Source organism: Aulonocara sp. 'chitande type north' Nkhata Bay, linkage group LG22 (genome assembly GCF_057382095.1).
Source record: "Aulonocara sp. 'chitande type north' Nkhata Bay isolate Kocher_YH1m ecotype deep benthic linkage group LG22, A_spYH_male_GT1.1, whole genome shotgun sequence".
In the NCBI taxonomy this organism is placed as follows: Eukaryota; Metazoa; Chordata; class Actinopteri; order Cichliformes; family Cichlidae; genus Aulonocara; species Aulonocara sp. 'chitande type north' Nkhata Bay.
The window spans coordinates 26,901,993-27,024,054 of NC_141364.1; the positions used below are offsets into that span (position 1 = coordinate 26,901,993).

Genomic DNA, 122,062 nt, shown 5'->3' on the forward strand with positions numbered 1-122,062 from the left:
AAAAGAAATCATGTTTTCATCTTAAGAGCTCAGAAAAAGAAGAAAACTTCAGTTCTGATCCGAAAAAGCCTCTTGGATCAAATGTCTTGACAAACATAATGAAGTCTCCTTTTTTCCAAGCTCTTAAGACTACCATGAATGAGAAACTACACAGACATAATTTGTTCCCATTTCTTTATGCCAAAGATGACACAGTTTAGACAGGCGCAAAATAAAATCTTTGGGATTCAGCTTGTTGACACAAACAGCTATTAGCTGTAAAGTTGACATATCTCAGCACCAGTTAAAAGTTGGCCCTTTAGTTGACTTTGCTTTGCTAATGCAGCATAAATCCCATTTTTATTCGAGCTGTGAAACTCTGCACTTATAAACCATGAAAATAAAACGCTGGTTACATTTTAAGCATGACGACATTAGCTAAATAAACATCGATCAGCTTCACGAGTCACTACCTCGGAGTGTGTTCAGAGCTCCCTCCACGCTGCCACTCAGGAGGAAGACCTCTGCAGCCACAGTGATCAGGCAGCATCGTGACGCTCCGTCCTCGTTCCCAAACAGACCTTTCAGAGTTGAGAAGCCGACTTTTAAAACAGACAGCGTCTCGACCACCCTGCGACCCTGCATCAGTAAACATGACACAGACAAACAATGACATCCTAAATTCGAAGATGCTGCTCAGATGTGACGAGGAGAGTGTGATGCGAGCTGCACGGCCTGATTACCTTGGCCCACTGATGCGTTTTGTGGTACCGTAACATCAGAGAGACTCCAATTCTGCCTACGAAACTCCTCACCATGCTGTCCTCACTTTCATTCTGACACACTAAAGAACATTTGAATGAATAAATAAATGAACAGCTACTTTTTTCCCCTCCAGATTGGAATCTGGAAGGTGCTAGTACACAGAACCACACTGGGAGAAGAAAACTGATGTTTATCTCTACTTAGAGCTTTTACCTGTCTCAGCAAATACAGAAAAGGGCAGTGACAGCTTGTCTTTGCCCTCAGACAGGAGCGCGACAGCAATGCGACCACTGATGCGCTCCACTTGGCTGGGGTGCTGGTTGGACTGGCAGATCCCTCTAAAAACCTCACCTATCCTCCTCCAGTCCTCTTGTTTCATACAAAGCTGACACAGACAACAAATACAACAAATACACACATGAGCACAACGCACCACCATCTTTACAGACAAAGCTGTCAAAAGATGTGAAGCTCTTACCTCCATTTCCACAATGGAATGGGCTAAATTCAGGTACTCTGGAAACGGTGCACCAGAGGAAACCCTTTAAGAGTGAAAATAAGAATTATAAGAGTTATGATTAACAAATGAAAACAATTGTGAACTTTGTGGCTCACTCACTTGTTGTTGCCGGACACCGAAGGCGAGTTTGGATGAATCATTTGCTGGAAAAGAGGAGTGTTCCTTACACAGTCGAGGCAGTCCAAACTCAGCTCTAGTCCAGCGTTGGCCATCTGTAAACATACAGACAGGTAGTCTAAATTCTTCCAGAGGCACATAAAGCAAATGAGCTAAACTCAGAGCATAATGAAAGGCAAACAACTGATACCTTGAAAGTGAGCTGCATGAGTTCAGGCACAAAGCCCATCACACCCTTTTCTCTCACGCAGTTAAAAAGGGAGAGGAGGAACTCGTGGCTGGGCTAAAAAGAAAACAAGATCAACGTCTAATCTCATGTCAGCATCAATCAGTTGTTTAGTTTTCTCCGTGGTTAATGTCAGGACTGCTACACTGACCACTATGTTGTGAGCCAAGCCAACACTGAGGACGGAAAAGACCTCGGACAACATGCCAGCTTTCAGCAGAGCCCAGAGGAGGGAGAAAAATATCGGCAAAGAGAAATACACTCCTGGCGGGTTTTTCTGGTAATATCCTGTAAACACAGCTCCTGAGGAGAACAGGGGTAGCAGGAGAGGAGAAAGGAGACTGATGACGCAGCAAAGATGGGCAATCAGTTTAGCATGCAGCGTGCACAAAGGCTGTGGGAGAAAAAGAGAAGTGGGAAGGAAAGGAAGGAAACTCACCTGCTTTCTGAAGGCACGTTGGATTTTTGATGAATCTTGTCACGTTTTCAATACAAAACTAGCAAATGAAAAAGAAAGTGTGCAATTACAGCGATGTCACAACAGAGGGTGATGTTGGCCCTGCAATCTCCAACAATTCAATTTGATTTTTTAAATTCAAGATTAAAAACATAAAATGTACACAATACACAAACAATTTACTGTCTTTGGTGAAATCAAGAAAAAATAAATAAATAAATAAATAAAGTAAAAACCACAGAGTGTACCTTTTCATCCCCCTCCATAGGCAGATGTTGGAAGCGACACATTTTGAACCCACAGGTCAGTGATTCACTGAAGTACAGCCTGCAGTACTGAGCATTTAGACAGCATCACACAGTCAAGTTATAGCAATGCAATTCACCCACAGTGCAAAACATATTTATTGTACAGAAGAACGAACTGTACATCTACAGTAACCACGGCGACATTAGTTTAATTCTTTTGGGAAACCTCAAGCTGAAACCGAATGATTGTCAGAGCAGACCGTGAAACTGAGGCCATTTCTGTTCATGGTTTAGAAAATGGAAATCGTGCTGTATTCAGCAAGGATTCATTAGTTTTAGAGACCACAAACTCATCAGTGAGTTGTTTACTGAGGTCAGAGATTTAAAGGTATTTAAGATTCATTTTCAAAAAGGCCACATCCATCTTTATACACAGACTATGGAAAGGACCCTCATATCTCCAGATACTGTATATATGACAGTAATTTCTTTATAAGTTTAAAATTAGTTGTCCTACTAGAACTTCCAAAACCAGTTCTGACTTTTCCAGATTTATTTCAGTTATATTCTATTAAATAACTGGAAAGTCCAATCTATGCTAACGCCACCGAACATGTATTTAAACTGAGCATTTTTTCAGTAGCAACATGGTAATATACAAAGGAACACTTACAGAACTTGATTTCAGGCGCCTAAAATCCATCATGTTTGCGGAGTTTGTGATCCATGCCCCTGCTTGGAGACCAGAAGAGCCAAAGAATAAAGTAACGCTGAGCACTCACATTGGCAATTAAGTTATAAAATGAGGAGTTATTAGTGAGAACAAGATAAACGCAACAGCAATTAAAGTTCATTGTCTGAGCCCTTTTCATTCTCCCTCACCGGTTCCCATGGACATGAGTGGGGGGATGTTTTGAAAGGAGTTCACCGTCTTGATGGGCTGGCTCCTGTTACAGAACATAAACAATATGATGATCGCGAGACTGAAAGATTAATGTGACAAATCAAAGATCAGGTCATGTGCACTAAGCAAACTGGTACCTTTCTGGGCCACTATTTACATGATTGCTGTTGGTATCAGATTGAACCTATTGGAGAAAAAAAAAAAAACAACAACACATGACAGATACACTATTGTGCATTTATTATACTTTAGAAGCAGGATAACGTATGAAACACCCATTCCTTTGAAAATAAAATTATTTAAATTCAGTATTTGATGTGTCAGATCTTTAAACATTGTCGCTGTAATACATCAGACTCAGTGCTCTCTAAAATGCACAGAGAGCATTTATGCAGAAGAAGCCCTGTTAAAAGCCCTGCCATGTTTTTCTACAAAACCTCAGGGAAGTTAAAACCACTGACGTGCACGCTGCTCCTTTCTCTATCTATCTGATTGTGCAGAGGACCCATTACTTTACCACATGTTTGCTTTGCTTCTCAGTGGAGGTAGGGCATGTGTCGCTCTGTGTTCCAGTATGGGTGCTGCTAGAATGAGGTCTCCATGGCCTGCTGTTACTCTCCTCTATAGGATTTGAAGAAGAAAAAAAAACAATCACAAGTTAATCTCTGGTCTACTGAAGTCTGTTCCAATCATAGAGGGGAATTTTTTTTAAAGTATGTCAAAGTTTTGGGTCATTTCAGGCCATTGTCTCCATTATAATGGCCATTATCAAAGTTAGTTGAGTTAGGCATCTTAAAATTTCCACTTACTAACTAAAACGTCTGAGACAATAACTTGAAATTTTGAACAAACATCTGTACTGGACAAAATATAATCACATTTACCACATTTCATCTCTCACAAAAGGACCACAAGCTTTGAAACTCGTGTAAGAAAATCAACTTACTGCACAATATTAACCAGAAAATCAATCCTTTAAAGCTTAATGGCGATAAACAACTTAGACATGTTGGTATTTTCATGTGGGACATCATAAGCAGTCAGTTAAATATAAAATGCAAAAAAATTTAATTTCCTTTTAAAAGCAGTGAGTTTCTCATTTAGGAGCTGTTGGGATTTTCAGTAAGCTCCGTAAAACCAGTTTACATGTCTCTCTAATCTTTGAATTAAAAACAGTTTGAGATATTAGGAGCAATGCAAGAACTAAGTAACTTAGTAATGTACTGCTGCAGAGGTGCCAAAGTGGATTTTAGCCACATAAAAGAATCAACCAGGACATTTTTATTGCTTTAACTGCAGTCGGACTGCTCTTTCCAGCAAGTAAGTGAATCCATAAAACTCCAGACTCCAGCTGTTTATCTATATCTGTAAAAAACAAAAAAAACAAGCAGCTTTCTCCATTTCTTTCACAGCAACTAGGGCTGTGTGATATGACCAAAATCTCATTTCCCGATATAAGACATTTATCATCCCAACAATGATAAATATCACAAAAATTTTACATTTTCTGTGAATTTCGGGCAACTTGACTTGCGTGAAGTGGCTTCAGCTGGGCACCGATGCATTAAACTACATTTTAAGGCACAAGTTGAAACAGCCACAGTTTTATTTGTGAGCATTTATTACACGGCGCGCTGCAGGCAAAATCCTGTTCTAAGGTTTATTTTTTAGCACCTGACGGCTCTTTTTAGCTTCTTGTCCGTAAACACTCTGCATACTATTTCATGTGATTCGGTTTATTTTGAAAAATCTTAACAGGATCTTCAGCTTTATTGTGAAAGGTTTATTTGGAAAATAAGCGGACGGCGGAGCCACGTGATAGTTTTACTGTCATTGTTGCTAATGACAACACATAAAAGCAGTCGCTTGTCCGTCCGTAGTGTGGTTATATTAAATATAAGAGAAAGAGAGAACTTAATTAAAATTAATTCTACAGTGACCATCAAAACCATGAAAAAAATATTACCGTAAACAATTTATTTTGTGACACCACGAAACAAATGATAGCGTAAAATGAAACAATAGATGTTTTCATATGGTCATCTGATATATATCATTATATCGAACAGCCCTAACAGCAACCCTGTTACTTTAGATCATAACAGGTAAAAATCACAGACTCTGGCTGTCAGACGAGCACTGCGTCCCATCCATGTGGCAGAACTTTAGGTTGAGTCACAAACACTGACATGCCTTTACTTTTACCGAGCGTTCTACTGTTTTTACTTATTTTCCTTTTTTAAAAATGTTTAGCTTCTTTTGTCTTATTTTCACTTTATACATATCGAAGGAAACAATAAAATATAGAAGACACTGTCATCATGGCTCAGTTTCTCTGCGCACTGATCGTACCTGTGTTATTGGGACTGTCACAAGGCAAATCCACAGTAACTGGAGCCAATCTAGAACAAAAGTAACTTTTATTTATAAAGCATTCAACAATTAATCTGTCACTTGCAGGACTTAATGTTAAATATAAGACCTTACCTCTCTTGCAGCTCCTGTGACGCTCCATCTCTTCTTGGAGTATTCACCACAGCAGCAGGTTTGGTTCCCGGAGCCTCGGCAGCTCGGGTAGGACCCAGCTTCAGCAAACTTTGATCAGGCAGGTTGTCAAACAGTTCTGGGTCGTCCTGGATCACGTCAACAAGCAGGATGTCCTGTTCGTAGGCTGTTAACTCGTCCAAAATGCCAGGCTGAGAATCACCAGCTGCTTCTCCTTGGGTTTTATCCTCTTCGCTGTTTGCTATTTTAGACGGGCTTGATCCCTCTTCTGTGTCTGAGTGTGATTCTCCATCACTCAAGGCCGCACCGTTCTTTTCGTCGCTGCAGGAAGAAGAGCAGGGCTCTGTCAGAACACCTGAGCTAAGGCTCGGCTTTATTTTACGATGTAAGGAAACTTGTTCTGAAATTCGGTTACCCTGCTCCACATCATCCTCGTCATCACTTTCTTCTTCACTGCTGGGAGAAGACTGAGGTTCCCTTGGTGTCTCAGGAGTTGTAAAGTCTGACAAGTCTCTTTCCAACTCTTCAATATGGTGCTCAAGACAATCCTTGCAATTATCATTTTGTGGCAAGTTGCTCACATCTTTGTTCATTTCTTCCTCATCTGTACTGCTTGAGCTGCAGCACGAGAAGCTTCTCTGGCACAACTGCCGTTGTGGTGAATGGACAGGGGAGAGCAAAGGTGGAAGCATGAATTCATTCAAGTCTGACTCTACGCAGTGTTCCTGGGAGATGCTGCACAATAGTGAACCCACTGAAGCATTGCCCCTAAACGAACTTGCACAATAATATGGGTCCAGTCTGGGGGGGCTCCTGCATGGGAATGGTTCCTTGTCATTTTCATATTCATCTTGAGGAAGGACAAAGGATTCACATGTATGAAAGGAGTCAGGGCTGTGCAGAGGAACATTGGGAGAGGAAGAAGCTGTTTGGGCTTCTTCACAGGAGGACAATATTTTGTCAGCAACATTGACTCTCTTGGGAATAAGCGATGAAGGTGGGAGAGAAGATGTTGTGGCTGAGAGGCTGCTCATGCTGCCCTGTGTGAATGGAGATGACATAAGAGACAGAGTGGTGGCAGTGTCCCAGTCACTCAGGCCGAGGACTGAGGGGGAAGGGGTCGATATGGAGGTGACAGTTTCTGGTCCATTAACTAGCAAAGCCGAGGCTGAGACTCCATCAGTGCCACGCTCCCTTCCACACTGAGCTGGAGGGGGGAATGATGCCGTATCTGAATTAGGCCTGGTTTCTAACTCTTCAGGCTGGTTAAACAGCGGTGAGGTCTCCATGTCTTTTCTGTGCCTTTTCTCATTTCCCTGAGCAAAAGCGCTTTCTCCATCCTCTTCCCATTTCTCTGTAGGTGCCTTCGGGGGAATGTCCTTGAACAGGTTACTGGATGAACCTGGCATACTTTGATTAGCTGTTGCAGAGTCAATCCCATCCTTTGCTGATGGATCAATAGTCCCTGCTGTGGTAGAAGCATTTGCTGTGCAAGTCTTTGAGAAAGGCCAGGCCATGTAAGTGCGTGCACATGAAAAATGTATTTTTCTCAAATACGCCCTTACTCTCTGGCAAGTGTACGACTCTGGTGCATCTGTATCCTCGTCACTAACATGATCGATGAGATCTGACAACACGTGTGATCCATCAGCATTTGTGGGATCGCCTTTCTGACCACCTGAAGCGCTACACTTATCGGTGGGCGCGAAGTCCAAAGTGCTGCTGCACTCAATGCTATCCCCTACCTTTCCTTTTTCTCTACAAGTCTCTGGGCTTACTGGATCTGATCCTGGACCAAGGTCCACTTCAGCATCTCTGTCACGCATGCCACCTCTGCAGTTGCCTGTCTTTGTATGCTCATCTAGTAAAAAAGAAGCAGAACAAGTTGCAGAGTCTTTGCCTGTCTGACTCCGGTGGAAAGGACTCACAGTATGATGGGATAATGGCTGTGAATGCATGCCTTCATCCAGGTGGTTCTGGCGGATCAGACTTTGAGACTGACAGACGGTCTTCTCATCCTGAGCACTTGGACAACACTTGCTACTTTTAAACAGAGCCTTTTTCTCAGTTTCTGATTCATTATGCCTTAAACAAGTAGGCCAAAACCGTATTGAAGCTCTCATCTCCTGCTGGAAGCAACGCACAACCTTGTTCTCGAGAGCATCCGGTAACACATACCCACAATCGTGACCGCAAGCTTCACATTTTTTGGCAACGTCACAAAGGATCACTTTGGGATACTGGTTTATCCACACGATAATCTTCTTAGAGCTCTGAGTGATTGTGTTTTCTTTTTCGATTTCTGACTGAGTAGCAGGTGGCTCTGACCCTGGGCTAGCTCTTTTTAGCTTACCCGGCGCCTTGCGCTGAGGGGAAGTGTATTTACATTCCCCACAGACACCACAGTGGGAGGCTCCGACGGCTCTTCTTAGTAACACTTCTGAACCAGTAAGACCGGAGAGGTTTGGCTCTTTATGTCTACCAACATCTGCAAGTGGAAACAAAACACTTGTCAGAGAGTGCAAAACGAAATAACAATGATTTACCTAAGCATCAGAAAGAAACATCACCGTAGCTTTCTTTCCTTTTTTCTTTTTCTTTTTAATAACTGCTTTTCAAACAGCATCGATTCCAATCAATATCGGCACCATTTGGGATCATCTCATTCACCATCTTGAACAAAGGCTTAGAGCAATGACTGATTTCATTAGAGGCAGGAAAGTCAAACAGACCAGTTAATCACAGAGGCATCAAACGAAAAAAACCTGAACAGAAATCAAGAAAATCAATCAAAATTTTAAAACTGTGTATATACTGTATATTCTGTGTATTTATTATCTCACTCTTATTGCCTGTTTATGCCCCGTCCTTACCCTCAACGTCATGCTGCTCTGGTGTACCTTAATTGCACCTTGGGGATAAATAAAGTCTTTCTGATTCTGATTTTGAAAAGCCAAACCAGGAGATATACGAACCAATCGTGTTGCTGCACTGAGGAACGTGGATGACGTCCTCACATATATCGCGGTGGATATATTTACTCATGGATCAATTAAATCAACAGTGTCTATTCAAATGAACTAGAATGGCATTTGCTCAGTGTTCTGTCAGGATGAGCAGGGACCTTTTTTTCCCCCCCGCATATAATTTTAAATTCTGATGACAACTCAAAGTTAAGGTGCTCTCTTTGTTCATTTAGGTATAGGCTTCAAAATCAGCTGAGATGGCTTCTGAGTCGCGGAGATTTGCTTCTTGAAGAACTTTGTTAGGATTTGTCCTTCTTAACGTCTCACCCTTGAGAAAATAAATAAAATAAAAATCGATTTTCGTATCAGTTTAATTTACCGAATCTACCCAGGCACAACCTTTTTTTGAAGGCTAACCCATAACTGATTATAATTGTGACTGGTACAACAAAAAGGCAGAGAGGTTTTGAATTATGTCAGAAAATAAGCTCCATAGGAAATAAATGAAGACACTAAATTATAACACTTTTGTTAGGCCATAAATGTTCTGTGTTCAGTGCAATGACACTGTACACATAATTTACCAGACAACACCTTCTCTGGGACAATGGACATCATTAAAAAATGTAAAAAAAAAAAAAAGATTCACAATTGGGGCACTATTTACTGAAGTATTTCATATTGCAGGAAAAAAATGTCTAGAGCTTGTGTTAACCAGAGATCTTATTTCAGACATCTAACCAAAATATCACTCAAAAGATTGACTTTAGGGAACTTGAAATACAAAAATGTAAATGTGTGTTAAGGTTTAGAGAAAGAAAAAAAAAGCTCTTACTTTATAACTGGTTATGATTTAGTAACAACGACTGACTGAGCCTGGAAAACATACATTTGGTTAACGTTCCCACTTCTAATAAAGAACTGTAAAGAGTAGGTTCACTAAGCTTGAGTGGCAGCTATGTGGAACAGCTTCCCAGGCTGTGAATGAGACAATCCCCAAATTACCCAACTGAGGTTTTGTCGATATGTGAAGCACTAACCAGGTGATATTAAACTGCCTGCCATTTGGACGTTTGACTATCACGAGCAAGTGAATAAGGCCTCAGTCACACAGGCCCGCAACCATCAGTAATGAGGGAAAATTGAGTACTCCAGCCAGTTTTGACTGGATGCTAGAGGTTAATGGCATTCACTAAAGGATTGCTGATAAACCGGTGCGAGACCCCCTGGCAACCACCTGCTACTAGGGAAAAAGGTGTATTCCCCAAACATTTGGATGAAACATACTTTTGACTGCTTTGGTCACTGGCATAGTACCGGGATTTTGGTTTAAATGATAGCGAATGACTTGCATAGGCTGAACTTTTACTTTCAAGACCATCTTCAGGTTTTACTTCAGCTGGGAGAGCAGTATTTGCAGACAAACATGAAAAACTACAGGCAAGTGCACCATCTTTTTGAGCAACGTTCAAGAACATAAGAACCACTCCCAAAAAGTGTGGGAATAGGCATGTTTCCCTAGCAACCGGTGGTACTATCACGTCCAATATGGGGACAAATCTGTAACAACATTGTTTTTATACACTTTATAAAATAAATAGATTATATTAAAAAACCTTAATAGGAATATACAGCCGGGGATTTATTTAGTCAATCTAGCTCATGTTCAGCAAGTAAGACGAGTGCCAACTATATGAACAGGAAATGTATCTGCTATTAGCAGGCTGCTAGTTAGTGTATAATTAAACTCCATCAGCTCCAATCCGGGCAAGTAATAGCTAAGAAGATCCTTCATGTCAGGTTCAACCATGAACTGCATGATATCCACTAAAACTGGATCGTGTTCAGTAGGACTTTACCACATTGTTAGCTTAGCATCTGACACAATTTGGCACAAATTAGCAAAGAGTTAGCTAAAAGCATAAACCTATCACAATACGCCCAATTGTAAAATCAATTTAAAGGCAGTGCAATTTAACCAACCTTAAAACCTTTAACCTTAAAAACTCTAACTTATAATCCAGCTAAAGTGCACCTTACTTGGGATTCCCTTCGCACTCCTCCCGATTTTGCAGAAGCAGCAGCGGGCTGAGGATCACACCCGGCGGACGTGGCCTTCACTGAACTCCGTCCCTCTCTAACACCGACCCTCACGCTTTTAGCCCGGCGTGCCACACCACTTTTACCATTAACGTCGCACTGTCTGAAAGGACATCTACCCGACGTTAAATCGGTCTGTCTCCTCCTCCTGGCCAGAGTCGCCTGGCTTGTCAGCTTCATTTGATATTTGGACCTTTCACTCCTTGGATTCGTCCTACCGTGGAGCCGTTTGAAAACACACCAAATAAACCGCGGTCTGAGGCACGTGTTTCTGACCCCCCCTGCTCTGTTGATACTTGCCTCTAGTGTTCGGCCCGTCTTGTTTATCAGCGCCTCGTGACTCAGAGTCTACTTTACTCTTTGTTTTCTGCGTACCTGAGCCATTCTCCTCCGGCTCCTCCTCGTCGTGAGTGCTCGGCGGCTGTGTCTTCTTTTCGGAACCCATTGTGTGCGTTAAGTTTTGGTCGGGTTCATTGCTGCCCGGAGGTGACACCATATCTTTCTCTGAAATTAGCTGCACGGAATCAAAGTTTTTCTCTTGTTTTTTGCTTTCAGCCTTAATTCTATTCAGTAACTTTGGGACTCGTCTCCGCCGCGGGGTCAGCTTTAACCCAACAACGTCTTTTAGCGCAACTCTGTTGAGTTTCACCCTGCTAGAAGATGGAAACATGCTAACAGTTAAAACTGTGCCTTCCAAAACTTATTAAATAATTTACCAGGCTGCTATAAAAGTATTTTTCAGAGTAACGCTGGAACTTGTTCTTCTTAAACCATCATTACGTTACTATTCGGGGCCCTCGCACTCGTGTTGCTGCCGCTCACTGTTAATTTGAGATTGACATGGGGAGCTAAGGCGTGCCCGAATCATTGCGCATGCGCAGATCATTTTGCGTTTCTTAGCCGTCCTACGCACATTGCCAAATAGCTTCTATAACTATACTAACTTTTAACCAGAGGTGGCCCAACTATAGATATTCTGTACTCAATTAGAAGTGCACATACTTGTATTAAAATACTCTTGTAATACTCTTGTTAATGATTTAACCTATTCACTCAAGTAAAAGCAACAAAGTACAGGCTCTGGAATGTACTCAAGGGAAAAGTAACAATTGAGTACGCTTCTACCAGGAATTTTGGTCTAAAGCCAACAGAATCTCGCACTATGTTAATATAATAAAATCATATTAATTGCTGTGAACACAAACTTATTTCAAAGAGAATTTTAATTCTAATGATTGTGCATTAGTTCTCCAGGCTTTGGTCTTTCAAAGTCTTCTCTGGACATTGGCTGCTTTTTCACTCATTTTCATTCTTGTCCCTGTATTGGACTATTTTCAGAGGAATATTTTCATGTGCTAAATGACTAAAACTTGACCCATGAATCATTGAAGAGTTAAGAAAAATGGTACCAAAAAGCCTGCCAAAAACTCTCCACAGCAGACGAACAGCAACTGAAAGTCATGTATGTAAGAAACAGGAAAAAAACCCAGCAATGACCTGACACAGGACGTGAGACATGCATCTGGCCCTTCAGATGATCCATCTACTGTTCACTAAAGCCTTGTCAGAAATGTTGCAAGTGAAAGGTTGGCTGTAAAGAAGCCGTACCTAATAAAGGGAACTGGGAAGAAAAGGCTTATGTATGCCAAATTACAAAAGAAGTGGACTGAACAACATTTCTGATCACGTAAGGAACCCAAAATTCTTTGGTTCACATCACTGTATGTACAGACTAATGTACAGGTTGCTGTTCAGGTTATACCCTGCTTTTCACCCTATCCCTAGCACATCTGCAACCCTGAATGGAATGGATGGTCATCAGTAAGTACATAGGAGGACAGAAGAGAAACACAACAGTGAGTTTCTACAGTCATCAGTAAAAGATGGTGGAAACTTTGTCTTGGTTTGGGGTTACATGAGCTAGTTACGATGAGGATCTTGTTGAAAATATAATATGTGTTTATAATTTCAATCACTGATGAAATTATAAACAGAGAAAAGTACCATCAGACATTGATCTCTGTGCAATACCATCTGCAATGTATGGTTTGGCAGCAGATTTATTTTTCAGTATGACAGTGATCCCAAACAGACTGTCAATGAAGCATACCTGGATATAAAAACACACAATGGAGCACTATAAGTCATGGACTGGCCTCCCCAGAGCCTGAATCTCAGCATTAGTGTGGGATCATCTTGATCATCTTAATAGAGAATGGAAGAAAAGGCAGCCAACATCCAAAGAGCTTTGATTGTCTAAGAAGCCTCGAACTATTCCTTGACTCTTTAAATAAATTATGAGCAAGCTTGCCTAAGAGAGTTCAGGTAGTGTTGAAGGTGGTCATACCAAATATTGACTTTCAAGCTTGTTAGATTTGTACAATCTCCGATTTTGCCTTGTATACTGTATTTCCTTTTATATTTGCACATATCAATAAATCACCTCACATATTTCCACATTTCCAAGAAATATATAAAGAAATAAATGGTGGCTTGAGACTTTTGCACAGTACTGTAAATAATAAATAAATTAGCCGGCATTTTGCTGGTTGTCTGATATGCACCACTACCTGAATGAGTGATGAAATACATGTCACTGGAGTAGAGTTCCACCGGGAGGAGGCCCCGGGGCAGACCCAGGACACGCTGGAGAGATTATATCTCTCGGCTGGCCTGGGAACGCCTTGGTATTCCCCCGGACAAGCTGGAGGAGGTGGCTGGGGAGAGGGAGGTCTGGGCCTCTTTGCTTAGGCTGCTGCCCCCGCGACCCGACCCCGGACAAAGCGGATGACGATGGATGGATGGATGGATGGAGTAGAGTTCAGTAGCAGTGCAGTGTTAGAACAGTCATAAACCTTGAGATTCCCCTGCATAACCCTTCCCATTTTCATTTTTAAGGGTTCTTTAATTCTCTTAAGGATATTACTGACTGGAGTGAGATAGTCCAAGGATCACATTCCAGCCCTCAGGCCATATTTAGATGATATAGCTGCATATTCTCATGTGAGTGTAATAAGTACATTAATGGGATGAAATAGAAAACTGTTTTTATCCAAGGTCTAAAACTAAGACATGAACTAGAGTGGTGCAGCAAATACTGTGTGTAGATGTGCGAGTGAACCGAAACTGTAATTGTTTGATATTAGTGTGTGGTGGAGGTGTGGTCCCGGGCTCGGCTGCAGGGGTGGAGTGGTGCAGTGGGCTCAACGGGGCGGTGCTGGGGAGGCAGGTGAGAACACAGCTGGTGGCGTTTGGACTGATAACAGTCTTCTTTCCGTTTTTTTAGTGAGGCGGGAGAGGTGTGCTTAAAAAAAGCTGAGACCGGCACTGCATCAAACTGTGTGTGTGTGGAGTGCATTCTACGTAGTTCTTTTCTGAATTGACTGAAAATGCCCAATTATGGCTATAGCATCCTGAAAGCGGGGCTTAATTTTAGAGGTGTTTTATATACTTCTTTCCATCAACCACACTTGTGCCAGCTATTCATGCAGATGTCTGAAAAAAGTATGCTATGTATTTTGTGCATAGTTTTCAAGTAGATCATGCATCTCTTGAAACGGGGAAACGAGATGAATGCAGCATAATGATGGATGCAGATTAATAAGGAGGAGGTAAAACTGATGTGCCATATATTCATCACATTTTATAATGTTAAGTTTCACATGTGTTGGGGCTTATGTGATTCAGTCAGTGTGCACTAAAGTTCAAGAGCGCTGGCACCACAGTAAGCCCTTTCCTTGGGCTTATCACACAAAACCATAAATGTCCAGATGTCCAGTCATAAATTAAGTTTATTTACATCACTGAAACTTTCAGATCGTGAGGCAGGGTACAACCTGGACAGGTCAAAAAGTCAAATATAAAGGCCCCAAAATAGAGCCCTGTGGGATCCCATTACTGTTTGATTCCTATTTAATATGGATGGAACTAGTGAGGAGTATTGGCAACTCTGACATTTTATTACAAATTATAATTGGGACAACAACAAAAAAACTGACAAATGTTCTCAGAAATATTTTGATGACTTTATTTAATTACCCTACTAAAACGACAGATAATTTATAGTCTCATTTTTTCCATATTTTTTGGAAGATTTACTCACACAATGGCACTTCAACTGGGTTTTTTGTTGTATTTTTTCAGGTATTATAGTGTGTAATTTACAACACAGGCAATTTTACTTTCAGTCAAGTGAGAAGTAGTTTTTACAAAAAACAAACAAGTAACAACATGAACGAATGTAAGAGACTACAACAACAACCAAACTAGAACATTAGCTGACAAATACACGCAGAATGAGATGTGAGGGGTGATGGTGAGACCCTGGTGTTGGGAAGTAGCCGGTCCCTGGACTGTGGCGGCCTGATTCACAACACCAGCTGTCCCGCCCCACCGTGTCCGTGTCAGCAGATGGCGCTCTGATGGGTAAAGTTTTTTTTTCCAGTGGGAAACTGAGAGGCAGTTCCACCTCATTGCATCCTCCCTGGGTGCACAGAGTCAGCTATGCCTCTTCTTCTCTCTCCTAATCTTCGCTACATCTGTGGCAGCTGTGAAAAAAGAAAAAAAGGAAGAAGAAGATGCAAATTAGAATCCGAGGAAACCATCTGAGGCGAGCAGAGAGAGAGACGCCGAGACACGAGGGAACTTTCTCTGGGTTCCTCTTGTTGGGTTATCGTAAATCCAGACGTGAGCGAGATTCTGGGAGTCTCTGTCCCACCTCTCTATACCTGCCAGACATTAGACCACCCACAACCCCCGCTTTAGCTCTCCACAGCTCCGAAAACATCCTCTATGCAAATTTTATAATCACGCCACAGCGATGAAGTGCGTGTGTGTACGTACAGTGAAGAGGGGATATAAGCTTTTACTTAGCATATGAAATGAGTTGGGATTAGAGTGAGATAAAGAGCAGAGTGAAGAGCGGAGCGAGTATTACGAGCGGAGGGAGTGTTACGAGAGAGGTCACTCATAATTTTGCTTCTATGAAGCACTTTAAATCTTCCTGACTGCTCTCACAGGCTTTGGAACAGCACGCTGGGCTCGACTCAGTGATAAAGAACACCAGTGGTTTTATCCGTTATTGTGCACTTCAAATTAAAATGGTGGTGAATATCAGCATGATAAAAGAACATTAATGAGAGAGGAAGAATCACCTATCCACCCAGTCATCCCAAACCGGCGAGTCTGATTCCTCCAAAGTGTTAAACGTTTTCACTTTTCTAGCTGATGCTAATTTGTTCTGGAACAGACCCATTAAAGTAAGTCTGCAACTAGCTGTCATGTTTAATATAAATTAACCTTCCCATTATTTTCTTAATTAAACCATTAACAGTTTAGGAAACTGTGTAAACGTCACACAAATACCTACAATTAAGGTCAAAAATGAAGTGCTGTCTGGACTCCTCCCCCTTGATTAATAAACATCACTGTTTCACTCCTGGATCGCCCAGGCTGCTGCAGCTTATTTGATCTCTGCCTTAATTTGCTGACTTGGGAAAACTAACTTTTATATCCTGAATACTGTGCTCATAACAGCTTCCTGTGGGGGCTTATTTGGTGTAAAGCTGAGATGGAGAAGTAAAAGAAAAATAAAGCACTGCCTCTCATTCATCAGTTAAATGTTGCGACACATGGGAGGCTAAGCTAAAATCCAATTTCCAATATATGTACGCTTTCCTTCAAGTCTGCATCTTCAAATGACTATACTGACAGAGAAAGCGGTGTACGAGGAGTGTGTTCCCTTTGTGCGCGCTCTCTGCTTTCCTGTGTGTGTGTGTGTGTGTGTGCACAGCAGTTGTTCTTCGTCTCGCACTTGTTTCCTCGTGTGCTGCTGCTGTCCACTGAGAAATACCTCTCTGGAGGAAAAGTATGGGTTTATTTGTCATGAATAATTTGAGACATTACATAGTACAGTGGCCCCTTCTGCAGATAATTCAAGCATATACACATCAATGTAAAATAAAGAAAATGCCACAAACATCAAGCTTTAACTACATTTTATATTTTAACAGAAAACAGGAAGTGCATTCGTTTTTTTGCAGTTAGAAGCTGGATGCGAGATTTGCCGGGAAGGCTGCGATTAAAGCTGATTTATTAAAAACACTTCAAATGGTGCTTGGAGAATACATCCTGAGGAGTTGTAGACAACAACAAAAAACCAAACAAAACAGAATATTTCAGTATTGTACGTATTGTAAGTTGTTTAAGGGGAGTACGTCTACATTTAGACGTTCCCTTTGTCACATTTTCTCCATTTTGTCACCGAGCCATTAGATCGGAGGGCTCGGAAAGACGGGGATCTATTTCTTTGTCTTTCGCTGGACCGGTTTGAAGCTGACGGGAACGCGAGCAGCAGCTGAATTCCTTTAAATAGCCCTGCCTGCTTCATCATATGGTTGCTATGGCAGCCAGCCCCTCGTTTCAAGATAACGTCCACAAGCTAGGAGAGAGAGACCCCCCCTCCACTACCCCTCCTCCTCACTTCCCCACCTCCACCTGAGCACTATGGATCTACACAGCTGCTCGGCAGACAAAAAAAAAAAAAAAAAGCCATTTAACAGCATATATGAATAACGCTTTGTGTGCTCGCCGAGTGAGAAATAATCAATATTGGCGCTATACATGTGAGCGAGTTCTCAGAGGGCGATTCAGGAGAAGTGCTTATTGAAGAAAAGTGAGTGTTTAAGGCTTATAAGAGAGGGAGGAAAAAAAATTGTTAAGGAGGCAGAGAGAAAGAGTGTGATGCAAAAATGAGCAGATCAAAAGTGAAACAGATGAGTGAACAGCTGGTACAAGAAATGGGGTGATGCTGCGAGAAATGGAGGGTGAAAAAAGAGGCTGAATGATCTGTGACATTTGTGCGAGAACGCAGGAACCGAAAGATAAGGCGGCGTAATGGCAGATCTATTCAAACGTGTCTCTTTCTTCTCTTTCAACCGCCGCTTTCTCCATCTCTTCCTCTGATTTCTGCCGCTGCCGGCCCTCCTCCTTTGTCTGCTCCTGCCTCTTCAGTTTTTTGCTTTTTTTTTTTATTACCTTGAGCTCGCAATTAGTCATATGTTTAGCTAAGGGTCAAACAGGATGTTGCACGTTGCAGGATTGTAGGCATTGCAACTGGAACTACGTGGATAGAGTGGACTTTGTTCTGAGTGTCTCCACTAAGCACACTCACAAAACTACTGCGAAGCTTAAACGTGTGAAATCAATTACAGAGACAGAGAGAATCTGCTGGTTTCACGAAGCCAGGTTTAAAGAGTGCTTCTTTATTTATATCAGGATCTGAGATCAACAGAAACAAAACTGTCAAACTAGCTTATTTTTGGTAATTAAGTAAGTATGTGGTGGGCTGCATTTAACATTTAGCCCTGCATTTAATTTTAGATGGGCCCTTTGTAAAAAAAAAAGAAGCTTAGAAATAACATTAACTGAAATAAAACTGTGAGATTGATTGAAAAACCTCTTTTCAGGAGACGTGAGGCCTTAAATCTTAGGACTTAAAGGGCTTTGTTGTTCTTCGGCACCTAAAAATAATCAAAAATTTGCAAAACGTGCTCAGATGAATGAACATTAACCAAGCAGCTAAAGACAGACCTGATTTTTTGAAATCTAAAGAGCAGTGATATTTTGAACCTACCACAGCATAAATGATGACTACATCTAAAGCTTTGACAGAATGGTTTCAGCACACACGTGCTCAGATTTTCATGTAAAAGGAAGTCGAATTAGGAAAGGTTGGCTGTGAATAAAGTCTGCATGCAGAAAAAGAAAAACAGCGAGTCTCCAGAAGACGAGAGGAGAAGTCAAAAAGGAGTCGATAAAGAAGGCACCCTCAATTTCCTCTTAAAACACACAGGCGGGCTGATTGCATTTGAGAGAGTTGGGCGCGTCTCAGCATCTCCTAATGCGTCTGTAAATTGAGTTGGAAAATGACGATGTCTGTTGTCTTGGGAAGGAAGCCAGGGAGGCAAAAAGCTTTGCTGTGGAGAACATCCTCCCCTCTCTGCATTTTAGACCCACATTATTAACCGCAATACCCACTTCTGTCAAACTCTCCTCCTCTTTATTTATTTATTTTTTTTAGCAAATCATCACACGCTGGGGAAAACGAAGAAAAAAATGGTCACAATGATGATTTCTTTCGTTTCCCGTTTCCTTCCTCTTCCTCTTTAAATCAGATGATAACTGTCTGCGTTAATGGAGCCGAGCGGTCCGCTGTATGGCGGCACATCTTATATATTATCTCTAGAAAGGTACTGACAGGCTGCGAGGTGTTATTGCGAGTATAAATAGACGTGACTCTGTGTTTTGTGTGTCTGTTATTAAGGAGCTGTGGTGGTCAGCTCTGAGAGCAGCAGCGATAAAGATGCTGGCTGAGCATTTGCCAAGCATCCATTTCCTTTTTACTCAGGTCTGAAAGGCCGTCTGCCAAACACAGGTACACACACACACACACTCATGTCCTCATATTACCTTTTAGTCCAAAGTGAGCATCCATATAATTCCATTCAAACAGTTTAAGAAAACAAGATTATGTCTTTACTTCGGCCTCTTTAACTTTACCTCTTGTATGGCCCGATTTTTAAATTGTCCTTAGGTTAGCACCGAAAACCAGAAGCTCTTTTAAGTGAGTCTCTACTTGTACTGCTCTGTAACAGCACGTATAATTATCAGATATTATGACGGATAAAATATCGCAGGATGTGCGTTTGTCTCATTTAGAAAACAACACGGTGCGTTTACGGTTATCTGGTCCCCATTAAGAGTAGAAGGTAATTTCAGAGATCATATTCGACGTTTTCTTAAATTCTTCTATTTTTTTTTTTTTAAAGCCAAGCTGCCTTTTTTTTCTCCCCTGGAGCCTCTATTGTATTTATAGGCATTAAGCTAATGGCTCCTTTGTATTGATATTACAGTAGTTGGCAGCGAGAGCGTAGGGGAGACAATTATACACTCAATCAATAGCAGATAGCAGAGGTATCTCACGTTCACACGCATACTCTCTTTATGTCACACACACCTATACATACACATCCACAGACACACCCCATCAGCAGGCCCGTCTCATGTGAACGTACGGCGGCGCGTTACTCGTCTCCGTCTTTCCTCGCCGCTATTCGACAGGACGTTGTGTCCATGCCATCGCTTGACAAATGCACTGGAAGCGGCGGCAGAGATCTATATGTGTACGCCCGACCTTTGGCGTGCGCACGCGCACACACGCCGTCGCTCTCTCTTACACATGAGCACACAAGCCGCACACCCACACAGTCGCGATAAGGCCCGAGCGCTGGTAGTCATTTAGTTCAGCTTTGTCTTTTTAGAGCGTCTCCCTGATGAACTGCAGAAAAGGCGAGCACTTGCAGTATTTGAATTATTAGCAAAACGGCACAGCTTTAGCTTAATCCAGTGATGCTTATAATCTGTGTGTGTGTGTGTGTGTGTAGGCTAATAAGAGCAGAAAAAAGTGGGTATGTAAATGAAAGAATGCTGCTTATCTCTGTACAAAAGCGTGTGCGACTACATGTGTGCGTGTGTACTTAAGCAGGCAGCCACCTCTGGAAGCTGCTTTCTTAGATAATGTATCGAGCTGCTGTCAGAAGAGAACTGATGAGGAAAATGAACTCTGTGCTCTTTGTGTAAACGCATGAAGAGATCCGAGGATGTCAACAAACAAAATGGCCGTCAGTAAACCCCCACCCCCCTTAAGATGACAAGGATACGCCGCTTTTCGTCGCTCGGATTGTGACTGCGAGAAGCAGCCTTGTTTTATTAGCGGCTCTTTGTTCATTCACCCGCTTCGGCTTTTCCTCCATATTATCTGATTGTCTGGCCTTTGGGTTTAAGTGCAGATCTATAGGTTTACGATATGATTTTGGCACGGAGGCGTGCCAATGGAGCACTAACCCTGATGACTCCTGCGAGTTGCCAGTTCTGCGCAGGGCTGGGCTGGCTGTTTGGGCGGATGGATGGGTGGGTGGGTAGCTGGACGTGGTGCTGGCCGTGCATTTGGGTCCTGGACTGGCCAAGGCAGAGAGCTGTAAAGAAACAACAAAGTCAGCTTTTCGGCAGAACACATTCAGCACCTTAATGGCGATCTTGTGATAACGCAGACGTTTTGAAGATGGCCGCCGTGAAGCCGAAAGCCAAAAAAATAAAAATAAAAAAACGGAGATGTTGAGTCTTCTTCTCAAAGCTAAACGTCTGCGCTTTTTTACCAAAGCCAGGAAACATAATCATCAACTGTTACAGTAAGATGGTTTGACATAATGGCTCCTACAGTCTAGGTATACTGAGGTGGGTAATTATGGATTAGCAGAGCTCTCCGGCGAGCGGAGACTTCCCCTGACACAAAGCAAACGAAAAAAAAAAAAAAAAAGCAAACGCAGGATTACTCTCATATAGACTTATCGCACACACACACACATTTATATACAATCAGGCATACAGACAGACAAATACACACATGCAGCTATACACGCCTCAAACCTACACACTCTTGTCGGCCATCACAGACGACATGCCGGCTCGGCAGCCATTTTGCAGGACTGTTCTGGAATCTTCAATTAGGGTAATTGTTGCTTACGCCGTCATTTTGCAGCGTTCGAGCCGTCACACGAACAAACCGCGCTGTGCCACTTACCTCATATTATCCAAAATATATAAGAGGACGCCTTAATTGTGGGTCTTCGACGTCTTTTTTGAAGTGTGTCTCTGCGTGGGGGGCCTCTCAGTGGAAACCCACGACACGTATGACGGCCGGCGTGTCAGTTGAGTGTGCAGCCGTGTGTGAACTCCACATGGCGTGGATGTATGTACGCTGCATGGCTCGCTGTAAACGTACATTACGGTGTTGGGTGTGTGTGTGTGTGTGTGTGGGGAGGGGGCACGCCCTACAGCTTGTCAGTGCTCACATATGGAGGAGGAGGAGGAGGAGGAGGGGGAATGAGTGTGTGCATATGAGCTCGGAGAAAAGAGGAAATGGAAGAGTGAGAAATGGAATAAATTGAAAGGAGGGAGAGAGAAGAAAAGGACACTGAAAGAGAAACGTACAGCTCGTTCTTGTCACCACCATTTTCCCTCGCAGACTGTGCAGTTTGGACACCGAAAGCTTCATTTTTTGGGGAGGATATGGATGACTCAGATCTTACGATGTATAGAATAGCACTGAGTGACAGCCCACACCTGTCATGCAATTAATAAACCCCCATCTGTTTGACTTCGATGCATCGTTCCTTGTGTTCAGAATATGGGTCCCGTGCACTTGTGTGTCACGGGTCTGATCCCGGTTCTTCCACCCTCGTAGACCCTTAACTTTCTTGTCTCACCCACACTGCGCGATCCACCACAAACCTGATGTGGGAAAAAGATGGAATAGTCTCTTCTTACGTAAGAGATATTTTTGGCCAAAGTAAACGGGTCCTTCTGAATGCAAAAACCTTCATTAATTCAAGCGTCCAACTGTCTGATACAGCATTCCCCCCCTTTTTAAAATAAAAGCCCATAAAATGCTAATCAAGAGGACTATAAACTTCCCCAGACTGCACTCCCTCTACAAAGATCTGCAGTCACATGGGCAGAATTTAACAAAGGCCACCTAAGGATATGAGAACATCTATTACAGTAGCTGACACAAAGAGAGGATTGATAATTTAGTGTCATATGGACGGGGTTGAACCAGTTCACAGCCTTGTTAGAGGGAGGCTCTGCTGCTGGTGCCGCTGCTGCTGCAAGACGGCGGAGGGTTAGGGTGGGATGACGACCGGCTGTCAAATGGGACGGGTTGAACGAGGGTGTCAGAGAGGACCACGCGCACAGCGGCGCAATGCAACTCACACGTGTGATCTTCGGGAGACGAACAACACCATACTCATACGTGGCGCTCACGCGTTACAGTTTGCAGGCGTTTATGGAGCGTATACCATTCAATGTACGGACCCAACCCCCATCACCCCCACCCACACATCCACCCACGACACGAGACTGCACATATGATCCAACGCCCCTTTGTCTGGGATCATCGGTCAGTAACGGATTGGCACATTTATGTTCCTCATCTCTCTCTCTGTTCTATTTTTTCCCTGCCTGCTCGAACTCTGTCACATGCATGCATGTAGTCATGTGAACGGCTGATAACCCACTGCCCCCCCCCCCCCCCCCCCCAGCCCGGACACACAGATTTTAACCCCGTTCTGTACGTCTATTACACATTACAGTAGTGTCATGACCGCCAACCACCCTCCCTCCCCCTTCCTCTCAGCCTCCGTGTCCTCAGAGCGCACCCCCACCCCCACCGACCGGCTGATCATCTGCTGTGACCGTGTCCTCCTATCACCGTGAGTCAGGAGTGTTCGACGAGGATGGGGTGGGAGGTGGTGGTGGTGGGCATCCTATTTGACTTCTTTTTTTTTGGGGCTTTTTCTGATCACATATGATTGCTGACAGGGAGAACTTTCCCACCCATTGGCGGAGGTGTGAGCAGTGGTGCTACAGCGCCAGACAGAGGGGACCCTTTGTCTCCCACCACCACAGGGAGGGATGGCGTACGTACGCACACACACATATACGCATATACTGTACATTCTGGCATGGCTACAAACACACACAAATCCACACACTCCACTCAGCTCCACTATTGTGTTAACAGCATCCCAAAAAGTGACACATGCCAGAGCACATCAGCAGCTGAACACCTGTGCATGTAACTCTGCCAATTCAACACGTTCCTGCATGTGCAGTCACTTCATGTGTACAGCATGTGTATCAAAGTGTGTGTGTGTGTGTCCTCAGACTCACCTGGAGGCACCCCCGGAGTTGGTTGTCGTGGTAATGCAGCTTCAACTGGGGTTGCAGATCTGTGACACCTGATGTCCCTCCTCCTCCTCCCTTTCACTCTCTCTCTCTCGCTGCTGTACCATGGGATCAGCAGCTACACCCTAGCACTGACAGAAGAGGGGGAGACAGAGAGGAGGGGGTTCTTATCGAGCCACTGGTGGATCGTACCACCAGCCGCACCGAGCCAAGGGGACGTAAGGGGCCAGAGCTGACAGGGAGGGCCCGGCCGACTGCCTCCAAACCTCCCTGCTGTCTGCTCCGAGATGGTCTCTCCCCGCTCTGATTGGACGACGTGCTTCCTCCTTCATCAAAATGTAAAATTCCAAGACAGAGAGAGTAGTGCATCGTTTGTGTGTGTGTCTGTGTGTGTGTGAGAAAGAGAAAAAGAGAGAGTGTGCATGTGAGAGAGAGACAGACAATGCAAGAGAAAAGAAGATGTGCATTTGAGAAATACTTGTCATGCAGACTAGTATGACTGTGGGCATGAATTTAAGTGTGTGAGTGTGTGTGTTGATTCGAATGTGTGTGTGCGAGTGTTTGCGCCTTTGCGTCAGGGAGACAATATACAGGATGCCATTGTCTGTGTGGGCGTGTGATAGAGGAAGAGGTAGTCGAGGGAGAGAGACACAAGACAAAGAGAGTGAGGGATAGGAAGACATCGTGAGTGTGAGTGTTTCAGTGTGTGTGTGTGTGTGTGTGAGAGATGGAGGGGGAGAAAAAGAAAGCAGTGTGTACGGCCTGAGAGATGTCATCATTAGTCTCTCTGCAGTGGTTGGTGTTGAGCTGCAAAGAGCTTGTCAGTCAGTTTCTGTCACAACATGTCACTGAGTGGACGCGTGTACACACACACACTTTCCCAGAGGGAGATCATGTCAAGATGGGGGCCAGGCTGCTCTGACAAGCACATCCAAAACCTCCCCGGTAACCTTTCACCCCCCCACTCCTCTGCCACACGCAGGATCAATCCCCAGATTCATATTCATATGAAGTGCAAACATCTGATTTTTGCAGGGGGGAGGGGGGCAGGTAGAGGCAGTAAAAAGGGCGAGAGAGTGGCAAGAGGCAGATGGCAGCCGGCGCTCACATACAGCCGAGTCTCATGAGAACTAACCGCTGAAATAGTGCTGACTCACTGCGCTCTGAAGGCCCTGAAACACACGCAGTCCAACCGCCATATCTCGTGTGTGTGCGTGCACGCAAATCTACCCCGAAAATGACAAAATCGACAGAGCGAGTTTGAGGAAAATGAGGCCACACAACGAATGGCGTTTTGCTGGCGTTCAATCGATCCTCGCGATCCCCTGCAGAGGGGAGTTTTACCCTCGCACATAAAGCAGACCTTTCCTTTTTCCCTGGCTTTTCTCTGCCTCTTTCTCCTGCTGCCGATTTAATTACCTTCTATATTTATCGGAGCTCAAGATGCTATTTTGGTTTCGAGACTCTTGTCACTGATATCGGGAGGCTACATTATTCAGAGTGAGAGCACTGGGGGCCATCAGACAGAGCAAGAGCACTGCTGTTAACCCTATGGAGAAGGATGTGTCGCACGATGTGTGTGTTTGCGTGTTTGTTCCCTTTTGCTCATAACATAAGGTGTGGTCTGTGTTTCTCCTGTCTCCATTTTGTGACTACTTCATCTCAGATCTCTGCTTCAACCAGAGCATCGAGAGAAAGAAGACGACTGTTTCGCACGGGACGCACTAACACTGTCACCGACGAGTTACCACAGACAAAAACAAAGAGCCGCGTCCATCCTTGTGCACACGCGTGCACACAGGCAGGCACGCAGCGACAAACTCAGTAGGTATAGATCGCTGTCCTCCATATTTGGTTGTGATTTATGATTGCTCTTCAGCAGAGGCCACAGTCATCTGGGAGATGATGGCCATATTGATCTGATAAACAGTTTCATTTACTGCCAAAGCCTGCCATTTATACTCACACACACACACACACACCGAGCAAAGACACATAGGTTCACAGCAGGAATAACCCAGCTTTCTGCTTCATCAATTCCTCACCTCCTCCTCCACGTCTGCTTTTCTGTTTCTCTGCTCTTCTTCTTCTTCTTCTCCTCCCCCCCCCAGGCCACCTCGCCCTCTCCTCTGCTCTCAGCACGCTTTAACCCGTTCCACTTCGGCCCTCGCTCTCGCTCTTTCTATCAGCACCGACTGTCGTTCACCTGGCAGCAGATGCCACGCTCCATGGCCTCTTTGTTTCTCCTATAAATTCCACAAGGCTTCACGTTAAGCTTACGTTATGGTTTGCCGATGTTTATCAGCAAACACAAGAAGACCAGACGGTTAAGGTTGGGTTAAGTTTACCATTACACGAAACAATGCACAGAATATGATCACAAATCAAGGAATAGGTTTTAAGTCTATTCTACTGCAAAAAAGAGGCAGTGTAACTGTAACCCTTTGCACAGGTCACACAAACACCATAAACCTGAAGATTTTCAAGATACTATATCCAATGCAGATGCATGTAAAGGCACCAATGTCCTTTAATTTGCCACTTTTCCGGTACAGCGTCTGCTGATGATGTCTGATTGCTCCAATTTTTGCAGCGCTGATACTAGTACAGTGTACTGACAGCTAATGAGCAGCCGTCCTGTCTCCTGCACACTCTACCCAGGCAATACCCTCACCTAAACCAAACTAAGTATTCTCGGCATTTCTCTGCATCCACAAAAGCACAACTTCACACAATGTGCTAATCTGACTTTCTGACTCTTTGGTTTGTGTGTCAAAACAATTCTAGTCGCACAGACCAGCAGTGCTATTTAATACAACATGAAATTTATCCTTTAAGTTATGGTCACCATCAGTGTCCAGATCCAGAACATCTGGAACTCAAAATACTCAAAAGCCAACACACCAAGATCAGAATCTTGAACACCAATTGTGAAATCTGTGTTGCTCTATGATGCAGAATTAATAAGATACCGATGTTGATCAACAGCTGGCTGAGGAAAGTTTTAAAGGTCTACTGGCTCAACAAGATCTGCAATTACGACCTGTGGGGAAAAAAGTGAAGCAAGTACCTGTAGAGGGAGAGATGGGAAGAAGATGATGAAGATGGACAGGAAGAAACCAACCAACAACATCACCACCAGACAAGCCCTGATGTGGAAGCTCCAAGGGAGGAGAAAAAGAGGAAGGCCAAAGAATGCAATGCATCGCAACAAGACCTTCGAAAGAATACAAGAAATTGATACACACCTGACATCAGATTAAGACTATAACTCAAAACTGAACACCTTGGAGGATCCCTTGTTGATGGCCTACATCCCAGGAGGAATGCTGGGCATAAGTAAACTGATTGGTTTACTTATGTCAAAGTGCCGAGTACGGTACGACAAAAGTACAACTTTAGTGTGTAACATTACTCTAAAAAAATAACAAGGCACTTTGTGAAGTCTCCAAGTGGCATCCTAACTAGTTAACCTTTATACAGTAAGAAGCTCTGAGAAGAAAGCACACCACGGCCTCCCATCATTACCCACTGAAGTGAAGCGGAGACTCTGCTATGCCTCGGCGTTTTGTAGTCTCTGTTGTTGTGCTAGCTGTTACATTTGGTGCAGAATCACCTGCGTCAGATTTACCTGATTTACATGCCCACGCCTCACCAGCAGCACAGAACCAAGACTCCTTTTTATGTAGGCCTGCCACAACATCCCCAGTTATAACTCCCCGGTGTTTGAGCTGCTGTTTTATGATATTCACTTCATCTTAACCAACTTGACTCGTCTTCATGAATGCATTTCATTTTATAGTACTTTTGCATTAACATAACAGGTTTTGCTGTCTCTGTGACGACTTGCTCTTCTACCTGCTTTCTGAGTGGTGTTTGGAACTGCTATTCACACTTTTTATGCACATTAAAGTCTAAAAAGTTGGGTTTTTTTTTAAAATTGCATTTGCATTTGTATGCAGCTGTTATCAGCAACTGATGTTAAAAACTGCACATGTTCAGTCTGCGTCGCTTTGAACTGAGGCCCGCTGTGAAATGAAATAGGGACTGATCTATCTAATTTAATTTTTTTAAAACTGGTGTCAGGAATTAATCCAACATTAGAAGGACTAATGTTTTCCTGAGATTCACCACCATTTAATTGGTGTGAGGGGTCAGGCTGCCTTAATTAGACCTTCTGTTATGGCTAAAATTAGTAGGAGAGTTTAAGTGTCTGATGACAGCCAAAACATTTGTGCTGAGGCTTTGACGCTCTGAAAAGAATAAAACTGTGGCATGAAACTCTGCATATATGTAAACATTATACATCATCAGTGAACAGCCTTCATTAAAACTGGTAAAACTCCTTCATTTTTTTTATAAATAATGCCAAAACGAGTGGAACTGAAGAAAAAACACCACTGAGTGTACAATATATTCCCCCCACAAGCACATATACACAAGCACTAACCCATACACACACTAGAAGGCTTTCAGTTTCTAAATCAATCCCACATCCGTAGCTAATGCAGTGCTGGGCCCTCTTCAGGAAGCATTAGGCCTATTAGTCAAAGTGTGTACGCATTCCTGTGTGTGTGTGTGTGTGTGTGTGTGTGTGTGTGTGTGTGTGTGTGTGTGTGTGTGTGTGTGTGTATACAAGCCGCACATTCAGCAGTAGCAGATCTCGGTGGATCCTGTGGGGTCAGCAGGTGCAACAGGGAATGAGGGACCATCTTGTTGTGTGTGCGTGTGCGCGTTCCCTCCCCTCGATATCCTCCGGGCTCTTTATCGCTCTAAAATTATCCTCCATTTACTGGAAGACAGTGGACGGACGGAGAGAGAGAGAGAAAGAGAGATGTGGACACTCTAGTTTGAATGTCTTCCTGCATCACTTATGGGCGCAGAATGAAGAGAATAACAGGCTAGCTGCTTTATCGAATAAACTTATTTCATAAGTGCAGATGAGTTAAGAAGCCAGACTGGAAGGGTGGTAATGCCACAGCTAACCGGGTGAGACATTTCAGCTTCACAGAATAACTCATTTGTCAGATCAGACACAGCAGGGAAGCATGAACCTACTGTAGCTACACTGAAACGTCGTAGCTGCTACAGCTAAGCATACTCCCCACGGAACAACTCTGGCTCTCTTTTCACCAACACGTTGCTAACCCCAGTGGGATTGTTACGATTGAATTGTTTTAAATACCTAAAAATGAGAGTGACAGTACACTCTGCAAAGTGACTTGTGTCGTTGTTCTTCCACTGTAACGCCACAGTGAACAGAAGGAGTGAATACTGAAGTGAAAAGACTGTCAGTAACAGAGATACCACCTTGACCTGCGTAACAAAGCGTGTATATTTGCACAGAATGATGACCGTGGATTTTGTTCCCTGGTCTGTTATTGCTTTAGGGAGGGATCTCCTCACAGTCAGTATGGACAGGAGGAATGATTACAGTGACCTGAAACTGTCACTGTGTATAGGCGTGTGAGCACTGTTAGACAGGCTTGAAAAATGTGAAACCATCCTTTAAGGAAGTGAAACTAAAACTAAGAAGACTTCTAAGTAACAAATTTAAAGGACATTTATTTGATGCTCTGCAAATAATAATCCTATAAACTAATCCTTAATAGTCTCACAAGCAAAAACCACCTATGACTTTTGCTAGTAAGACTAGTAAAAACTGTCTGTAGTAAATTTATCTTTATCTTATTTCTATTTGTTGTATCACTGTATATAACAACAGAATGATCAGAATTATACACACATACACACAAAACCTAAACTGTAAACCTCAGGAGACATGTAATAAACTATATCTATATATCTTGTTTGTAAGTCTAAATTTACACAGACTGATCGTTTAACCTCAAACTGCTGCCGTTATACCAGTGTTAACTTTGTTGCCCAATAATTTTCATCATTTATTTTTCATCGTTTTTCTTCTTACAAATACAAGATGGAAGCTAAATAAAAACTATGATTAGGTGTATCGGTGCTTTCGTCATTAAATAAAAATGAGATGAAAAAATTCCTGAGAGATGAGATCCAGTCAGAACTGATTAAGTTGTGTAGAAAGGTGGATGATCCAATCAGAAGTAATCTTTTTGTGCAGTAAGGTTAGACACGCACGTTTAATTTGCCCCCCTGGCTTTTTTTGGTTTTTTGGTTGTTGGTTTTATTTTCTGAGGCGGTACGACGAGCTCCGTGTTTCTCATGAAAATGCAACGAATTGTGAAAGCTTGGGAGGAAGGGAAGAGCAGACGTACGGACACATTTCACACTTGATGTCAAAGAAAATAAGATGCACTGCAAACTGCGTGAAGCAACTCTCACCGGTAAAAACACGACGAGCCTTTACACTTTGTATTTTAACTGAACCCACTCCAGATTTAGTCTGTTATAAAAAACATATTAAACATTACATTTAAAAACAGTTTTACATTAAATTTTGCAAAACATGCCGTAGGGTTCATGAAACAAACACAAATGGAGCATAGAACATAATGCAGCATTCATGGGAGAGTGGGATGAAATTAAGATGATAAAACAAAAAATCAAAAGAATTGGGATTTTGTTTTTAAAAGAAAATATATAGATGCTAATAATCAACGTATGTGTGACGATGTTAGTGCAAAGTCTCGTTCAGATCAGCCCACCCATGAAGGAGGAGCTAGGGCACAGACAGACATATATACTGATGTATGCTGTGGTCGTTACAGTAAGATACTGGGCCTCGTCTCAAGCCCTCAGGTCATCCTGTCTGAAACCAGCTGCTTTAGCTGCGATCCACTCTACTTTAATCACCTCCATCTCTGTGCACACGCACACACACACACACACACACACACACACACATATGGCAAAAATAAAGAAAACAGTATAACAGGTGCCTTATAAACAAGCCATGGCCTGCAGTTGAGATGCCGTGCAATCTGTTGAAATAAAGGACCGACAGCCGCAGTATCTCAAAATAAAACTCATCTAAAGCGAGCTCCAGTTACGCTCGTGTGCAGCTAAATGTTGATTTATATAAGAAATAAAGCAGAAGAATAAACACATGCTTACTGCGAGGATCTTAATTAAAGTGTAACATAATCTGGTTATGTAGAAAACGTGTGTCTAGCCTGGGTGCTCTTTAGGGTTCACAGGAACTACAGCTACCTGCAGCAGGCCTCCCATTAACCCCAGTTCAGATGGTTTGGATGCTCTCAAAGGCTTCATGTTGAATTAATAGAAATTCTGAAAAAAAAAATAAAATAAAATAAAATAGTGGTCTCTCTCGTAGGGATGCACGGATATATGCGCCTATAGCCCAGCACTGAGCTGAGTACAATTTTGATTGCGGTGCCCCGACCTTTTGAAAAATTCAAGGACAACATGTCTCTGCTGGACTGTTCCTAATGGAATGGGAAGCCGTTTCTGGAGAACCACACTGTTGTTGACTTTTTTAATTTTTTTCTTTTCGCTGTGAAGTTTTTGTAATTTGATTGAGGTGCTGTGAGAAATCTGAAAACTTCAGCAGATGAGACGTGCATGAAAATCAAACAGAAATCAGTGTCATCTGCCCCTGATTTAAAAATAAACATCAAAGTCTGTCTGTAAAAACCTGTGTCACTCCACTTGGAGGAGTCACTAAGCAAAGAGTAATCATGTTAGTCTGTGTTTTAGTGGAAACTTGCAGAGCCTGGTGATATGGCTGAATGCTGCTCTGAGGCAAATCCCAAACCAAATGCCTTTTTTTCCTGAGAAATACGATTTTTTAACAACAAAAATATCTTTCAAGAGCGCTAATTAGACTCAACGTCACAATCGAACACTCAAGATCCATCCTTATGTGCTTTCATCTTACATGCAGACCTCCATTTCCCCTTGTGACCCTCCATCAAGTGTCCTTGTACACCCTCTTCCTCTCTGTATTTGTCCCTGAGGGTTCTACCATCCTGAGCTGGATCAAGTCTCAGTAAAATCAATAGTATCCATGCATGCAGCTTTTGCATGACCACTTGAACATGCACAGACACTGGCGTTGCTTCACCTTCATATATATATAATTAGAAAAGTCTCTACATGATTATTGTCATTATCCCCAGACAAATTAAAGTTTCTTTACATTATCTCATGATGGACACAGGTGTTAATATCAGGAACATCCATAGTAACCCCTGTGGTGGCTGACGGGGCCAGCACAGAGTTTTTTGATAGTCTGAGGATAGAAATGAGGATGGAAGACGGAGAGTGTCAGTGGAAAAGTGAGCGAGAGGAGAGGAAGAAGGAAACAAGTGCAGAAAGCGAGACAGTCAGACTGGCCATTATAAATCATATCCGCTGTTGGCGCCGGCCACGTATCCTAGCAACCAGACAGACCCTCCGCCTCTCCTCCATCCCCATCTCTTTCTTCTGCTAACAGCCTGGTCACTGTTATTACCCATACTGCACTGGGCTATGGCCCATAAACTCATGGCAGAGTTTGGTTTGTGCTTACAGTTTGCAGACTGATGTAAGGAGGGCTTGTACTGAGCAAAGCTGCACACAGTGCTCTCTCACTCTAACGCACACACAACATGTGACTGAAAATATTACGGTACCTTCAATCACTGTATGCTGTATGGTTTTATTCATTCATTGATTTGCAATATAATCCACAAAAGAGCACAAAACTATGGACAGGTTTAAGAAATAGATGAGAAATGACTCGTAACAAATTACATTAAGAAAAGCATACAATGTCACACACAAGCCTGTGTGGACAATAGCTATGCTGAACGTCAACTCTTTGGCTACATTTATATAAATACAATGTTGCTAACTCTGCCGTCTGTAAAACATGGAGGAGGCTCTGTCGTGGTTTTGGGGGCTACATTTGAACCAGTGGTGAAAATCAAAATTTATGGAATTATGAACACAGGAAAGTACAATCAGATCACTGATCCACCATGCAATGCAATGTGGTCGCATCTGATCAGCAACAGCTTCGTGTTTCTGCATAACAATAACCTCAAACACAAAGCCACTGCAGTAAAAGCATACCTGGGAAAACACACAACAGTCATGGATTTTTTCCCCAGAGCTCATACCTCAACATTTTTGAAGCGGTGTGGGATCATCCTGACATAGAACGGAGCAAAACGCACCCAACATCCAAACAAGAGCTTTGAATGTCCTTCAAGAAGCCTGGAGAACTATTCCTGAAGACGACTTAAAGAAATACGAGTAAGCTTGCTTAAAAGAGTTCAGGCTGTGTTAAAGAATAAAGGCGATCCATAACAAATACTTCAAGCTCATCAGAATTGTGCCTTAGATGTTGTATTTCCATGTATGTTTACATATATTTATATGAACTACTGAAATTTCTAAGCACTATATAAAGAAATGGTGGGTGGCTTGAGAGTTTTGCAAAGGTCTGTAATTAATAAATCAACATTTAAATTATCCTGCAATAAAAAAAAGCTGTAAAAGAGCAGAATAGTGCTCCTTTTGTATGTAACCTGGTAGTGTATCTTACTGGGACATAATTTAGCCTTTGTGCTCTTTTGTGTGAAAATTCAATAGCCTTTCTAACAGGAAACGATGCCACACATGTAAAGATGGACTTTAACCTGACACGTCATTAAGTCAACTGCAACTGAACAAAAATAATAATCAGAATTGTTCCTTTTATGTTGCTTTTAAAGATTTTTTCACACGTGTCTCAGCACTAAATATTTTACAGTAGTTAGCAACGCTTTGGTGTTTCTCCTGTTTTTGTACATTCTATTTTGGGACAATAGCGCACCTCTACAGCACAGGCTTCTTTATGCTTTAAGTACTCTGTTTTGGGGAAGTACACTTAATTGTATGCCCTTTCCAGTATAAACACATAACATACTCAAAACCTGCTTAGCATTACAATGTCGTATTGATTGGGGACTCCTGTGGTTACTTGACATCTAAATGCAGTGTTTTGGGATTTTTTAGCAGTATTTTTGTCAGGTAATTTAAATAATGGGTGGAAACTGGAGGAATTTTTTTGCTAAACCTTAACATACAGAATAAAACTTGACTTAAAGACGCATCTAAATATCAGTGTAAAGATCTCTGGGAAACTGTCTAAATCTGATGCATCCACTCTGATGTCACAATAAAGCCGCACACCTGCAGCGATTTTACACTGAATTGTAAAGGTTTTGCCATATTTTCTGAAATTTCCTCTTGATTGTCCCAGGACTGGTGAGACTGAACAGACTCTTTGTTTAAGTCAGTCTGGTGCCAGACCACGGGTTACTGATTTTGATCCTCAGATAAAACAAAAGGCTCGAGCTAGCATGACTAGCACTTGGCTGTGATGCTCGACGAGCAGGCCGGCTCTCTGCTGCAGCTTTATGCAGTCTCCTCACTAAAAGCTTCACCCAGTTACTGGTCTCCAGACAGTTACGGGCTTACCTCTTCTCTTTGGGCTTGGCTACTGCCTCATTGTCTACTGGCTTATGAAATTCTGAGTACTCAGCAGAGTGAACGGACAGTAACACACAGGGAGAATGAGTGTGCGCATCTATGGGAGCAAAGGAAATGAAGCACTCAGGAACCACTCAGTCAACCCATAGTCTGAGAGCAATCACAAGTGGGTGGTATGAGAGGAAAATTGTGTTTGAGGAATGAAGGACAAAGTTGCCAGAGAGTGTGTGTCTAACTGTGCATGTGTGTGTGCTCGGACGTATGTGTGTGTAAAGGAAGTACGCCACCTTGTGGACCAGGATTGACAGGAACCTCCTGCTATTGTCCATCTGTGAGAGAGAAAATCAAAGCACAGGTAGTCAAATGTTGGTTCTTCCTTATATAATGTACTGTATTTAACATGGGCAATTTGCTGGTGGGGGATCAGGGGTGGGTTTCCATTCTTTGGTCTACATATCTTTGCCTCAGGCTGCTTAAACAACAGCTAAACCTAAACTAAAATTACTTTAGCACTGCAATGCTATACTGCAAACAAGGCTAAAATAAGAATTCAGCTTGCACCGAAAATAAAGACAATACTGTCTGGGGACCAAATACACTTCGATCCATGAGAGAAAAGAAATGAAAACAATCCAGAGCAGAGGACAGCAGTCGACCAGCAAACCAAACTGTTTTCTTACTCTGACACGTAGGAAAATACTGTAACGACCAACTTATTTATTCATTTTACTAGTGATGGCATGTTGCACTGTTGCATTTTAAGATGTATGTTAAATGTTGAAGTGGTATGCGTGGACAAATGGCGCTACAGTAAATAAAGATTTGACATGTTAAAATAGCATTTAGCCCTTTTCATTGTGCTTGACTGTGTGTACGAAAGGCCAGTCACACAGGCATAGAGACCACTCCATGACCGTGTGGCAACTGCTGCCTGTGAGGGAAAAATCTCCATTTTTCAACTGGTTGGTGACTGGTTCCTGGAGGTTGCTGGCTGTTGTTAAAACTGCACTCACAGGCCTAGAGACCAGTCAGTGACCCTCCTGGCAGCCATTGTCGGTAGATGAAATCAGACACAAAGAAGGTGTTGCACCAAAAAAACCTTTTGGAATTGCTTTGGTCACTAGCAGATTGATGGAGTTACCTGTAGGTTGCATGTTTGTATGTGAACACTCACAAACTACTCTTGGAGCTGTAGTGAAACTATGAAAACGGGAAACAGAGATCGTTTGCTTTCAAAGTAAAAGTTGTGCCTTTTGAAAAGTGTTGGGTGCTGAGCTGAGGCACAACTTTTACTTGAAAGGTAAACCTTTTCAGTCTCGTTTGCACTTTTCACAGCTTGACTAAAGCTCGGAAAGTAGTTTGCAAGTTTTTGCAGAGAAGTTGGCGTCTTCCATGTAAACTACAGGTAACTGTGGTAACCTTACAGTGACCAAAGCATTTACAAGGAGGTTTTAGGTGCAGCACCCTTTTTGCAAGTGATTTCACACAGTGACACCCACCTACCTCCAGGAACCATTCACCAATGTTTTAGGGAATCTACAGTTTTTCTCTAGTGACCAGTGGCTATGTAACGTCTGATATAGTGGATAACTCTTGAGCTACGTCGACATGACATTCTGCGTGAAAACTGAGATACCTGAACTATTTTCATTTTTAAAAACTGGTTTTGTATCATTCAGTATTAATGGTGCCCTCGCACATGTGCAAGTTACCCATGCCATGTGCACCAATGCTGCTTCCAAACCATCATGTTGATATCTGTTTGATCATTTTTTTAATCTCTTTTTTTTAAGGTATTCTAGTCTTAACCTTCATTTATGACTGTATTCACAAATTGTGCTTTAGAGGTGTTCCTGAGCCTTTGCAGTGATTTCACATGTAGAATAATGGTGCTACCTGAGGGGCTGAAGATAACGGTCATTCAGTATGCATTTTATGGCTTATCTTTTGCTTGCATGGACCACTCCTGAATCCTTGAATGATATAATGTACTGTAAATAATTAAATCCTTTGTCATTTTACATCCAGAAACTTTGCACTTTAAATACATGCCCACACATGCTTTCACAGAGTGTTGTCCCTCAGTTATCTTTACACGTGAAAGAGTCAGCCTGCCTAGGACACTCTTTTTAAAACCAATTATGTTACTGACTTGCTTCTAATCAAGCTAATTAGTTGAGATGGTATCACACATATATTTCAGTCTTTTTGTTGTCCCTTTAGAACTTTTTACTTACATTTTACTCAACATCGGATAACATTTTGCTGAATTCATTAGCAGACTGTTACTCGATGAGGCTTTGCAAAACACACAAATAACCTTTAAATGTGCAGCTAGAACACACTAACTGCGGGATAATTTCTTGAAGGACACTCATGAGCTTTTCAAGGCTAGCACGCCTATAAATCTATAACGCCCTCCCTTTAAGAATTAATGAGAATCACAGTAAGAGTAGAAAAGATAGTGAAGGGACTATTCCTGCAAAAACATAATCATACTTTACAGTCACATCCTTGAAGATAATGAACTTTTCATGTAATCTGCCTTATCTTAAATTATACTAAGAAAAAAGGATTAGAAAAAAGTTCGATAGGGATCCAACGTGACTGATTTTCTCTGTCCATTTTAGCCTGCATGTAAGCTTGAAAGGGGAAAGAATATCCTTGGGTTTGTCACTACAATACCTAAAAAACAGATGTATTTAAATTTTATATACAGACAAAAAAAGGCCTGTGGCTAAAAGGGGGCCTGCTGTTTGATGTAATTTAAATAAACTACTTTTTACAGGATTACTTTTGTCATAGTAGCGATAATGCAGATAATAGTTTAATATTTAAAACAGGCTTTAAACAGTTGTTTCTAGAATTTTTTTACAACCTAATATAATATTATATAATATTATAATATTATGCAAGTGGCATTAGTATAAACTTTTAAGGGAACAATACATATTTTTGGAAATGTATGTAATTAAGGTAAACAGTTCAAACACTCTTGTGCAGGCATCTCATTATTTGCAACTTATGCTAATTAGCATGCTAATTAGCATGCCAAAGCTAGCTCTAACAAAATCCGAGTGTCGCTGGCAATTCTTTAAAAACGTTTCTTCCTTGGATTAAGCGTTTTATAGCCTTCATTAGTTCGGTTGTATTAAACTATATGAGATGCTGTGCGAAAGAAGCACATTAACAATATAAGTTACACAATAGTGATGGGACTTCCGGCTCTTTTTACAGACCCGGCTCTTTCGGTTCGGCTCACTAAAAAGAGCCGGCTCACTAAAAAGAGCCGGCTCTTTCGGCTCCGAACCGGCTCTTCAGGTTGTTTTGTTGCTTTAATTAATTTATTATTAACAATAATATAAAATTATGCACAAAAGGAATTACTAACGTAAAAAAAGTGGTTTTATTTATATATGTTTATATATAAATATATGCGGTGGCCCCTAGAGACAAAACACGTACAAACTCCAAAACACATTTCTAGCATGAACTGAACTTCCAAAGCAGAGCTACTAGATCACTTAAATTACACAATTGAAAGAATGTGTGTATTGTTTGTGTATTTATACACAGGCACTCATATATATTCAAATAATTTAAAAAAAAGTTCATTTACCTGTTACTACCACACACCAAATCTGGTCGTTGGTACTTGCTGGCTTGTGTAGCCACAAGATAACAAAGGCTCAACACTGCGCCCAGCATCCTGGAGCACTTCTGTTGTCTTTTGTACGTGTTTTGAGTTTTTATGTGCTTCTGAGTTTTTATATGCTTCGGAGTTTTTACGTGCTTCGGAGTTTGTACGTGTTTTTACGTGTTTTGGAGTTTTTACGTGTTTTGGAGTTTGTACATGCTTCAGAGTTCGTACGTGATTTGAAGTTTGTATGTGCTTTGTCTCTAGGGGCCACCGTAAATATACTTTTATTTATTCACTCCACATAAAATGTAATAAATAAATCACATAATACAAAAATCAACTATTCACATTTCAAGTTTTAACTATTTAAATTTTCAGCTTTTTTCTTTTACAAATTTAAAGTGAAAACAACACAAAACACTGCAAACCACAACACAATTAAATATAAATTATAATATGAAAACAAAAAGAACATGCATATTCTCTGTCATATGGGCCTGCATGAATAAACTTTCTGAATCCTTTATCATCTGCAACCGAAAATAGTTGTGGATGATTACTATACCTTTCTAATGTTGTTGTCCCTGCCTCTCTTTCTCTCTCTCTGGCTCTGTTCCTGTGCTACTGAGTGTAACTACCGCCCCTCCCCCCCTCTGCCCAGCGTAAAGCACAAGGCTCGCTTGCAGAGTGCAGCGGAAAAAAGGTGCGAGAGAGAGGCTGAGAGAAAGAAAAAAAAAACAAAACAAAACAAAACACGTGACGGCTCGCGATAAGGAGCCGGCTCGCGTCGTTCACGTCAAAGAACCGGCTCTAAGAGCCATTTCGTTCGCGAACGACCCATCACTATTACACAAAGCCAAGAAGGTGACGTAGCCAACCTGAGTACAGAGGTTAAAATCATGATGTTACCTTCAATACAGTTGGAAAAAACAAATACGAAGCGCTGAAAATGCCAACTCCAAAGAATTAAATAACCCCAAGAATTAAATGAGCGGAGGGATAGCTGAACTCTAACTTATTATGAAATGTACAGCATTCTAATTAAGCAGCATGTCGTTATTATGTTAGGCAGCTATTTTTATTTTCCGTCCGAATGTACTTGAACGCAGCACCACAGACCGTAGTTTTTCAACAGGTTCGTAAGCTCGGGAGGAGACCCTCACTGCAGGCTACACAATGCGAAGGATGGCGGAGGAGCTACAACCTGCCAAGGAGCAGAGGTGAGTTGTTTTCGTTTCTTTCTTTCTTCCTTTCTTCTTCACGTTGGACATGCTAGTTGTTTTTGTCGTTTTGTTTCTTCTCAGCGTGAATGCTGTTCATTTGTGTGACAACAAACACAACTTTGTTCTCTTCGTGTGAACCCGCATTAGTGTATTCACAGGTAGATTAAAAAAAATAGATCCACCCACACTAAACCTATAGGAAAACGGTGTCGTGTAAATATACAGGCCACCCGCTTGCTGGCAAACGTCCAAAGTGAAAAGTTTTCGAGCCCGAATCTTCCTGTTAATTCTGGCTGCTGTGTGAGTGACTTCCTATACAAAACTTTATTGTAGAAAAAATACTTTAAATCTTAGGGTGACCAAACGTTTTGCACTTGTTGAGTTGTAAAACCCTATATGACTTATTTTTTTATTTTTTTATTTCACCATTCATTAACCGCACAGAGAAGGCATGTTAAATATGTCAAAGTTTTCTTTAAGCAAACAGTATTATTAAAGTTCTTCATGACTCGGCCAAGTGTCCTCTGTTTTTGAAATCAAAATATGGTCACCCTATCTTATCGGCGTCTGCCTTTGTCCTCCAAATGTTAAAATCGTGCTGATTTACAGTGCATTTGACCGTAAGTGACCCAAAATACACAGAACAAAGACATGTTTGGGCTTCTTTCTGGACATTGATTGCATGTTGTTGTCAAGTACTGCATACCAGCAGCACTGATTACAAAAATATCATATAGCCAAAGGTCAGTTTATTGTTGGGTTTGCACGTGCTTTATGTGTCTTTCATGCATGTTTTTGTGTATCCTTTCTGTCTGAGTCACAGTTCCTGGATATCAAGTTGGCTTCCCTCCTGGTGTCCCACCTCTCCTTCTCAACTAAAAGATGCCGAGGAAAAAATCCTCAAGAGTGAGTGTGTCTGATGTAGCTGTTTCCGATCTGTAGTTTATGTGTTTCATAAAGTCAGAGTTAAAACAGTTTCTCTATCCCTGCCCTATAATCTTTTCTGTCTGCCGCAGCTGTGAAGCGGCCTTTCTCCAGGCAGCATGTTCGGATATCGAGTGGCAACTACCTGTGGACCTTAGCTTTCTCCACGCAGCAGCAGCAGTCAGCAGCCCCGTGTGTCCCACAGCCCCCAACCCCGCCCACCACTCCTTTGGTTCTGCTGCACGGCTTCGGAGGTGGTGTCGCCCTCTGGGCTCTTAACCTGGATTCTCTCTCCAGCAGTGGACCGGTCTACGCTCTAGACCTGCTGGGCTTTGGCAGGAGCAGCCGTCCCCAGTTCAGCACCGACCCCAGGGAGGCCGAGGATCAGTTTGTGGCATCCCTGGAGGAGTGGAGGGAGAAGGTGGGGCTTCAGGAGATGGTGCTGCTGGGACACAACCTCGGAGGATACCTGTCTGCAGCCTACACGCTGAAATACCCACACAGGTGCTTTGTGTCTGTGTGAGAGTGTGTGTGAGAGGACACAGTTCCAGGTGGTTTTCTAGTTTAGCCATCTCTTTTTTTTTTCTTTTCTTTTTTTTGCACCACTTGCCAAATAAACTACAAGCCCATATATAAAAAAAGAAGTAAATGTGTGGAGTTTTAATTGAATTTCTACATTTTAGTTTGTACATTTGATCAGGTAACTGCATGTGTGTGTATGCAGGGTAAAGCATCTGCTGCTGGTGGAGCCGTGGGGATTCCCAGCACGCCCAGAGAACCCCAACCACAACTCCATCCCAATGTGGATCAGAGCAATTGGCGCCGTCATGAGCCCCTTCAACCCTCTGGCCGGTCTCAGACTGGCTGGACCTCTAGGTTAGCACACACAAACACACATTGAACACACACTGAACAAACACATATTTGTTTCTCTTACGCATCTGTGTATTTTGAATGTTTTCAACTTCTAAGTGACAAATTATTATCAGCAGCGATGGGGGTTGGCTTAAAATGTCCCAGTTATCTAAACCATGCCATACCACTGTTCTTGCATCATTTCAAAATTAATCCCCCAGGAAAGAAAATAATTCCTATAAAAACGATACGCTTTTAAAAAAATACAGTAAGTATTTTAAATACTTCCATCCACCATGCACTTCCATCTTTATGCTTACATAAGCTCAGGTCTATTGGTAGAAGGCTACGGAGGTATTGCCAGATGTTCATTTTGCTAGCAGTGTTTTCCAATTCTCGCAAGGAATTCTGAGACAGTTCCAGGCCAGATGAGAGGTATAGTCTTAACTTTCGAGTTCTGGGTCTATCCCAGTGTCTTCTGGCTGGGAACGACCCGAAAAAAAGGAATTTGCACAGGAGGCATCGTAATTTAAATACACATATACCTTCTTTTACAAGAAGCCCCACCCACCTGCTGTTATATATTGGTAAATATTCTGTCTGTGTGGGGCAGCCAATCAGAAGATAGCTGGGCTAAAGAGAGAGGATGGATGAACTCTGATCAAAATGACATAAATATAGATTACTTTGAACTGTGAATAATGCAGTAATTACTCTGGAAAAGTCAAAGAGCAAAAAATATGAGGATAAAATTGGCAGTAACGCCACCTTAAATGCCTTTAATTAATTCTATGGCAACACCCCCCCCCCCCCCCCCACCCCCCCCACCCCAGCTTCTTCTGAGTCGGGGGAGCACCAAACATCAAACGTCTGCTTGAGGTGCCATTGTTCTATTCAAAGGTCTGAACTGTAACTAAATCTCCTTCTTTTCTTGTGCGTCTCTTAGGCCCGATGCTCGTCCAGACCATCAGGTCAGACTTCAAGCAGAAATACTCCTCTGTGTTCAGTGACTACACTGTGTGTGACTACATCTATCATCTGAATGCCCAGACTCCGAGGTGACGAACATTTTAAACCATCCGTGCACAAATATGTCCATTCTCAGAAGATCTTAGGAGCTTGTGCATTTTTCTTTTCTATTTTTTCATTTCAGTGGCGAGACAGCCTTTAAGAACATGACCGTTCCCTACGGCTGGGCTAAGAGGCCCATGCTAGACAGGATCGGCCAGATCCAGGTTGAAATTCCTATTTCTTTCGTTTATGGATCCCGGTCCAGTATTGACAGCCACTCTGGATATGCATTCAAGAAAACCAGGCCAGATGTGGAAATCCGAGTAGGTTCTCTATTTTACATTTTGCACCTTTAACTTTGTCAGTACAAGGTTCAAAATACATTTTAAGCAAGATTTTAAGCATTTTTTTGTGCCTAAATCTGCCTGAATGTATGTCAAGTTACTTTTATTTGCCTTGTGGAACGGTGGCACCTTTATCTCAAAACTATTTCGCATCCACTGTGTGTGCGCTTGTCAGGTGATCAGAGGAGCGGGCCATTATGTTTTCGCAGACCAGCCTGAGGACTTCAACCAGACGGTGCTTCAGATTCTCGCCAGGACGGAGGAGAAAGGGGAAGGAACAGAGCAGTGAGAAAACACACAGGAGAGCCAGAGAAGTGTTATACTGTAAGACTCTTCATCAGTGCTGGATTGAGGATTCCTCATTATCTGTCTAATACTCCATGAGGCCCGGCGTCTGAAGCCACAGGTTTATTTATCCTGCCTCAAGCACATACAACAATTTTGTAAATAATTGTGAAATGCAGCCAGTGTTGCATTTGTTGCTAAATGTTTTTGAGATTGTGGGAAGAGGAGCTGGGTCTAACATTTTTCTCCTAGAACTTGTTGGGAAACTCTTATCAAAAAAATGAAGAAATGTCATCTCAAGGGAATTAGTTGTTTTCTGTATGGATCTAGACAAAGTAAACAGACTGTTCCTTTTCTGACCCCTCACCCGCTCTGTGAGAGATATGAGGGAGAAGTAAGTGGGGCAAAGGGCTGGATGGGATTTTTAGGAAACCTTTTCACTTCTAAGAAGAGCCGCTGTGACTGTGTGGGAAGTGACCAGCAGGTGGCAGCACAGTAACAGCGTGCGTGCATCAGCGCCTCTCTGTTTTGCACACTCGTGCCAGCGAATCCCACACAAAGTAACCTCACATGCATATTGAGTTGAGCGACCTACTCAGGAGACCTGGACAGTGATGCTCTAAGAGCAGTACGTCGCTCGGCTTGCTGCTAAGTCACAACTGCAGTGACAGAATAGGGTCAGAGATGAGTGCTGGACTAAAAATAGGACTTCTGTTCAAAGACCCATCAGCATGAAGGAAACATGTTACTGTGAGACATTAAATTTGTGAATGTGTGAGTGTGCAAAAATACTATTATCTGTCCTTTTGTTTGCTCTTTTTCCGGTCGTATTGTACACTCCATTTAAATCCATTTTTAACCCTGTTTATTGTATAACTCAGTAAATTGGAGAAATTCAAGCTTCATCTTCTTTTGTAATTTTCTGCATCAAAATACACACTACACAATTCAAAACACACACATCAGCCGCAACATTAAAACCACTGACAGGCGCAGTGAACAGCACTGATTATTTCAGTTTGCCTGGAAACCTTAGGTCCTGGCATATATTTGGATGTTACATGCACAACCTGCCAAAACACTGCTACAGACCCAGCTATGGCAAAGAGATATTCTCCCCAGCAGGAAAATACACCCTGCTGCACCTTAAGAAGTATTCAGGAAATGCACTGAGAAACAGCACAAAGTAAAATAAAATTGCACTGAGCTAAATTGAGGGATTTTATTTATCAACTTGCTTTATATTGAAACATACAGATCCTACAGTGTAAGGAAGGGAAGAAGATTTCCATTTTAAGATGGGAGAGTGAAAGAAGAGAAGAAAAAAAGAGCACAGCGATCAGAAAAAAATACAAATTATGAGAGAGAAAAGTCATCATTTTGATAGGCAGACGATGGGATACCATATAAATGCACCGAGAGTGGAGTTCAAGTGCTTAGTGCATCATGGGAAGTCCCCAGGAAGCCTGAGTCTACAGGGAGTGCAGAATTATTAGGCAAATGAGTATTTTGTCCACATCATCCTCTTCATGCATGTTGTCTTACCCCAAGCTGTATAGGCTCGAAAGCCTACTACCAATTAAGCATATTAGGTGATGTGCATCTCTGTAATGAGAAGGGGTGTGGTCTAATGACATCAACACCCTATATCAGGTGTGCATAATTATTAGGCAACGTCCTTTCCTTTGGCAAAATGGGTCAAAAGAAGAACTTGACAGGCTCAGAAAAGTCAAAAATAGTGAGATATCTTGCAGAGGGATGCAGCAGTCTCAAAACTGCAAAGCTTCTGAAGCGTGATCATCGAACAATCAAGCGTTTCATTCAAAATAGTCAACAGGGTTGCAAGAAGCGTGTGGAAAAACCAAGGCGCAAAATAACTGCCCATGAACTGAGAAAAGTCAAGCGTGCAGCTGCCAAGATGCCACTTGCCACCAGTTTGGCCATATTTCAGAGCTGCAACATCACTGGAGTGCCCAAAAGCACAAGGTGTGCAATACTCAGAGACATGGCCAAGGTAAGAAAGGCTGAAAGACGACCACCACTGAACAAGACACACAAGCTGAAACGTCAAGACTGGGCCAAGAAATATCTCAAGACTGGTTTTTCTAAGGTTTTATGGACTGATGAAATGAGAGTGAGTCTTGATGGGCCAGATGGATGGGCCCGTGGCTGGATTGGTAAAGGGCAGAGAGCTCCAGTCTGACTCAGACGCCAGCAAGGTGGAGGTGGAGTACTGGTTTGGGCTGGTATCATCAAAGATGAGCTTGTGGGGCCTTTTCGGGTTGAGGATGGAGTCAAGCTCAACTCCCAGTCCTACTGCCAGTTTCTGGAAGACACCTTCTTCAAGCAGTGGTACAGGAAGAAGTCTGCATCCTTCAAGAAAAACATGATTTTCATGCAGGACAATGCTCCATCACACGCGTCCAAGTACTCCACAGCGTGGCTGGCAAGAAAGGGTATAAAAGAAGAAAAACTAATGACATGGCCTCCTTGTTCACCTGATCTGAACCCCATTGAGAACCTGTGGTCCATCATCAAATGTGAGATTTACAAGGAGGGAAAACAGTACACCTCTCTGAACAGTGTCTGGGAGGCTGTGGTTGCTGCTGCACGCAATGTTGATGGTGAACAGATCAAAACACTGACAGAATCCATGGATGGCAGGCTTTTGAGTGTCCTTGCAAAGAAAGGTGGCTATATTGGTCACTGATTTGTTGTTGTTTTGTTTTTGAATGTCAGAAATGTATATTTGTGAATGTGGAGATGTTATATTGGTGTCACTGGTAAAAATAAATAATTGAAATGGGTATATATTTGTTTTTTGTTAAGTTGCCTAATAATTATCCACAGTAATAGTCACCTGCACACACAGATATCCCCCTAAAATAGCTCAAACTAAAAACAAACTAAAAACTACTTCCAAAAACATTCAGCTTTGATATTAATGAGTTTTTTGGGTTCATTGAGAACATGGTTGTTGTTCAATAATAAAATTATTCCTCAGAAATACAACTTGCCTAATAATTCTGCACTCCCTGTATACAAGCATGATTAATCATTCAGTTTTATTTATATAGCTATAAGTCACAACAGCAGTCACCTCAGGCTGCTTTATATTGTAAGGTAAAGACCCTACAATAATACAGAGAAAGCCCTATGAGTAAGCACTTGGCAACAGTGGAAAGGAAAAACTCCCTTTTAACAGGAAGAAACCAGCAGCAGAACCAGGCTCAAGGAGGAGCAGCCACCTGCCACCACCAGTTATTTTCAATTAATATGGTTCTGTGAGATCTTTAAGATATAATGATGTCTGGTTATTCAAGACTTTTTATAGAAGGAGAAAGTCCTTGTTAGGACTCATCACTCTTCAGGGAGCTTTTTGGACGACCTGATAACAAGGAAGTACACATCGAATTTAGAAGTAAGAAATGCATTGACTAGTTTTCCGCATCACTAATTTGGGTGATATTTTATCAGATGGAAAAGGCGGCTTCATAAAGGCTTGTTTAACACTGAAATTAAAGGACAAAGAATCAAGATGTCCCCCAAACTCCACAGATCTTATTAAGCATAAGCAACGTTGTGCAAAGATGATTCACGGAGGCGCCATCCACCACCCCACAGAGGTCTGGTGTCCGTGCCCTGATGAGTCAGGGTTGTTTTGGTGACCCCGTATCTTTGATTAGAAGCTAAATATAAAGTATAGCCTGAGTTTTGTTTACAAGAAAACTTTAATGCTGTAGCGGCATGCTGAAGGTGAAAGTTTGCACTTTCACCTTCAGCATGGGAAAGGGAAGAAGATTTCCCTGCTCAGTAACTTCACTAGACTGAGCAGGAGATTATTTGAATGTTATTTCTGAGCTTTGAGCACCGTGGCCTTTACCGATGTAACCCCTCTGTTAGCTCTGCCCGTCTCCATCATTACTAAGACATCAACCCGGCCCACCCGAACTGTCTCCTGGCAACAGGGTAGCCACAGAGACGGAGTCGTTTAGATTGTGGACCTGCAGGAAGCGATGCTGTGGTTGGACGGGGTGATTATGGGTTGTTTGTTTTTCTTGAAGACGTCGGATGGCTCATCATCAAAGAAGCGAGGACCGTTCAGCAGGGGCTCCACGTGCACTGCTTTTTTTTTGAGGACACACACACACACACACACACACACACACACACACACACACACACACCATGAGCACAGACCACTGTCCTCACTTGCTTAATAGACCTGGAGGCTTACTCATCGTGTCTCTGTCTCTCTCTGTCACCCACTCAGTCACATGGACATGAAATCATTTCATTACAAAAAAGGGAAACAAGTGAGAGAAGTGACAGGAGCTTTCATACTGGGTTTGGATATAATTGAAAGCCTGAGGGCCTGAAATAACTGCACATAAAAGGTGTGCGCCTACAGAAGTGCACACTGTGCCACTGCTGCCGCCAGCCATCGGCTCTCGGTGTCGCTTTAATCAGCAGAAACACACACAGGCTGGAGCTGCCAAAGCATCAGGAAAATTGGTGTTTCATTTATTTACAAGACTGCAGTAATGTTGCATATTATTCTGACTATTTCCGGGTCGCACAGCTGTAAGTTTGCTCAATGCTCGAACACTTTTCTGCATACATTTCTTTTTTTTTTTATGTGCAGTTAATCCATCAGACAGTTTTCCAGGAGTCCAAAACATCTGCTTAGCTAAATGCATCAATCACCACTTTGACAGACAATTAAGTTAATTTTTCATGTGGCAATCAAACAATGTAATTAGATGCATGCATCATTCACATCATTCACAGGCAGCTCCACTCCCCTCCGAACAATCCGAACAATAATAGTTAGCTCATCGGTGACTGATGATATTTACAGTCCGGGCGTTTATTTTTAGCCACAGAAGTAGCAGCCAGACAGACATTTGCACAACAGAAAAGATTGTGCGGAGTGAAATCAGTGTAGAATAAAAAAAGGTAATATCTTCCTTCCTTTCTTTCTATCTGGCTGTCTAGGGAGTTGAAATATCAAAGATCTGAAGAGTGCTCTGATTTTTTCCCCAGAACTCCATAATGTTCTCAGCCTTTATGCAGCGAGAGCACTTCACAGCACATCGCGGCTCTCACGTTACATGGAAAGCGCCAGAGCTTAATGATCTCAGCACTTAAATTCTGACTGAGCGCTTCAGGGAAGACTAACAGAGCCAGAGCCCCGAGTTTGCCATCTGGATGGTTGTTCTCTGCACGCGTGTGGCACAAAAGCTGGTGATGTGATGACTTCTCTTCATCTCGCAGAAGGACTGAATAGAATCCAAAGAGGCATTAAAACTTTTTATATTAAGGATCATCAGCAGTGACATCACTGGGACTGCTGCTGAAGTAGCAGTGCTACTGATTCATAAAATCCTGTAGAGGTGGTAATTTATCTCTCTTCACCGAAACTATTGATCCTGCAGAACTAAATTTGGACTCAGAGCTACTTCCTGTCACCAAGCAGATTTCCACACCCGTCCCAGCTGCTGGTTTACTTTGATTTTAAAGCACAGCTAAGCTTTCTTTACCCACCCTGATAAATAACAGCAAATCACATACTTCAGAGGGATATATACTGGTCACCGTTTGCTTTCTTGGGTACATCTTGCTACAGTTAACAGGTTGGACTCTCTTTTTAGCTCAAGAACAGATTCAACAAGGTGCTGGAAACATTTCTTAAATATTTAGGTCCATGTTGAAATGGTAGCATCAAGTCAAAGGTAATGTGTCTAAGGATTGAGATCTGGTGACTGTGGAGGCCTTTAAGTACAGTGAAGTCACTGTCATGTTCAGTAAACCAGTGTGAGATGATCTGAGCTTTCAGACATGGTGTGTTATCCTGCTGGAAACAGCCATTAGAACATGGTCAGCCACAATACTTGGGTAGGCTGTGGTTTATAAACGATGCTTAGCTGATACTAAAGGGCCCACAGTGTGCCAATAAAATATCCCCCACACCATTACACCACCATTAACAGCCTGAACCTTTGATGTGGGGTGGGATGGCTTCATGATTTCAAGTGATTTACTTCAAATGCTGACCCTACTTTTTAAATGTGGCCGCAGAACTCGAGACTCGTCAGACCAGTCAGTGCTTTTCCAATCTTCTGTTGTCCAATTTTGGTGAACCAGTGCGAAATGTGGCCTCAGATTCCTGTTCTTAGCTGACAGGAGAGGAAGGCTGCACACCTTGAAGTTATTTGAGTTACTGCTGCTTTCCAATCAGCTTGAAGCAGTCTGTCCATTCTCCTCACCTCTGACATCCACAAGGTATTTTCACTGCTGCTCACTGGATATTTTCTGCAGTAGATCAGCAGTTATTGAAATACTCAGACCGACCCATCAGCCATCAACAACAAAACTATGTTCAAAGTCTTCTTTCTTTCCCTTTCTGATGTTCAGTTTGATGTTTAGCAATGACAATGTCAGTTTTATTTATATACATTTCATCAAACTCAATGTGTTTAACACAGAAGATAAAAACCTATGCAGGTGTACAGTGTCCTTAGGCAGTGAAAAGGGCAAAATAAAACTTTGAAAAGTAGTAAAATAGAAGTTAACATAAACACTCATAATATTGAGTGTAAGCCTGTGAAATCAAAACTGGTTTTTGGAGTCATCTTGACCATGTCTACATGTCTAAATTGCTGGCATGCTGACATTGGCTTTAGATATTAGATAACAGGTATGGCTAACACAGTGGGAAGTAAACGTATATACACTTTAAAATGCCCTTGACTTGCATAAGGGGACTGATCATGCCCAATTCCAGTTCCATATTTTTATACTTTGACTCTAGTGGAGTATTTTTTCCCGATACCTGGTTCAAACAAGCTTTCTTCTGATTGGCAGTAGGTGGGTGGGGCCTCTGGGCTCAGGTTTAATCCATGTTTATTATGAACATCGACCATTGCAACCGCAAAGCCATTTAACCTTTACATACTGTTTGGGTCAAATGTGTCCATTTATGACATTGGATTGCTGTAACAATAACAAATCGTTTTGCTGTTCCAGCTCTTCCAGGTCAAATTTCATCCATGTCAGTGTGTGATTCATTTGTCCTGGATTTTATTCACAATTACAGGTCAAAACGAGAAAAACTGTGATTTTAGTAAAACTTGAAACTGTGAAACTGCATGTGTCATGTCTGTGATATGCTCTATTGGACAGTAGTGACACAGTTCAGGGGAACTTTTGACACTGTCGTGTGAACTGCCTGTGTTCCCGCCCCATGTGCCCAGGTTCCCATGGAGACAGGCACTTGATGGTCTTTGAAGGATCATGGAGAAATCTCAAAACACAGGAAGAGTAAAACAGCACACTAGCGATCATGTATGGTGAACATGAGGAAAAGCAGTTCTGTGGAGGTCAGAAGATGCCACGGTCGAGAGGCAGATGAACTGTTTAAACCTTGACTTGTAAAAAGCTATTTGAGAGGCCACTAAGACTAAAAAGCACTATATGAATGCAAATATATTTAAAAACGTAATCTATTTACGCTGAGCCAACTGAGATTAAAACACATATTTAAAGAGGAGTCGGGAAAGTCATGAGATTATAATGAGGGTGGAAAACACATGTGAAAATACCACACATGCTAGGGTTCCTACCACTGCTCAGAAAGCAGACTATTTAAACATTGTAAATCAACCTATAGTTCAAACTTTGGCATAGATTTTGACCGGAGCTACACTGTGAAGGCATGAATAGTATAGTATGTAAGGGTTTATAGTGCACTTGTCAACTGATGCAAGAAAAGTTTCAATCTCTTTAATGCAATTTTACTTTAAATTAATGCTTTGATGAAGAAACAGTTTTGAACTCTTCTATATTTTTTTAGTTTTAGCGATCATTTCACCATCTTTCAGTCACACTGCTCTCGTTTGTCTCTTCACTGTCCACAGACACTCTGTCTTCAATAAAGATCTAAAAGCAAGTCAACAACTACAACAAATGGCAGGGTTATCATTTATCATTTAGGGCATGCCTTGGAGTTGGTAATTTTTCAATTACCAGTTGCATGCAGCGTCCTCCGGTGTTTCTCAATCAGATCAGCCTTTAAATGGCACATCCACTTGCAAAGCAGCAATGGTCAAAATGCAGAACTTGAGGCCTCAAATGAGTCCACAACCAACAGGTAACCCTGAGTGGCTACAGCCGTCACAGTCTATGAATTTGCTTCCAAACATCATACCTAAAAATAAAGTTTTATATTTTTAAAAATAGCTTGATTCTTAGCACGAGCTGCACTCCTCTCTGGTGCACATGAGACTTTATATATCTGTTTTATGCACAGCTTAGTTCTCACCATGACTAATAAATTGGCCTGGGTTTGTAAAATGAGTGGAGTTCTACTTTAAAACTGAACAATGAGTGTTTATCATTCCCCTGCAGGTTCTTTATACCATGTGTGAAAACAGACCACAGGCTACTATTGTTAATTATGTTCAGACACAAAGGGCTTTCTTGCCAGAATTTCTGCCTTCGGGTTGAGAATTCTCTGTGGGTTTGGGTAACATCCAACAGGCCTTTGTCATAGTTAAGATCAATTAAAACAGCTTTCATAACCAACAGGATGTGGCTCTAGTGGAGGTCTGCCATCCCCACTGATGTCCTTGCAAACAGTAACATCTGCATCGTCAACCCAACTCTAAGCATCTTTGGACTGCTCTTCCAACACTTAGAGCCTTATCTCTGCTTCCAATGTAGCTTCCCCCACATAAATTTCCTGGATCCTGTTAGCGCCTCTGTTTCTTGCTCATAAAATTTGAGTTTCACAGGTTTATTTGTTGTTAAATTGCGAGAATGCCTGTGGCACCTTCTGTGTAATATCTGTGATAGGTTTTCTTTCTCAGTAGCGATTTCCTCCCGTTTCCCCTTTTCCATGCTGTCACGGCTAATGAAATTTGCCTTTAATTGATTCAGATTGAATTTTCCCCTCTCGCTCTCCCTCCTGCCTGTCCTGCCTGGCAGTCCTTGAATTTGCATGGTTGACATGAGCAAACAAAACTGCTAAACTATGAATACACTTATCAAATGAACACACACAAACACGATTGCGTGGTTAGTTTTGTGACGACATTAACTGTATAAGACTGTAAAATTATGTCATGTAAGACATTCTCTAGCCCAAACCTTTGGCTTAACTCTAACCTAAATCCCACTGCTCAGTGCTGTAGAAAACTGAAACTGGTCCCCACAAAGATAGCTGAGCAAGTATACACACACACATATACACAGACACAAACACATCACTCTCAATGTCAGATAAAAAAAGATGGCAAAACAGCGTGTGTGTACTCAGAGATTAACTGCTATGTGTGTGTGTGTGTGTGTGTGTGTGTGTGTGTGTGTGTGTGTGTGTGTGTGTGTGTGTGTGTGTGTGTGCTGCTGGTTGGGAATAGTCACAAAGAAATTAAGTTTCAAAATAACAGAGGAGTGCAGTGTCTCAGCAGGCTGCACTTAGCCTAAGAGGTGTCCGTCTGGCTCACAGAAATTGTGTGCTGCGTTGTGCGTCTGTGCATGTGTGTGTACTGAGGGACTTTGTTTCTTGCAGCAGTTTTATCAGCCGCTCCGCTGACAGCTCGGTGGCAGGAGTTCAGCCTCACCATTCAGCTCCTCTGACAGTCAGATTAAATGTTGCGCTGACAGATACAGCTTTCAGTCTGCAGCTTAAGCCGCACAGAGACCGTACATCGTAAAAACACACGGCCACACCCATACCGAACGACTCGTTTAGTAATCAATTGACTGCTGTGTTTTGTTGTTGCTTTGAATCAAGACTTTACACACTTAGCTCCATAATTGTTTTGTTCAAAATCACATTCAACAAAGGGCAGACTTTCAGCTTAAATTCAATGTGTTTAACAAAACATTTACATTATGATGGACATACTGTTTAGCCATTTTCATACACAGTCCTCCAGAGACACAAAATAATTTGATAAGCTAACATACGTAAGGATTTTTAAAATAATATTTAGATGAAAACCCTTTGCTGGCAATGACTCCCTGAAGTGTAGATCTAACAGACGTCACCAAATGTCTGGGTTTTACTCTTTGAGATGCTCTTCCAGGCCTTTATTCGACCCCTCTTTATTTGCTGCTTGTTTGGGGGTCTCTCTGCTTTCGGGTTTGTATTTAATAACTGAAAAGGATGTGCTGTTGGATTGAGATTGACTTGGCCATTGAAGAACATCCCAATTCTTTGCCTTGAGAATCTCTTTAGTTGTTTTTGCAGTGCAGGCTTCTTGCTCTCGAGTATAACCAGTGGTTTGTACCTTGCTGTGAATGACCTCACTCCTAACATACTCCTATGTCCTAGAAAGTGTTCTTGAATTGGTTTGATGTTGTGAAGTTGCTTTTCTTCTCCATGGAAATGATTCTGTCACCATGCCCTTTCGTTAAGTCATTCTGGCCTTTTGATGTTGCTTTGTGGCCATTCTTTTTGAGATTGTGCCAGATTGCTGATTTGGCCTCTACTAAGGTTTTTACTCTTTTTCTGATGGGTTTATTTTGGTTTTTCAGTCTCATTTGCACTCAAATGTCTTTCAGCTTCATAAGTGAAATGAAGGTAAAAAACTATAAAATAAAAAATCAACTTCAGGTATTATGTCTGGTCCCGCTGTCATGAAATAAAAAAGGAACAAGCCTCAGCTGGCTGTGAAACTGCTCTTTGGTGAATTGTCCAATTACTTTGAGCCTCTGAAAATGGAGACTGTGTACAGTAACTGTAAATTCCTAAATTGTTAATGCAAAAATATTTGTAAAACCTCCTTAATTAAACCCGAAAGTGTGCATTTCAGACACTTCTTGAGTGATCACATGTGCAGAAAGCTAACAAGAGAGTGTAGAAACAAACATACGAAGGTGTGAATGAGCTGTTGGCTGTGTCAGCTTGTGTGATGTATTACACCACTCAAACTACAGTTCATGTTAGAAGTGCAATGATGTATTTTTAATACTAATGAAACAATAAGCTGGAAGCGCCTCGATGTATTGCACCCCAGATGTGGAGGCAGTTATAACACCCCAGCAGTTATAGACCCACATCTGATGGTTATAAATTCAATAATTACTCCCTTTTAGCTCTGTATTGTTGAGAAATATCTGTCTCTTTAGTAGCTGCATGCTCCACTAAGTTAACACTGTTCACAAGCTGGTGGCTAACTGAGTTTGACTGCTGTTTAGTGCTGGGCAGGTAAAGTACAGTTGGCGCTTCGAGTGCTTGCTGCAGCCAAGAAATGACACTGTGAGCTGTGAAAGAAATGTGCTACAAAAAAAGGGGGGGGGGGGGGGTGTATTCTGGCAATGCTGTTCATCATTAGGAGCAGACCCTTTCAGTCTTTTTTCCATTCTAAATGTTTAGCATTTCAGCTTCAAGGATGGGGAATACTCTCATTACAAAGAGTCACAGGTTATCACCAGATAATCTATCTGCTGCTGTTAGTGTAGATAGTTCCTCTCAGCAAGTCAGCCTGGCTGATCCCCGATATACTCTTGAAAAACTCATTCAAGTTTGGCCTCTACATCATGATTATCATATTCTAGATGTTTAGTGATTTCAGTATATTAAAACAAACTAGTGAAGGAACTAATAGAGTTTGAATATACAGAAAGATATTGAGAGAAATCAGATGGCAGTGACGTCTCTCACTGCTGAGAACGATGTGGGTGGATGATAGGAATGAATCCGGCACGTGCCTCGGTGCACATGTGACATCCTCACTCTGGCACACTCTCCTCGTCGATCCATTCACTCTTTTAAAAAAAAAACCCGTATGACATTTTTGTCACCTGCTCATTTGCGTGTACGTTGTCCTACATGGCTGCTGTGGCAGCTTGTTCGTGTGTCACTGTTGCTGTGCTTGGCATCACTGCGTGAGTGTATGAGTGTCTGTGTGTCTGAGCCTGTGGGTCGCACGGGTTCATCGACCCGAAAGCTCATCTGGTCTGATCTGATTTCCTCACAGCTGGCTGATGTGGAACAGTAGCCCAGATGTTGCAGAGATTACAACTCCCTGCTGTGTTTGTGGAGGGGTTGTGGCCGTTCAGGAAAATAAACACAATGGGACAATTTTTAGCGCACACAGGCCTACTCTGATGAATCAAGCCTCTTCCACAGAGACAGAACTCCCTGTTCTTTCTGTTTCTAGACATCAGATAACAAGCACAAAACATGTCGCATCAATTGTGCACGTCCTATGGTATGGCACTTTAGGCTATATCACCTACCTTGGAGAAATTATGTGTGAAAAGTGGAACACGTGCTAAAACTGAACGATTAAACCACAGTCGACTTGGTTTGGCAGCTTTGGAGGCAAAAGTCATAAAAATAAGTACTACGTGAAGCACAGCGCTGGCCAAACAGTGCATTCACCATTGATTTTTATCGCATCTTTTGACCTTAATTAGCAAACAACATGGCTGCATAGTAGTTATTTAATACTTACTGTATTGTAAAAGATGAGCACAAAGCCGAAATGGAAGTGTCTAAAATCTCCAAAAGTTGATTCTGTTCATCTGGACGTAGCGCTTTGTGGGAGAAACGTTTCGTCACTCATCCAAGTGACTTCTTCAGTCTCAGCTCAGGGAGGTCAGCTCCTTAATCGTAATTATTCAAATTCTCATGACCATTGATCAACAACCACTGACCAAAACCCACTGATCAAAGACCACTGATCAAAGACCACTGATCAATGGCCATGAGTACCATTCACAGAGAGTTGGGGAATGGCTGCAATCACAGCATTGTAAGATGGCGAAAGATGTACCCTTAGGCCCCCTCCTCAATTCAGAGATGGTCTTTCCCTTTTCACGTAAATGGCCTCCTTGACTCCGCGCTCAAACCAGCGTTCCTCCCTGTCCAGGATGTGTACATCCTCATCCTTGAAAGAGTGTCCACTGGCCTGTAGGTGTAAATAGACTGCAGAGTCCTGGCCTGACGAGGTAGCTCTTCTGTGTTGTGCCATCCGCTTCACCAGAGGTTGTTTGGTTTCCCCGATGTATAAATCCTGGCAATCCTCCTGGCACTTAACAGCGTACACTATGTTACTCTGTTTGTGTCGGGGACCCGATCCTTGGGGTGGACCAATTTTTGGCGCAGCGTGTTTTGGGGTTTAAAAGCCGCAGAGACCCGGTGTTTAGAAAAAATGCGTCTCAACTGCTCCGATACTCCTGACACATACGGGATCACTACAGGTTTTCGCTTAGGCAGCAGTTGTCCTTCTCTGCTGGATCGGCTGGAGCTTTCTTTAGGTGCCTTTGACAAAAGTCCAGCTGGGAAACCACATTTACTCAGGGCTTTCTTGATGTGATGTTCTTCTGCTTCTATGTCTGTGGGGATGGTGTTCGCTCTGTGTTGTAGCATCCTGATGACACCCAGTTTGTGCTCCAGTGGATGATGAGAGTCAAACCTTAGATACTGATCCGTATGTGTAGGTTTATGGTACATGTCAGCTTTTAGATGTCCCCCATTCCTGATGGAAATCTCACAGTCTAAGAAGGCCAACTTGCCATTTTTCATATCCTCCCTGGTGAACGTGATGTGTTGGTCCACCGAGTTAATGTGATCCGTGAAATGTGGAACGTCCTGAGACCTGATTTTCACCCAGGTGTCATCCACATATCTGAACCAATGGCTTGGTGGTGTTCCAGGGTAGGATAGCAAAGCCCTCTTTTCTACTTCTTCCATGTACAAATTGGCCACGATGGGTGAAACTGGGGAGCCCATGGCACACCCATGTTTCTGCCTGTAGAACTGACCCTTGTATGTGAAGTAGGTGGAATGAAGACAATGTTATAGGTGACAGAGTTGATCAACTCTGTCACCTATAACATCTCCAAGTTTCTGGCTTCAATCCTCAACCCGCTGGTGGGCAGCTCTGAAAACCACATCCAGAACACCCTGGATTTTGTTGAGAAGGTGAGAGATGTCATTATGGAGACAGATGTAACCATGGTCTCGTACGACGTTACATCTCTCTTCACTTGCATCCCAGTCACGGAAGCGTTGGAGGTAGTCCATAAGAGATTACAGGATGACACCAACCTCAGCAACAGGACCACTCTCAGCATCGACCAAGTGTGTTTGCTTTTGGAACTGTGTCTTCATTCCACCTACTTCACATAGGGAGTGTTCGCCCAGGGCGGCAAACAGGCTAGGACCGCCTCTGCTCCCAGCCCATTGTTCCTTCAGTGGGCTGGTTTCAGTCATTATGCAAATGTACTGTTTATAAGATTGGGGAAACCTGCAGTCAGCTGAGACTGAAGAAGTCACTTGGATGAGTGATGAAACGTTTCTCCCACAAAACGCTACGTCCAGATGAACAGAATCAACTTTTGGAGATTTACTTTCCTGGATGATTGAGAATGCATCAAGAAGTGTCTAAAATATTCATTCTTCTGATGACCAGCAGAGGTCGCCAATTCTTATAATAAAAAAAAGAAGCAACGCTGTACAGAAGCATGAACTGTATCTAAAAGATGGAGATCAGTCATTGGCTTTTTCAGTCTGCATTTTTGAAGCATCAGTCTTATCATTCTGGCTGGGGGCATGTTTATTTCTGGGACCCAGAAATGACCATATTTGGACAAAGGGTGGCCGAGATAAGTTATCACCTAGGGCTAGTGAGCTTTCCTAAAAAACAAAATATTCATAAAAAATATGCAATAATTTGACTGACTGAAACCCAGACTTCCTGGACGGGCTATACCACCTATACCACAAAGCTAGCCATGTAATTTGTCAGATAATTTCGTTTAAAATGCCCCATGGCAGAGAGATCCAAGTGAGTGACTGAAATAAAACAAATAAATAAAATGTCATATTTAATCCATGTAACTTTATGGCTCATCAGTAGCCAAGCCTTTATACCAGGCAGTAAACACAAGCTTTCAAGCTTTATTTGGTCATTTTTAACACAGGTTGTCTCCCTTTTGGAGTGAGACTCAAGTGGTCATTAGAAGAACTGCAGTTTTGCCACAACCTTGTTGGCTTCATTGTTCAGCATTGGAGGCTGATGCTTGTACAGAGGCCAAGTGGAAAATTTCCCTATTGTTCGCATGATTTATTGCATGTATACACACTTTGCTCAAGACTTTGTCAAATTTTTGTTTCAAGTCCTGCTTCACACAAGTGTTTATTTTTACTGGCCCACTGGGAGTACATTTGATAGGGATTATGCTTGAGAAAATGCAGGAGGCTATATATACAATGGATGAGTAGTATTCTTTTAATATTTAAAATTAAAGCCGGATAGTCAGCCTGAAAGAGTCTGCAGTCATTTGGAGGGCACAAGAAATCTCCGCAGAGAGCCCTGTGTTCACTGTGAGGAGAAAATGTCTGCCACATGGACCCAAGTGGATCCTCACATATATTATATGAAAAGAAACAATGTTTCACAGGACTTTATGCAGTCTGCTGAAAAACTAAGTCTGTCCTTACTAGCCAGGTGCTGCTAATCAAATTTACTTGACTAACAGATCATCGGCAAGTGTGAGCATAATCATAAAAGAGGTTTTAGCAGTTTGCATGTCTGGAGCATTCAGGTGTGTTAACACAATGTCACAGTCTTCCCACGAGTGGATGTCCCAGCAAATTCAGCCCAAGATCACACAGTGCAATGCTCAGAGTCTGCAGGCTTCAGTTAGCATGTTAAATGTTAAAGTCGATGACAATAAAATTAGAAAAAGACTGAAAATCATGGCTTGTTTGGCTGTGCATAGACAACTTATTTTAAAAACTTTACTTCAGAAACTACATTCAACCACACTTGCTGAATCAGGTTTATAGTAACTGCCATTAGGCAATAAAGACAATATCTTTTAGACCTCATTAACCAACGGGTGACATCACCATGGCTATTATATATAGAACCTGTGCTTTAAACCTCTGATACACTGATGGCAAAAGAGAAAACATTTACAACATTTGAGAAACAGACATGAGACTCCATTCACATCATTTTATTTTAATAGATCTCTATCATATACATACAGTACAATATGCTCAAGACAGATCTTATGGCACATATATTATTGTTGTACATTTTGCAGTCGCTGGTATTGCTGTGAGGTTACAGTAAAGTGACCATTTGAATCTGTTACTTAGGTAGATACAATAGGTGGCTTGACCTCAGTGGGTTAAGAGTAAGGTTGCTACAGCAAAAACACATGCACTGTCAAGTTATATATTCCGCTAGGGGTGGGTCACACATCCAGTTACACAGGCTGACACTTTAAGGGGCGGTGTTGTTGTTTTCCATTTAAACCCCTCGATTGTTGTTGTTGTTGTCTTGGAATACGCTACAACAGTGGCTACTGTGATCCTGGACAGCTACGGGATGAACATGGTTTGGGTTTGCCCCAGTTTTAAATTTTTCTTCCTTCCACTGGACATAGAAACAGGGCCACTTCACTTTAAAAAGCTGCCATTGCACATTTAATAATTTGATTATGTGGCGGTGGAGATTTCTGATCTCTTTAAACAGCTTTAGAGCTCTGGGTTCAACCAAAACCTTGGATATCCAGTAGGAATGACGAACAATGGTGCGTTAGGATCTAGTATTCAGGTTTCTACCGCAATACAACATTACCGTTAATACTACAGGTACAGAGTACTGCTAGGTATATTCACATATGTACAAACTCTGCCGTTCACCTGCAGAGACTTGACGAGCGAGTGTGCATTTCCTTTTCTATAGAGCATGTTCGAGATAGAAAAATAAAACAGTGATAAGACTACAAAATATTGTGTGCCACCGTCATCATTTTCACCCTGTATTGGTCCTTGTTTCAGTGAAAACACTTAACTCTTTCAGTCAAAGCATTAAAATAAAAAAAAGATAAAATGTCCAAAATATAATTTAAAAATTATATTAAAAAACAGCATCAAAACACAACAAAAAGATGATATGTAACATGATACTTTAAAAAAAATCTACAGCTTTCCCTTCGGCTTACCAGAGTGCTGACGGTGTGAATGTTGTGCGCATACGGTATTTAAGAGTGTGAAAGTGTGAGCACCTTCGGTATCATCATTTAAACACACCTGCCGGTTAGGACCTCCCCCCCTTCCGTGTTTTGTTGAATCTGCTGAAAGTGCTTCACATACTTGGCATTGCACCCAGTGTCCTCCGTGGAGACTTATTGTCTCTAAATGTGCAATTTTTGGCATTTGGACCTCCCAGTTATTCACCAATGCGTGTCAAAACAAAAGGGAAGAAATAGAAATGCAAAAACAATGCGCATTCATGTGGTGACATCACTGAAATGAAAGCAGAATAATAATGGTCGCAGGAATATGAGCGGAGGAACATGGGAGGTGTGCTCTAGATGACCTGGCAGCAGCTGTGTGGGGTTGGCGTGCAGAGCAGACCCTCCTTGGGGCTCCGGTGAATGTTGACGGACAGAGTCTTGTCGCTCAGAGGCATCTGCAGCACACGGTTCTTCATGTTTCTGTGGTTTTCCCGGGCCAGGTCCAGCTCTCCCAGCCTCAATCGGCCTGAGCAGGGTCCCTCCAGCAGTGGATCTGCCAGTGCGTCTCCCAGCGGGGGCTGGTGGTACAGGTTGCCCCTGGGCGAGGGGCCACCCAGGAGCGAGACCTTATCTAAACTACCAGTGGATCCGCCCATGCACATTCTCCACATGGGACGGTCCTGGGCATCTCCACCAGCACTGCCGGCACTGCCAGCAGCAACACCTCCGCCACCTCCCCCTCCTCCCCCCGTTAAGTTGTGGAACTGAGAGCTTAGGCACAGGCTCATCAGCTTTAGGCTTTCCACCAGACCGCTGGCAGCCTTGGCTGTGCCTTTACCTTGGCCTGACCCTGATCCAGGACTGGCACAGTTGGAAGGACTGTCCTGTCCTGCCCCCGTTTTCTCTCCATCCTCTTTCCTCCCTCCTCTCTCAACCCCATGTTCATCTAGACTTGCTGTGTCAGGTTTATAGTGACTTTCTGTATCATCATCGCTAGTCTCTGAGCTAGGAGTGAACGTGGCAACTGGTGCCAGTGCACCAACAGTTTTAGGTGAGGACATGAGTGTTGAAGGTGAAGGTATCCTAGAGTTCAGATTGAGGCTGAGGCTGGGTTTGGGCGGGCCAAGTCCCTGCAACTCCCTGCTCTCTTCCTCTTCCTCCTCGTCCTCCTTATCCTCCTCGTGGATCTGGTTGAGAATTGGAGCACTCATACGAGATGTCAGCCGATTACCGGACAAAGACGACGATGAGGAGGAAGCTTTGCAACGAAGCACCACTTGAGAAGGCAGTGTACAGGGGGGCAAACATTTGTCTTCTGCCCCATCTTCTTCCTCATCCTCTTCCACGCTGAAAAGGCTGGGACTCCGAGGTTTTCCAGGACCCACTGAAGAAAGAGAGCCCAACCTAAGGGGGTTGGAGTGGGGCTTTGCCAGAGGTCTGAGCCCTCTCTCCTGGTTTTGTTGTGGCGCCTGCTGCTGCTGGCTGGATGCTAGAGTGTGATTTTCCTGCCGCTGGCTGACATCTAGAAGAGCTGTTTTAGGCCTGGGGCCTTTGTGGAGGCTCTCAGCACTACGGGCAGGGGACTGCGGCCCTCCAGGGTGGGAGATAGCTGGACCCCCTAAACCATCGCTGACATCCTGGTGAACATCCACTCTGGTGGGCCAAGACTGCCTGCAAAGGGCCAAATACAATGTTGAGAATTAATAAATTACATACGATTCTTAAGTTATTTCAATGGTGGCAAAAAAATGACATTTACTTTTTTTTTTCAAGAGACAAAAAAACTGATAAATAAATAGAGTAAATACCTAGCTGTAATCAGCTAGAAAGGTTAGCATAAAAACTTATAGCAGCTAGCCTGGTTCTGTATAACATAGCTAAAAATATAAAGCTAAATAAAACACTGAAGATTCCTAATAAACCCCCTTATAGCATATATAAGATATATGAAGTACACAAATATACCGTAAGCTACCAATTTATCAAAAGTTAGCAATTTTCTATATTTATAATCTCAAACCAAAGCTATCTGCTAACTGGCTCCAGGCTCTGTGCATTAATTAAAACCTGTGCATGCATTAAAACCATATAAATGTAAAAAAGTGATACCATGTATAAAATGTTGATCTTCAGGTGTTTGTTAATGACTCTCTTCCACCTCGTGTTACTCACTATTTTACGTATTTTAACAGTTTACACCAAGCTAAGCTAACAAGCCGCTAGCTATGCTTCACTGATTTGTTCTGAGACTCAAAGAAAATTTCTCAAAATGCTGAATTATTTACTTCTCTAATGGTAACAGCCACATTATTTTCTCCATTTATCCTACATTAGAATAAGAGTGGTAAATGGCCATGCTGTTAATATTTAATTCTGTTGGAGTGGTTGAATTTAAGTTCAGTGCTATATTGCTAGGAATTTGTGAGAGATGGTTGAAGGCACTTTGGGAAATATGATGCTCCTCTCCAACTCTGACTGGCCTTAAAATTGTGATGCAAGACAATAGAGCTAAATATGTCGAATCCACAAAACAAGCAGTGAGATTATTCTTTAATCTATATTACTTTTTTCTTCTAATCTCATTTACTTAATATTTTCATAGAATTATATAAAATTATCTTATTTTAGAGGTTTAGTGTAACTTCATAGTTAAATCTTCAATGTTAGATTCAGTCTCTCAGAAGAGAAAATAAAAAGACGCTGCTTTTGTTCTGTTGCAGGATATTTCTGGTAGCACATCCCTCACAGTGTTGCTGATCTGCAGCCTCTCTTCTATTCTCAGTGTGTCCTTCAATCCCTGCTGAAAAAAAAAGGGCTCCGTCTGTCCATCCTCTGTCAGACTTGTTTTGCGTAAACTGACAGTACGCAGCACTGCAGAGGCAGCATTCTGTCTGTCTCAGGAAATGTTTGTGTATGTGCGCTGGGGTGTGTGTGTACCTGAATTGGGCCTTGCTGGGGCTGGGTGATCGTGTCTGGCTGTGTTGCTCCTTCTCTTGTCTCTCCCTCAGCATCCTCTCGGCCAGCAGGAAGTAGGTAGCTGTGATGTGATTGTACTGGTTAGACTCCAGAGCCCTGTGACGGAGGAGACAGAAATCAAATTGAGGTCCAAAATGCACAAAAGTATGCACGCGCACACACATATATGGAACACAGATCAATGCCTCACCCCACCCGTGAGTGGAAAAGGGAAGTGACGGGAGTGGAGATTTAATTTGACAGCTCAGGATTGACTGCCAGCTGCTTGTTAATGCCAATTAAACTGCTGAAGACACTCAATTACACTTCAGTGGGACGAGTGAACCATGACGAATTTTCGGAGATTACACAAGATAGAACAGCTTTGCATTGATTTTTACTTATGTGTGATTGTACGAGAGAGGGACACATACTCAGTTATGGCGTCTCTGTCTGCGATGCCCCCGAGCACCATGCGTTGGATGATGGAGCCATGCTCCTCCTCCGACAAGCTGCGATGGGACACCAGAGGAGTAGACAGCTTTGTGGCTGGGGAGGGGTCGACACCTTGAAGCCACTGATGGCTCTCAATCTGCTCTAGGGTCGCTCTCTTCTTGGGGTCTCTCTGCAGCATGTGGCCTATAAGACTGGAGGGAATCACAGTGGAGGTAAGTACTCCTGACACACCAGAGAAACAGCTGGTCGTTGATGTAGGAATGTTTAAAAGGCAGAAACTGGTGTTACGAATGAAATAAGAATGGATGGTAATAGAAAATTTTAATTTATTACAGTTGCAGGGTTTTGTCCAAACCTGGCCATGTTACCGAACAGACTTACAGATGGGACAGAACTAAGGTATCTCATTTGTCTGGTTCTTTATTCTTTTTCTAAGTACTTATTGTTTTTATATGTGTAAAATAGCTCATAGCAACAGTAGGCTATTAATCTTTATCAGCTAACCTAACAGCTAACCTCCTGGCACGAGTTCAAGCCTCCAGGCCTGTAATACAAGTAGGTGTACAGCATGCAGAGCTTCCAACAAACTGTGCATGCTGTACACCTACACACGAGTGGAACAGGGTGTTGCCTATTCAGCTGCTAGCCGCACAGCTAACAAACGAGCCAGGATTATGAAGCGATGCGTTTTCTCTTGCAAATTATCAATGCACCTAATCTAGACTGATTAGAAGTTAGCGCTTATGATATCTGACTGCACGTGTTTCTCCTCCAAACAGTAGCAGTACTGAAAGAACCCTGTTTGGGTCTGCATACAAGCTATTTATTTTTTGCACTCTGGCTTAGCAAGATATACTAAATCCACTGGCTAAATCCCCCAAACAAATAGGTAGAAGTGCTGTTTTATCAGGCCCACGTTGGCAATAGATTTGGATGAGGGTTCAAATAAACATCACAAAAACTGGGCTACGTGCCAATATTTGGGGTGCTTTGTGAAAGTCAACCTGACCCAATGAAGCCATGTTCACTAACAGTATGTGTCTGCAAAGCTTCAGCCGTTCAAAATGTATTCTGCAACTATTTCGCCCAGCTCTGCTTTGACTCATCGTTAAACCCTCACAATGTTAAAAATAGAAGTCCAATTTTAAAGGGTGCATTAGATACACTTAACGCAGCACTGCATCTCTGGTGGAGCAGCTGACTGCAGCACTGAGTGAAAGCAGGACAACGAAGGGAGACCGCACCTCTCTCTTTGCTCTCTTTTCTTCACACATCTACAAACATGAAATATGCAGCACCTGCAGAGTACTCTGTCCATCTTTGCAGCTATGTGCGTGCGCTTGTTACTTACTCTCTGCATGCATGGGAGATGTGCGACGGCACCGTGTATTTGCAGTCCATGATCATAGTGAGCGTTTCGCTGTCATTAGCCTCCTGAAAGGGGGGCTGACCACAGACCAGCATGAAGAGGATCACGCCCAGACTCCAGATATCTGCAGAGACACAGAGAGAGAATGTGGTCAGTTTATAATGAACAAGTCATTACGGTCAGAAAAAAGCTGTTGTTTTTGTAAGAAGGCCAGAAAATAAAGATGACTGATCAACTAAGTGAAGCCCGCATGTTCTGTCTGCTTAGCGACCTAGATAAAGAAGAACCCCCCCCCCCCCAAAAAAAAACAAAAAACAAGAGCTGTCTCTTCCCCAAGTTCAAATGAAGCATGAATCATATTCGATCAGAGCCATTTCCATGAATGTGTGCCAGCTTAGGACACATCTGTCTAACCGAGGATGAAGCTCAGTGCTGCTGCCTGCCGCCAGCGTCATGCTCACACTTACACTGGTGCACGCGCTTCCACACAAACGCGCCGTCCAGGGAAAGTGGGTTAACGTGTTCATCCCTCAAAGCTTCATACAAATGCTAATTTTATGGAACGCTTCTCTTGGTCTGATTCAAAAGAGCAACTTTATTGCTCAGGGCTTCCACTGCTGCTCGGGTCAGCAGGATGGTCCACTGACACACATTCTGCTGTCATATACAGACTGCGAGCAGAGGCTGTGACATAAAAGCAAGCAGACTCGGTCTTAGTCACGGTTTTGACCCATTTTCAGCAAATTTCATAGTAAGCTTTGTCTGCTCTTAAGATTGACTTAAGTAAAAAACACAAAATCCAGGTTTAATTTAGCACCTGTATCATTTCTTAACCATAAAATGATTTAATCACACATCTATAAAATGCATTTGACCATTAAACTAGTTGTGTGCGACACTTCAAATTTTGACATTAATCCGATACCCACAAAATACAGGGCCAGTATTGCCAACACCAAAACTGATACTGATATTTTTAACTTATAAAGTCAGCTTATGTAGGTGAGACCATTGTGTCATGATTAGATGAATCATCATCAATTTGCAATTTTACTGAGGTTTTTACTTTTTACAATAATTCGTTTAAACAAACAACAAAATACACATTTCTGCTTTTCATGCATTTTGAAACTGTGTTTTTTTGGACCTGAAATGTAAATGTGCTGTCTTTAAAGCACTTCGGGTCGACATGTGTTGTTTAAATGTGCAATCAATAGGTTGTAAGTAAAATAGATGTGACAGTCAACACAAAAAGGCATCTTCTCATTTCCAGAAAAAACAAATTTATTAGGTAAACCAAATACTGAACTTGGAGGATAGGATATCAATATGATATCAGTACAATATCGACAGTATTGATACTGTGGATATTTGGATCGATCTGCCCACATCTACATTAAACCCCACAAACATGTTCCATTTTACTTTGAAATAAGTCACATTATGAAAGCTAAAGAGATGCTAGTTAGCATCTGGTTTTCAAACTGAAATAAATTATTTTATGTCACTAGCAACTGTGGAACAAGCTGCAAGCTGTTCGCTCCTTTTAGATTACTTTTTAGACTTTCCTGAGATAAATTTGGGCCCTTGTCAGCTATGAGATACTCTTTGTTCATTAGCTAGTTCATTGTGTTTGTTAGCTAGCTAGGTGCTAATTTTCACTATTAGTGTTTAGGCATTACATCAGTGTTTAGAAGAGTGGTGACCTAAGGAACTTGGAAAGAAAGCAGCTAGGCTTCTTTAAGTTTTGAAGACATTTCACTGCTCAGCCAAGAGACCTCTTCGGTTCTAAAACCAAAAGGTGGAGAGTCTCAGGTATTTAAATCCTAGCAGAGGTCGAAGATGCTATGCAATGTTTCCATTTTTGACCGAGAAGACAAATGGTTTGAAAGAGGAGTAAAGGAGGCTATTTATGACCACTGTGAACAACCATCATTCATCAGTGGGCATGGCTTACAACACCAACTGTCTCCCACCTACAATGGAGTCTTAAAATTCCTTCTCAGGTGCCTCAACCCCCACTCACATCTTGCATTAGCTGATCTAGCTGATCTGTGGTAAAGACCCACAGCTTTTTTCACACCTTGGTTAATGTGATGGCACACATGACTAATAGCGGGACAACCACCACCTAAGGGACAGCCCCCACTAGGGTTTTAATACCTGGGACTCTCCACCATTTGGTTTTAGAACTGAAGAAGCTTCTTGGACAAAACTTAAAGAAGTCCAGTCGTTTTCTTCCCAAGTTCCTTAGACTATCATGACCTGCATGACTGAGAACTTAGACAAGAGTGGTGATGATAAATGTAATAAAACCAGCTTTTGCAGTGCAGTCATTTTGTGAGTTCCTGTGTGACTATATAGCAGGTAGCTAGGTCCTAAACGAGCTTGCTAGCACTCAATCCTCGCGCCCAAATATGCCAATTTCTAGCTAAAAAAAAAGACAAAAAAGCAAACCGTAAAAAGATAATAATTAAAAAAAATTAAAATGGGAGTGCAAAAGCAATGGGTGATGTCGCTGTAGCTATGTCCACCTTTTATATACAGTCCATGGTTTTCTCAAAGGAACAGCACATGGTACAGCATGCTACAATTATTATCTGAACAAAACCTGTGCTCTTCTAACTCGGAAGTTTGAGAAGACCCAAAAAAAGGAGGTAAACAGATTGGAAGTGGGTTTACAGTGCTCGGGACCCCTGGTGATACGTCTTCATATCACTCCAGTTTGCCAGGATACGCAGGAGAGTTCAATCTGGTGGAGTAAATGTGGCAGTTTACTGTGGGTGGTGAGGATTTATTGCTTTGAGGCAGTGAAAGAGTGCTCCATACTGCTGATGGAGGGAGCAAATGCTGCTGCAGCCCCCACTGCCACCTTACCCCCAACCAACGTATCCTAGCAACCGCGACCCTGCTCCCTCATTACTTGCGTCAGCGGTCGGCCAAACTTCCTTCCTCGATAACTTTATTTATAAACCAGATGGCTCACACATCTCTGGATAACACTGTTCGCGTCAGCGCACATCAGCATCTCTCTCGCTAACAACGCCGACTCTTTATTGGTGACAGCTGGCAGTGTAAACATCCTTTCTGCTGCCCTGAACACCGTTTTAACAATGATAACCAACAGGATAACCAGTCCTGTCTTCACCGGGTTAACCCTGAACACTGAGTGGGCCAACTCAAGCATCCTGTCCTACTCATCTTTATACAACATCTTCTTCTAAATCAATCAATCAATCAATCAATCAATAAACATTTCCATTTATGTATGGTCATTAAGCATAGATATGCTTTGAAGTATGCATGTACCCAGAATAATCACTATTAGGTAAGTTATTTCTTTTTTAGGTGTAGGTTGTGCTTCATGAAGAGGAAGAGGAAATCTACAGTGGGGCAAAAAAGTATTTAGTCAGCCACCGATTGTGCAAGTTCCCCCACCTAAAATGATGACAGAGGTCAGTAATTTGCACCAGAGGTACACTTCAACTGTGAGAGACAGAATGTGAAAAAAAAAATCCATGAATCCACATGGTAGGATTTGTAAAGAATTTATTCGTAAATCAGGGTGGAAAATAAGTATTTGGTCAATAACAAAAATACAACTCAATACTTTGTAACATAACCTTTGTTGGCAATAACAGAGGTCAAACGTTTACTATAGGTCTTTACCAGGTTTGCACACACAGTAGCTGGTATTTTGGCCCATTCCTCCATGCAGATCTTCTCGAGAGCAGTGATGTTTTGGGGCTGTCGCCGAGCAACACGGACTTTCAACTCCCGCCACAGATTTTCTATGGGGTTGAGGTCTGGAGACTGGCTAGGCCACTCCAGGACTTTCAAATGCTTCTTACGGAGCCACTCCTTTGTTGCCCGGGCGGTGTGTTTTGGATCATTGTCATGTTGGAAGACCCAGCCTCGTTTCATCTTCAAAGTTCTCACTGATGGAAGGAGGTTTTGGCTCAAAATCTCACGATACATGGCCCCATTCATTCTGTCCTTAACACAGATCAGTCGTTCTGTCCCCTTGGCAGGAAAACAGCCCCATAGCATGATGTTTCCACCCCCATGCTTCACAGTAGGTATGGTGTTCTTGGGATGCAACTCAGTATTCTTCTTCCTCCAAACACGACGAGTTGAGTTTATACCAAAAAGTTCTACTTTGGTTTCATCTGACCACATGACATTCTCCCAATCCTCTGCTGTATCATCCATGTGCTCTCTGGCAAACTTCAGACGGGCCTGGACATGCACTGGCTTCAGCAGCGGAACACGTCTGGCACTGCGGGATTTGATTCCCTGCCGTTGTAGTGTGTTACTGATGGTGACCTTTGTTACTTTGGTCCCAGCTCTCTGCAGGTCATTCACCAGGTCCCCCCGTGTGGTTCTGGGATCTTTGCTCACCGTTCTCATGATCATTTTGACCCCACGGGATGAGATCTTGCGTGGAGCCCCAGATCGAGGGAGATTATCAGTGGTCTTGTATGTCTTCCATTTTCTGATGATTGCTCCCACAGTTGATTTGTTCACACCAAGCTGCTTGCCTATTGTAGATTCACTCTTCCCAGTCTGGTGCAGGTCTACAATACTTTTCCTGGTGTCCTTCGAAAGCTCTTTGGTCTTGGCCATGGCGGAGTTTGGAGTCTGACTGTTTGAGGCTGTGGACAGGTGTCTTTTATACAGATGATGAGTTCAAACAGGTGCCATTCATACAGGTAACGAGTGGGGGACAGAAAAGCTTCTTACAGAAGACGTTACAGGTCTGTGAGAGCCAGAGATTTTCCTTGTTTGAGGTGACCAAATACTTATTTTCCACCCTGATTTACGAATAAATTCTTTACAAATCCTACCATGTGAATTCATGGATTTTTTTTTCACATTCTGTCTCTCACAGTTGAAGTGTACCTCTGGTGCAAACTACTGACCTCTGTCATCATTTTAGGTGGGGGAACTTGCATAATCGGTGGCTGACTAAATACTTTTTTGCCCCACTGTATATTTAACTTTCCATTTACTGAAGACAAAAAGGAGGGAGCCCACACACCGAAGAATATTTACAGAGAGGACTCATTTGTCCAACAAAATCATTTTAAGTTTTTCATAGAAGAATACAGTTTCGCGCACATATCTGGGTCTCAATTTTCCTTTTAATTTCACTTCTAGTCTGCCATGACCCATTCATTTTTCAACTTAAGGCTGAAATCGCTACACTGAGTGACAAAAACAAGTATTTTAAATACAGAGTGATTGTTAGTTACATTTATACAGCAGTAAGGTTTGATGGGCATTTTCACTATGTTCTGATATTTCATTAAGTGACAAGCAACAATAAACAGCATACTAACCTCTAATGAAAAACTGTGAGAGCTAAGAGATGAAGAAGTTAAATTTGAAGCAATGTGACACCATTTATAAATAATTATAGTTTTTGTGTGGTTTGCTTGAAGCTTGGAGTGTTTGCCTCCTGCAAATTGGCTCCTTCTGCACAATCTGCAGGACTGACTCATGTTTAATCTCAAAATATTTTCAGCACTTCCTGAAAAAAAACAAAAACCAATGCCAAGCAGGCCCGAAGTGAGAAAGCCAGGCGAGGACAGCTTCTTATCTCTGCAACAAACTGGGGCGACCGCCACATGGCAAGTCACCGGAAAAGCTCAGTTGCCCTACAGACTGTCAGCAGGTAGCCTGGCAGCAGTGTAATCCCAGCCCAGGTTTCCTCAAAGACCTGAACGTCAGGACTGCTGGCCTCCATTTAGCCTGTTCGCCCATCAGACAGCACTGCTGATACAATCACACAATATTACATCCCGGCTGGGTGGATAATCCCTGCAATCAAAACATCATCATCTCAGCTGAATGAGCAATAGTGCACAGGCAGTATGCACGGTCCAGAGAACAAACGCACACACGCCGCAAAATGTCCACTAACAAGTGCTCAGACAGGCCCCACACATTCAGCAACTCACACATCATCCATACGAAAACACACACGCGCAGTCAAATAAGACTATTATTGCTTTCAAAATATGGACGCCGCTTGGCACAAAAGAGAGTGAGAGGCAGTGAAGGCAGAGAGAAGAAAATAGCCACTGCAAATCCACTCAGTCAGAAAAACAGAAAATGCTTTTCTCCTGCTCCTGACAGAGAGGCATCTGTAGACAGAGGGACTCCTGATGCCTTTTTCTCGCTCTGTCAGTTTCCCTCTTACTTCCCTTTCTTTCTCTTGCCCTCTTTTCCCCTCACTCTGCACAATTATGTTTGATTTGTTTTCCGTTACAATATAATTCAATATCTTAACTGCACCTCAGCAGCAAGAACTGGAAGCACCATTGATGGGAGAGACGATGTTGGGGTGGGGTGTTGGGGGGTGGTGGTGGTGACACTGAGGTGAGTGCGCGCTCCAATTACAGAAGAAGAGAGTGCTGAGAAACCAATTTCAGCCCGATCTGATATCAGATTTTGTTATTCACAGAGAGGCAAATGAAAGCAAACTGCAGACAGAAATAAACTGCAGGTGCAGGACTGCAGGGCTGTGGATCATCTCATTTCCAGGCTTCAAGGTATGCTATCATGCTCTGAACTTTGAACAGCTCCTCTCCTTCTATCAGCTGCCTGATAATACCGGCAGTGTGCCAAGCAGGTCTACAGGTTCCTTACAAACCATTGCAGGCCATATAGCTTGGTCAGAGCTATCACAGCTGAGACAGTGATTGAATGTGAATGTGAGCTGCTGCTTGATACAACACTGCACTAACAACTCAGATGGTGTCCTGTTTTAGTAAAGCTAAAGCTGTAGGAACTAAAATAAATCACCACAGATGTACCCCAGCAGCTACTCTCTGTCACTTCTTCAGACTTACCCACAGCAGGAGCGTCGTATTCATCCCCCAGCAGTATTTCAGGCGCTGAGTAGGCCAGTGAGCCGCAGGAGGTGTTTAGTTTTTTCCCAGGTTGAAACCGGTTGCTGAACCCGAAGTCAGTGAGCTTGACGACACCCTGCTTCTCGAAGAACACCACGTTTTCAGGCTTCAGGTCCCTGTGCACCACATGTAGCCGGTGGCAGTAGGAGATGGCATGGACGATTTGGGCAAAGTAACACTTGGCCACCTTAAAGAGGAGAGACAAATGTAAAAAAATACAATAAAAATGCTCCAAAACCCAGAAAACAAACAGCAAACTAAAAAGAAGTTAGCAAGAGTTAGCTTGAGAAAAGTTTGGAATAGATAAAGAGTCAGGATCTGCAGAATTAGAGCGGGAAAATTTGACTCGAACTTGAATATTTAACTCCAACAGAATGCTAATGTTAGTGTGGTGTTTGCAACTTGTTCCTGTTTTTCTGAAGTGGCCAGAAAGTACATGTAGCTAGCTAGCTTAGCAAGAAGACCGGAATAGCTAATCAACGATCGCAGAAACATGGCAAATACTTTGTTTTTCCACTTTTGTTTTCTGATAAAACAGACAACATAACTATTATGCAGTTAGTGAGTTTTAGAGGTGCTTGTATGAAGAATTTTTATTTCCTTTAGGCACGACCCCATCTCTTCTTAAACACGTAAGAAAATATGAAGGGAACTTTGAACAACCAGTGTCAAACATACAGTGATTATTAACAACTATATGTTTTTATAAAAGATTTATTACAAATGTGATTATCATCTTTCTTTCACATGTCACATTGAACATATGTTGCCTGTATGCAATGTTGTGATAAACAAAATTTGCATCTGCAAAGGAATTTTGTTCAACTCGCCGCTAAATATGGAATAAAGACCCCTTTTGCCCTCCTTTAGTTACAGTGTTATTGCTTTCAGCATCACTGTTGCTTACTTATGTCTAGAATTTATTAACTTCCAAGTATCTGCATATATAATGCTTCTGGCTACCATTGAACTGTTCTTCACTATATTTCCTCACATTTTTATACTAGCTAGAAATAAACCAAACCAATGCAACCAAATTCTGTTCTTTTAAAAAATGCTTCCCTTCCCATCTCCAGATAAACTAAATTAATGTGTTAAGGTTCTTTCTTCAAGTACCCAAGATCAAGTACAGAAACAAAGAAGTAACTCAAGGTTTGGTAGACTGCATGAAGGACACCTCTGCATGTTCATTAGCCCCACTAACCTCCTCGCTGAGGCCTCCTTCATGTTTCATGATGCAGTCATACATGTCTCCTCCGTCGCCCAGCTCCAAGATGAGGTAGAGCTTTGTGGCTGTATCGATGACCTCGTAGAGGCGTACCACGTTGGGGTGTTGCACCATCTTCATGCATCGCACCTCCTGAAAAAGGTGACCCCGTGCAACCGGGTCCAGCTTCGTCTTATCGATCACCTTCACCGCAACCTGAAAGACAGAAGTTAGAACTGATCAGAACAATAGCAGCGCTGGTAACGTCAGCAGCTGTTGAAGCACTTGCACAGAAACAGTGAGACTGTATTATCTTCACTTAGAGGTGCTTAGTAGAGCTAGTACAGATGTTCTGATGTCCACCAAGAACAGAATCACACTATCAGAAATATTTAGTCTCATCAGTGCTCCCAGTCACCCTTCTTTGGTATGCCTGTTTCTAAGAACAAGGGTGACGTCTTTAAAAGTATTTTTAAACTTTTTTTTCAAAGTGAAGAAATCTAGTAACTGCCAACAAATGATTGAACTTGCATATATGGACTTGGATGAGCATACCTTTTCTCCAGTGAATACATGGCGGGCCAGTTTGACCACAGCAAAGTGTCCACGACCCAACGTCTTGTCCAGGTCGTACAGCCCTGCAATCTTCCCATCATGATGGCGCTTCAGCCCCGCCATGGCGGTTGGCGGATGGGGAGGTCGGAGCTGCCTTCTGTCACCTGCCGGTCTTCGGCTGTCAGTCCTTCATCTTCTCCTGATTAGGCTGAACGTACGTGAGGTTGGTGGTGGTGGTGTTTGAGCTAATTCTGGGCTAACTGTTGATCTCCTTGTGGTAGATTTGATAGCAAGATACTCAACTGGTTGTGGCAAATATTTCGGGTTTTGAGTGCTCCACTCAGTTCAGTCCCACTTCGCTATGATCTGAGGGTGAGAACGGGGAAAACAGTAAGAGATACAAGAAACCAAAACACAGCCACTCATGATAATAGTCACTTACTCTGCTAAACAATGGATCATGAACCTGTCTGATGAACTAATATTTGCTCACCATTACTGCTCATTACTTTGGCATTAGCTGGACCAAGGCACAGTATCATAATAATAATAGCTCGAATTGCAGAGAGTGAGCCAAGAGTCTAAAGTCCAGTTGTTATGTAAGGTTATCTTTAACAGTGCTTGGAGAAAACTTGAAGAGTCGTGGTTTGTCATGCTCAGCATCTCATTGTGCAAAAAAAACAAAACAAAGCATAACTAAAACCAATATCATTAGCTTTGTAGGTATTTGTTCATAAACTAGTGTTGGATAAATTATAACTCTGAACTAAGAGTAACATCAGGGAACAGCAAGCAGAGACCATGAGTGTTCAACAGCCCATCCTATCCAAAACTCTATATTCTATTATAGACTATGGGATTGCTGTCTGCCAGAGTCAGAAAAAAAACTAACAGACTGACATATTTTAAGGTATAACTAAACAGCAAAATCAACTACATTTATAATATCAATTTTTTTTAAAGTGTCTTTATTTGCTATGAAATTTTTAAAAATGAAAACAGAAAATAGCAATAAAATATGGAGAACCCAACACAGTACATTAGGAAATATAGTGACAAGTTTATATTCAGAGAGGATATTTGGAGATTGACTTTTGATCATGTTTTGACTCACATTTGTATGTTACATTCATACATGTAGTTTTTGGCCAACAGACAAACACTACACCTACTCTGAGTTGCATTTACTGTCTCAGTGCTGTGCAGGATAAAAGGCTAGGACATATGCACTGTTATTTTAAGGGCTCAAAAAACTTGTATTATTTTTTATAATTAGGTTATTTCTTTGTTTTGTTTTTCCTTTTACATATTGTAAGAAATTGTGCCTAAAAAGCCAACAAGGAAGTGCCTTAAAGTGGCATTTAATAACCACCAGGGGGGAAACCCAGTGGTTGCAAAAAGACTTCTGGTCCTACAGCAGTCAATGGGGGAAAACTCCCTGAGCCCTGACTTGTGGAAACACTTTTCCTGATTAGTTTAGAGTCTCATTCAAATCCAAATGATCATTAAAATGATCTCATTTTGGTTTTTATCGAGCAACTCCAATGAGAGACTGGACTACAGTAAGTTCATTTTGGAAATCATGATCACAACGGAGGATTGCACATATGTTCTGGGCTGGGTTTCCCAGTCAGATCTTCCAATCCCTAAATTAAAAAACCCAACATGGTTATAGCAAAAATGCTTATTTTGAGACTTTCATTATTTTTCAAACAATATGTTAATTGAGTTTTATATTACAGAACAAGCAAAGAAGAGACTTTAAATTTTAATGGGTTACCTCACGGTAGCGGTGTCCATCTGTTATACTAACCACCAAATTTTTTTTTTTTACAATTTTACAAACTTCATTAAAGATTAAAGCATCTGCCACATCATTTTCCATCACTCTAGCAAGCCACTCAATTATTTCTCCTGATTCACATTAGCTCAGGAATGATACTGTACAGGATTTTCTATCTGTCACCTTTTGCCTGCCCAAGATGACAAACTAAACTAGTTCATCTCAAATTCTGATACGCTTATGTCAGACGCCCCTGCTCCGATTGCCACAAGCTTCTCTCGTCATGCAGTGTGTTGCTTCACGGCCCTGGGTTACGAAACAATGCCTGCAGGGGAGGCATGCCATTCCGCTTCCAAGAACCTGCATACCAGGAGCATGGCGACGACACAAAACACACAATTTGCAGGCCAAGAACATTCCTGTGTACTGATCCTCGCCTAGGTGTGTCCAACTCACCTGAATTTAAAAGACAACACATTTCCAAACAGGTGTTGTCAGGGGACACACCTATCAACTAAATACAGTAAGAAAAGCTAAATAAAAGCCGCTCTAACCTAGTAGCAGTCTGCGGTTGCTTAAATCAGACTATGAAAGCCTAAAACGCTCTTTGGGCTTTTTGGGAGAAATGTACCTGTGAGAAAAGAGTGAGTCATGTTTCTTATAATAGGAGGCTGACATCTTCATCTTTCTGATTTTTCTTTCACTCACACACACAGACGCAAAGTAATATCAACAGAGCTGAACTCTTTGCCTCTTTGACAACGACAACATGTAGGTGTTAATGCTTCAAGACACTGAAGAAAAGAAAGGAGACACACAGACACACACACAGTCCTCTCAAGAGCGCACACACTGATGCACTCGTCTGATGATAGGGCAAGTTAGGTGAGGTCAATGTGCGTTGCTGTGTGCTGATAAGCAAACCTGGGCGTTGACATTAGCCCATCTAAATCTAGACCTCATGTTTATCTCAGCAGACTGAGACCAGTCTAACGCCTGGTGATGGAAACAACAACAAGGTACAAAAATGCACTTTTGGTGAAGTTTGCTCTCTTTTTTTTATTTTGTTTGTTTTTTTTTAACAACAAAGCCAGCCATCCCTCTAGTCTCTGCGACATGTGAACATACTGTACAACTGTATACCAGTCATGCATGCAAAGACATTGGTTGTGTAACCGGTCCAAGGTGATGGTGGAGTATTGATTTACAAGGTTTGCGTGCGCGTGTGTACTTGCGTGCAGAAAAGTACACATACGCAGATTATGAGGCCAAGGACCTGTTATAATTGCTGCTCCAGACTCCCAGCCTGTGAGACTTGAGATAAACTGGAAGAGGGTGTGGGGTCATCAAATCTATGGTTAATAGTAAAATCAGTTTCCTGGTACATTTGATTAAAGTATAGACCAATAGGCTAAATATAAGCACCATTGTTCACATGCAAACTCTTTGATAGTAAAGAGTTCCTGCTTCAGGGTCAAAGACACGCAATTTAACCTCCAACGCGGCTCAGATAAATCCCTGACCCTGATGCTCTACTTTATCTGCATTAATTTTCGTTTTTATGTTCCTGCTGTGCCAGTAAATGACAGTGGTTTTATAACAAACTAATACAGAAATAACAGGAACATTAGAGTGCCAGCAATCCCCCATGCATATAAGAAGTACACTACAACACCATGAGCCTCCTTCAGCTCTGTAACCCGCACTTCCATGTCTCCTCTGTATGTTATTGAAGGTGTATAATAAAGTTCCATCCCTGTAAACTAGCTTCCCTATACCACGGGAAACACTTCATGCGCCCCTCACACCGGATTCATCAATCTCAGCGGTTTTCTGTGTTAAAGCTGTTAGATGACCACCCTGCCTTTTATCTCTCACATTTTTATTTTTTTCCTACACCCGCATAGGTGCTACTGCCCATATGGGACCAGCCAACTGTCAACATGCCTGCTGGCTGCATCCACAACAACATGACAGTGCGGAGAAGAGCAGCCTGCGCAAACGGCGCACATACGAGAGGCGAGCGGACACGGGCAGCATGCTAAAATGATACCCGAAAGATGCGCAGTGAGGGGAAAGTGCCCCCCAGCTCAAACCCAAAGGAGGCCCAGCTGACTTAACACACCTTTACTACACAAGACCCCCCCTCCTCAAAACACCACCAGCATGCATGCACGCAACTACAGCAGTCCTACTCACCACAGAGGAATCTGAAGCAGCGTCCATTCTGGCACATTTACACCTGCGGGAGCGCGCGGGGCTCCGGACGGTGAGCCGCAAGGTTTTAACGAGACCGCAGTTCAGTGAAAATCCCGGTACCGAAGACAGCACACCGGCCACGGATCATTCCAGCGAGTCCCCGTGTTAATGTGTCACACTGTCAACTCAGGATCTCTCTCCCTCCCCGAGCTTTCAGCTGCGTGAAGTAAACACAGAGGGCAGGCCGATCGAGGGCGTGTGGCTTTCAAAATAAAAGCGTAAAGGAACTAGTGTGGGAAATGTGCGAAAATAGATAAACAAATAATACAGAATTTAAAAAACATATTCAAAAACTGCGGGAAAATAATAATCACTCGGATACATGTATTTAAAATACATTTAATAGTTTCATTAGTTCATTCTCTGACTCTCCCCAGAGATTAATGTGTTTTTTTAATCCCGTCTCATCTTCCCTGAGTCTGGTTCTGCCTGAGGTTTCTTCCTGTTAAACACTGTCCCTTCCCAAGTCCCTTCTGCAAGGGGGTCGTTTGATTTTAGGGGTTTCTCACTATTATTGTACCTTACAGTATAAAATACCTCGAGGTGTGTGTTGTTGTGGTTTGGCGCCATATAAGTCAATCTGATTTGAATTGAACTTTCTGGATTTGGCACAGTTTGGGGCTCGAGTGTTTGCAGGTTTTTCTCGCTATTTTTTTTTTATTTAAATTTTTTCAAAATCTTACAAAGTTTGATAATATTTTGAGGAAGAAATCTGTATCAGGGCAACTAAACTAGTATATTCACACGGACAAGTCAGCAAACGTGCTTAATCCTTTTGCATTATAGATATGTGACGTACTAAAATGCATGACAACAAAAAATATGTTTTTTTCTTTAAAATTTCACAAAGTATTAAAGAAAAAAAAATACCATTAACAGAAATCTTTCTTTTTTATTGTCTCCCTTCAGATGTTGAACATTGCCTCCAATTTTTGTTGTTCTAATGGAAATAAAGAGGAAACCTGACGTAAAATGGAGCTTTACTTTGGTTTTATTTTGAAAGACATTAGAGAGCGTTTCCGGTCTTGTTACGGGTAAATGACGGCTCCATGATCACTGCGCATTGGTACCATTCATCTCTGACGTCAGAGCTACGCTCAGAGAAAAGCGTGTTTATCGGGCCCACGATAACAACACTAAATATACTTTATCTCATTTCTTATTAACTGACCTGTGCTCCTGCTCTACAGCCCGGCATTAGTCATTTAACGCTTTCAGGGTGAAATATATCCCGGGATGTTTAATGCGGCTCGGCCCCAAAACAGAACCAAGGCTCGTTATCATCGTTATTTGTGTTTTAATGATACTGTAAAAACCAGAGCAGCTGTGAATCGGACCTCCGATTGCAGGCCTCCTCCAGTCCTCGGGCGCATTATCTCCGTGTCCCTGCTCTGTGCACCCAACCAGCTGGGAGACGTTCAAGCGCGCTGTTATGTAATATTTACAAGCTCCTCTCTGAGGTTTGAAGAGGAACCTGTTTGGCTGATGACAGCATCTCCCAAAATGGTGGCTTATTTCAGCCAGGACTGGGGAGCGCTATAAAAAAGCTCTTTAAAAATAAAAGTAGGGAATCTGTTTCAAAGAATTGGTGCAAAGCTGCTCTGTGCTTTACCACATAATTACCATACTAAACATCTCACAGCTAACAGTTATTTAAACAAATGATTTACTGAGCAAAATGACGCACGTCAGCTTTGCATTTAGTGGCTCAGATTTAAACATCTGAAAAACTATCACTTGTTTTTAAGTAAATATGAAGAGACAAAGAGGCTATGCTCCACTACATCAGCCAAGATTAACCAAGACTGCCATCTAGTGGCCAAGTGACAAAATGGTTCTTGGCGCTCGGTTTTTATGTTTGTTTGGTTTTTTTTGCCTTACACTCCAACGATCACTTTAGCGACACGTTGAGGCTAAATTAGGAAGCACAGAGTAATTAAAAACGGAAGTATTTACGTTAAATGATTAGTTGACTGTCAGTTGTCATATTAAGTGTGGTTGGATAGGTTAACCTTGATCCCAGGTATAATAGATAGCCTATAAGTAAGACATATACAGATTAAAGTACACTGGGCAGAAATGACCTTTTGTACATTTATTACTCTTATAGTGATTACACCAGTGTCGCTGGAATGTTTATAGTTTGTAATACATTGACAGGGATTGTGATGGGCTCCTTATGAGTTATTACACAAACACTTCATTTCCTGCTTTCTGCTTCATTTTTATGCACCACTGTGTATTACAAGTATGTTCCTGCATCAGCTTAATGTAAAACAAACTTAGGCATTGCTCACAGGTCCATATATATTTGACTGTAACAGTTATAGTCCTGCACATCCTGCATTTTGCTCATGTTAACAGTGTTATGACTCCAGCTTGGTTACAGACACAAGCCTGGATATTATGGATCTTTGATCTTTTAAAAAAACATTTTATTTTGAATTCTTAAGTTTAAAGTTTGGTTGTTCATTTCAGTACTTTAAGCATTACTGTAAAGGAGGCCATATGCCCAGATGAAATATTTAATTTAAGGTGGTCAGCACAGATATTAGAATGACAAAAAAAATAACTTTATGAAAGCAGCCAACTCTGTGTTGTAGACATCCCGTCTCAAAGCTTCAAATAAGCTGTGATTACAAATTTTACCCAATACTTTAAGAACATTTACTCTATTACTTTGCTCTATGTTTTTACATCAGTTACTTTTCTGAGTTCACAGAAGCTTTGGAAACTTTAGGGATAATGTCCTCATATCAAAATTTGGGTTTTGGTATTTCTATGTACCAGCAGCTCAGGTTTAAAGGTCTAAAGCAGTTTCAATCTGATGATAAAAGAAGAGAAGACAACAGGAGAACAATTGAACAGGACATTTATTTTGTAGAAACTGTTCACTTCTTTGCAGCCTCCTTCTGCAGCTTCTTCACCTCATGCTTGATGATCTTGTTCCTCTGCAAAGGAAAAAACAAAACAGAATGCATTAAAAAATATTCAGTGACTGCTGGAGGATAAACACTACTGACCTGCACCCTGCTTACTGGCACAATCACTAACTAAATCACTATCCACTAACCTCAGAAGCTCTAACCATGTGTGTATATAGTGACAGTGCAGCCTCAAAGAGCATGTTTAACAGGCAGGAAATATCAGAGCTGAGGGTTCCAGTGTTTGAACCTCAGGAATAATCTGAAGCCACTCTGCTTGCTTACTTGGCTCACATATTTGAGGCATTTTGTGTTTTTGCCACACTTACCATTCTCTTGGCCTTCATCACCTTGTAGCGGTCGAAGTCAGACATCTTGGCCTTCTGCAAAGAAATCCAAGAGGCAAGGGTCAGAGAGCGCCTGGGGGTGGTTTGCTTTTTTGTGTGACTGACTAGAATCCATTCAGCTGTGGCAGACGGCCAAACAGGTGAAAGTAAAACACAAGTACCAACACTGAATCTCCATCACAACAACTTCCACCAGGCTCGAAACCTTTCCCATCACAGGCTCCGGGGTCTAAGAAAGTAAGGGCAGATACTTTCCACAACCCTTCTCAGGCTCACCGAGACATCCTTGTTCTGGATCTGAGACTTCATGAACTTTGGTTAAGGTGTGAATACTCTGCTCGCCACATTTGATTCATCGTACTGTCGATTATTTTAAGCATTTGAAGTAATTCCAATCTGCACTGAAGATATTTGTCCTAGTAATGAACCCATTTTATATATGTCGCCATATATATATAATCTTCTGCATTGCTGTGACCAACTAGACTAGAACAATCTGTTACACAGTCACGCAAAAATGAAGTGTACACAGCAATTTTGTTTAACTTTTGTTTAGTAATGACAGATCCGACCTTAACCTCTAAGGTGCACACTAAGTGAGCTACAAGGTAGGGCTGGGCTATATCATACCGTTCACGGTAATACCAGTGTAATTTTGGGCAACGATAGGAAAATGAAATATCGCGATAGAACATGGGTAAAACGCGCATGCGCAGTTCCTATGTTTACATGGCGGCAATGGAGAATAAGAAGGGCGAAAGCGGATCGTTGAATGAAACCGATGAACCAGAATTTGTTTGTAAAAATTCTGCAGCTTCAGTGGTGTGGAACTGGTTTAGCTTTCGTCCGTCAGATACACAACAAAGCACTATTTTTGGTACAGCATGCTAGCGGGCCGTCGTTATTACCGTGTTGTTTGGAAAATACGGCACACTTAAAATCAATCCTTTGATTTTTCTGAAAATCGACAGTGCCCCTTATAATCCTGTGTGCCTTATGTATGAACTCTGGTTGTGTTTGCTGACCTCGAAACGATTTCATGTCGTACACACGGCGCTCGAAAATCTGTCAAATGTTTCAGTACGACTTTGCTAAGCTACGAACCCGCACCGCTTGATGGAATGTCGGAGCATTACAGCTATATTAGGCAGGCGCCTCGCGGAGTGATACGTACTGTGCTTCAACATAATATTACCGTATTGTGTGTGTATAACCTCTTTTTAAGTTTTGTGGATATTATACATGGTTATGCTGAGGATATGTCGGCCAGTTTCCACTCGAAATGCATTTTGGTTAAACTGTCAGCAAGGAATTTGCATTGTTACGTTTTTATATAACTTTAATGCACATAAAAAACAGCTGCTTGTTTAAGTGAAAATACATTGATGGGGTTTTTTGCACTAATAAAGTTGTGGAGTTGTAAAGTATTTTGTCTGGTGTCAATTATATCGTTATCGCAAATTTTCAAATGTATATCGTGATAAATATTTTTGGTCATATCGCCCTGCTCTACTACAAGGTATCACAACATTGCTGTTAAACCCTCAGAGGCATTTGTGTAATCTTATGTCTTCAGACGTGAACCTTTTGGAAACAGTTCTGTAAGTACCACCCAAAATACTGTGATAGTTTTTCTTTGTGTATTGTATGTGGTATAGCTTCATTCGACTGAAAAAAAGTTTTGTATGAAACTGGTGCTGGCAGACTGGTCTATGTGAACTATGTGGTAACCAGTTCAGTATTTTCTACAGCTATTGATAAGGTGGTGAGCTTCCACCACCAACTGAAGTCATTACCACTGCAAACATCAGAACAGACAAGTACAACAAACAACTGGAATCATATTGCAAGAAAGCAGCATCTTAGACCACACTGGTCACACGTTTAATGAGATTATGTCTTCACCATCAATAAATCACAAATAATGAAATCACATCTATCAACCCAGCAGACAGACGTGAGATGTTTAATGATGGGTTTTCACATCCGCGTCCTCCTTTCCCCCCCTCCAAAACTATTTTGGATTTGCCATTAAAACAATATTAAAGACTATTTAATTCAGTGTTTAAGTGTCCCCCTTTCTCCCATAACACTAACTTAAAAACTTTAGAAAGTGAAACACGGCCTTACCTTCTGTCTTGCCTCGATCTTCTTGGCCCAGCTGCTCTCCGTCCACTTCTCGTTGACTTGGGCCTTCTCCCAGGCTTTCCTCACAAACTTCTGGCGAGCACTGTGGACCACCACAAATGTTAAGTACTGATAACATGGGTGATCATTACTGTTTCACATTATATACACCTAAAGCAGCACCAAAACACAACCAGATTCTTGCTCCCATCGGCGCTCTACAGCCCTGTTCATAGCTGGAATATCCATTACTAAATATGATCACTATCCACACTCACCTGTGGGGAATTTTGATGACATAGTCTGTGAGGTGCATGCACTTGAAGGGCATGGACTGCCTCCTCACCCCTGTGCAGGGACCATCAACAAGAGCCTAGAAACCACAAAAGACAGTTCACATCAATAAGTCAAATGTAGGGGCCCACACTGACCTACCAGCTATAATCCAGAGCACTCACTCTGTTTTGGTCAATGACATCCACGATGGCCACCAGCTTGCCAGCATGGGGTCCGAACGAGACGTAGGCCACACGGCCGATCTCAACGAAGCGCTTGAACACCTGGAGCAGAAAAAGAGAGCAGAGCACTGCTCACCAGAGTGCCGAGAGGCTGAGGAGGAAGCTGGGCACCTTTTGTTTGATTAGATAGGTGCTTTACAAGCTTTGTTAAATAAATTTAGCGTTAAAAACAGAACATACGAAAACCTTATATATATATATATATATATATATATATATATATATATATATATATATATATATAAATAAGGGGCATTTAAGGAGACTGTGTGACTACCCGGCGATGCATTGTACCAATTAGCTAACGTCAGCTAGCCACTGTTTCTGCTAACTACGATAGGCACCGAACACAAGGGTGCGTTTAACAGTTTTTTATAAGTTACCTAAAAATCACACTACGCCCAACCAGCGAGATTTATGTTACGCGATTTAAGTCTACGAACTGAGCGTGCTTCCCCTCTCAGCTCTCAGGCCCACTCAGCCTGATAGACCACGTTGTGTTGCGGGGAACTGCCGACATCTTACAAATACCTCATTAAAAACGCAAAACTGACACAGTACTGTACAAAAACCTCATAGATGTGTGTATTAGTGCCTTAAAAGTACACACGGCCCCATTTTTTCCCACAGCAATTACATATTTACATTAAAAAAAAGATATTAAATCTCTGACACTTTCATGGCGAACTCACCATGATGGCAGTCCGGGAGCAGAAAGGACGTTAGAGCTTCCGCCTGGCGCACATACGGCTTCCGGTTCATTCTGGCACATGCGCAGTGACGGAGTCACTTGGAAGTGACAGAGAAACTTTCATGCGTTTTCCGAAATGCAGACATAGACTACAATGTTATAAAAAGCGTAACAGAAGAGCATCAGATTAAGGAGCTTCATCCCTTTGAAGATTTTCGGAATTGTTACGGTGTTTGCTTTACCCGCGTATCATTCTCCTACTTAGAAAAGAATAGAACAGAATAGAATATAATAAAATAGACCTTTATTGTCATTGTACATGTACAACCAAATGTTGGGTGCTCCACACCACCTCTGCCGGATTAAAATATAAATACTAGGTGCAAGAATAAATAGCACACAGGAGAAATTTATTTAAAACAAAACAAAAAAATATACATAAATACAAAATCAATCGAAAGGCACACATTAGACAACAAGTTGTAAAGTGCTTGGAAGTAGTAGAATAGTGTTTATTGACATCTGCCTATGGACCACCATGACACACACCTGTCCTAGATATCAGAGGCGGCTCTACTGTGTTGGCTAGTGCCACTCTACTTTGTTATATGACAGCTGTGTTTATTAAAATAAGCTAGCATTAACACACTGATTTTGACATTTTTTTTTGTAAATTTAAACATGTAACAATTTGATTATTTATAATAAAAGGAGTGTGAAACGTAACTGATCCCCTTCATGTTGTGTGGCATTCTCGGCCTGTAGATGGATAAAGTCCTATTTAATAAAATGTTTAGAGTTAAAAATAAAAGAAGAGCATGTTTACTTTGTGACTGACAAGACACACAAATTCTTTTAATTCATTAAACCCCCATTCTTGAAAAGCAGGGAACTGAGGCCTACTCATAATGACATGAGTAGAGAAAACAATTTTTTTGAGGCAATGAGTTTCCTTTTTTTTTTTTAAGTTCAGGGAATTAGATTTTACTTTTTTATGCTGTGACCTGCATAATTTCTCTCTACTACATTAACGTATTTGTGATGTAAAAATTATTAAGAAATTGTTTTACTCTCGCTTTTAACATATGCCTAAGAAATGCCACAATCCAGTAATGCAGCTATTTAAATGATGTAATTTACATCCAACATTTTTCTGGTCAGGTACTGAAAACCCAGCTGGGTAATCTGCAGTTACCCAGCTGGGTTTTCCTTTTCGCACTTAAAAGAGCTTGATTGTGAAAGATTAAATTGCTTTTGTCCACTGAAGCTTTAACTTTGGCTGAAGTAATAAATTAGAAATAAATAAACCAAATTATCTGGGACTCTATTTCACATATGCATGAGCAACCATTAATGAAAATTTAAAGTTATGTTTTATCTAAATAACTATTTTTGTAATGCAGCCATTTATGCTGATATTTTTTTCATGTTGGATCAGTACAACTCTATTCCTAAATAGGCCTCTGAGGATTTGAGCACTTGGAAAACATCATGCAAACTTCCTCTTAATTGTAAAACACAGATCTGTGGATGTTGGAAGACATGTGTGGTTCTGATCAGCTTTGTGGCGTGAAGATGCTCCTTTTGTTAATATTCTTAAGTCCTGAAGAATACTCAAACACTAAAATCCTGCTATCTGGAAACTTATATGTGGACTCTTAAAAACAAAGATGTGGAGCATTGTTATTGTTATTGGAAACTTTTTTATTTCATTTACCTTTTTCAGTTACTGTTGTTGATATGTTAGCTGTAAGAACAAGTTCAGATTCTCTTAAAAATAATAATGCCAATATGTCCTGTTAACAACACCATGCCCTCCCATGTTTTAAATGCACTTTAGAACAGCGGTCCCCAACCTTTTTTGCGCCATGGACCGGTTTATGCCCGACAATATTTTCACGGACCGGCCTTTAAGGTGTCGCGGATAAATACAACAAAATAAAACTAATACCGGTACTGAAAAAAAGAAGATTTATTCATAACACACGTGAAAAGACCCAGGAAAACCGAGTTAACGATCAAAACGATAACAAAATAACGGTGAAAACCGATAAAAACCCTGAAAACCATTCACACCTGAGCCTCAACTCTCGTGGCCCGGTACCAAATGACTCCCGGACCAGTACCGGTCCGGGGCCCGGGGGTTGGGGACCGCTGCTTTAGAACAGCGTGCAGCAACACTGCGCTAGACGGAGGGAGTTATGGGGTCTTCACACACCCCTGTTCTCAGTTAGCTATCGGGGTGGGTCGGGCCCCTTCTGCGGGCTCTGGGGCTGGGGCTCGGTCTACTCTGGCACAGCTGACTTCCGGCAGAGCCCGCGGGCACATCACTGCACACCGCGGGCACATCACTGCAGCCCCCTCTGGCTTCTGCTCCGTGGCTGCTGGGTGACCCCTTGATTGGGGCTCTCATCAGCTCTTCCCAGGAGGGTGGCACAGATGCCCGTCTGATAGTCTGATTGTAGTGAGCAGAACTGGTGCAAAGTTTGCAATGTTGTTGAGGAGAGTTTCTTGTGGATATTTCTCTCAGATTTTTGTCAGGATGGTCTGGACTGTGTCGTTTCTGATGGAGCGGGAGAAGACGGCCTTTTCTCCATTGCTGTGAGAGTTTTGAAGACTCGATCCAAAAGGGTCTTTGTGACACTGGTGGAGAGTCTGCTCAGACTCTGAGAGGACATGTTCAAGAGGGCGTGAGGAGGAAATTCCCAGAAGCCCTGCAAGACATGTGGAACACCTTTCACCACTTCCTGTTTGGAGGTTTGTGCTTCTTGCTTCTTCTCTTTAAAGCAGGGGCAGGGAACTCCAGGCCTCGAGAGCCAGTGTAGGACACCGGCTCAGTAGAGTGAGTACTCAGTACTGGTTTTTTGAGGCAACAAGTTTCCAAACATTATTCTGATGACAGTACAAAACTTGACTTTTACCTCGAGGTTGAGGAAAATTCTAGTTGTTTCTTTCTTGCGTTGTCACATTTACAAGAATTACAGAAATCTAAAAAGTGTTCCAGTAAATATGTTGTTATACTGCAAGAGCATCACAAGCATTCAACATGAAACCTTCCCAGCTTGGGGAAAAAACACAGGTGATCCTGAGATTTAATGAAGAAACAGCAGCTTCAGATAAGACTTTCTGGTAGCTGAGATCAGCACCGTGTTAAGCACGAACACTTTGACCAGACTTTGTGCGTGTACATTTTTATCCACAAAGTTGTTGAAAGGATGCAAAACCCATCAGAGTATGGATGACATGTAACAGTAAAAGACACTGAATTAAAACAAATGTGATTGAACAGAAGATTTCCAACAAAGACATAACACAGCCACAAAAATAAAAGGGTTAAAGTATTTTAAAAAATTCAAAATTAAGATAAAAACAACTATTTGTATCAAGTTATGTCACATTTTCTCAAAAACAATAAAAGTAATAAAGTAAAATAGTTATTCAAATAAAAAATTAAGTATAAAATATAAGAAAATGTTTGGTTTGTAGTGCCACCTTTTGTGTAGGAACACATGAGTAAAAATGTCATTGATCCAGCGTTGATGAGTCATATCAAGAAGTCAAAGCCTTTATGCCTTAGACTTTATGGACGCAGCTTTTTGTCGTTAATTTCTGAACTCTTGTGCTGCTTTTCCCTAACTCAGTAAGCCGTTGTAGAAATGACAAAATAAAGTAAATAGTGCACAGCGTGCGGTTGCTTTTTGTTACCCACTGATCACCGGTTACAAGTTGACTTCTTAAATTAATCTGTTTTTATTATTATATCAAACGTCATGTATCTGTTTTTGTCTCATCTCTCGTGCAAATTTCAGACAGGTGCTTTAAAAGCTTCACCTCAATGCCGTGACGCGGATTCGAACCGGGGTTGCTGCGGCCACAACGCAGAGTACTAACCACTATACGATCACGGCTGGTCAGCTACAGACTGAAAGTCCATGTAGTCAGTCACCTCCAATCCACAGGAGTCCATTTTAAACCCACTAAGCAGGACTGTACGTTTTAAGTTTGACACGCTTAGGTCGTATCAACATTAGAACTACAAACATTTCGTGCTTTTCACTGCCAGTTACAGTCTGGATCTTGCTTCTTTTTTTCTTACTTCACCATAAAAACTGGAATCTGCGTGTAACAGCTGACCTGCACGATGTGCAGAAGAGCACCAAAATGTATTTACGGTCAGACCACGCGAGGTCCCTGTGTTAATGCAGATACTGTTACTGTGCCACGTGCGTAAATGTGCGCACCGTAGACACAGAGTTTGAGATCGATATGAAGGAAAAAACACAATAAAGATTGCAGATGATTATTTTCTGACCAGCCGTGATCGTATAGTGGTTAGTACTCTGCGTTGTGGCCGCAGCAACCCCGGTTCGAATCCGGGTCACGGCAATGAGGTGAAGCTTTTAAAGCACCTGTCTGAAATTTGCACGAGAGATGAGACAAAAACAGATACATGACGTTTGATATAATAATAAAAACAGATTAATTTAAGAAGTCAACTTGTAACCGGTGATCAGTGGGTAACAAAAAGCAACCGCACGCTGTGCACTATTTACTTTATTTTGTCATTTCTACAACGGCTTACTGAGTTAGGGAAAAGCAGCACAAGAGTTCAGAAATTAACGACAAAAGCTGCGTCCATAAAGTCTAAGGCATAAAGGCTTTGACTTCTTGATATGACTCATCAACGCTGGATCAATGACATTTTTACTCATGTGTTCCTACACAAAAGGTGGCACTACAAACCAAACATTTTCTTATATTTTATACTTAATTTTTTTATTTGAATAACTATTTTACTTTATTACTTTTATTGTTTTTGAGAAAATGTGACATAACTTGATACAAATAGTTGTTTTTATCTTAATTTTGAATTTTTTAAAATACTTTAACCCTTTTATTTTTGTGGCTGTGTTATGTCTTTGTTGGAAATCTTCTGTTCAATCACATTTGTTTTAATTCAGTGTCTTTTACTGTTACATGTCATCCATACTCTGATGGGTTTTGCATCCTTTCAACAACTTTGTGGATAAAAATGTACACGCACAAAGTCTGGTCAAAGTGTTCGTGCTTAACACGGTGCTGATCTCAGCTACCAGAAAGTCTTATCTGAAGCTGCTGTTTCTTCATTAAATCTCAGGATCACCTGTGTTTTTTCCCCAAGCTGGGAAGGTTTCATGTTGAATGCTTGTGATGCTCTTGCAGTATAACAACATATTTACTGGAACACTTTTTAGATTTCTGTAATTCTTGTAAATGTGACAACGCAAGAAAGAAACAACTAGAATTTTCCTCAACCTCGAGGTAAAAGTCAAGTTTTGTACTGTCATCAGAATAATGATTAGAGTTTCAATCATTATTCAATTACACACGTGTTTCATAAGGAGTTGGAGCAGGTGGACAATCAGTCAATCGGTGCAGCCTAAAGGCATTAAGTGACAAATAATTCAGCAAAGGAAACACATGATCACATCTTGCCACAAGAGGGCGGTAAAGGCATAAAATAAGATAAGATAAGATAGAACTTTATTAATCCCTCGGGTGGGTTCCTCTGGGAAATTCGACTTCCAAAAAAAGCACAGCAACGACCGAAGTTACAGTTACAGAATTGTTATATATATATATATATACACACACACACACACACACATATAAATACAGAGACAAATATAAATAAAATATACAAAGGGGATAAATAGAATAAATAGGAATAAAAAATAAAAATACAAGTGAATTGCACATTTCAAGTATTGAGTCTATTGCACTGTTGACTATTTACAAAAGTATTGCACAAGGTATTGCACAGTGAGGTGAAGAGGCACTACAGCTTAGTTGTTCCCCCCTCCTTTGTCCTCCTGTTTCCCCTCCCTCTCCCCTCCAGAGAGGAGTTAAACAGTCTGATGGCGTGTGGGACAAAGGAGTTTTTAAGTCTGTTAGTTCTTGTCTTGGGGAGAAGCAACCTGTCACTGAACAGACTCTTCTGGTTGTTAATGGCCGTGTGCAGAGGATGCCCAGCAGTTTCTTTAATGTCCTTTTCTCTGCCACTGTCACCAGAGTGTCCAGCTTCATGCCGACCACAGAGCTAGCCCTCCTGATCAGTTTTTCCAGCCTGGATGAGTCCTTCTTTGCTGTGCTGCTCCCCCAGCACACCACAGCATAGAAAAGTACTCCAGCAACCACCGACTGGTAAAACATCCTCAGGAGCTTTCTGCAGATGTTAAAAGACCTCAGCCTCCTGAGGAAGTACAGTCGGCTTTGGGCTTTTTTATACAGGTGCTCTGTGTTGCATGACCAGTCCAGTTTATTGTCCACCCACAGCCCGAGGTACTTGTACTTGTTGACCACCTCCACCTCCTCCCCCTCTACCTGAACCGGCAGTGGACCTGCTCTAGACCTCCCGAAGTCCACAACCAGTTCCTTAGTCTTTGAGGTGTTGAGTTGCAGGTGGTTTGTGTGACTCCATGCGACAAAGTTCCTCACCAGACTTCTGTACTCCTCTTCCTGATCATCCCAGATACACCCCATGATGGCCGTGTCATCTGCAAACTTCTGAATGTGGCATAATTCAGAGTTGTAGCAGAAGTCAGAGGTGTACAGGGTGAAGAGAAGAGGGGACAGCACAGTTCCCTGTGGTGCTCCTGTGCTGCTGACCACAGTGTCAGACGTGATGTCCTTCAGCCTGACGTACTGTGGTCTGTCGGTGAGGTAGTCGCAGTGTTGGGAAGGTTACTTTTAAAATGTATTCCATTACAGAATACAGAATACATGCCCCAAAATGTATTCTGTAACGTATTCCGTTACGTTACTCAATGACAGTAACGTATTCTGAATACTTTGGATTACTTAATATATTATCATGCTTTTTACAACAACGTGAATGTACTATTGCTGTGTGATTTATTACTATTACTGAAGGTCCGCGACTCCGAACTGTAGTAAAGGGACCTCTGACTAATACGGCGGGGTCCCTGTCGGCTCGTAGCCGAAAAATAGCTTTACTTTGTTGTGTGGGTCAACTTTTCTTGCGAGAGACAGAGAGAGGCGTTGAAAGGCTGCTCCAACGGAACTTATTGTTTTCGGAGGAAAACACGAACACGGTGTACAGTCGAGTCTTAATAGCTTACTTACAACTGGGCTCGTCAGGCACTCTTCTTGGCTGCAGTGGTTATTATTATATTTACATGTTTCCAGCTCCCGTTTTTGCTCGATGACTGCTCGTACCTTTCCATTATCCTTTTTTCTCCCTCCTCGCGCTCACAGACCCATAATGTGTATGGCAGTCCATTCTCTCTGCAACACGGACTACACTGCCCATGATGCTACATTCTTTAGAGCTATGCTTGTAGCATTCTGCCTGTTAGCTTAGCACAACAACGAAAAGGCGCTCTCTCACCCAGGAAACACACAGTCGCAGAGAGAGAGAGAGCGTCGCCCTGTAACCATGGCAACCGTAACGCTGCCGCCTGGAACAACAGAACGTAGCTGTCAAACAAAACCCAAACAGTCCTGACCCGCGACAATATGAAACAGGAAAGTACCGCAGTGTAATCCATTTATTTCAACAAAGTAACTGTATTCTGAATACCACCCTTTTAAACGGTAACTGTAACGGAATACAGTTACTCATATTTTGTATTTTAAATACGTAACGGCGGTACATGTATTCCGTTACTCCCCAACACTGGGTAGTCGGATATCCAAGCCACCAGGCAGGGGTCCACCTCCATCCTGTTCAGTTTTTCCTGAAGCATACAGGGCCGGATGGTATTAAAGGCACTGGAAAAGTCAAGAAACAGTATCCTGACCGTGCCTTTTCCCCCATCCAGGTGTGAGTGGGCTCTGTGTAGGAGGTACAGGATGGCATCCTCCACTCCGACACCCGCCTTGTATGCAAACTGTAGTGGGTCCTGGGCATGTTGCACCTGTGGTCGGAGGAGGTTGAGGAAGAGCCGCTCTAGAGTCTTCATAAGATGTGACGTCAGTGCCACCGGTCGGAAGTCATTCAGCTCATTGGGCCGGTTCCTTTTGGGGACCGGGACGATGCAGGATGTCTTCCATAGGGCGGGCACTCTCCCCAGTCGCAGACTGAGATTGAAGACTCGTTGTAGAGGCTCCCCCAAGTTCAGCAGCACACGCCTTTAGCATCCTAGGACACACCTTGTCTGGGCCTGCTGCCTTCCTGGGGCGAAGCTTCCTCAGTTGTCTCCTGACCTGATCCACTGTGACACTGGGAGATGTTTGGGAGGAGGGGAGGGGGGGAGATGTCTTTCTGCTGAGAGAGGGATTGGAGGAGGGGGGTGTCATGGTGTCAGGAAGGGGGGGAAGCGAGGGAGGTAGGAGAGTGGGGAGAGGACTCTGTAGTAAAGGTGAGGGTGAGGGTGGGGGGGTTGTGGGCTGGTCAAACCTGTTGAAGAAGTTGTTGAGTTCGTTTGCCTTCTCCACAGTCCCCCCCACTGTGCTTTTCTTGGTGTTGTGGCCTGTGATGGTTTTCACACCATTCCAGACCTCCCTCATATTGTTCCTCTCCAACTTCTGCTCCACCTTCCTCCTGTAGGTGTCCTTTGCTTCCCTCAGGCAGCGTTTCACCTCCCGCTGTGCTGCTTTCATCTCCTCCTTCACTTGCTCCTGAAAGCCTTCTTCTTCATATTGAGGACAGCTTTGACTTCCTGTGTTACCCACGGTTTGTCTAATCAGTTCCCAGAACTTAAAAAATGTTTGGAAACTCGTTGCCTCAAAACACCTGTACTGAGTGCTCACTCTACATCCTGACTCAGTACTCAGGACGTAGAGTGAGAAGAGAACAAAAGACAAAAAATGGAAACGCACAAAAACAACTAGTCACCACTTAAAGTGTGAAGCTCCCCAAAATGAAATCATATCCACTCTGCCGTGACCCGGATTCGAACCGGGGTTGCTGCGGCCACAACGCAGAGTACTAACCACTATACGATCACGGCTGGTCAGAAAATAATCATCTGCAATCTTTATTGTGTTTTTTCCTTCATATCGATCTCAAACTCTGTGTCTACGGTGCGCACATTTACGCACGTGGCACAGTAACAGTATCTGCATTAACACAGGGACCTCGCGTGGTCTGACCGTAAATACATTTTGGTGCTCTTCTGCACATCGTGCAGGTCAGCTGTTACACGCAGATTCCAGTTTTTACGGTGAAATAAGAAAAAAAAAGCAAGATCCAGACTGTAACTGGCAGTGAAAAGCACGAAATGTTTGTAGTTCTAATGTTGATACGACCTAAGCGTGTCAAACTTAAAACGTACAGTTCTGCTTAGTGGGTTTAAAATGGACTCCTGTGGATTGGAGGTGACTGACTACATGGACTTTCAGTCTGCAGCTGACCAGCCGTGATCGTATAGTGGTTAGTACTCTGCGTTGTGGCCGCAGCAACCCCGGTTCGAATCCGGGTCACGGCATTGAGGTGAAGCTTTTAAAGCACCTGTCTGAAATTTGCACGAGAGATGAGACAAAAACAGATACATGACGTTTGATATAATAATAAAAACAGATTAATTTAAGAAGTCAACTTGTAACCGGTGATCAGTGGGTAACAAAAAGCAACCGCACGCTGTGCACTATTTACTTTATTTTGTCATTTCTACAACGGCTTACTGAGTTAGGGAAAAGCAGCACAAGAGTTCAGAAATTAACGACAAAAAGCTGCGTCCATAAAGTCTAAGGCATAAAGGCTTTGACTTCTTGATATGACTCATCAACGCTGGATCAATGACATTTTTACTCATGTGTTCCTACACAAAAGGTGGCACTACAAACCAAACATTTTCTTATATTTTATACTTAATTTTTTATTTGAATTAATGTCTATTTTACTTTATTATATTAATTTTATTTGAGAAAATGTGACATAACTTGATACAAACAGCTGTTTTTAAAGATCATTTTGATTTTTTTGTTAAATACTTTAACCCTTTTATTTTTGTGGCTGTGTTATGTCTTTGTTGGAAATCTTAAATCTAACCTAAAATTCAGTGTCTTTTACTGTTACATGTCATCCATACTCTGATGGGTTTTGCACCCTTTTAAGAACTTTGTGGATAAAAATGTACACGCACAAAAGTCTGGTCAAAGTGTTTGTCCTTAACACGGTGCTGATCTCAGCTACCAGAAAGTCTTATCTGAAGCTGCTGTTTGTTCCTTAAATCTCAGGATCACCCTGTGTTTTTTCCCCAAGCTGGCAATGTTTCACGTTAAATAAAGAATCAAAGAAATCCTGACTGTGTGTCATTTCCTCGAGCGAGTTGTTCAAAGATTCAAGATTCAGAGTGTTTATTGTCATGTATACAGAAGAAATAGCATTTCTCTGTGCAATGAAATTCTTCCTTTCCTGTCCATACGCAAATGCCAAGTTAGGGTAAGGTTTAAAGGAACAAGATAAAAATAAGTATAAAAATAAGAAAAAATATGAAGATAAATAAAGATAAAAATAAGGATAAAAATAACGAAAGATAAAAACACAAGTACAAAAATAAGTGTAGACAAGTGAGGTATGCAGATGTCAATGTAGATGGATGTACAAAGGAGCTTAATGTGCAAAATGAACTTAGTGTGCAACGTCCCCTGTTGTGCAAATTGCAGTTGAGTTACGTCAGCTGTTCAGGAGTCTGATAGCAGTGGGGCTGAAGGAGTTGTTGAGTCGGGACATTCTGGATTTCACACTTCTAAACCTTCATCTCGAGGGCAGAAGTGTGAACAGTTCGTGTTGAGGGTGTGTGGGGTCTTTGTGGGTGGAGGCAGGTCTCCTCTGGACTCTGCGATGGTAGATGCTCTGCAGAGAGGGCAGCAGAGTCCTGATGATCTTCTCCGCAGTTGTTATCACTCTCTGCAGGCGTTTGCGATCCATAGCAGTAGTTCTGCCATACCATGCAGTGATGCGGCTGGTCAATGTGCTCTCCACAGTGCAGCTGTAGAAGCTGCTGAGGATCTTGGCCAACATACCAAATTTCCTCAGCCTCCTCAGGAAATACAGCCGCTGCTGAGCCTTCTTGACCAGCTGTGTGGTGTTCAGTGTCCAAGTGAGGTCCTCACTGATGTGAAAGCTGAGGTGCCAAAAGCTGCTCACCCTCTCCACTTCATTCTCCTGGATAAACAGCGGCTGGCGAGGCCTCTTCTTCTTGTTCATGTCCACTATCATCTCCTTTCTGTGTGCTCATACTCACATTCACAATTTGACATGTTTTTCTCAAAAACTTAAATGCTTGTGATGCTCCTGCACAATAACAATATATTTACTGAAGCACTTTTTAGGTTTCTGTAAATCTTGTGAATGTGATAACTCAAGAAAGAAGTAATTATGATTTTTCTCAACCTCAAGGTAAAAGTCAGAGGTCAAGTTTTCTGAAAATGTTCTTATGCGATAACTGAAGGACGGGGCAATGTATACCTTTTAAACTGATACCTTTATCAGTGGTTTTCTCAGTTTCTGTAATCCGATTACTTTTTTCAGGTAACGAGTAAAGTAAGGGATTACTATTGCAAAAACGGTAATTAGATTACCGTTACTTTCCCGTAGGAACGCTGCGTTACTAAAACCGTGATTTTTTGCGAGAATGTCTCATGACAGTGACGTAAGCAAGTGCGACGTTTGTGACAACAGCTGTGTGCAGAGCAACAATGGATAATATATCGAGTGCGGGAGAGAATGTGAGCGTGCAGCGTTTAAAGCGTGGAAGTACTGACCTTACTTTGAGTTTGATTCCATAAAAAGTGACAAAAACATTAGCGTCCGTTGTGCGTGGGAAGAAAACTTCTTTTTACAGCAAAAAAACTCCTAAACTTCCAAGCAAGCACTGAGTGCGCTACCACGTAATGGGAAACTCACAGAGAAACTCGCGGATTCTTCCACTGACCGCTGCGGCACACCTGCACCAGGGTAAACCTCCGCCTGCCCTACTCCTGCTTTACAGGTGAAAATAGAGCAACAGGACCGCTGAGTCTTTGATGTTATTTATTTTCTGCTGTGCTTTACTTGCATCTCAAAGAGTGAGTGTAAACACATATATATATATATACATATATATATATATATATATTTATTTTATGTGCTGGAATGTGCAGAAAATAGGTTTGAATATTAAACAAATTTCTTCCAGTCAGAGAATGTTGCATATAATTACATTTTTTGCTCAATGCATAAAGTTAAAAGATTAAAACTAATAAAACAAGTTTTAAAAAGGAACTTTTCCATTTGATTACATTTTGTATGATGGATTATGTAGAAAAAGTAGAATTGGGCTGAAAGATCTATCACTTTATCACCTATTCAGGTTGTAAATCGTGTTTTTAAAAAGTAACTAAGTAACTAAGCAATTAATTACTTTTGAAAATAAGTAATCAGTAAAGTAACGGGATTACTTTTTTGGGGAAGTAATCAGTAATTAATTACTGATTACTTTTTTCAAGTAACTTGACCAACACTGGTCACTAATAGGGATGGGTATCGAAACCCGGTTCCTGTTGAGAACCGGTTCCCACTGTTTCAATTCCTTGGAATTGTTTGCCATTTTTGCAAACGATTCCCTTATCGATTCCAGTCGCCCCGAATGACGTCACCACGTTGCTGAGCGTCGCTTACCTGGCAGGAAACACGGTGCCTAAGCGCAGGGCTGGACTGGGACAAAAAATCAGCCCGGGCATTTTGACTAGAGACCAGCCCACCAGGTATTACAGGAAAAACCATAAAGCCTTTGAATGAAAACAAACGTTGTTGTGACAGTGATGTACACTGTCTTGTTGGTACATATGTATCAATCTAATAAACTTAAACCTACACCATCCTCCCCATTCTGGTATTCTAAACAGTACTTAGCCGAAACCCAAAGACTGCTTGGTTGAGTTAACTTCTTGAACTATCTACAACATATGGTGGAAACCTGACATTAAGACAGAAAAGACTAGATGTAAGACATGACCATTACTGAATATTAAAAATAATAATTGACAGATTTAGTGATATTTTCATAAACTATTTATTTACCATATCAATAAACAGCATGGCAGGGCAAAATATTTTTTCTAACATGGCAACCTTTAAAAAGTGAATGGAGACAGAAAGACAGTTTGAGAAAGAATAAAACTTAACTGACTTTTTGATGGCATTTTACACAAAGTACTAGTACAGTATCTAGAAAATGTGGGAAAATACTGGCATCATGTACAGTACTTTCTTCTGAAGTAATTATGTTGGGACACTCCTTGGCGGCCGCTTGTCGGGGCCTGGGGCCTGGGGCTCGCTCGGGCCCCTTTGGAGGTGGGGTGCCCCCGGCCTCTCGGCCTAGGGCTCGGTCACTCAGGCGCAGCTGGGGGCCGGCGGAGCTCACGGGCGCGTCACTGCAACTCCCCCTGACTTCTGCTCCGCGGCTGCTGGGCGAGCCCTCATCTGGGACTCTCCTCAGCTCTTACTGGGACAGTGGCGCGGCTGCCCCTCTGTTGGTCTTCCATGGTCTCTTGTGTTCTGGGGGCCTCTGGATGTCTGGAGTTTTGATCTCCTCCATACCCGCTTCACACCCTGGAGGACGGGGCTATGGCCCCCCCACACTCCCTAGCAGATCATTACATGGAGAAACCTTTGGAATGCAAGCATGCTGATCCACACAGGTATGCACACATGGGTATTCACAGACGCGGACTAAAGCTTTCTTGGCTGCTGCCTCAAAGCACACTGTGCGCTGTCTATCTTGCGTGCTGCACAATATCGTTTATTACTTAGTAAATACTGATATCTATTGTGATGGTGCTTTGTTTTCTCTATTATTATGTTGCTCTTTGTTGTTTGCTGTCTCCTCTGTTTGTTTTTGTTTGTTTGTTTGGTTTTTTTTTTCCTCCATACAGGTGACCCAGGAGTTTTTTTTTTTTTTTTTTGTCTCTCTTCCCCCCCCTTCTCACCGTCTCTTCTCCCCTTTGGTTTTCTTTCTTTCTCTCCCCCTCTCTCTCTCATTCATTCCCCCTGTCCTATTTATTAAAAAAAAAAAAAAAAAAAAAAAAAAAAGACAAAGGATGAACTGAAGCTCTGCCATCACGTAATGTCGCATACTGCTGTTTCTGATGTCATTTAGAAAAAAAAAAAAAAAAAAAAAAAAAAAAAAAAAATTATGTTGGGACCCTGAAAAAAACTTACTATGTACAATAATGAATTTCTATAAATTTGACATCAGATGAAAACTTTGGTTGTAAGATTCGGATAATTATTTGTTAAAAGCTTGAAATTTTAAATGAGAATAAGAAAGAAAAGTATTTCTTTGTGCCCCCCTCTCCCTGTTAATGCCCTACCTGGCCCCCCTGGCAAAACTTTGCTAGACCCGCCATTGCACAGTTACCAGCTGTCAGTTTAAAGGTGCTTCTGCTGTTTAACGCGACCTCCGCTAGTTTCCTCTTTCTGGCACAAAGCGGGAGATAAACAAGCAAGAGAGACGGGACTTGCGGCAGAAACGCTGATCATTGATCAGTTTCATGATTGAAGTAGCAGCAGGAGAGGGAGGGGGGAGAATGAGAGAAGAGGCAGCTGACAGCATAAAGACAGAATAAATCCAGCTTTTTGTCTTTTTTTTTATTGTAGCTGAAGTACAGAACAAATCGCGTTTATTTTCAGCTCAATACAAAACACGTAATATTAACTCTGAATACCAGAGGTATAGGCAACTCGACTAACTAACCTTATGAATAAAATAAAGTTCACCAGTAACATCATAGCACCCGCCCAACTGTATCGAAACTCCATCATGCTAGCTAGTACGCAGTACGAGTTATTGTAACTGACTGTAAAAAGTTAGCACAACGAAAATAAACTCCACCTAAACTTGGTTTATATCTGACCCAGATAGACTGCAGGTCATAACTTCTTACCTGAAGCTCATTTCACCTGACAGTCGGACCGGCGGCCGCCTTGGGTCTCTCCTCCTCCGCCTCCCCTTTCCCCCATCCACCTGCTGGCCTCCACCACTTGCTAATTTTACTGAATCTGTGAAAGCTCCACCATAGCCACTACCAAACAATTGAGTTATTTTTACACGTTTGCCAGCATCTGTCCAATCCGCCACCTTTCACTGTTTACACGGTTACGGAAAAAAAAGACAACAACAACAAAACATCGGCCCATTTAAAACGAAAAATTACCATCGGCCCACAGGGCAAATGCCCGGTATGCCCGATGGCCAGTCCAGCTATGTTTGCGCCCCTCCCGTCTCTGCTCAGCAGAAACACAAGAGTGACGTGCAGCGTGAAGCGAAAAAAAGTGAGAGAGAGGGTAAGAGAAAGAAAAAAAACCCCCACGGCTTGCATCGTTCACTTCAAAGAGTCAGCTCTAAGAGCCATTTCGTTTGCGACCGACCCATCACTACAAAAAAAGCTACACAGGAGAGAAACCACTCAGTTGCCCTGTGTGGCAAGACATTTGGCCTCTTTGGAAATTTGAAACAACTCCTGAGGATTCACACATGGTAGAAATCCTTTGGCTGCTCAGAATGTGGAAAAACATTCAGCTCTAAGTCTGACCTGAGGGTTAACATGCGAATCCACACAGAATAGAAAAGATTCATCTGTAGCCTCAACATTAATTAAACAAACTTTCACTACCTCATATAATAATCACCAGTCTCCTGATTTGATGGTGGATGGTGCTTGGTGGGTAGAGTAGCTTTAAAGAGGAAGTGATGGAGAAGATGGAATTGGCCTTCAGAGTGTGAGAACTGCTTTTCTTCTCATGTTACTCTGTGAAGCCAGAAGATCCAGAGCACAATAGTAACACCATGTGCAAGTAATTAATGGATCAATTAATGGGTTTCTTGTCGTGTTTTTTTTTTTTTTTTTCATCTCTAATCAGGGGCGGTTCTAGGATCAGAACTTTGGGGGTGCTGAGCACCCAGAGAGCTGCCCAGCCAGGCAAGATAAACCTGTCTCTGTCAGTCCCTGCATCCTTAAATATTGTCCCAAGTTCTCTCTGACTGTCTCCTTGGTGCACTTAAACCCCTGTTCCTCCCTGTCCTCATCGTCTGTTATCTTCGTCTCCGTTATCAGTCATCATAATTTTACCATCTCTGTGCAAGTCTGCAAATTTCTTTATTAAATCATAAGATTCTTAAATTCATCAAGTCTCTCTGTGCCTGGGTCCTCATCACAAAACATGACATCACTGTTTTGTACATTTTAACACAATTTAATCCCCACATTTGTGAAAGAAAAGCAAAACACTTTTTTGAAAAGTCTGTAACAAAACCATCAAATCTGATAAGGGTTATTTAAATGCTGCAAAAGAAGAATGGATTGGGATAGAAAAAAATACATATCCTAACCTTAATTACTGGGGGAGAATAATGAATGATGCTCATTGTGAGTAAAAAGTAAACTGAGTGCATTTTTTGGACAGATATTCATTTTTAATGTGTATGTATAATATAATACAAATACATAAAAAACACTCCCAAAACAGAATAAATTATTACAAATAAATTATTACAAAATATTAATAAAAACTATAAAAATGGAGGCAACTTTGCCTGTGGTAGAATGTATACAATGTATGAAAAAAATCTTTATTGCAGAAACTAATTTAATAATACTAATTTTGTGTTGTAAGATTTATGACTTTCATGCTTTCATAGTGGTACTTAGGAGAGCTTGACATTTTTCTCAGGTGGTACACACTGTAAAATGTTTGAGAAACACTGATAAGTTAAGTGTATGTGTGCTTTTGGAAAACATTTAAAGCTGCTGTACAGAATCTTTGAAACAAGCTTAAAACATTTTTAGAATATAAACAGAGCATCTGCTTCTCTTTAAAGCTCCTCACTCCACCAGGGCTGTTTGGCACTTTCTGATAGAGTGCAAATGTAATGTATGTACTGCGGCTGAGGTTTTAGTAGAGTTGTGGCTGAACCACATAAAAATATATCATTAATTTTAATCTCCCCAATCAATGATAATGTTATGTTGGAATGTTGTTAAAGAGGGTCAAAAATGTTTCAACCCAGTTTGTTTTGCAGATTCTGTATAGCAGCTTTAATATAGGGAGGACACAACTTCCAGATTGTGAGTAAAATCAGGTTTTTTCTCTTTGTCAGTTTAACAGTTTCTGTTGTGCCTGTCACTGTTCCCTGTCTGTTTTCTTACCTGGTTCTTCCTGACCTTGTACTTTCTCCTCATGTTCCCTCTTTCCTCTCTCCCTCTTTGGACTGACAATCATACACAAATAGATTGTATTCAATTAGATGAAAAATTACATTAATATGAAAAAAATTCTAATAAGATCACTAACAAAAAGTCTTCTCTCAGTCTACTTTCAACAAAAAGGCAAATAACCACATGAACATCTAATAAAAGATATAAACATTGAAACACTGATCCAACATTATTCTTGAATGACGGATCATTTGATTTTACACTTTTACCTGAATGTGGCTCCTTTTTTTGGAAAAACTTCCTTATATCCATTATGAACCTGGCTGTCTCTCTGTACACACACACACACACACACACACCAGGAGTTTATAAGGTTAATGGGCATTCAGTCAGTTAGCTAGTTAGTATCCATTTCAAACAGGACAGTGGTAACCAAAAGTAGGCTGCGGACAATTTTAAGTTTTAGATTTTAAATAGGCTGTATACATTTCAATGGGAGCAACAGGACGGTCAAATGTCGCTGATTTTACTACAGAGCAGGACGGATTGTAGGGTAGCTAACATTGTCGGAAAACACGTTTTCAACACTGCAGGTTACCTGGTGTAATGCTTTTCAGCTAAAAAGAAACATGGTCTGACTCCTACCTAACTATATAAAGAGTAACTGAAGGTTAAATGCAGCTAATATGTCCTGTTTTAAGCCAGGCACTTAAACCTCCACTCCGCTGCGTCTCAGCCACCATCTCTGGCAGCAACGGCGCTAGAGCCAGAGTAGGGGAGAGCTGGAACAAACCATTTTGGGAGGGGGGGGGGTTATCTATACTTTTGTTGTTAAAATGTTACGTCTCAAACAAGTACAGTACTGTATGCTTTTTATATTTTTAGTAATGTGTCACACAAAGAGCAAATATTGTCAAAAAAAGTAAGAAATCTTTGGGGGTGCTTTGATTCCTTTTAGGGGTGCTTAAGCACCCCTAAAAATGGGCTAAAATCGCCCCTGTCTCTAATGCTGAAAGTTATTTAAGACCCCACCCCCTACTGCAGAGAGTAAGTTTTAGTTAAGGAGGAATCAATAAACCTGATAAGAAATATATTAGTGAACAAGCCAGAGTGCAATGATAAAAACATTCTGACTGATACTATGTAATACATAATTCAGTGTAAATCTGTAAGACTGTATGTGTTCAGCTGATCAGTCTGCTCTGTGTCACCAATAAATCATAGTTTTAAATACTTGATGACACTTTGCCTTGTGTGTAAATAGGTGTGAACACTGCAACATTATTATTATGGTACATGAAATTTCTAAATGTTAGGTGTATTCTGAGTTTGTGGGACAGTTAGTCCCTTCATTCTTGGAGATTAACTTCAAAGCTGCTCTGAGTCCTGTAACATTCTTGGTTTAAGAGCAGAACTGAAGTGAAGTCCAGTCATTGAGATAAATTTCATAGCAGACGGTAGGAGTGGTCCGAGTCCAAAATAGATCTAAGTGTGCAGAGTCACTGCTGCCTTCAGTGACCATTCACCATTCACTCGCTGAGACAGCAGTGGGCCAAATCTATTATGTCAGATAATTTGAAACTCCTTCAGGGGCTGATACAACGAGTTCACTGTTACAGCCAATAGGAACTCCTGCTCAACACAAAAACTACAACCCTGGATTCTTGAAAAGGTCTAAGTAAGACTAAAAATGTTTTAGTTTAAAATAAGTTTACACACTTTTTTTCAGCAACAGAAGTGGGCTGCAGCAAGTAATGAAAATGCAGTTAATTAAACTGCTTTTCATTATGCAGTGAAGCAAAGAGCAAATAAAGATAAACACCAATAAGAAAGAAAACATACACCTAGGTACACACAGGTGTATGGTTCTGTGTAGAAAAAGACCTGTACATCTTTCTTGGAAAAAAGGAGCCTCATATAAAGCCTCTTTCTAAAATAAAGCTTTATTTAAACAGATGTTCTGTAGGCAACTGATTAATAAGGGGGTCAGAGGTCCATCAGTGACTGTGATGCAGTAACAGTGAAATGTCCATCAGTGATTGGCGCGTCAGTGTGATGTCATCCTCTAGTCATGTGACTCTTAAAGCAGGCTAAGAGGATTACTGAATCTCTCTTCAGTTATTGTCTGCTTCAGTCTTTTGTTTTCACAGAAGAAGACAAGGCATTTGTGGGTTGTCAAGATTTATTAATCACCTGATGAAATTGTAGATGAAGCTTAGTGAATTCTCTGTGTTTCTGCTGCTGGTCTGCATCTCTCTGCAGAGAGCTGACAGCCATTTACCTAACTTCAGTCCTGGAACTCCCCCTCTGCAGGTAGGACAAATGCAAGCTGGGAAGAAAACCAGTAACCCTGACACTGAGCTAATCAGCTGCAACCAAAGTCAGCTCTGATTTTGACTTAAATCAGAAGTGTATTATTCAGATTAATACCACAGGTGGCAAATTTACAGGCAATATTTACTTCAGTAGAAGTACAGATACTTGTGTTAAAATAAAGCTTCAGTAAAAGTTGAAGTACGGATTGAACTTCTTTACTGACATAAAACTGAAAAAGTACAGCTCCAGAGTAACCAGACAGGATAATGTATATTTAAATATATAACTTTCTACAGGACTGAATATAATATTTTTATGTAAAAGTCCAGAGCCTCTGAAGATTATCTGAGTACTTCTAACATTACACAAAGCAAAGGTGTCCATCACGCTTGTTCATGAAACTTGGTTTATCCATTTTCTGGAGCGAGCCAACAGTGAAGCTCTGAAGATTTCCCTCTGAGGGAGCTGTAGAGATCAATGGTGAAGATCATTGATCTATGCAATGAGCTTTAGTCTTTCTGATGTTTCTGAAATTATGCCTCTCTCAGTGGGTCAACAGAACATCTGGCACAGGACAGCTGTGATAAAAGAAAGGGAGGAAGTTTCTCCAAACCTCTGGACCCAGGAAACCCAGCTTGGTCCTGATGGTCTCCCTCATTAGGTTTACTTAACTGTGAATCTAGCTGTTGATCATAATGTGAACGATGTTATTACATGAAAAGAACAAATTACACTAGTTTTTATTTAAAGTTTATGTGTTACCAGGCTGTAGAGTGCTCAGTGAGTGTAATGGATCTAAAACTGTTTAAATCTTTAGTCTTATATCATCCTCAGTCTTATGTTAAAATCTCAAAGGACAATGTTTGATGTTTAGTAAAGACGCTGGATTTGTGATTCCTTGCAAGCTTTGTTTAATGGGTAACTGAGCAGGCATTACATGCAAGCAGCTTGACTCCAGCGTCTTCTTACTGCATGCATGCGCAGTGCACTATTCTGAACAGGTAATAATAATAATAATAATGGATTGCATTTATATAGCGCTTTTCGGGACCCTATTCAACCCCCATTATTAAACAATACCAGTCAGATGTTCTATGTCCCCTTTCTTTAGGTTAAGACTGTTTATCAACAGATTCTAATCCACAACATTATAGCCTGGACATTAACCATTCACTTCAAACCTGGAACTGTCATTGGTAAGAATATAGTAAACATTTAACATTTGACCTTGTCAACATCACGTTACATGTAGTTTCCATGGATTTCGTTTTCTTTGTGCTCTGGGGAACAGGCGGTTGATGGTTGGACCACGGTAGAGTCATCGTGGGAATCTCTGTGTTGTGGTGGTGCTTCAGGGACTGGGAGGACATGCCTGCGGTTCCGCCTATACTCTCCGCCTCCTGACTGGACAATGTATGATCTGGATTTCTTATTAGTCCCTAAGGAGTCATGTCCATGATGCGTTTGCATCCTCACAACCTCACTTAGCACGAGGGGAAGGAGTGGTGTGCTGGAGTTGTCATAGCATTTCTTTTGTGCATGGCGCTTATGAACTAGGCTTGTCTTAACAGCTGTGTTGCTTTTGGGCCTGGGAACCAGCAGATGTTGCATGATAGTGCATGTTTGCCTTGACATGAGCCTTTCAGCTGGAGAACCTAGTGTGTGAGCTTGAGTGGCTCTTTTTGTTTATGTGGCCTGGTACTGTTGCACACCGGACACGCAATTGTTTCTTGCCCTATATCTTCAGTTATTGTGGGCCAAAACATGATAGCATGGGCCCTGCGTTTAGTAGCTTCTGTGTCTGGGTGCCCTCTGTGGAGGACAGTGATTTAATCCTTTTGTAAAGACTTTGGGATCACTGTCTTCAGGCCTTTCTTGACAATGTCATCTTCAAGGGGGAGTTTATTTGATATGGGTAGTATTCACGAATTTCTGTGAGCAGCTGAGTTTGTCTGCAAGGCCAGGCCTTCATTGTGACAGTGCTCAGTTTCTGTAGCTCTGGATCGGAGGCAGTGTGCTCCCACAGTTCAGTCAGCCTAAGGAAGAGATGTGTTGGATCAACATGATCTTGTTGTTGGGTTCGGGAGCAAACAAAAGCATTCTAGCTTTTTAAATGGCAATGTGTAGCTTTTTAAATAGGTTTAATGTATGTGTTGTAGGTTGCTAACATTATTCCCTCCTGTTTGACATTTTAAAAGCTTGTGTTTTCAATTATCAGTACAGCATCACTTTCAGGTGCATTTTCAATGCTTACTTCATTTAAATGCAATCTTCCATGTCCTTCTTTGGGTCCTCCTGGGCAAATGTGTAGTAAATAAAGGTATTAGTCACCATCCTTTGTATCATGCTTTTTATGCAGGGGAGAATACAGGTCACAGCAATAAACATAAGAACTAAAACAACAAATACTGGGGTCACAATCTACAGTAGCATGTGCTACCAAGGTCCAGAAGTCAGCCATGCGAGCCAATCCTGTGTTGAGGCTCATGGTGTGTGGTCTGCCACATGCCTTTGCAGCACGGTTAAGTTCTGTAGGTCCTCATAGATGTCGCTGCCAGTGGAGTATTCGTCTGGAATGAATGTGCAACATGTCTCACCAATTAGCTTACACACCCCACCTTGGGATGCGGTTAGCAAGAATGTTATACGGCCATAATCCAGAGCTGTGAGTGGATAGTGGCATGTGGGCACATACGTAGCAGTCCATCTTGTTGTTAAGGTGCGCCGTGGTGTTCATCATCTGCCACCAAAAGTTCGTAGAATAGCCATGAGGTTATTGAGTGTGGCTTCCTCGGTCCCATAGTGCTTCAGCTGTCGTCACGAACAGGAATACTTTCAGCCACGCTGTCATCCTTGTTGCTGACTAAAGGTAAGGGAGTCATTGGTTTCTTCACCGGGTTTGAGATGGAAGGTCCTAGAGGCTTTCTTCCCCCTTTGTAGTTGGACTCGGGCTCAGCGTCAAGGTGTGTGATCTTCTTGTAGTGACTCTGGTGAATCCATGTTGATCTTTCAGCAATGTTATTTTTAAAAGGAAATTGGATCCAGTTGTTTTACTGCTGTTATGCTGCTCCCTCCTGTTGAGTCATGACCACGTCCATGGCTCAAAATTTCAGCAGCAGTCTTGTAGAAGTGTTCATAATGCAAATGACAACAACAATGACACAAAGGAAGACCCTCTGTAGAGTGTCAACCTCTGTATGGCACAGCGAAAAAACATTAGGTGATAATCTTTGAGAAATTGCTGTCAGTCAGTTCCTGTCACCGCCATAGCATCTGTTTTCTGTGTTGTTTACAGAATCATGATGCCATCCCTGAACTTCCTCTGTGCTTTCGGTTGGAGCTTGGCATGCTCCCCTTATCCTTCAGATAACCATTCTGTTGTCCACCATCTCCTGTTGATGCTCTCTAGGAAGCCCAGTGGTACAGCTCTCTGCGGGTCGTCAGCTGGAGGTGGTCTCCACCCCTCACTGATCCTCTTGTCGCCTCTCTCATAGCCTCAGTCTGCATCTGCATCTCATTTTCTTCTTCCATCACTTTACCTTTTTCCACCTGTAATTTAAGCCTCCCCAGAAAATCCTCGTTTGCCACATGGCCCTTGCCATGTGTCAACTTCACACAATTAGACATACATAAGAAAGTTAGTTGCACATTCTCTCTTAAAGATTCCCAGGGCTTGTCTGTTAGGCTGAACGAATGGACTCTATGGCAGAACAAACGCAGGGAATGCAGAAAGTGCTCTTTATTTACAGTGTCTGGATTATTTACACAGGGTGGGAGATTATGTACAGTGATAAATAAACGGAGGGAAACCAGGAAAGGGGGCTGACACGCACTCGGAGGGAACGGTATAATCGGCACACACAGGGTTGATCTACGAGAAAAAGGAAAACGAAATTTTAGGGGAAGATACCAAACATCCATCCATCCATCCATTCGCTTCCGCTTATCCTTTTCAGGGTCGCGGGGGGCGCTGGAGCCTATCCCAGCTGTCATAGGGCGAAAGGCGGGGTACACCCTGGACAGGTCGCCAGTCTGTCGCAGGGCTAACACATAGGGACAGACAACCATTCACACTCACATTCACTCGCACATTCACACCTAGTGGCAATTTGGATTGTCCAATTAACCTATCCCCACAAGCTGCATGTCTTTGGACGGTTTGGAGATACCAAACAATCAGTAAAAAGCGGCAATAAACATGGGGAGAGTTGGAGAGCTCACTTCTCACACTGGCAGTACAGGTTTGGGCGAGAATCTCCAGGATGCGAAGGTAAAGATGCGATTGATGTTTGAAGTGATCCCGGAAATACGGCTTTACCAGCAGCTGACAGGCAAGCGGGTGATGGATCCGGCTAAGGATACAGGACAACAGGTAAGCAGACAAAATCCAAAACATGGGTTGGCTGTAGTGCACACCGCAGAGATTAACAAACACGTTACCACTCAGGGAGGCAACAATACTCCGACACCAGATGTCTGTCGCGCTGCTCCTAAATAACGCTCCATCAAATGACGTCTGATGTACCACCGGTGTGACAGCATCCTGTGAGACACCGCCCCACCTACCTGTGATGAAAAAGGAAGCAAACCCATGACACCACACCAGAGAAACCCTACCAACTCCTAATAGTCCCCCCCCCCTCAACGGGCGGCCCCCGGAAGGGCTTACCAGGATGTCTCTTGTAAAAGTCAGCAATGAGATCAGGGTCCTCAATAAACGAACTCGGAATCTAGTACTGATCCTCAGGCCCGTACCCCTCCCAGTCCACCAAAAACTGAAAGCCCTGGCCCCAGCGGCGCATGTCCAGTAGCTGCCGGACTGAATAGATAGAAATGCCATCCACTACTCCGGCGGGCGGGGGGGGGGGGGGGGGGGGGGGGGGGATCGGACGGGGGGCACAACGGGCTGCGAGAAACAGGTTTGAGCTGGGAAACATGGAAAGTAGGATGAATCCTCATGGAAGCGGGCAGTTGCAGTCTGACACATACAGGATTAATGAAGCATTGAATAGTGAAAGGACCCAGAAAACGGGGCACCAGCTTTCTAGACATACATTTCAAAGGAACAGTTGCAGACGACAGCCACACCTTCTGTCCCATGGATTATAGAGGAGCAGGGGATCTCCTCCGATCCACCGTACAGTGAGCTCGTGTCACAGTCTAAACCAACACCGCCTTGGTCTGACGCCAAATCCTCCTGCTGCGGCGCAGGTGGTCCTGCACCACTGGGACCACAACCTCCGCCTCCTTAGAAGGAAACAGTGGGTGCTGATAACCCAAACAAACCTCAAACGGAGAGAAACTGGGGACAGAACAGGTGAGAGAGTTATGCGCATATTCTATCCAGGAGAGATGAGAGCTCCAGGAAGCAGGATTAGCCAAAACCACACAACGGAGCGCGGATTCCAGTTGTTGGTTCGTCCTTTAAGTTTGTCGATTAGACTGTGGGTGATAGCCCGAGGAGAGGCTCGCCCCCACCCCCAAGGCAGCACAAAACCCCTTCCACACACGTGACACAAACTGAGGTCCCCTGTCAGACACAATGTCCTGGGGAATCCCATGCAACCGAAAAACATGAACACCGAGTAAGCGAGCAGTCTCAAGGGCGGAAGGGAGTTTAGGCAAGGGAACAAAATGGGCAGCCTTGGAGAATCTATCCACGATGGTAAGGACGACCGAGTGACCAGAGGAACGCGGCAGCCCTGTGACGAAGTCCACAGCGATGTGCGACCACGGGTGACTGGGGACGGGCAGGGGATGCAAAAGCCCAGAAGGCGCCTGGTGACGGCTTTTAGAACGCGCACAAACTTCGCAAGCCACAACATACTCGCGCGCATCCCTCTCCAACGAAGGCCACGAAAAGGACCGTTTCGACAAAGACACCATACGATAAATGCCGGGATGACAGGCAAAGCGCACAGTGTGCAGCCAATGCAGGATGCGCGCGGACATGGCGGACATACATAATTATGAGGTCAATCAAATGGACCAATATGGCAAGGCCATGATGATCCAATTGGTAAAGTAAAGCCGATTGGCATCTTTCTTGGCCTTCAGACAACAATTCTGATGGTTAAAGATCCAAGCGGAACAGGCAAAAAAACAAAAAACAAAAAAAAAGCGCCCAGGTGGAGATGCCCATCGTCCGGCGAAATCTGAGACAGCACGGCTCCCACGCCGGTATCGGAAGCATCAACCTTAACATCAAACTGTCTGAACACGTCGGGGTGGGCGAGGACGGGAGCGGAGCAAAACAGCTCCTTAAGCCGTGAAAAAGCCCGTTCGGCTTCCGCCGTCCACTGAAAAACACGAGCAGGAGATGTCAAACTAGTAAGCAGAAGCACAACTCGACTGAAATTCTTAATGAACCGCCGATAAAAATTAGCGAATCCCAGAAACCTCTGCAATTGCTATTGTGTGGAAGGGGTCGGCCAACTCACAATGGCTTCAAGCTTACAGGGGTCGGCTCTGAGCTGTCCCTTTTCCAGTACGTAACCCAAAAAGGACACTGACCCCGCATTTGAAGACACATTGCTCAGCTTTCACTAACAGTTTATTTTCCAGAAGCCACTGTAATACACAGCGCACCTGCTGTACGTGGTCATCCAGTGATCGGGAAAAAATGAGAATGTCATCCAGATAGACAAAGACAAAATGGTTCAAAAAGTCCCGCAACACATCATTGATCAGAGTCAGTCCAAATGGCATTACCATATACTCATAATGTCCCAGCGGAGTGTTGAACGTCTTCCACTCATCCCACTGACGTATGCATACCAAGTGATACGCATTACGTAGGTCCAAATTAGTGAAGACAACCGCTTCCTGTAACGGAACAAAGGTGGAAGAAAGCAGTGGAAGGGGATATTTATTCCTCACAGTGATGGAAATAAGTCCACAATAGTCAACATAAGGTCTGAGAGATCCATCCTTTTTCCCTACAAAAAAGAACCCTGCAGCCACGGGTGAAGAGAACGGCCGAATCAAGCCTGCCTCCAGAGACTCCGTAATATAGGCTTCCATGGCAGCCCTCTCCGGCCTGAAGAGGTTGTACAGCCGATTAGTAGGCAGCAAAGCTCCAGGCAACAATTCAATAGAACAGTCATATGGCCGGTGGGGAGGCAGAGACAGAGCGCGACGTTTGAAAACTGACCTCAGATCATGATAGACCTCCAGCACAGACGACAGGTCCAAATCTTTTTGTGTCGATTCGGGAGCACCGGCCGCAGAGGGAGGTAAAGCAGACCGCAGACAGTGTGACAAACAGTGGCTACTCCAACTCTCTATACGACGGGTGGCCCAGTTGATATGGGGATTGTGGCGCTCGAACCAAGGATAGCCCAAGACTACAGGGGAATCAGGGGACGCGAAAACAAAAAAACTGAGAAATTTGCGATGATTGCCCGAGAGAATTGATGAGACAGGTTCCGTTTCATGGGTGACTGAGGGCAAAGCCTGACCATTGAGGGCAAAAACCGAAACAGGGACCTCTAGAAGTCGCATTTTAATACCGAGAAGACGCACCAGACCGCTGTCAATCAAATTCTGTTCACCCCCTGAGTCTAAAAGAGCTAAACGGACTTTACAAAACAAGTTTCCCTGACAGCAGAGTGCTCATCTTAGCTAGGTAGTGATGGTAAATTCGATTCTTTTTACTGAATCGAGTTTTAATGAGTCACTCACCAAAGTGAATCAGATTTCTTGAGTCATTTGAGTCACTGAGTCAGTTAACCAGAGAGTGCAAAAATGTATATTTTCACTCAAACTTGTTTGTTTCTCTTTTAATGTAAATCCTACTGCTAAGATGAATGATTGTAAAAGAAAACAACTATTTTATAGAGCAAAAAAAATTCTAAAGGGAACATTTATTTATTTTTTATTTTATTAATATTTTCCTTAAATGTGTCAAATATATATTTTCTCATCTAAATGTTCACTGAGCTGTGAGCCAGGGGGCGGTAATGCGCCTTAACATTGGTTGCCAACAGTGTTGCCAACTCCTCAGTAAGGAAAATCGCTATTGGTTGTCCTAAAAGTCGCTAGAAGTTGCTAAATGACGTCATCGCCTAATTTGCATAATTGGTCATGCTAATCTAATTGTAACCTATGTTGTTGGAGAGAGAAATAACATCGTGGAAGAGACATAAAGTGAGTAAAAAAAATGTCCTAAATGCATTTAGAGTTTATTTAGAACTACAAATTAAATTTCTTTTAGCAATTATTGTTTTTTTTTAATGTCACAATTCCAACCCTGCTCCTTTACCTGGGCTTGGACCGGCAAAAGTGACCCGAAATAGGCACTCTGGTGGAGTTACTTTGTGTGTGTGTGTTTATAAGTAGTTTTAAACCTTGTGATCCACAAAACAGCATAAGAGTATGTGATGGACCGAGTTGAAAAACAGGAGTCGTCCCAGGAATTATTAGAAAAATATAGTTTCCATTTATTTAACCCCCAAAAATTATATTCACAAGAGTAATAAATGTTGAGCTCATAAAAGAGGTCAAAGAAACAAAACTGAACTCAGGCAACAACTGCAAACTTAACAAACCAAATGACTGCTACAAACATACATAATTGACCTAACATGAAATGACATACAAGGGTATATATAATGGCTGACCATTGTGACACATGAGGGGTAGCAAACAAACACAATCATAAATCACAAACGATGCAGTATTAATAAACTAAACACCAAAGAAGAAAATCAAAAACCCCATTAAACCCTAAACTCAAATATTTAATTAAATACAAATACTTTGTTTTTAAAGTAAAGAAAACACACATTACCCCCTTCAGCAGGAAGTGGTGGTGTGGTCCAATTATCTTCCTTCATATTTAATGGTTTCAAACCCTGGCTACCATCTTTTGTCCAGCAACTCCCAGGGATGATGGCAGGTAAGAAATAAAAAGACAAAAGTTAGAAAGCAAAGAAATGAAGTAGTATGAATACATAAGTAAACTAAATGTGCGCGCTTACAAATAGAACAAATGTATCCAAACCAATCAATAAAGTTATTGGCAACTAAAATATATTACTATGTTCAAATGAAGAATGAAAATACAAACGTTACCGACTTTAGAGTGTAGCCACAGGTTTGGCCATCACAGAGTAAAAGAGTAAAAGAAGAACTGACTGCGTTACAGCACCTGCTGCTTGTTGAGAGTAAAAGCAATACGCGCTTTCACTCTACAAAGTCGCTAAGTTGGCAACACTGGTTGCCAACCAAGAAGAAGAAGAATCTGTAAGCCAGGAGGGAGGGGTGAGTGAGTGATTCGTTCAACTCGTTTGAGCTGTGAGCCAGGAGGGAGGGGGTGAGTGAGTCCTGAGTGATTCGCTTATGCTACGATTCAGCACAGCAAGGGAGGGGTAACTCAAATGTGCTGTTAGCATGTTTGCTGAGAGATGCTACTGTGAACCGAGGAGCTATTGTCTTGATGTGAGCTTCTACTCAGGGTTTTTTCTTCCAGTTCAGAGCAGAGATGTTTTTGTTAAGAAACTGGCTGTTGTTTTTTCTCCCCACAATTTTAATTATAAGCTAGATATATTTCTACTAATGGAATTAGTTTGCTAACAGCAACAGAGATGAGTCATTGAGTCAGTTGCGCTTGTGAATCATGATTCACGAGTCAGTAAAGTAATTATCGAGTATTGAATGATTCGTTCACGAATCGAACATCACTATAGCTAGGTCTCAGGACCTAGCTAAGAACGGTGGTTACGGATAAGCTTACAAACACGTTTAACTTACCGAAAAAGTGCAGCGGGGTGCCGGGTCCTTCTGTCGGGTAGTCCAGTATACTGAAGAACACCTCAGGCTGTCAGATTAAAACAGTCGTCATGGTTTTGTAACGTAAACGCTGGAGCTCCTGTCTGCACCCCCGCTCTATCTCCCATTCCCGAACAGAGATACGTAAGTTTGTGCGTGACTGCAGCTTCCAGTCAAAGCTGTTACAATTACATCACACCCCAATTTCACAGCATTATGTAATGTAATTAGAATCAAACGTATGAGAAAGGAGACCCCTTGAACATAAAACAGCATCGTATGAACTACTGACGCTGTCACGTCGTCCATGTTTGTTACAGTCATTGGCTGGGACCTGACAACAGCGCCACCTGAAGGAGGCTTCTCTCTGTCTGATAGCTTGTGTTCTGACACCTGAGACCTGAGAACTGACAACTGAGAGCTGACACCTGAGACCTGACTTTTGGGACCTGACACCTGAGTCCTGACAATTGAGGCCCTGACATCTGAGACCTGACACCTCAGACCTGACACCTGACGAGTTTTTGTCTGAGACCTGACACTTGACAGCTTTTTGTCTGAGACCTGACGGATGTCCTAAAATGTACACCATACTGCCATTTCTTTTTGTGAGAGCTGAGTTTCAGTACCAGCTAAAAAGGACTGTTTAAGTTTAGTTTCAAAACCACCAAATAACAAGCTGAGTTTTGTGTTTCTAAGACTGTAGGAGATAAGGCTCGGGACTGGACGACGCTAACGCGTTGACGCCGTGCAGTAACAACATTTCTGCCTCTTTCATGGCTCTGTACTTTATTCTTGTTAGTGCCACATGGTCTAACAATCCAGCTTTAGGTGGCTTCCAGGTGGCTACCAGGTGTGCAGAATACAGTTTAATCAAAAAGTTTGAAAGCTGTGGCTACAACTGTAGCTTACCTCCACCAGTGTGTGAATGTGAGAGTGAATGAATAGTGGAACTGTAAAGCGCTTTGAGGGTCTTGAAAAGCGCTATATAAATGCAATCCATTATTATGATGATGTTTCACAATATTAAAAAAATCCTAACTTCACAGACACAGTTCACAATAAACAGCTTGTGTGCTTGCTGTGATTTCTTGAGCTCATAGTAACTTTAAAATTATTTTCCAGTGTTATTCCCTTTTATCCTCTTTTGAACCTTGAATGCTGTTAGAGGCCGTTCAAGTCCACTTTGTTCTGGGGTTGTTTTTTTTTCTCTTTTAGCCGTCGGGTGCCAGCCTGTGGAGGGGGGGGGTACTGTCAGGGTTCCTGGGTCGGTGATCCAGTGTTTTCGGTTTTGTTCATGTTCAGTTTATTTTGCCACTTCCATGTGCTCACTTCCTGATTTTCCTGTGTTGCTCGTCTTGTGTCATTAGCCAGATTATGTTCAGCTGTGTACTCACCGGTCTCTCATTATCATCCTCATCAGTCTGTGTATTTAAGCCCTCTGTTTCTACTCGTTCACTGTCGTGTCATTGATGTTAATGTCGTCTGTATGTTCAGTTCGTCAACCGGTCGTTCGTTCGTTCGTTCGTTCGTTCGTTCGTTCGTTCAGTCAGTCAGCCAGCCAGCCAGCCAGCCATTTCCTACCTCTGTACTGTTTGTTCACTCCATCGGCAATAAACATCCACCTTCACCTACCTGCCTGTGAGTCCAGTGTTTGGGTCCTCCTTCTCTCATCCACGACACTACTCCTGACACAGTAAATAAAAGCCTGTTTAGAAAATGTCAGAAGCAGAAAGTTAAAATATTTGTGTTAAACTGAAGAGAGAAAAGGTAAAAAGTTATCAGAAAAAATAATACTCAAGTAAATTACAGACACCTGAAAGAATTTTAGTCAAGTACAGCAAGAAAACTATTTGTACTTTGTTACTTTCCACCGCTGATTAAGCACAGTTTCAAATAAGATAAAGAAATCAATAAGTAATAGATTTGATCCAAACACTTTTCTACTTTAATTGCACACTGAAATCAATGTGTAACAGATTTCCTTTTATGGTCAACGTCGTCTCCATAATTGGTTTTAGCACCAATTGGCTGCCCCTCTGCTGGCTATCTGAAGCTCACCAACCAGGAAAAAAATTGTCTCTAGTTTTACTCTTTTAGCACAGTGTGAAAGATGAATACTTAATTTGATTGTTTCTGCTTGTATTTACAGTCATGTGTTGGTGTTTGTTATGTAGGTGTGTCAACTTTTTTACATTTTGTATTTTTATTATATTCTCATTGTGTGACCTCCCTATATTTATGTACAGCACTTTTGCGAACTTTATAGTTTTTAAATGTGGTTTATAACTGGATTAGATTGAAGAGGCAGAGCTAAAACTTGTTATTTAGACAGAGTATGAACTGAGGGGCTGCACCAAGTCCTAGAATAAGATAAAGAATCATTACTTTGTCCTGTGAATCATGCCAAGATACACTAACAGAGTCTCTGATTAAAAAACATGGAATATGAAGCAGAATAAGACACCTTTAATATGTGTCATCTCTCAGGTAAATGCTTCAAACATCGCCTCAGCTGTCAAGGAAAACATCTTCAGACGACTTCCTGGACTTTGTCGGCGTTTGAAGAGACGCAGAGTCACTGTCCTGGTAAAAATAAACTGACACCTCAGGGAAGAACCACTCAAGTCCTTTCAAAATAAAGCATGCCACCTGAGTGTCCACTGTGATTCATTTTCAGTGTAACTTGGAGAAGTTCTGTTGGGGGCGGAGTCAGACAAGTCATTCAGGTCAGCTGTGTCAGTGCCCGCGGGGTTCCAGGTGTTCACATTTCTTTCTCCACAGCCTCTGAGTGATAATGCTTTTTAATAAATATGAGAAAACTTTTTGTAAAGAGTTTTTTTTTGTTTAGATTAAAATATTTCACATAGCACACACAGTATGATACAGACTGAAGCTTTAACACATTGTGAAAGTTAAATATCAAGGAATGTTTGAATAAAAAAAATGCCTACTTTCTGATGTGAATGAGAATTTATAAAGAAGAAAGAAGAAGTGTGGTGAATAATATATGATAATGCAGATGTTAATCATACAAAGTAAACTGGAGCGGACCCTAAACACACTTTGATCCGTGTAATAGATCTTATAATTTGGATTCAGAGAGTTTATAAATGTTGTTGTTCATGCAAAGTCATACACAAATCCGATTTCATTCCATCAGCATGATGTTCAAAATTGAAAGCATATCAGCACTTCACTGAAATGAAAAACAGGAATAATGATAATCAACACTGATATGATGTGAATCACTTTTGTCGATGGTTTTCATTAATGGTTTGATAATGCATCGCTATGAATTATGGAATGTAATTACTTCCTCTCATAAAGGATGCTTTAGTGTCTCCTCTGCAAAAAGAGGTAATAAAGGTAGCACTGAAGCACATTTCCTTTTGAGAGAACTTAACTAGCTCTGACTGTGGCCACAGAGACTTCAGGTTCAGTGTTCAGACGGATCAGGCCTGTTCAGTTTCCACCTGCTGCTGACACAACTCCACGATTCCCTCAGGGATTTGAATTCCAGGTGCAGAATTTTAACCAGGGACAACCTTGGATCAAAGCTGGACAACTGCTCAGCCATTGAGTCCACTTCTCTTGGAGGACGGTGTCTTGTTCTTGGCTGGGAAAGATGAACTCTGAACACTTACACATGTGAGTGAGAAGCGGGGAGAGAAGCTGCTGCCTGCGAGTTTGCTGTAGGAGAAGTGCACTGGCAGAGAGAAGAGAGCTTGAGTTTGACCAGGTACCAAAGCAAATTTTTCATACTGGACAAATAATGTAAATATGACGGTGTATCACAAAAGATTGATATCAAACTGATCACTTGACCTATATTATGTTACTTGCTCTTCAAGTGAATGAACAAATGGCAAAATGAAAAGCCGAACAACAATGCTGTTTTTTTTAGAGAGTCTTAGCTTACATGTGTGTTTATTTCATATTTTCAGTTATTACCTTACACAGCTAAATAAAGCACTCTAAATCGGTTTTAGTTATGCAAGAAAGTGCAATAAACTACAAAAAAATTGAAAATCGTTTTTGTTTTTTTAACATATATTTCTAGTCAGAGAAATTTAAGAGGCTTATCCCTCAAAACTGTAAATACAAAAAAGTTGCATAAAATAGTTTCCCACCACAGGAAATTTATTTTGAGTGTCTTCATAGTTTTATTTTTGAAATACACCAACGAAAACAAATATTATAGTCCTAATTTGCAAAAAAGCAGCATATGCATCTAAATAAATTATTTCCAGCAGTGCAATTTGAGTTCTAAGCATCCCAGACACGACACAGAAAGTCATAAAGTCAAACATAACTTTTAAAAACACCAGTATATGCTCATGAGGCCCTGATGGTAAAAAACTACATTTCCGCGAAAATGACGCCACTTCCGGTTTCGGGACAGGTAATGCGATAGTTCACGCTGTCGTCTATTGTAACTAGGAAGTGGTATGAACAGCTGATCGGATCGGCAAAGCGTGTTTCTGGAATATTATGTTTTTGTTGCTGCAAGTGCTTTTTATGCAGTTTCTGCAAAGCTATATGTGGAAGGAAACTGTGACCTAGGACAAGCTGATGGCATAAGATGTAAGTACAACTCCTCCGGTTTCATATGCAAAAAAAATTATTGCTAGCTTACATGGCTGCAGTGCTACCGGGATTTAAAAGTAGTTGCGCAAAACGGAGCGTGCCCGCTCTGACCGGTTTTAAAGGGTTAAAGCGTGGAAGTACTGACCTTACTTTGAGTTTGATTCTGTAAAAAGTGACAAAAACATTAGCTGTTCACTGCATGGGAAGAAAACATTCTTTTTACAGCGAAACTCCCCCCCCCCCTCCCCTAAACTTCCGAGCAAGCACTGAGTACGCTGCCACGGTAATGTGAAATTCACAGAGAAACTCCCAGATCCTTCCACTGACTGCTGCGACACACCTGCACCAGGGCAAACCTCCGCCTGCCCCACTCCTGCTATACAGGTGAAATAGAGCAAATAGAGAAATAGAGCAACAGGATTGCTGAGTCTTTGATTTTATTTATTTTCTGCTGTGTTTTACTTGCATCTATTTAAAAGAGTGAGTGTAAATGGCCTGCATTTGTATAGCGCTTTTCTAGTCCTTAACATATTTGACATAAGATAAAAAACAACAACAACATGAAATCCAACATACCTGATAAAAAAGGTAAAAGAAAGAAAGGCCTCCAAGTAAATAATTTGCCCACTCCAGCTTCTACGACCAAATACAAACAGTGGGGAAGAGGGTTAGCTCAACCCACCACAACTTCCAAGCTAGCAAGGAGTATATATTCATGCTAGCATTTAGGGCACCTAAAACACATTTATGATACACACATACTACACACTTATAACATTAACCAGCCAGCCCACCAAGATCAGGAGCACCTATCATAGGAGGGGTCTCATGAACGCCATCTTCGACTGGGTCAGCGGCGGATTGCTGATGGATCCATGATAGTGTGCGGTCATCACACTCGCCAATGCTGGAGACGGAATCCACAGTACGGGTGGCAGGAGGTACGCTCCTGTGTCCCCAAAAGATGTCACAGACCCATCCAGGTCAGACTCAGGGGGGCCACTGACAACGCTCACAGCAGGATGTGCAGGATCGTCGTTCAATGTTGTATCCAAGGGCAAAAAGTTAACTTGAAGGAGCAGGTTGCGATGCACCACACGCTCATGACCTTCTTTGTCTCTGATACGGCAGATGTGAAGAGCAGGATCCAAGTCGACTACCGTGTACACAACAGGTCCCCATTTGTCAGAGAGCTTCCTTTTTCCTCTGACTCCCTTGTTTGCCAACAACACCTGGTCCCCTAGTGATAGAGGCAGACCCTTCACCTTTCTGTTGTACTGGTCAGACTGGTGTCTCTGCTCCATCGTGATGTGCTCCTTGGCTTGGAGCATAGCAGAGCACAGGTCATCCATCAGTGACTTGACATAGATATCATAGTCACAAATGGTGTCATCATGAAGGACATCCCGAAACATGAGGTCAATTGGCAACCTTGGGACCCTCCCAAACATCAGGTAGAATGGCGCAAAGCCGGAGGTCTCGTGTGCTGTACAGTTATACACAAACGCTATGGACTGTATCATCTGCGGCCATTTCTGCTTACATCTGGGGGGGGGGGGGACCGTAACATGTTTCCAAGGGTGCGATTAAATCTCTCTGTGGTACCATTACCCATGGGGTGGTATGGTGAAGTGTGGGATTTGGCAACACCACCCAAAACCAGAAGCTCTGCAAGCAGCTCACTCTCAAAACTAGCTCCCTGGTCAGAGTGAATGCGCTGAGGGAAGCCATACACACAGAAAAATCCATCCCAGAGCTTTTTAGCAACTCTCTTAGCTGTCTGATCCGGGCAGTGGAATGCATGTGCTAATTTTGTGAAGTGGTCAGTAATCACAAGGACATCCACAGACTTGTTGTTGCTGTCCTCAGCTGACCAGAAGTCAATGCACACAGGTTCCAGTGGAGCACAGGTCTTAATGCTTTCTAACGGGGCCCTAGCTGCTGGCTCTGGGGTCTTGCTGAGAACACACCTGCGGCAATTTCTCACATGATCGCGCACATCCTTCTCTATATCATACCAGAAGAAACGCTGACAAGCCAAGGAGAGTGTGAGTGTGCGAGGTTGACCTTGATGACCAGCATTGTCGTGTATGCCAGACAGCACCACTTGTTTTAGGGAGTCAGGTACCACAAACTGGAATCTCTTGTGTTTGGCCAGTGGGTCCCTCACAACTCTGTAGAGGACACCATTGAGGAATGTGAGCTAATCCCATTGTTTCAGGAGCAGCAACGTATGTTGGTGCTCTGACAAATGGGGACCTGTTGGGTCTGCGCTTACGCTCAACATAGCGGGCTACTCTGGAGATCCCCTGTTTGATGAGACAGGAGATCAGCATGGGACAGCGCATGAAAGACATCACAGTCAGGTGGACTAATGGAGGTCAGGTGACCAGCGAGGGATGTTGCACGCTGGCGAGAAGCAGACTCCCACTCACAGAGGGAAGGCATGTCATCAGTTGACAGAGACACATCAAGCACAGCAGAGGGTGGAGCACTGCGTATCGATTGAGGTTGACAGGTCAAACGGAAGGCATCTTGGACACTGGCATCTTTCACATCACTGATTTGCTCTAGCAGCTCAAAGTAAGGCTCCGACAGGAGGCGCTGGGCCAAAGGCCTCACAAATGGTTCCCTGCTCAGGGTGTCTGCCACGATGTTCAGCTTTCCAGGAGCATATTTGATCTCAAAGCAGTATGGTGCAAGCTTAGAGACCCAACGCTGTTCACAGGCATCCAGCATTGGCTTAGTCAGAATGTATGTGAGAGGATTGTTATCAGTCCAGACAGTGAACCGGTGACCCTGGAGCCAGTGGCTGAATTTATCGCACACAGCCCATTTCAGAGCCAAAAATTCAAGCCAGTGTGCTGGGTATTTGGCCTGACTGCGGCTGAGAGACTTACTAGCAAAGGCTATAGGTCTTGCTCTCTCCTCACCAGTTGGCACCTGGGATAATACAGCACCCAGCCCATCCATGGAAGCATCAGTTGAAAGGATGAATGGCCTCTCAAAATCAGGATGTGCCAGCACCGCACAGCTGAGGAGTGCACCTTTGAGTCCCTCAAATGCCTTCTCGCAAGCAGGAGTCCAGTCTTGAGGGGTGAGCTTACGAAAGGTTCCAGGTTTCTGACTCCCATGGCAGCCTTTAGTCCTCTTCTGACCGGCAGTTAGAGCAAAGAGTGGCTTTGCAATATGAGAGCACCCTGGAATGAAATGCTGGTAAAACATCACCATGCCAAGGAAGGATCTCACTTTCCTCTGAAAAGGGGTGCGACCGTCACCATCCATAAGGTCAGTCTTCTGAAAACTGGCGATAACCCTCACTTTATCCCGATCAACCGAGACACCACCAGCATCCACGACATGACCCAAAAACCTCACATAGCGTCTGAGAAAGTGACATTTTTTCTGCGTCAGCTTCAGATTGCTAGTCCTCAGGCGAGAGAAAACAATCTCGAGACATTTTAGGGCCTCCTCTTCTGAAGGTGCAAACACCAGCAGGTCATCAAGATAACACAGGAGGCTGGAAAAGTTCAAGTCACCAAAGATGCTGAGCATCATCCGCATAAAAGATGCTGGGCTGTTGCATAGACCCTGGGGAAGTCTGTTGTACTCATACAGGCCAAGAGGTGCAGTGAAAGCCATGTACCATCTGTCAGACTCGTGGAGGGGAATGTTGTAGAACCCAGATGTGAGGTCCATGGTGCTGAAGAAAGCATTCCCACCAAGGGCAGCAAGGCAGTCAGCCTGATGGGGCAGTGGGTGAGCATCCTTAACGGTTTTGGCATTGAGCCAGCGGAAGTCAGTGCATATCCTCAAGTCACCTGACTTCTTCCAAACCATTACCAGTGGTGCGGCGTATTTGCTGGTGGACTTACTGATGATGCCTTTCATCTCCATGTCTGACAGCACCTCTCGCAACTTATGATAGTGAGCCGGGGGTACTCTGTGATAGGGAAGCCTGAAAGGGTGGTCGTCAGTGAGGTGGATATGATGGACAAAGTCTTTCACCTCACCACAGTCCAGTTTGTCTCTAGAGAACACATCTTGGTAAGTTAACACAAGCCCCACCAATTTCCTCTTCCACCCATCTGACACTTCACAGCCCTCAATGTCAATATCAGCCAACCCAGCGTCTTTGAGTAGCTGTGCAGAGTCAGGCACAGAGTCTGATGAGGGAGGATTGCAAAATGCATGTAAGAAGAAAAATACCTTATACAGAGAATTTATAATGAACAGAAGTACAGAAGCTGAAAATAAATACAAGAAATATAAAAATAAATTAACGAGTATTTTAAGGTCATGTAAAAAGGAATACTATGAAAAATTACTGATTATGAATAAAAATAATATTAAAGGGATCTGGAAAACATTAAATACCATCATCAAAAAGGGCTCGGGGCAGGCAGACTATCCTTCGTATTTCGCAAATAATGATAGAAATATTACTAATATGAGAGATGTGGTAAATGAGTTCAATAAATTCTTTGTAAGTGTTGGGCCAGACTTGGCTGAAACAATTCCTGATATAACAGATTCTGTAGAGAAAGAAACTAGACTCATTGACCGCAATCCTCATTCAATGTTCTTAACGGTGGTGGAAGAAATGGAAATCATTGATATTGTTGGGAAATCACAAACAAAAAACTCTACAGACTCTGACGACATTGATATGGAAATCGTTAAGAGAGTGATAGAGGGCATTTCCAAACCCTTAACACACATTTGCAATTTGTCCTTACAAACTGGTGCATTCCCAAAACAAATGAAAACAGCTAAAGTAACACCACTGTTTAAAAATGGTGACAGACACCAATTCACAAATTATAGGCCTGTCTCTCTACTTTCTCAATT

The 122,062-nt window shown here is 42.4% G+C and overlaps 5 protein-coding genes, 1 long non-coding RNA gene and 3 other non-coding genes across 10 annotated transcripts in view; 4 read left to right on the forward strand and 5 right to left on the reverse strand.

The window, feature by feature from the left end:
- Nucleotides 1-11,611, reverse strand: part of topaz1 (testis and ovary specific TOPAZ 1) — a 14,702-nt gene extending 3,091 nt beyond the window's left edge. For both annotated transcript variants that reach the window (XM_086279478.1, XM_086279479.1), the window contains exons 1-16: nucleotides 11,163-11,611; nucleotides 5,704-8,209; nucleotides 5,569-5,618; nucleotides 3,734-3,837; nucleotides 3,354-3,400; nucleotides 3,195-3,259; nucleotides 2,986-3,047; nucleotides 2,313-2,399; nucleotides 2,047-2,104; nucleotides 1,759-1,910; nucleotides 1,572-1,664; nucleotides 1,364-1,476; nucleotides 1,223-1,286; nucleotides 958-1,129; nucleotides 723-823; nucleotides 453-618 (exon numbers count right to left, since the gene is read on the reverse strand). In XM_086279478.1, the coding sequence (XP_086135604.1) occupies nucleotides 453-618; nucleotides 723-823; nucleotides 958-1,129; nucleotides 1,223-1,286; nucleotides 1,364-1,476; nucleotides 1,572-1,664; nucleotides 1,759-1,910; nucleotides 2,047-2,104; nucleotides 2,313-2,399; nucleotides 2,986-3,047; nucleotides 3,195-3,259; nucleotides 3,354-3,400; nucleotides 3,734-3,837; nucleotides 5,569-5,618; nucleotides 5,704-8,209; nucleotides 11,163-11,457 (4,135 nt within the window). In that variant the 5' untranslated portion in view covers nucleotides 11,458-11,611. The remainder of the gene's footprint in view (nucleotides 1-452; nucleotides 619-722; nucleotides 824-957; nucleotides 1,130-1,222; nucleotides 1,287-1,363; nucleotides 1,477-1,571; nucleotides 1,665-1,758; nucleotides 1,911-2,046; nucleotides 2,105-2,312; nucleotides 2,400-2,985; nucleotides 3,048-3,194; nucleotides 3,260-3,353; nucleotides 3,401-3,733; nucleotides 3,838-5,568; nucleotides 5,619-5,703; nucleotides 8,210-11,162) is intronic.
- A 27,045-nt stretch (nucleotides 11,612-38,656) lies between these two features.
- On the forward strand, nucleotides 38,657-43,258 carry abhd5b (abhydrolase domain containing 5, lysophosphatidic acid acyltransferase b). The gene is made up of 7 exons (XM_086280780.1): nucleotides 38,657-38,867; nucleotides 39,694-39,776; nucleotides 39,887-40,298; nucleotides 40,519-40,670; nucleotides 41,596-41,707; nucleotides 41,803-41,983; nucleotides 42,180-43,258. Exons 1-7 carry the CDS (start codon nucleotides 38,824-38,826, stop codon nucleotides 42,291-42,293), a joined length of 1,098 nt encoding a protein of 365 aa, XP_086136906.1. The 5' UTR covers nucleotides 38,657-38,823; the 3' UTR covers nucleotides 42,294-43,258.
- Nucleotides 43,259-58,260: 15,002 nt separating this feature from the next.
- Nucleotides 58,261-76,957, reverse strand: LOC147304330 (SNF-related serine/threonine-protein kinase-like). The gene is made up of 8 exons (XM_086280254.1): nucleotides 76,723-76,957; nucleotides 72,741-73,106; nucleotides 72,183-72,401; nucleotides 70,919-71,165; nucleotides 64,044-64,185; nucleotides 62,671-62,883; nucleotides 62,219-62,353; nucleotides 58,261-60,952 (listed from the first exon to the last, which is right to left on the reverse strand). Exons 2-8 carry the CDS (start codon nucleotides 72,861-72,863, stop codon nucleotides 59,635-59,637), a joined length of 2,397 nt encoding a protein of 798 aa, XP_086136380.1. The 5' UTR covers nucleotides 72,864-73,106; nucleotides 76,723-76,957; the 3' UTR covers nucleotides 58,261-59,634.
- A 2,680-nt stretch (nucleotides 76,958-79,637) lies between these two features.
- Nucleotides 79,638-83,449, reverse strand: rpl14 (ribosomal protein L14). The gene is made up of 6 exons (XM_086280696.1): nucleotides 83,391-83,449; nucleotides 82,639-82,740; nucleotides 82,459-82,553; nucleotides 82,184-82,283; nucleotides 80,036-80,089; nucleotides 79,638-79,733 (listed from the first exon to the last, which is right to left on the reverse strand). Exons 1-6 carry the CDS (start codon nucleotides 83,391-83,393, stop codon nucleotides 79,674-79,676), a joined length of 414 nt encoding a protein of 137 aa, XP_086136822.1. The 5' UTR covers nucleotides 83,394-83,449; the 3' UTR covers nucleotides 79,638-79,673.
- Nucleotides 83,450-87,703: 4,254 nt separating this feature from the next.
- trnah-gug (transfer RNA histidin (anticodon GUG)) lies at nucleotides 87,704-87,775 on the forward strand. The gene has a single exon. It is a non-coding gene; the product is annotated as a tRNA-His (tRNA).
- Nucleotides 87,776-92,271: 4,496 nt separating this feature from the next.
- trnah-gug (transfer RNA histidin (anticodon GUG)) lies at nucleotides 92,272-92,343 on the reverse strand. The gene has a single exon. It is a non-coding gene; the product is annotated as a tRNA-His (tRNA).
- Nucleotides 92,344-92,748: 405 nt separating this feature from the next.
- On the forward strand, nucleotides 92,749-92,820 carry trnah-gug (transfer RNA histidin (anticodon GUG)). The gene has a single exon. It is a non-coding gene; the product is annotated as a tRNA-His (tRNA).
- Nucleotides 92,821-99,966: 7,146 nt separating this feature from the next.
- LOC147304335 (uncharacterized) lies at nucleotides 99,967-101,272 on the reverse strand. The gene is made up of 3 exons (XR_015126794.1): nucleotides 101,133-101,272; nucleotides 100,804-100,865; nucleotides 99,967-100,587 (listed from the first exon to the last, which is right to left on the reverse strand). It is a non-coding gene; the product is annotated as an uncharacterized LOC147304335 (long non-coding RNA).
- A 1,352-nt stretch (nucleotides 101,273-102,624) lies between these two features.
- Nucleotides 102,625-115,448, forward strand: LOC147304336 (uncharacterized). Its single transcript, XM_086279113.1, has 3 exons — nucleotides 102,625-102,847; nucleotides 115,112-115,210; nucleotides 115,302-115,448. Exons 1-3 carry the CDS (start codon nucleotides 102,743-102,745, stop codon nucleotides 115,410-115,412), a joined length of 315 nt encoding a protein of 104 aa, XP_086135239.1. The 5' UTR covers nucleotides 102,625-102,742; the 3' UTR covers nucleotides 115,413-115,448.
- Nucleotides 115,449-122,062: the final 6,614 nt, after the last annotated feature.

Excerpts from the sequence above, each read along its gene's own strand:
- abhd5b (XM_086280780.1), top strand. The coding sequence starts at position 38,824 with ATGCGAAGGATGGCGGAGGAGCTACAACCTGCCAAGGAGCAGAG. Across the intron at positions 41,708-41,802 it reads CTGAATGCCCAGACTCCGAG|TGGCGAGACAGCCTTTAAGA; the intron begins GTGACGAACATT and ends TTTTCATTTCAG. Across the intron at positions 41,984-42,179 it reads GGCCAGATGTGGAAATCCGA|GTGATCAGAGGAGCGGGCCA; the intron begins GTAGGTTCTCTA and ends TGCGCTTGTCAG.
- LOC147304330 (XM_086280254.1), bottom strand. The coding sequence starts at position 72,863 with ATGGCGGGGCTGAAGCGCCATCATGATGGGAAGATTGCAGGGCTGTAC. Across the intron at positions 64,186-70,918 it reads ATACGACGCTCCTGCTGTGG|ATATCTGGAGTCTGGGCGTG; the intron begins GTAAGTCTGAAG and ends GTGTCTCTGCAG. Across the intron at positions 60,953-62,218 it reads CCCAGCAAGGCCCAATTCAG|GCAGTCTTGGCCCACCAGAG; the intron begins GTACACACACAC and ends GGCCCTTTGCAG.
- rpl14 (XM_086280696.1), bottom strand. Across the intron at positions 80,090-82,183 it reads AGATCGAGGCAAGACAGAAG|AAGGCCAAGATGTCTGACTT; the intron begins GTAAGGCCGTGT and ends ATTTCTTTGCAG. Across the intron at positions 79,734-80,035 it reads TGATGAAGGCCAAGAGAATG|AGGAACAAGATCATCAAGCA; the intron begins GTAAGTGTGGCA and ends TTTCCTTTGCAG.
- LOC147304336 (XM_086279113.1), top strand. The coding sequence starts at position 102,743 with ATGAAGCTTAGTGAATTCTCTGTGTTTCTGCTGCTGGTCTGCATCTCT. Across the intron at positions 102,848-115,111 it reads CTGGAACTCCCCCTCTGCAG|GTAAATGCTTCAAACATCGC; the intron begins GTAGGACAAATG and ends GTCATCTCTCAG. Across the intron at positions 115,211-115,301 it reads GACGCAGAGTCACTGTCCTG|TGTAACTTGGAGAAGTTCTG; the intron begins GTAAAAATAAAC and ends ATTCATTTTCAG.